The following is a 144,179-nucleotide window of genomic DNA, read 5'->3' on the forward strand; positions in this document are numbered from 1 at the left end:
ATAACCTTTTATGTCATTTTACAAATTATATATATATATATATATATATATATATATATATATATATATATATATAATATTTTATCTATATATTCCTCAAAAAACATATAAATGTGTCCAAAGAAGGGCAAAAGGCCATCAATAATCATTGGTACATCATGCCTATATCTACTTAGATCACAAGTTGTAAACTTTGCAGATTTAATGACATGCCATGAAAATCTCTCAATGAAATGGTATACTCCTTAGTAACATTTCATTCCAATAATAAAGGCTTAGGTGTTTTCAGGTGGAAATAAGCCTTAGACCATCTTCTCTGACTCTCTAGCAACACTTTCATAACCTATTGAATGACTGTGAGTCGTCTCCTGACCAGTCAGTGACTTACATCACAATCTCCAATTCCCACAGAAGGAATCCTTTCAGCCGATGAAAATGTTAATTGTGAGGAGCCTTTCAGTAGACTGAATTTTGTCTACCACTGTTTTTGTTAGTTTGTTTTTCTCCCTAGAAGAACTCAAGGTTTCCCCCAACTTTTTTTCATAGCTTCTTAACGTGACCAGGTCAGGTCCAAATAATGTTTACCTGTATTCCACATAAGGCCCTTAAAGATCCAAATAAGAAAACACTGATGAATGGACTAGGGATACAGTTCAGAGGGAATAGTTCTTGCTCTGCAAGCATGAGGACCAAAATTTGATCTCCAGCACCCTAGGTGGAAAAAAAAAAAAAAAAAAAACTAGATGTAGTGGTGCATGCTTGTAATCATCCCCTGGCCCAGGGCTGAAGAGTCAGAGATAGGGGAGCCCTGGGTCTCACTGGCCTATCCTGTTGGGTGATACTCAGACCCCAATGTGCACACACACACACACACACACACACACACACACACACTTACTCATACACACACATATGTATACTCATACACATACCTCTACACCCAGAGACACTTGAACATGCATATGCATGCACATACACTTGAACATACATATGCATGCACATACACTTGAACACACATATGCATGCACATATACTCAAAGAAAGTATTGCTGAAAATGACAACACATTTTACATGGATTGTTAAGTGTATTTTCCTCCATTTTTAATAATTGAAAGTATTTCATTGCTCTGCCACAAGTTCTACCAAGACAGGACCCGCAATGCTCTGCAGTATCCCTTATAAATTGTAGTAGGCATGATCATTTTCTTATCAGCAGCTCTCTTGGACACATGCCAGGTTTTGAATGCCTCCTGTTTTAAAAAAAATTAATATTGTATGGAAGTAAAGAGAGTGACAACAAAGTAGAGTAGAAACTAAAGTAGACGTGCTTGGCCATTAATCTGCACTGCAGTCTACTCATTACTGTTCCTACCAAGATGCAAGAGTTTTGATTTTACTACTGTGATGCCATTTACAACAAGGATGGCTTAATGAACTGTAGCATATGGGGATTATCTTAGAAACAAGAGAGAAGAGTAAAGAATATATGCTGATTTATTTTTCACTAATTGCATAACTGATTAGGCACAAGAAGTGTCTCTTAAATCATCTAGTTTTGCTCTTCATTAACTGAAAGAAAAGGAAATTTGAATTATTACCTGAAATGAAATTTAAGATTTATCTGTGTTTTCCTTTTCCTTCCTTTGCTTCCTTCGTTTTGTCCTCCCTCCCTCCCTCCCTCCCTCCCTCCTCCCTCCCTCCCTCCATCCATCCATCCCTCCCTCCCTCTCTTCCTCCTTTCTTTTCTTTTGTTGGGACAGAGAGTAGCAAGGTTTTGATATGTAGCCCAGGCAGGCCTGGGACTCAAGGTCCTCCAGCCTTGCCCTTCCAAATTCTAAGCATATAGGCATGTTATCTGTGCCTTTTCACTATTCATGACTCCATTGTACTGTCTCTCTAGTGATATGAGCAGCTATAATGAGTTCTGAGTATCATCAAAATAAAATGACTTGCTTTATTGGTTATTATTATTGTTGTTGTTTTGTCATTATTTGTAGGTGATCCCTATTTGTATTTACCCTAAAAGGCAGTTCTAAAACAAGGGATTGATAAATTACTTGCATATATGACTAGTCTTGAAATAATGTGTACAATGATTATCAGGTTAGATGACTGAGACCATGTTGATAGCTTTTCTGGACAGAGGGTGGCAGTGATCAGAAGCTGCTACATTACTTCTTCAGCTACCTTTGGTTTGGCTAGTTAGTGTGGGAAAAAACTCCAAGATAACAGAAGGGAGGCCGTCACATCTTCCAGCTCTGTTGCCTTCAGTAAGACGCTATCTTCTTCTGACTCGTCCCCTGTAAAGTCTGGAGATTCTTGGCTGGCTAGGTTGGTCCATTCTGAAAAACAGCTTTGCAGTTAAGGATACTTGGGATGTATACAAATGGGAAAAGAAAGCAGGTAAGATGTTCGTTGGTAACAAATTTCACAAACTTACTATCTTCTATGATTTTGAAGTGACGTGTGCTCTCTGAGCTGGCTGAAGCCAGACTGTCAGATTTTAATAAGGTCTACAAAAGTAGAAAATTCTGGGAGAGAAACTGTCAAGTCAAGAGTCAAAACGGAGCTCTGTGGTTTCAGAAGCCCAGAAATCTGTTATCAAAATTTCCATGAGCATCACTGAACCTTATTTGGAAGGAAGACCATAGGAGGCTGTTTTATAAAATATGGTGAAACCTTATTTTATTTTAATTCTCCCAGCTCAGTACCTAAGGTCTGAAATTTTTCTTGGGCCTTTTTTCCATTTAGGGGGTCAAAGGTTTATCTCAGTGCACATATGCAGATGACAATTTTCCACCCAGGTGCCTTTGTCATTGGAGTCACACGGAGGTTCAGTGCTTAAAAGGTCAATGGAGACCAAAGAACCCTGCAGAAAGGAAGCCAGCATCCAGCAAGCATCATGGTGAACTGGTCTCACATGCCTAGTTCAAGTATACAAGAATTAGTCTATGTTCTCTGGATGCTGAAGTGTTTGATTCATATTAGAGATCTCTGCATTCAAAAAACAAAAACAAAAAAATTAGGGAGAACAATGACTAATGCAGTATGTGGAAGAGAAAATGCAAATGTTGGATATTTTGCACCGCGTTCAATTAAAAATTTTGTTACTAGTTAAACTCACTTTTGGCCACGGGGTTCAGCTTGCCTTTAACCAGCGTCTGTTATTCAAAACAAAAAGAGTCTGGTTCTATGTGCTCGTGTGTGTGTGTGTGTGTGTGTGTGTGTGTGTGTGTGTGTGTGTGTGTGTGTGTGAGAGAGAGAGAGTGAGAGAGAGAGAGAGAGAGAGAGAGAGAGAGAGAGACTGAGACTGAGATTCTACATGCTTCACATTTTGAGTCCATCCTAAAGAGGGAGATCTGAAGGTATGAGTGGTTTTTGCGGGCTAAGAGGATGTTGGATTTCTCTACATGACAAGCTTTGCATTGGAAGTCTGCTAAACAAAATGTGAAGAGCTGCCCACAAGGTTGTAAATCCCCAGTCTGCAGGGAAGAATGGAGAAACAGGACGAGCGACCCAAGTGTGTGTGTGGCTCTAATGTTTGTGGGTTAGATGATGAGACGCCAGAGCTGAGTGAAGCCGAGAAGGAGGGGGTGGCTGGTGTGATTTGTTTGGTGTTCCGAGCCAATAGAAATCCCAGCCTGTGATAATATCCCCACGCAGCGCCGAGAGGACACAGTGCTGTCTCCAGCTCCTTCCACATTTGCAGGCGCGGCCGGGACGCGCTCCGCCCTCTGCGCGCTCGGCTTGCCTCTGCTGGCTCCGCACACCAGGCGCTGCTTCCCCGGCCTCCTGCCGAACTAGGCTGCGACTGCCCCGGGCGATCCTGTGCACACCTCGCTGTGGATCGTGTCATTCACACAGAGGAGAGCGACAGAGCGACAGGGAGACACACAAGGGACCCCAGGAGAAGGCTTTCATCCCGTCATTGCAGGTACGCGGTTTGTCACGACTGATCTGACGCGCACAGGTTTCCACCTTCTGCCTTCCCAAGGAAACTAAGGTGGATTCACGTCTGTCTGTGGGGCTGGTGCGCAGAGAAGCACTGAGCGAGTGCCCTCCTGAGTTCTTCCCGGTAGTTGGTTACGTTGCTTCTGTGTGGTTGCAGTCACCAGGTGGGTCAACCTATTCAACCTATTGGATTCTACGTAGGTGGAGAGCGGAGACCTTTAAACTTCACCGAGATCTTTCTTTATAAAATAACTCAAGTACCTACATATTGTTATGTGGGACCCCTTGATGATTTCCATTACAATGATGACCCATTGCAAGTCAAGCATCCTGTGATTGTTTAGAGAACAGGCTTTGAATATTGTCCGCCTATGTGCTCCTTGTAGAATCAGGAAGCCAAAGACATGGGCATGGTCTTGATTTCTTAAGCATGTGGCCAAGTAGATCGAGCCTCATGGTTGAAATATCACTATATCTTTAGACTGTCTGAAGGAGAAAAGGAAAGAAGCGAGGCAGCAATTTTAAAACGTAGTCGTCTTATTCTTACCTTCATTGATGAATTAAAAACACATTTCTCTTTCAGAACCCTCCACAGGATGAGTTCCTAACTCTCTCAAATTAGGTTAAAAACATACGAATTGATTCCAGCACTCAAGATGCTAAAACAGGAGGATTGTGAGTTCCAGGCCAGCCTGGACTGCATAGTTTAAAAATATGAACTGGAGAACTTTGCACTAAATATAACCATTTTCAGGCAATGCCAATTCATAGCTCTGTTTTATTTAATCATCAGGCTTATGGATTTCTCCCTGTTTATTTTTGAGGTGAAAGTTTTGTGTGGGCGTGTGGAGGAGTGACAGAACAGCTATTTTCCTGGGTTTTCGCCATCTTTGATTCACAGTTTTGAAGTTGGTTATGTAATTTTTTCCCATGTTGATTACTTATGATTAAATTAACATGACTTAATCAGTTCCATCTTCCCGGAAAAGCCAAAGGGACTGAGTAACTCTGATAAAAGATTGGCCCTGTTTGGAGCAGTCCTCAAGAGCTGATATTCATGGCCCCCATCCTCTGTAAGAAGTGCTCTTCCTGGTGTGGCAAACATACAGAGCAGGGACCTCTTCAGGATGACATGCAGGTTTGGGTAACCAGAAGCAGTGTCCCAATAGCATTCCTCCAGCCGGCTCCTAGTACTTCCTGGGAGTGGTGACCCATTCATTGATAGTTGGCCTATCCCCTCCTTGGTATCTAAGCTTTAGCACTGTCCTTATCCCAAATCTTGTGCCTGGCCAAGCAAGATAAGGAAGTTATAAGAAAGCTATTCACTTTGCATATCACCATGGAGAATTTAAGTTGACCCATTTTTATTTAATCAGATGAATGTGTTCTTTCGTCATTAAGAAGAATGCATGCGTAGCTCTACCATGGAGATAGGAAAATAACACATTTTTGCCCTTTGACTAAAATGAATGATCACAGGGGCATTTTTTTTTTAAAGTCATGACAAGCAGTAGATGTGCTAAGCAGATACTATGTTTAAGAAAGTACATATTAGTGCTATAGGTAAACATGTCTTGCATTTTATATCACCAGAGGAATGATTGTAAAATGTTCACTAATTAATGCATGTAACTGAACCAACTTAAGTCTTTTGTAGTTAAAAGTTATTATTATTATTGTCGTTGTTGTTGTGTGTTTGTATGGAATGCATATGTGAATATCTTTAGGGAGTTACATCTGTCCTTTCAAAGTGGAATCTTGAGCTCAAACTCAGGTCCTCAGACTGGTACAACTGAGTCATCCTGGAAGTTTTATTGTGAGCATTTGCGCATCTTCTATAAATCATTTCTTCTTGCCATTCAACTCTAAAGCCATGCTGGGTGTGTTGGTATTGCCTAAGTAAGAATCTGAATACATTCACTTGTTTAGTCTGATACATTTGGGGCTTTTCAAATATATGTATTGATCTGGATAAAGGCAGGGACTATCAGCATATATATGTGCACATAGTGTTTTGATTATTCTCTGTCTTATGCTATCATTTTTATGGAGAGAGCTACTCCAATGCTCATTCTCTGTAAGTCTCACAATAGCTAGCCAGAGCTCTAGATTTCTTCAAACTATGTTTGGTATAGTTTAACCAAATCATAGGCCCTTAAATATTTTAAAATACCTCTATCTTAGCTCTCTTCTGGTCCAAGAGAATGGTGCTGAATCCTGATTTGAGTCCTGGGTTCTCTTGATATGAGATAACTGGCCTGCCTGGGTCAAGGGCAGACTGTGAGAGACTGCAGTCTGCCAGGCACACTGCAGACTGGGCCAGCCAAGTTTGTGCTGTGACAGCATATATGCCAAGTGGCAAGCAAGAGCCCAGTGTTAGACTCCTTTAAGCAGTTAGGAGAACAGTAATGAATTATTTCAAACCAAGAAAATGTGCCTAGTATTGGGATTCTGACAAGTCCCACAAAGGACCAGCATGTAAGATGAATTGCTTAGAAGAGGAAGACATGTAATTATAAATTTGATCTATGGTGGCATCTGCTTCTTCAATTACCTGGTTTTCCTCCTATCACATAACTCTTGTCTCTAAGAATTGTACACGTGGACTTAATAATGTATAAAAGCAAACCTGATCACATATCAGGCTTAAAAAAATGTAGTCCTAAGACCAATCATGACAACACTAACCTACCACTGTGGCATACTTGCCATTGCCAACACTTCTAGTAGGAAAACCCCCCTTGACTGCCCAGCACATCAACAGGACCAGCCCTTGGTGGAGCATTAATTTGTTGAGATGAGTCCCAGAGCCGTGTGGGAGTTGAATGGGTGGAGAATGAGATGTTTCACACAGCAAGAATGTGGAGTGGGATTCTGTGATGGTGGGCAGCCTCAAATGAGACCCAGGAGCTGCAGGGAAAATGAACCTATTTCCTCTGGGGATCTTCAAGGATATACACTTGATGAGATGCCCTGAATATTTTCAACGCTCTTTCCTGTGTTCCCAGGTACAACACACACACACACACACACACACACACACACACACACACACACACACACACACACACAGGTGTGGGGTTGAAATCAACAGGTTTGATGTGCTGACAAGTCTGGGCCTCTCAGCCAGAAGGGGGCAGCATGCAAACTCAGAAGTAAAGGGCCACCTCTTGTCCATGCGCTTACACCAATTTCCCAATGGCTACAGTTCAAGTTTCAAGTTTCTGTAGCCTTCTCCCTCTGGAAAATACAGTCCAGAGTCTTATGAAGAGGTATGTCACCCAAGGGGATTGTTGCTAGTTTTGCTTCAGAATTGGAGTTGCCTGAAATAAGGAGAGCAACAAACTATTATTAGTGAGCCCAGCTTCTAAGTGTCTTTTAGCTAGCTTCACCTGTTGATTCTACTCAAGCACTCTAACTTTTAGGAGATGAAAGACCGGGAAACCAAATACAGGGACGGGAGGAAGAGAAAGAATGGGCTTCCTCGAGGTTTCACCAAGAATAATAGCTGGTTTTTGTTTGTTCCTGCTGCTGCTTCATCAGCAGAACCAAACATTATTGTAAGCATGTCTCAAGTGTAAGTCCAAGGCCTCTGCACAATCAGTCATACTTTTGGAATCTGAGCTTTTCAAAGTAGAGATGTGAAATAAGCTGTATCAGTGGTAGCCAGAACCTCAGACATGCTAACAAAAACAAGACTCAGGCATCTATCTTTAAGAGCTCAGAGATGCTTAAACCTTGCCATTCCCAACTATAGTCGAATTCCTGGCTATTGGGATTTATTGCTGTCTTTATCAGATGGCTCAGAGAGCGCATGCTCTAAATGTTCATAGAAGAAAGAATACATTGCTCTTACGGGGTATAACTGGCAGTGATGACTTCTAAGTGGACAGGTGTCCTCATTAGGTGTCATTTAGCAGTGTAGATGTGTTAGCTTTGGCAGATGCCGTCTCTTTGATTCATCCACCATACAAATCACGACTGTACGTGAGGGCTCAGGGAGGGGCTCAGAATGAGGCTTTGGAAGCCACACAAGATCACAGAGCAGTCTCCTTCTGGGAAATCTACGGCTCCCTGTGAGTGAGAAGGCCTGGGGTCCACTGGGCTAGGGACAGATGCCTCAGAGCAAAGGAAGCCAAGGTAGTTTTGTCAAAATAGCATGGCTCCAAGCTCATAGGGTGGATTACAGGAGGCTCAGGGAACTGCCCATGTGTGCTGAATGAGACCTTTGAAAGCATTCATATCTACTTTTTTCCTAGGGCCACTGTACTCTGCTGGAGGTGTGGTGCCCTTGAAACAAAGAAAAGAGGTTTTCAAGGACAAAATCAAGATTCCTTAGTGTCTGGGAGAAGAGTAGGGTCACTGTGCATCTGTCTCCTCCTTCATTTAAAGCTGGGTTGGTTTCTCTCTCACTCTTGCTTGCTGTCTAGAACTGTGTGTGGTGTCTTGATGCTGGAGAAGCTCTGTGGGAGGGGAGAGATTTTTTCAGGGCCCTCCCGTCGGAACCAAGCACACCTCTGGAAGAATAGAGCATAGCAAGGGAGAGAGAAATGACTAATTCCAGAGACTGGGAAATTGTCTAAGATTTATCACCTCTCATCTAAGACCCAGAACCTCAACTGTTGCTTTTCAGTTTACTGTGGCTTAGCACCCCACCCCCAATCCTCTCAGATAGTCAAATGAACCACAGTCTGTGTCTCTCTTTTTTTAAGCTTACATTGAAATTTAAAAAAAACAAAAACAAAAACAAAAAACTTATAGTAAGAGCATTCTAGCTGGTACAATAACCCTAGTAAGAGGACATATTTGTGGAAACAGTTCCCTAAAAAGCCTTTTCTGAATCTTTCATGCAAGAAATTGGAAATTGAGGGAATGCATAGCTTTAGGGAAGTTCTCTAGAGGGGAAGAATGTGAAGAACATGAGGCCAAGACTACAAATACTCCCAAAAATGACTCTCATGTTTTGGGTTTACACATGTCCTAGCCTAACACTCTCCTCCACTGTACTTCATTTAGTTTCAGAGCAGGTGGGAGGGAAGACATTGGGCAGGGGACCACCTGACTAGTTCATATGAAATTCAAAGTTGACATCATTCAGTTCAAATATTGTCTGCCTTAAAACTTGGCTCTTTAGCTGTGACTCACAGCTGAAAGGAAGGTAGATTGTTCATCCATGAAAAAGCATTTGCCTCTAACTGCTTTACTGCAGTTATATAACAGTGTAACATGAATGTCATTATATTTACTAATTACATTATTTGCATTGGGGGAAAGCTGATAGACAGACTTATATTTAATGAGAATTGCATAGTTGTAATAATGAGATTTTTTTTCACCAATCACCTCTGCTAGGAATCTAAATTTCATTAGATTTTCAAGAGATCTTTAATTTCCCCTTATTCCTCATTTGAAAACCTATAATTCGTATAACATTTGGTAAGTGCATGCCACATGCCAGATGATTAAAAAAACACATAAAAACTTCAGGTATTAATAAGAGTGTTTGTGTAACCACAGCATTAAATAACTACAAATTCATTCAATCATATAAGCATATATTTCACAGATACCTATTGAACTTCTTTGTGCAATAACATTAGAATTATATGTGTGCTTTTAATAGTGATTTAGGTGTATATCCAAATGAGTGTATTCGTTACATGCCCAAGCTATATTTCATAGAGTAAATGTATAAGAACATACTGAGCCTTCAGTTTATTTGAGAGCTGTAGCTGTGGCAGTCTCTTGAGCAAGAGCATTCTTCATGTCTTGGGACCAGATTCTATACTCAAAGAGATTACTCAAAACTGTTTCTCCTTAAACCTTTGATTAACACAGAGGTATGGATTTTAGGAATGTATATTTAAGACTTATCGCAACAAAGAATATGAGTCTCATTTCCTCCTTTGGAGCAGGCAGACTAGAAATGTCATTTGGTTTCAGAGAATGAAATCATAGTAATACTTTCTTGATCTAGAAGAGCATTATCATATTAATACTTTTACTTTCTTGATCTAGAAGAGTGTTATCTAGATATTGTAAAAAAACAAAACAAAACAAAACAAAAAAACAAAAAAAATAAAAAAATAAAAACTTAACCTGGCAAAGTAAGGCAATTTGGTTTCCATGCTCCATGCTCCATGCTTACACATTTCCAGAAAGCCTACCATTCCTCCTGAGTTCTTTACACTGAGACAATGAGAATGCATCATTATGTCTCATCCCACCTCTGACTTCAGGTCTATACTCTTTCCTCTGTCAAAGCAGCAGCATCAATTGTGACTTTGCTAAATATTTTATAGATATCGTGCAGTTTTTACAAAAGTTCTAGCTATTATTATTGTCATCATCACCATCATCCCCATTTTATAGACAGACTTAATCAAGACTTCAGGCTTTCAGAATGTCACATGTTAGAACTGGATAGATAGCTCAGTTGGTAAAGAATTTACCTTGAGTTCAACCCCTAGAACCCACAGGGCAGAGTGTGCTTATACCTCCATAGCTGAGGAGACAGAGAAAAGTAGATCCCTGTGCTTGCCAGCCATCCAACCCCTCACCCGTTTGGTGAGCATGAGGCCAATGAGAGATGCTGTCTCAAAAATCAAGGAAGATGGCATCTGAAAAACAACACTTGAAGTAGTCTCCTGGCTTACACACACACACACACACACACACACACGACATTCACCTACACAAAGAATCTTATGAATCAAGCTGTTGTAGACCTTCAGTTTCAAACCCACCTTCCTTGACTTTCATTCAGATATTCCTAAGTAGGTATTAAGAAGGTGCTATCTACAGAAAACTCTGCAAGGATATAGGTTATCACAGTAAAGAAGATAAGATTCCTTTAAGAGGTCAGTATCATAGGAAAAAACAAACATATTTGGTGGGAGTCATAATCCAGAACACTCTGAAAATGTAGTGGGAATTTTACCTTATTATCAAGGCTGCCTGACTACCGAAGTCTATTCATTATAGTAGTTTATATCTTTTCTTTACTCCAGTCTAAATTCATTCTACATACTTCATCCAACTGAGCATGGGTTGTGACTTCCTGTTTGATATTTTGCTTACAACTTCCACTCACTTTCAAATGGTCCTGGAGGACAGAGACTGTTTCTTATTCAAAGTTTTATTTCCCAGACCAGAACTGGTACATAACAAACTGTATCTGGTCTGAATCCACTACTATCCAGCTACACCTAATTTAGAGCTGTCCTTTATCTCCTAGGAGATATGGTCTCCAAATGCTTCAAACATACATATCTACCAGAAACTAAACAAATGAAAAACTCCATCATCTGTCCTGGGATCAGTTCTCTCTCTCTCTCTCTCTCTCTCTCTCTCTCTCTCTCTCTCTCTCTCTCCCTCCCTCCCTCCCTCCCTCCCTTTCTTCCTTCCTTTCTTTTCTTTCTCTTTCTTTTTTTCCTTCCTTCCTTCCTTCCTTCCTTTTTTCCTTTCCCCATTCCTCCCTCTCTCTTTCCTTCCCTTTTTCTTTTTCTTTCTTTCCCACTCCCTCCTTCCCCTCTCCCCCTCCCTCCCTCCTTCTCTCCCTCCCTCCATTCTTTCCTTTCTTGCTTTTTTGCCTTAATTTACCTAACCTCTTAATGCTTTAAAATGATTGTTTTGGTAAGAAAGTCAAGTGAACATTAAAAATCAGTTCTCTTTGCAAACATATCTCACCATTTAAACATTAAATATATGAAGTCAACTATTCTGACGGATTTTTTTTCCCAAGTGAAGGAAAATGTCATAGCTGATACTGAGGCACTACTGTGAGTTTATCCTCCATTCCCAGGAGACTGTGCAGATTGGTTGTAACATTTTGGAACACATGCCATTTTCTGACATTTCGTTGTTAAGTTTGAAAGTTAAGAAATTTCTGCTGGTGAAAAAGAAAGAGATAATGTCAATGAAACTTTGGAATACCATCATTGATTTTAGATGGAAAATGTAGGAGAAACTGGAGATTTTAATGAGACTAATTTGCTCTGTATTATTTTCAGACAGCATGTCATTGTTGTTTTTTGTTGTATGAGGTCTTGCTATGCCACTCAGGCTAGACCAGAATTCACAGATCTGGCTCTCTAATCTCAGCTCCTGAGTACTAGGACTGCAGATGTGAAGCACTGTGTCTAATTTAGAGGGCATGTTTTAAAAGATTCAGGTTTTGTTTTTTTTTTCTTTTCTTTTCTTCTTCTTCTTTTTTTTTTTTTGCTTTCAAAGTCTTATGAAAATTCAGGGGCACTGTGAACAGAATGGGCTCAAATGGGGTAAGAATTACATCTTTTATTCTATGGTCGGTAGTTGAAATATCCTACCGAGCAACACATGCATCAGACAATAGTAGTGTTGACACAGTTGTGGAGGGAAAAAAAAGCTATTTTAATGTTATGCTTATACATATCTCCTAAAACATCCCTGACATTCTTCTTTACCTCAAACCATCATATCCTTTAGTGCTAGCATTATTCAGATGCTTTTATTTATTATTATTATTATTATTATTATTATTATTATTATTAATTGTGTAAATATATGGGCATATCTTTAAATATCCTATATTTTATTAGTGTAGAATCATTCTGAGAAGTATTCTTTGGACTTTAACCATCATAAAATGTGGTCTTAGGGAACAAAATTTAAAAACCTCATTCAACAGGTAGTAAGTTGGGCTTATTAGATGGCAGCTTTCCAAACACTTGCAATTGCCATTATTGGAAATGTGAGCCAAAATATTTGTGCTAGAGGATAGGATGGATGGGATCTGGTTGAATGGGGCATGCATCTCACACAGAGTTAGGTCTTGGTGGCACTAGCCACCATGGAAGCTCAACATACTCAGAAAAAAAAAAAAAAAGGAATGTAGACAGACTGTCTCTCCTCTTAATTTCTCGGGCTTGAGCCAGATGGCTATGTCACAAAAGAAGAGTCCTTATCAGAATACCTCATGGCACATGTCTTTATATTTTTAACATTTGGTCTTAAACATCAATAGTTTCCAGTAAGATAAATTATATGACTCAGGGTCATAGTTAACAGTCAGGTACAGCTTGTGTCCTGAAAAGTGAGAATCTGTCTATATTCAGAGCCCTATTACTATATCCAAGTGCTGTTTTCATAATTTTATTTTCTCTCCTGCACTATCAGCTTTTGAAGGAGCTGTTTTATTCTCATCTTTATATCTTTAATATGTTGCATTATACCTGAATTATGATGTCGAATGTTTAGCAAGTAAATGAATAACAATACTACATGTAGAAGTCACCATTGTTACAGAAAGAATGTCTGCATTTTTTAAAAATAATAAATTGTGGGGAAATAATATAAAAAATGTTTCTGGTTTTATTCAGTTTAGATCTGAAATATTCTCCCAAAGACCATGTTCTGAACTGGAAAGGTGACCTAGTCAAAAGCTCAGTTATTATTGTTCTTGGTATAGTTAATATTATCATTATTGTTGTCATTGTTATTACTATTGCCCAGGCTTTGAATATTAATGAAATAGGCATCAGAATGGATGTCCATGAAGGTTTCCTAAAAGAACAACAGTTCATCACTCTAAGTACTTTGGAACTGAGCCTTCAATTTTGTAAACTGAGATAAATAAGTCAGAGTGTTTGGGTCTCAATTTTATCTTTGAAGTAGAAAGAATAATTATTTGGAAGAAGAGCTAATCAGGCGCTCTTCACAGAACCATTGATTCATTCAACAAGTATTTATGGAGCTACGGCTAGACATGGCAAGAGATCAAAAGATGGACCATGTTTTGAAGGAGCTTAGAGTCCATGAGGAAGGCAAGACATGTGTGTCAACAATAAGGACACAAGGTGAAGAGTGGAGAGCACTACTAAGAGAATTGTGCAAATGAAGTCTCCTGAGTTTGGGGGAAGCAAAATGCAATTTCCACGGAAGTCTTCAGGAACAGTCCTTGAGAACTGGGCAGACCCTACTGTGGGCTGCTGTCATCATTTTCTTCCTCTTCTTGGCATGTTTCATGTGATTGATGTGTTATAAATCCTAGAGCTTTAGACAGGGATATAACTTATTTAGTCTGCTGGTTTTATAGCCATGATAGCATTAGCACAGAAGTCTCTTGTTTTTCAAATCTACAAGCTGGTTGTTCATTGTAGAACTAGTGCTCGAATACAGGCTCCCTCCCCACCATCCTTTCTCCTATACAAAGCTCCCTTACAGGACCCTACTGTTAAGGAGCCTAAATCAACAGAGCATGAAATGCTACAAAGCAATTTTCACAGAGGTCCAAGGTACAGACTGTCAGAAGTTGCCCAAGCTGGGAAAAGCACTGCAGTTGATGACAGTAGATTTCATAGAAAATTTTATTGTTGTTTAAATAGGATCTTTGCTTCCCACTGTTCATTTCAGCACTAACTCATCTCAGAGCTTAGACTCCCCAAGGCTGAGCTCCAGTGAAATGGCCCCAATCTCTTCTAGAAATCCAGCAGTGCCTTCATCTGGGCTGGGGCTAACTCAGCAGTGGCAGCCGCTGCCACTCCCTCATGACTTTTCAGGCACTGTAGTGAGTTTGGGATTCCCTACGTGAGAGCAAGGACTCTCCTCCTCCCTTCTGTTTGGACTAAAGGATTTGTATGGCATTAGAATGGATTATCTCTGTGATACATGTGCTCAAGTTGTCTCCCACTCCCAAACCACTGTCTCCTATAGTCCAAATGCCTTATTTGGACCGGCTTATTTGATCATACTTAGAATTCCTTTAACTAGCAGATGAAACCTCTGGATAGGACTCAGGAACGAAATGCATCTGTCAGAGTCTACCCCTACTTGTTTGTGGAAGGTCACTCTCTGGAGAGAAGCACTCTGCTCTTCTTAGACAGGCAGGTTGGTAGATTGTTTTTCTCCCTGGTTTACTTCCGGAAGCACATATGCCACAGGCAGAAATCCCCATAGGAAAAGATCCCCAGTAGATAGTGGATGCACTCTTCAACCACACTCTATTGGATGATAAGTGGATGGATGGGTGGGTAGGAAGATGGATGGACAGGATGACGAATGGACAGGCAGATTGGCTGGAGGAGATACTGCAGCCCAGTGTTCCCAGATGACTATGACACTCAGCAGGCAGATGGGCTTTTCATAGTGGAGCAAGTATCATCCTTTGAAAGGGCAAGTAGACAATTAATTCTAGAAGAGGAAGCAGCAGGGAGTGGAGGAAAGATGAAGCAGAGTGTGTCCAGAGCTGAGCACCCATATTTCATGGTGGCTTTATTCACACTTATCATCCAACTCCAGTTAAGGTGACATAAAGAAGTGTGCCTGTGAAAAAATAGAACAACTAATACCCAAGTTTTATTTTTTTTATAGAAATTGGGAGCAAACATTTTCAATTCTATTTTTGGAGTTGACTGAGACGGCACTGCAGATGACTGATGTGGGAATAGGCACCATATGGATTTGTACAAAGGGAAGAAAATAATCCCCAGTTGTAAAAATATCTTTGGTTTTCATACGGGTGATATGTGCCCACATGGTTCTGTCAGGTGGTTTTGCTATAAGAGATTATTCCTGGACTAATAGAAAAATGTCCTTTTATAGTGGTTGTACGTTTTCCCAGATTATCACTGTGGCATGCAAAATCTCACAACTTCAGAAATTCAAAAGATCAAAGGCAGAGAGGCCACTGAGGCCTCTATACTCACCACACACCAGCACAATAGTTTGGCTACTGGAAATGCTTTTCATGGCAACACAAAAGTGTACTTTTGTAATCACCAAAAATTGCTGTGAAAGCTGATATGCGTTCCTAATTCTTACCTTGGATATTGCCTTTGTTTTCTGGTGGCGGTAAAGTTCAGATTGTATCCATATGATGAGAACATTGGCCAACTAAGGTTTGGAGCTCTTGAACTGATATTAACTGCACTAGGCTTGGACTGATTTTCTGTTTCAAATGACAGCCAAAGCTATCAAATCAACCCAGCGATATTTATTAGGATGGCTTCTGAATATAGAGTGTGATTCATGACAGAGACTAATCTAGCAAAAGGGAAGGAGAAAATGCTTTCCATCTGCATAGCCCCCTCAGTAGCTGGCATGGGGTAGACATTTAGACCACGTTCTGTGGATGCTTGAAAAACTTACAACATGCAGATTGGAAGTAAGGATCCCTGTCAAAACATGACAAAGTTATAGACGGCACCAACACATTGGTCTCTGGTTTAGAATGTAAGCCCTTTTGTCAAAGTTCGGATTTTGGCATGTTTCACCGATTTTTATTTGGATTTCTGAGTGTGCCAGGCACTAGAAGTATAAAACAAACAGGATATAGCCCTATCTTGCAGTGCCTCCCTGCTCACTTGTGAAACAAACATGTGAATAAAATCATAGCAAGTAAACAGTGCAGGCAAGAGCTGCGGCTATAACTCAGTTGTCAAATGCTTGCCTAGCATGTGTCAGGCCCTGCATTCAATCCCCAGGACCGCTAAATAATGAGGTATAATGTGTAAAATAATCTGAATACATACTTGTAATCTCAGCATACGGGAATGTGAAGGAGGAGGATTACTGCAAATTCCAGGCTAATCAGGGCTACTATCAAGGCTCTGTGTCAAAAATCAAAAAAACAAAACAAAAAACATCAAAAACAAACAAACAAACAAACAAACAAGGGCTTTTGGAGAGGTGGCTCAATGGCTAAGAATGCTTGCTGCTCTTCCAGACAACCTGAGTTCTGTTCCCAGCACCCATGTCTGGCATCTCATAGCCACCTGTAGCAGCTCTAGGGAATATAGTACCCTCATCTGGCTTCTGCAGGCACCTGCATGTGTGTGGTACACACACACACACACACACACACACACACACACACACACACAATGTGTGTGGCCATCCCCATCCCCATCCCACCACCACTACCACCACCATGACCACCATCAAAATAGTCTAGACAACCTGTGAGCAAACCAAATGGGAACAGGGTGAAAATGAGAATTGTGAGTCACTAGTTTCACTTAGCAAGGATTGTCACACAAGCAAGCATCATGCTGGAGAACAAAGCCAGCTCGTTGTCCTCTGCAGTCAACTGTATTGGTTGTCACATGTCACTTTGGCATGCAGTCCCACCCCCATGAAGATTCTGTGACATATCAGTGCTTAGAGTTGCTGGCAGCCGTACCATGCCGACGATTTGCAGGCTTGTGCCTCAAAAGTCACCTTTGCAGCCTGCGCTCTTTGCTCTAAGCTCTGGCTGTTGTCTTCTGCTGTTCTCTTGAGCCAAAGGCCTTGATCTGGCCTTTTTCTTTTATTTCTTGAAGTCCTGTAACTACAATCATAAAGATCCAAAGATTATTGGAATCCAAGCAAGTCACCTTCAGGTACAGTTCTTTGGAAAATGTGTGGTCCGAAGAAATGTGCCACAGTAACATCACCATGCTCTTTGTTTCTTCTTCCATATCTGGTGCTGGCTGGATTTTAGTGTAGAAGAAAGCAGGGCAGGCAGGTGTGGTGTGTCCAGTCTCTATGTACTTGAACACCAGCCAGAATGGAGGATTGGAAAAGTGACTGCCCAGAGGTCAGATTCCTTTCCTTTTGGTCCCCGCCCCCCTCCCGCCCTTCTCCTCCACATATGTACAAGGAGCTAATCAAATGTTTATTTTTCTATCAGAGCACAAGTATGGGTACATCTACGTGACTAGTGGCAGCTGAGTTGAAACCCTATTTCATAACAAGGCCTTTGCTGAGTGCTTTAAACTGCACTCGACAGCATGTTAAAAACAGACCATTCACCTTGTAAAACCAGGTTGGTGCACAGAAGCGACCTTTGGGAAGTAACAAGTGGGACAATTAAGGTTAGGATGGGCCCCTGAAGAAACAAAGCAGTACTCCTGAACACAAGTAAGTTTTCCTTCATCAAAAACGATGCATGAAAAGATGCATTTGATTCGGGGTTCAGCATTATATTGGAGGAAAGAAAGATCATCTCTCGACTGGATTCAGGAATGACCCCGATGCCATAGTAACAAGTACAATAAAGTCAGTGTCTATTGTTCAGTAAGGCACACCAAGAGTACTAACTGCCTCCATGATAGCCACAACTAATTTGGAACTTATCATGCCAGGAACCAAGGTAAATTGTTCAAATGTATTGCAGACTGCCAGCAAGCCTTGTTAGTTACCCTTGTTCCTCAGAAGCAGAGTGTCAAGTTGTCTGTCCTTCATCAAAAGAAAGCCCTGTGACTATAAACCACCAAAGCACTTGTTCTTGCCCTTCATGCTGCTCTCTGAACCAGGCTCATTAGTAAATGCTAAATTTGATCTTATTTACTTTTCAAAGCAACTCCAAGAGCCAGGTCTCATTATTACAACTGAAAGTCCAAAGCCACGCTGCCAATAGTGAGGAGCTGGCATTCAGACCAAGTTCCCTTTGCTCTCTGTCCATTTGCTAGGCCTGCTCCAGACACCTCCAGGCTCGGGCCCAGGTTGCCTTCCCACCGGGTTTTCTGGAGTCTAGAATCCTTTAATAGGGAGTAACACTTTTGTTTCATAAGTCAGAATATGATTTGGAAAATGAACTATTATAGGGATATTTAAAGATTGATCCAAAAGCGAACCTGAATTGCCCAAATTTGCACACAAGAGGGGACACAAGGGAAATGGTGACATGGAAGGGACAGGTCACAACTGTGAGAAGGCAAAATGTCAAGAAAAGGAGCCTGAGTGTTGGTGAAGTGGACACACACTTTGTCCATACCTCCAATGTGGGCTAAGCTGCCATGCACATGCTGATATGTGTATGAACTAGATTTAGAATTCCAGTTTGGTGTTCCCTAAAGTCCTGGTTATCAGTTATGTGCTAATTAGCAAATGCCCACTTTGTTTAGTTTTTTGTTTTGTTTTGTTTTTCTGATATCCAGTTTTGGATTTATTAGATTTATTGCTGCTTTCTGGAATGTTCTACCCATGCAGGATTGTCCTGCCAATCATTTTAAATTATAGAGAAGATTTTCCAGTGAACTTTTCTCATCCTCTTAGATTCCCACCCAATATCCTTCCCAAGTTCATTTCCAGGGAAAGAGAGACTAAAGAACACACTGATTTTTGCTCTTCCATTCTCTTGCCAGCTGTGTTTGCTGAGCATTTGCTCTGCATAAATGACTCCAGTCACATGCAGCAGCTGGCTGCCCTCTGCCCATGATGCCCACTGAGTTCGGTGTGTGCACTGCTTGGTGAGGGGCTCTGATTCTGGGAATCAAGTTGATGGGAATCTTCTCAAAACTAGGATGATCGTAACATTTATCATCCAAACTAGATAGCTTTCAGAGCATGGAGGGGGCTGCTATTAATAAACTGCCTGGAATCACAGGCAGAGCTGGAGCTATTGCAGGGCAAATAAGGACATGAAAAAAGTGCATACTGGTCAATAACGTCACATAGTCTTGGTCAGGTCATATATGTTATGTAACAGACTCAGGGCAATCACATCCACTCATGTATGAGCATTGAGCACCCACTGTGTTCTTGATGCTCCTACCTGGGGGAAGATCTACTAAGAATTCCCCAAGAACACTCACAGTTCAGAGAAAAATCAAAATGTGACTTGCAGACATTAGAGCAGCACGGGTACTGACCAATTCTCTTGAGACCTTTTCATGACACATGCTCTCATAATTGATTTTGTTCATTTATTTAATCCTCACCTAATTCCATGAGGGAGGTACAGCACTCGGTAATGTGAATTTACCCAACATATAACCAGTGGAAACAGAGTTAGTTTTCAATATGTGTGGGTTTGAAAACTGAGCATACTATCATGCTCCACAAAGAGCATAAGATACCTGTTAGGGAAGAAGATCTGAGTGTCCATGACCACAGACAAGTCCCTTTCTCCATCTTGTCACTGCTGGTGAACACAGAAGGGAAGAGAGCTCATCAAATGAGGGAACAGTTGAGGTGAGACTTGATGGACACTCAGAGGGGTGAGTGGAGGCATGAGATTCAGAGGCAAGCCTCATGGCTTGGTATTTGGGTCAGGAGAGCAAATTTTCTCCCCGACAGCACTGGTAAGAGGAGACTTAAGAGACTTTACTCCCTGGCTCCACAACAGAGAACACAAGGGACCCAAAGTCCACAGCATCTTTGAGACACATGGATATTCATTCACAGAGCTGTCCCTGGGGAAAGTTTCTGTTACCTTTCAGAATCATTGAGCTCTCCCCACCTCACTGAGAAACAAGTCAAGAAAAAGATCAGCAAATTTTATTCATCAGGCAATATGAAACACAGGAGCTCCACCTATGCCAATTTGTTTATTTGAGACAGGGTCTCATCTATCCCAGGATCACATACCCTCAGACTTGCTAAGTAGCCAGGGATGACCTTATGATTCTTCATCCTCCACCTCCCAAGTGCTGCAGTTCTAGGCTCCTCCTACCAAGCCTGGTTTATACAGTGTTGAGAATTGAATTCAGGGCTACTTGCATGCACTTGGCCCTATGGGATTATTCAAAGGTATTTTTGGTTCCAGTGTCAAGATGGCACATCTCTCAGCAGTCTCAGTCTGTACAGTTCTTCCTTTTGTATCCTAGAATCCAGTCTTTTATCATCTACCTTTATATCTATTGAACAAGACTGTATGATTTCATAGCCATTTGTAGACTAAGCCCAATTTAAACAAAAAAAAGTAGTTCAAACATTTTAAAAATGAACTTCATTTTATGGTAGCGTTTAGATCCATTTACTTTCCATCCAGAGCATCATAAATAGCACCATTGCTTGCACAAAACCCCAAAGCCAGGTTTCGGGAAAGGTCCTAAATCTACTAGTTTGGATACTGAAAATGTTTCAAAAGCTGCTGAATGACCTACATAGCCCCTTTTTGTGTGCACATACGCATACACATGATCATGGCTTATGACCATTCTTTTCCAGATCATCAGGAAATTTACCAGACTTGACACTTAGTTGAAATAAGGAACAGAAAATGTTGGAAGTGGAAGATGTAGGAAAGAAAGAACAAAGGAATCAAGAGGAAATTCTATCTAAAAACTGTAAGATTATATTTTACATGCAGTAAGGTTGAGTCCTGCATTCAATCTCTATTGCTAGACACTCAATAATTTATCTAAGCATATCTCCAAGCAATACTACATCTTTCTAGGTAAATTAGCTATATTTCATTCGGTTCCTTCATCCAATGAATATCCAATGAATAGAATATTCTATACTGGTTACTTTGCAAAACTCTGGGAAGATGCTAATGGACAGGAAATATATGATCCATGCTCTTATACAGCCAATGACAGTGGCAGAGATGAAAATTAAACATGTACATACTAAAAACATCATTAGTTACTCTGTAGAAAACAGCATAAATGGCCAGAGAACTCTCCTTGAGCAGATGTCAGTTAAGAAACCAGTACCCTGGCAGTACATACTTATAATCTCAAGCATTTGGGAGATAGAGGTAGGAGAACCACAAGTTCAAGGCCAACCCTAGCTACTTAGGAAATTCCTGAGTTGCATAGTGAGGCTTCATCTCAAAATGTTAAAAATAAAATGGCTGAGTACAGAAAAATGAAAAGCATTCAATAACAGAAATATATAGACCAGCAAGATGGCTAGGTGGAGAAACCTGATGACTTGAGTTCGGTTCCTGGGAAACACACAGTGGAAAGGAAGATCAGAGTCCCTCAGTTTGTCCTCTGACCTCCACACAAATGCTATAGCATGTGCGTATCTACATGCTTGCTCTCAAAATAAATAAAAATGTGATCAACTCTATTTTCAGATAAGTGTTCTTAAAAGGCAGATCTATGATACTACCCTGCTCACACAACACTGTTCACCAAATAGAAACTCTTGGGCCTTCAGGGGGAAAAATCTTTCTCCATCCCACTGCACGAACATCTCCTCAACCTCTGACTTCACTGCCAATCCCCTCCCCTCACTGGAGCCAGCCTTGCATTCTCCTGTGTCCCTCTTGCTCTCTGCTATGGTCTACCCCTCCCCCACCCAACATCCGCCTGTTGAAATCCTACCCATCTTTCCAGGCCCAGCTTAAAGGCCACCTGTTCAGCAAGCTTCTCCCTCTGCCAGAATTTCTCTTTCCTTCCTCCATCCTCCCTAAGGACTTTGCACCTCTTTCAGAATGCCTACTACACTCTGCCTTGAACCATGCCCATTTATGCACATCACTGTGCCCCACCAGTACAGCCTGCTAAAGGTCAGCTGGTAGGCAATTACAACTCTCAGATCCCAAGCAATGCCCTGTAGAGAGACTCACCTCCAAGCAAATTCAAAGATGCTGAAGGATGACTGCAAAGAATCGGGAAGGTGGAGAGAAGGATCAGAAGGAAACATAGATATTAAGTCACTAACTACAATACAAGACCATTCTGGTTAGTTTTGACTCTTTCAAGAGAAGGAATCACATTCATATGCATTTTTTTTCCAGTGGATTTTTATAATTGCTTAAGTTTATTAGTTAATTGTTTACTGTGTGCTTTAAGCTAACTTTTTTTCGAGACAGGGTTTCTCTGTGTAGCTTTGGAGCCTATCCTGGAACTTGCTCTGTAGACCAGTCTGGTCTCAAACTCACAGAGATCCACCTGCCTCTGCTTCTCGAGTGCTAGGATTAAAGGTGGGTGCCACCACCACCCAGCAAGCTATATTTTAATATAGGGAATGTGAACATTGAGAAAAGCACAGTTTATATGGAGTTCTATAATGTGTGAGCTTCAGTCAGAGAATATATTACCATCCTGCTGCTAAGGAGAGACATTTAGGTTGCTTTATTTAATTCAGCCCATCATTCATCCAAACTCACATTTATTTCTGACATACTAGCATCATTTTGTAGAAGAATAATTGTCTAGTCAGGAAACATAGATTTAGATACTGGCTTGACTTTTAATACCTTACATGAGCCTGCACCCTCCTTACCCTAGAGAGAAGTTTAAACTCAGAATGCCTATAACTTTTCTCTTAAATAAATAAGTAAATAAGTAAATGGGTCTGTGACTGCTCTGACTTCCTATGAATACATAAAATGCAGAACAGATAGGAAGTAAAAACAAAGTGTTGCATTATATATGGATAGGAATGTTTTGGCGAATTGCTTTGTTAGGCAGTTTTGTTATTGTGCCAGCATTATAATGTTCCTACACAGTCACTGAATGTGGTGTGTTGATGGGAATCAGAAATAAAATGTTCATATAACACCCACATAGTATATTACAGTAACTGCTTTTTTTTAAAATAACTAGAAGTACCCTCTAAAATAATGATTAAAGGTACAATGTAGTAGCTACATAGGCCAGCAATATGGTCAAGTACTTTTCACTGTCCATAATGTAAATGTTATAGCTTTTAAAATGTTCTCTTTATTCTTGAGAACATCATAAAAGTATAAAATGAAATATGAACGAATCAACCTTCTATTCTCCCCATATACAAGCTGATCCCTCCAGACTTCGTGTCTTTTTTTTAAATAACCCAGTAAATCCAGTTAGTGTTACCTATATGTGCACAGATGTGGGTCCATGCACTATCATGCGACTCTAAGTAGTCACATTGTCCCCAAAACAACAATTTTCCCTCCCCCAGTTGATATCACCTGCCAATATTTTCTCAGTGAGGGGTGGGGCCCAAAGAGCACCTTCTCATCTATGCTAGAATCTTGGTTGTCCTAGTCTTTTGTAGATCTAGTGCAGATAACTATAGTTACTGTAAGTTCATGCACACAATAGCCATATCATGCCTGAAAAATAGCATTTCAAAGGACTCATCCCTCCCCTCCAACTCTTGCATTATTCCCATCTCCTCTTCCTGCTGTTCCCTTAGTCGTGGTTGGCTGGAGGTTGGTTTCCATCTGGAAAAGTGTTAGGCATGTCTGTTTCATCTCATCACAATCAGAAGGTACATAACCAGTTGACAGGATGCAGTCACTAGGCAACAGAAGTTTTTCAGCTTTATCATCATCTCTGAAACTACTGTAGTATACCACCTCTGTAGTCTGTCATTTTGGGTAGCATTGTTATGTGGTTTGTGGCTGTGTTTTTGTACACCCATTCACTGACTAGGTGAATTTTCCACAGTATTTTTGCAACAACAATTACAAGGCACTCTTTCTCTGAATCAGCAGAATCTCTGCTGCCAAAGTGACTGTTAATAGTGACCAGAATTTGAACATCCCCCAAAGCAGACATCAATCTCTCTTAATGAGAAATCTCTCTTAATCCAGTGGGACAGCACTGAACACTAGTGCAAAATACATATCTTATACTTATTGTAGCCTAGAGGTGAGCAAGTTCAGATGTTGATCCTCATCTATTAATCACTGAGTGAAGAATGCCTTTGGGAGAACCTGGGCTCTTCCAGGTTCCTGTGCATGAGGATATGGTGAGTTCCAGAGAGCAGCTGGACACTAGTCTTCCATTGAAGACGAAGACACTAGGCCAAGGACATCAAACTAGAAATGGTAGAGAGGATAAGGCTGAGTGCTGGCAACTCCGATTTGAACAAATCCACTTGTCAGACCAAAGGATAGAAATTGAACTGCCGGGCTGGAGAGATGGCTCAGAGGTTAAGAGCGCTGCTGTTTGCTCTTCCAAAGGTCCTGAGTTCAATTCCCAGCAACCACATGGTGGCTCACAACCATCGGTAATGAGATCTGGTGCCTTCTTCTGGCCTGAAGGATACATGCAGACAGAACACTGTATACATAATAAATAAATTAATCTTTTAAAAAAAGAAAGAAAGAAAGAAAGAAATTGAACTGCCAAAGCGGATGTAAAAGCAAGCACAACAAAATAAAGTGGACAAATGGACATTTTCAGTATGTCTGAACAAGTAGCCTGGAAATAAATCTTTATAAATATAGTGTAAATTATAAAAATGATTATCTTTGAGTGTTAAGTTTCTCAATGACTTAGTTTTCTGCTGATCTGTGTTCTCTCACTTGTGTATTGATCTGTATGACTCAGAAAGATATAGATTCAATACAGGAAAAGCATAATCAGTACTGGAGAGTAGAGTCAGTCAAATTATCCTCATAGAGGGAACAGTTAATTTGACCTGGAAATATCTGTAATATATGCCATATAGATTTTCAAATGTCCCCACTGATTGCTTTAGTGCCTGAGCCTCCCTTTCTTTATTTTACTGTGGTCTTTCATTTCTCCATTTTATTTTACTTCAGTCAAAAAGGAAGGTGGGCTAGAGCCTTGAAAGAACTATTGATCTTTTTGGTGTTGTGGGGAGGGGAATAGATATTTCTGGACATTGGACACAAAGCCTCACATATGCTCGGCAAGTGACCCATTACTGGACTATACCCCTAGCCTTCCTTTTACTTTTTATTTTGAGACAGGGTTACATCAAATTGCCCAGGCTGGAACTAAACTCACTCTGCAACCCAAGCTGTTCTTGAACTTGTGAGCCACACACTGTGGGTTAGCTGAAGTCATAGGCAGGCAGGGGGCAGCCATGACTAGGTCTAGCTAGGAATCTTGAGTCATTGTAATTTCTCCACCAAAACTGTCTTTAAGCAGAGATGGGTAAGGAACTAAAGCTAGCATTTCTGAACTTGACGCTGTAAAAAAAAAAAAAAAAAAAAATCTTATCTGTAATAATGCAAGAAAATACCTTTCAAATCTCTTTGAAGAAAGTAACAGAGGTACAAAAGTGAAACTTGATTGATCTATTTTCTACAACTGTAGCAAGTTTTCTTGGACCACAGCCCCCCAAATCATGACAAAGAGACTTAATATTCATTATAAATGCTTGGCCTTATCTTATCCAACTAGCTCTTATAACTTAATTTAACCTATTTCTCTTCATCTACATTTTGCCTTGGGGATTTTTACCTTTCTTTCATTCTCTATGTCCTACTTTTCTACTTCTTCTGTGGCTGGCTGGCTGACAGCTGCCTGGATGGCGGGGCTCTGGTGTTACTCTCCCTTTCTCCCCTTTTCTCTCCTCTCCAAGCCTAGATTCCTCCTCCTACTTATTCTCTCTTCCTTCCAGCCCCACCTATCTCTCTACTGCCTAGCTATTGGCTGTTCAGCTTTTTATTAGGCCAATCAGATGTTTTAGGCAGGCAAGGTGAAACAAATGCAACACATTTTTACATAGTTAAACAAATGCAACACATCTTTACATAGTTAAACAAATGCAACATAAACAAATACAACATATCTTTGCCTAGTTAAAGTAATATTCCACAACATGCAATCTTTGCATATTTGCTGTTTGGTTGATGAGGGTGTGGTTAGAAATCTGTTTCATTGTTCTTCTCCCAGGACCCACCTCCTTCCTTACACTTCCACACCAGGTACCAGAGCTTCACCCAGGGTGTGTTTCTGTACTTGGAGAAATCACTAATCACTGAAGAGGCACACAGAAGAAAGAGCACTATTGACTTATGGCCACTCCCTGGAAAGTCTCTCTAGAGATTGTTTTGTCCTTCATAGGAAATGGAGTCAGCATCCATTTCTGCTAAGCAGAGAACAGGAGAAAGTCAAACTATATTAATTACCTTAGATCAGAAAGGACTTGCACTTCTGCTAGTGATGGGTTTCTAGTCCAGGCAGCTTTACAAGTATTAATAGCATCCTTGTTCTTGGCAGATGATGGTCCTCAGAGAGCAAGTAACTCTATGCTCAGAAGATGATTCCATCTTTTTACATAGCCCTTCTCATCCCCGTGTTATGTTGAGGCAGAGAAATCTTGTCTTTAAGCTGTTTCAGATGCATCCCCATCTTTAGAGTTAGTCTCAGAAAGGGGTTTCTGCTCTGATTCTACATAGGTTTGATTTGCTTTATTTCTCCCTTTTTAAGCATGGCCTATGATTTAAAATTATTTAAGTTTTTTTAAACCTTCCTTTGTGAGCTCCAGTGAAGAAATAATTTGTAGTTGGAGAGTTTCTCTCCAACTCCCACCAAGCCCCACAGTCCCAGTCCTGTAGCCCACTTATAAAGTAAACATGCAGAGACATATTGCTTACAATCTGTATGGCCATGGCAGGCTTCTTGCTAACTGTTCTTATATCTTAAATTAATCCATTTCTATTAATCTATAAGTTGCCACATGGCTTGTGGCTTACTGGTATCTTTACATGTTGCTTGTCATGGTGGCAGCTGGCAGTGTCTCTTTGCCTCAGCCTTCCACTTCCCAGAATTCTCTTCTCAGCTTGTCCAGCCTATACCTCCTGCCTGGCTACTGGCCAATTGGTGTTTTATTTATTAACCAATCAGAGCAACATATTTGACATACAGAACATCCCACAGCAATGATTTTGAGAAGCAGCTTATTTGATGAGAAGCTCCCTTCTTTTGATCACTCAGCCATGTGTTCTTCACGCAGAGGACTGTCACAGAATCCACTCAGTATCTGTGCAGGGTCTTTCACTATCTAAGAACTTCAGTTTTAATCCTGAAATTGTGCTCTCTGTATGTCCCTGTTTCACCCATTCAATACTAATAGCTTGTAGGCTTCCATTCTTTTGTCACCCCCAAAAGTCAGTCATCACAGTGTCCTGGACCTTCTTAAACACACCACCTCATATGCCTGTCTTGTTTCACCCTCTTCCTAGTCCTGGCATACAGCTTATGCTTACAACACACTTTTATGTAATTTCCTTGTCTGATTTGATTCTCACTACACACTTTGGATGTCAAACGAACAAAATGCCACTCTTAAAGTACACAAGGAATAGGGGATTCTTAAATAAAGATCTGGCACTTAACAAGTAGACTGGGACCCAGAAGCTTCTACTTTATAAGGATGGAGGGTTGGAGGTGGAACAATGCAGTACAAGTTCTACCACTGAGCCATGTCCCTAGGCTCAAAGCTTCATTTTTGAGCCCTCCCCACCCCTTTCTTTTAGCCAAGAAAAAACTGAAACCACAAGAACAAAAAGCAGAGGCTGTGAAGATGGTTCAGTTGGTAAAGTACCTACTGTGCACGTATGAAGATGCCCAGCACTCAAGTCAAATCCTGGGCACAGCAGCTTGCACCCATAATCCTAGAGCTGTGGAAGCAGAGAAAGGAGGGTCCATGGAGCTTGCTGGTCAGCTAGTCTAGCCAGTCAGCAAGCTCCTGATCCTTGAGAACGTTGTCTTGAAATGAAGGGGAAGAGCAATTGAAGAAAACCTCAGCATTGACATCTGATCTTCACGTGTATGTGGGCACACACACACACACACACACACACACACACACACACAGAGAGAGAGAGAGAGAGAGAGAGAGAGAGAGAGAGAGAGAGAGGGAGATAATTAAAAAATAATGAAAATAAAATTTAAAACATTTTTAAAAATGAAGATCCCAACCTCTGCCCTGAGGCTTCTCCTTCATTAAGGCATGCTGAGTCTCTATACCTACATTTTAATTAAACTTCATGTAGGACTGGACAAAGGTGCTTAAGAGATCATGATCTGAAAGACAATGAGGTGCTGCCATGTGCCTCTTGAGCAGGTGAGGTGCTGTCTGTATGGCCATGTTAGCCCCGCTGCTTAACCCCAAGATCTCTTTTTAAAGGTAATTATCTTATTAACTTCCTTAAGCAGCCTTAAAGCTGTGTGCTCTTGGCAGAGGCACATGTAGATTTATGGCATAGCATCTGTTAATAATTCCAATTTCATTTCATTCACCAGCAGTAAAATTGAGGTCTTGGAGCCTGAGTGGAGGCAAATTGGAAACAAATCAAAACAAAATAGTTGACTGGGAAATACGACAGACTGATGAGAATCATTGTTCAGAAAGCCCCTGCAAGGCTAACCAGGGTCCTATCAAGTGCTTCTACACCAATTTCCTAAGATGAGCAGTCAAAGCAAAAGACACTTATCTTTCTAACGTCGTGGAAATGGAATAAATGTCACCCCTCAGCTGTCCATGGCAACACTCACTCCAGCTTTTGGCTTGCTGGTTAGTTCACATGTCTATAAAGACTCAGGATGCACTCTCAAGAAATGATGACTAAGTTCCCGGATATTTTTGTGTTTAGTAAGCAAGGTATTAATTTAGTTAAATTGACTACAATTGTAGCTTTTTTCATGTGCATTTAGCCTGCGTTCTATTTATTTTCATTGTGAATTTCTATAAACTTACTGAATAATAATCAAATCAAAATATCAAGTATAGAATATATATAATTAACATATATATAATTTATGGTTTAAAACTTGCTACTATTCCATTTGTGAATTGCCAAATGTCTTCAACTTACCTTTAAGACTGATGCTATACACTTCAATTTCTCAAGGATATATGTTTTATGATGCTTTGGTTTGCAACATGTGTTCAAACTACATACAGTTTAATTATTGTCCCACCTCCCTTCATTACTTATGTAGGTGCATAGATACATAGACAATACAATTAAATTAATTTTATTAAATTAGAGATAGACTCTTATTTGGAGGCTAGCTGTCCTAGAATTTTCTGTGTAGACCAGGCTAGCCTCACAAACTGATCTTCCTGTCTCTGACTCCCAAGTGTTGGAATTACAGGCAAGCATCACCACACTCAGCTTCCAATCACTTTGCAATGCCCAAATGGTGGTAGCCAAAACAGAAAGCAAGAAATCTCTTCTGGACTCATGAGTGGCAGATCATAGCTGTGTGTGTTACTTCTAGAGAAAGTTATGTCTGTGGTAAAGAAGAGGGATCTAAATTAGGAGCACATTATGATTTCTTTCTTTTCCTGTATGACACATGACAAAAGAAACATGCTTTCAATTTTAGAAGTTCTCTTTGTTGAAATAACTGAGGAGACATCATTTTATAGTTGACTCAATTCCTTGTTCATTTTCAGGAGTGGAGCCACTATTTATTTGGTTATTGACAGTGCTGGGACTGTTTTAAAACTAAATTGAAAAGGAGATCTTTGCTTTGCAGATGTAGGAAAAGAACATAAGAAGACCCAGTCTACTTTGACACTGCCTATAAGTAGAGACACAGAATAATCTGGAAAAATTTGGCTAAAGGTTTCAAATATGCATCTCATTGACCTGCTCACTAAAGAGTAAAAAAATCTGGGTGTGGTGGTACATGTACATAATTACAGCACTCAGAGACCCAGGGGTAAGGACCATAAGGTCATGGCCAATCTTGGCTACAAAGAGAGTTTGAAGCCAGTCTAAGCACTGAATAAAAAACAATAACAAAAAAAGGGGAAGGGGGAATAGAAATGAGCAAGGCATGTTATACAGGATACATAGAATTGAGCAAGGTGTGTAATAATACATAAAATGTAGGAAACAGAAATTTAAAAATAATCTGTACACTGCTGTCTATGGGGCACATTTCCATTTGAAAGCAGGAATATCATGAACTATTGCAAAAGGAACTGGCAGAATTTAGCAAACTTCAGTTTAGAACTTAAACTTGTAGTTTCATCATAATTAGGAACACGAAACTCTAAGAAGAAATCATTTTAATTTCCTGTATATTCCCTATCACATGTAATCAGTTGTTTTTATTTCAAAGAATTCAATAAAAATACTAGTCTTCTCATTTTAATCAGATTTGGGTTCATTGACTGCCTTCACGCCCCTCCCGTTTTATACTACAGTATTACCTAGGTCAGCCAGGGTTGTTTGGCAGTCTTTGGGGCTATGGACTTGTCATGTGGTTGGATAGTTAAAAAAATAAAACTAATTTTGTTTTTGTCAACAAACCAGAGCTATGATTCTCAAGGGTTTATAGTTTGCCTGAAATCTGAATAGGAAAATGAATGGGCATGCAAATAATGCGTCCTCTGTCAGAAATTTTCCTCACTGTCCCCAGACATAACCAAGAGTTCAGTCAAGAGGCACAAGGAAGGTTCATTGACAAGATTAGCAAAAGGTATTCTTGGGCCGAAGGAGGTGGAACAGTGAATCAAAGTGAAAAGAAAGTACATACAATCCCATGTCTCACTACAGATAATCAAATAACCACACAGAGACTTTTTAATAATCATGAATGCTTGGCCTTAGCTTATGCTTGTTCCTAACTAGTTCTTATAACTTAAATTAACCCATATTTTTAAATCTATGTTCTTTTACATGGCTCAGTTACCTTTACTCTGTACTGACCATGCTGCTTCTTCTGGGCCTGGCTGGCAACTCTGCCTTTCTTCTTCCCTGAGACCTTTTTGTCCCCAGAAGTCTCACCTAAACTCTGCTTGCCTAGCTGTTGGCCATTAGCTCTTTATTAAACCAGTCACAGTGACGCATCTTCACACAGCATAAAGGAATATTCCACAAGATAGATTTTATACCACCTAGATCAGTGAGCTGGTACCCACCACTGAACCCATGTATTGTTGTAGATTTTGTCAAGCTAGTGAAGGCTTGTTTAATTTTCTAGAATACCAAAAGTCTAACCTGTCCTGTCTGGTGATATGAGCTCCTTTACTGTTGTCTTTGGAATTCAGACTCAGAGTGGGTTATAGGACAATGAGAGGAGCACACTACACATTCTTCTACCAGCTCTGTGCAACATGGTTTGCCCAGGACTAAATCATAGGTTTACCTCAATATCCAGATGACACCATTTTTAAATTTAAATTTTTTCCCAGGATTCCTTTTATCTTTGTAAATATATCGAACTATCCCAGCTACAATTAAAATTAACAAGGACAAGAGAACAGAAAGAAGATGCTGATTTGTCACTAGTCCAGTGTCAGGTTCATCTTGGATCAAAAGGTGCCAAAATCCTCACGGGGCCCTGTGGGTGTAATTGGACTCCCCACTTGATCCAGCCAGTTCCAAGTGGCCATGCTGACGTAGGTAGCTGGTCTTGGCAGTCAGCATGTCTCCACAATGAGAGGATTGATGGGAGTGGGCAGCACTGCCATTTGGCTCCCCTAGTCCTTTGGTGCTCAAATAAAAACCTGTAATTTCAATTTCCCCAGGTTGAAAACGGGGGGGGGGGGGGATTTGGTCATGCCATGTGAGATCCCAGTTAGCACCTCTGGAAAAGTTTATCTAAGGGCAAGAAATACCATATGTGACAAACCAGAAATTCACATGAATCCTTCTCTATAGGCTAGCTCAAATCAAACAATTTCACTCTAGCAGAGTCTCAGAAACTGGCCCATTTGAAGGGCTCTTGTTTCACAGAGGATGGGTTTACACGGATCTCTAAGGCTCTAGGACACACCCAAGTTTACCGACTTTCTGTCCTAGAGTTCTGTCTTCTGCCCAATTCTACCTGCTTAGTGGAGAATGCTGTTCATTAAGTTGAGTGTAACTAGAATATCACAGAAAAGAACTTAATTTTTTTTCATTCAGAATACAAAAACAATTTCCCCATAAATTTTAGAGAAAAAAATAGTCTAGATGTTTCTCTTAAAGATACACCAGTTCTATGTCAAATTCATCCTTACCAAAGATAATAACTTAAGTATTCTAAATGTTAATTTATTAATTAATTAAATGTGTATGTACATGTCACAGCTTGAATGTGGAGGTCAGAGGATAACTTTCAGAAGTCAGTTCTCTCCTTTCATCATGGGATTCCTGGGGATTGAACTCACGTTGTTAGGCTTGGCAGCAAGCACCTTGACCCACTGAGCCATCTTGTTACCTCAATCATGAAATACTATACAATTGAAATTGGTAACGGGGAGATATTTAGCATAGCTACGGGAGTCCTTTAATGTAGGAACCATTTCCTGCTCACACCCCAGTCAGATTCCGTTTGTAAGAATGTACTAAACCAGGTGGAGTGGTGATTTTGTATTAAAATGCAGCAAGAAGATTAGTATATTCTGTCCAGGTGGTTATGTCCAGGTACCTTTTATCAAAGTAGGTATTGTCTTCATTCAAAAAGGACTTGTGACATGATGTCCAAATACCTGATTAAATCATATTCACCTGACATTATCACTTCTTGGGGAAAGTGAAACTGTAAAGCAGAACTGTTTTGCCAACCACATCTCCTCGTGAGGAAGGCACTGTAGAGAGCCCCTGCAGAGAACAGCAGTGGGTCATTGTCTGCTATGCATTCACAAATGAACTGGCCCTCTTATTAAGAGGTGACCAAAACTTGTAAGGGATTATCAATGAACTGTAAGAACACAGTGGTCAGGCATTCATGTACTTTCCAGTACTATCAGGAGCCAATCAACAACCAACTGGAAATAGGCAAAAGTTTAAAGGGTATAATTTTGACAAACATTACCATAGTTACAATATTGAACATTGTCATCACTCCAGAAGTTTCTTCTGGCAACTTTGGTTCCTCCTGTCACAACTCAGTACTAGAATTTTGTACAAATGGAATCATCTAGTATGTCTGGTTTCTTTCATTTAGGGTTGTTGTTTTGAGAGTCCCTTGCGCTGCTGTGCGTTCAGAGTTCATACTTGTCTATCTTGCATGCATATGTATGTGCACATGTATATGGCTTCAAGTGTTTATGCATGTTGGTGGCAGTCAGAGGTCAATGTGAGGGTCTTCCTCAGTCACTCTCAACCATGTCTGTTGAGACAGGATCTCTCACTGGATCAAGCTAGGGCTCAATTTGGCTAGCCTGGCCAACAGGCAAGCTCCAGGAGCCTACTGTCTCTGGTGCCCAGTGCTGGGATCACAGCCTTGCACAGTCATACCCAGCTTTATTTGGTCGTTTCTTTAATGCTGCTTTCTCAGGATCCAAGTCAGATCCTTGTGCATGCACAAGAAGCACTCAACACTTAACGATGAAAATATCTCTCTGGCCCATCCCTTTCTTTCCCTGAGTCCCATTGCATTGCACGACTCCATCTCAGTTCCTTTACCTTTCATCTTCTGCTGGATATCTGGATTGCTGTATATACTATATAGTCACTACCAACATATGAATACCAATTTCCTCACAGAAATAGATTCCTCTCTCTTCATAAGTGCCTGGATTATATGGTAGGTGTAGGCTTAATGTTTTTTAGAAATTCCAGTGGTGACCAAAGTGCTGTGCCACTCAACCTTTGTAAAATGTCCATGAAAAAAATCTATAATAAGGAAATATATAGCTAAAGTTTGAAAAATTAGGAGTGGCCTCAATTTGAAAAATTTAGTTTGCTAATTTGATGATATCAAAAGTAGGTAAACAATGACATTAAACTATATAAATATAGTGAAGGACACTATATACATAATACACACAAACACACACACACACACACACACACACACACACACACACACACACACAGAGGTTATAGAAACCTCTTCAGTAGTACTTTGTCCTGATGTTTAAAATCATAAAATAATGACAGAAAATGCCCCAAAGCATCTTGAAATTTCACAATCATACATTCATACATCCAACAATAGGGGATTCTTTATCCATATACAATAAAATTTAACGTAAAATAAATATAAAAAATACAAAATCAGCTTGGTGGTGGTGGCGCACACCTTTAATCCCAGCACTCGGGAGGCAGAGGCAGGTGGATCTTTGTGAGTTCAAGGCCAGCATAGTCTACAGAGCAAGATCCAGGAAAGGTGCAAAGAAAGCTACACAGAGAAACCCTGTCTCAAAAAAACAAACAAAAACAAACAAAAACAAAAAATCAAAATTAATCAGGAGCTAACAGAGGTTCAACAAAGTCTAAATGAAATTTGTAATTTGGGGGATTTTTATATAAAGAACAAAATCTAAACTTGTAAATATACAAGGGGTAGAAAGGAAGTCAGTGTTCTTGAAAGACAGCCTGTCATGGGAAGACAATCTCACCCAGGGACAGAATTTGTTGTGAATCACATAAATGTCATCTACCAAGTCCACGTGAACTATACCTCCAAGTCCAGCTCCCTAAGGAAGAAAAGTGTCAAATAAAACGTGCCTGTGCTTACACGCTCCACAGTGATAGGTGGTAAAAGGCCTTAGTGCAATGAGATGCAGGATTGCGGAATTACAACCAGCAGTGTTTATTTCTGCAGATGTTGCAGAGGAAAAAAAATATGCTTGTGTGTTTATATTGCTTGTCCCCTGCATGTCTCTGAGGATCTGCTTTTTAGAGCAGGGAAGCAAGGGACGTTGTAAAAGTATGAGATGTCACTAACATTGTCACATTTTCTCCTTTCTTCTAACAAATCACTTTTGAAATTTCAATACTAGATACTCATGGGGATCTTGCCTCTAATGTTGCCCTACACACCAAACATCCAAAAGCTACTTGGGACATGTCCACCAATGGGTTTTATTAGTGAGGAATGTTAAAGGAAATACATTGGCGGGAGATGGAGAGATGCGTTCAAAACCTCTGCCTCACAGGTGATCCTGCTAACACAGAGATTTACTAAAGGACCCAAGGTTCCCAGGTCCACTTGGCTATGTTAGTCCCATCCACTGTTGGTCATCAAGCACCTAAGCTGTTGCCTAAGTTCATCTGAGTCTCCTTGACTAACATCCTGTGAAACTCAGACAAAAGGTAGCAACCCTATCCCATGCTTGGATTAATAGCCGGGCACAGAACAATTTTTTTCATTCTCAGCTATTCTGTCCTTGCCTAAATCCATTTGTTATGCTGTTATGTTACAGAATGTATTCATACAGCAATTTCTGCTAGCTCAATTCCTACCCTTTAATATGCAATAGCCAACTGACAGAAGTCCATTCACCATGACCTTAGCCTGGAGAGCACAGTGTTCACTAGTTAAGAACTTTCACATTTTGAAAGCACATTGCAGTTGATGTATAGAGACATTCAATTGCAAACAGTATGTTTTCAGGCATGCACATACATAGACACCCTGCAAAAGAACAATCTCTTCATGTCTGTATGGGAAGTGCTCAAAGGAGAGCCCTGTCAGATACAAGTAATTTCCTCTAGAGACATCGGAAATCCTGGGACCTTGTCCAGGACCTTCTCTTTTGGTGTCTTTCCCACAGAGAAATAGTAACCTCAAGGCGCAGATTACACCTACAGTGAAAGGGGAAACAGAACACCAGGCAGCTCCTGAAGGATCAGGTTTAGAGTCCTGAAACCACCTGTTACTACGGCAGTCATAATCCCCAGAAGCACAAAATGACTGTGTCTCAGAGGAAGGACTGCTTATGAGTTTTCAAGTGGCCTGTCATTTTTTATTTCAGTCACTTCATTAGGGTGGGCAGGTAGACAAGCTTCCAGTGCCACACTCATAGGTGGGTAGAGTTCACCAAGGAATAAAACATTGGGCCATGTGTTTATCGTTACCATTCTCGACTTTTCTGAATCAGCAACAAAGCAGTGGTTGCATCATCTACCCTCCCTCCCTCCCTATACACACTTGGCCAAATGTGCTTCCTCCAAAGAACACTAGTGCCCTGGCCTTGGGTAAAGAAGCTGTGAATTAGCCAGAAGGCACATGGTCTTGGATTGAGTGTTCACACAGAAACTCTCTCTGCGTGTAGTCATTTTTCCATTAGGCAACTTATTTTATATTTTAGTCAATCAATAAGTGGTCATAGAGGGTAGATGGAATCAAGGGTGTACCTGAGATTCAGACCTCAATAGAGGCCAATCCAGAACTTACAGCTTAGAGGCTCTGGTTGGAGACAAGCTGATTTTTCTTTTAAAGTATCTGTTCTATTTCTGTAAACAAAGATGCTAATATTTATGGGGAAGATTTGAAAGATGTATTTACTGGGTGATATAATCCATATCCAGTAATTACATTCAATTTGCAGTTATAATTTGGTGTTATTTGTATATATATATATATATATATATATATATATATATATATATATATATATAAATATATATATATATATATATATATAGTTGTTTTGTGCATGACTATTTTGTGTAATGACAAAAGTTTGTAAATATTTTTTAAGCATCTCAAAGAATTATTTCTATGAAATCCTCTTACGGGAACACTGAAATGACCAATTCTGGGAATATTTGATGTCATGGGCCAATGAATAATTCTGAGCTATGGTATTCCAAGATCTTAACTCTTCTTCTTCTTCATGTTTACCTTTTGCCTGGGACCATTAGGATGAGCCAATAAAATGTAATGGGACTTGCTTGGAATGCTGAACTTTAGAAGGCCTGATTCAGCTTTTCTGTTTTTAGACTTCCCACACACAGCCCTTCCTGTCTTTTTATTCCTTTGTAGCTAATCATTCTCCCAGATAACACTTTTGCTTTCTGTATCTAAACCAACCTGCAGGGCCCCTGTGCCCTGCTCAGCACTGCACAGTCTGCAAGGGCAATAAATGACAGCAGACTATATGGGGATTATTTCTTGACAGTCTCACAAATAACATGTTTCCTCCTCTTCTACCTACTCTTCCTTTTTCTCTTTCTTTTTCTTTATTGTACTGCAGACTAATCCCCAGAAACTTATATGTTAGATGAGAACTCCACAATGGAGCTATTACCCCAGCCCCATTCCATTCTTTTTTCACTAATTAATTTTGTTATTTTAATTGATGAATTATTGTTATGTGAAGATTTCATACAGACATATAGTATTTTCTAATCATTCTTTCCTCACCATGTCTCACTTCCCTCCATCCTTCTCAAGCCTTCACCTCTTCCCATTCCAATCAGTCCCTTTTCAGATTCATTTTGTAACTCATTTAGTTTAACCAGGCCATCTGGTTACCACTGGATTGGGACTGTAGCATGTTAGGGTCATCAGGTGTATAACAATTTCCCTTTTCCCTGCAGAATCTATGAGTACCAAATAGTTCAGCAGTTAGTGACAAGGTTCCTTGTACCCCCACCATCTGGATTTGTCAGCTGCTAGGCCCATTTTATGTGGCTTTTCTTTCTTTTTTTTTCTTTCATTTTTTTCTCACTACTGCACAGGTTGGTCTTGAACTTGCCTTGAAGCCCAGATATTCATAGTATTTAAAGTCCTCATACTTCAGCCTTCTTAATAACTAGGGTTATAAGTTTACCCAGGAAGCCTGGCTGAGTGTTACCTTGAAAGTGATAATTTCTACACTTCAGAAAGTTGAAATCCATGGAGATAATTTGCCACATATGGATTAATTAAGAAATGATTAGTGATAGGGGGAAAGTAGCGCAAGGCATGTAACCTAAATGATCCTAAATAGTTGATCAAAGATGATACATGCATACAAACCACACACACACACACACACACACACACACACAGAGAGAGAGAGAGAGAGAGAGAGAGAGAGTAAATTAATCCTCCCTTTCAAGGAGTTTACAAATTAATCCAGAAGTCCGGAGACACTTTCTGAGAGTCACAATAAGGCCCAAACATTGTGTGTCTCTCACCACATACCATTAACTCAGATAGCACAAAAGCAAACATAAGCAAAACCGATGGTGTCTGAGGCCAATCACAGCAGTGTCGTCCAACACACAGCCAATCACTGATGAGCTAGATCACTAGTTTCACTCATTAGTACTCTCTAAATTGGGAGTGGTGGTGCACTCCCTTAATCCCAAAAGTGGAAGCATAAGGTGGGAGAATCAGGAGTTCAAGGCCAGTGTGAACAAGCCTGTGATGTCCAAACTCTGATGCTAGGAAAGGAAGAGGGAGGGTCACAGGAGGTCAAGAAGCTGACAAGATTTTGAGAACTCACAAACAAATAAGACATACGTTTTTCTCCAGGAAAAGACTGCTGGATGGATCACTGAGGGCAGACACCCAGGCATATGCCTGTATACACAAACAGATGACACACAGGCCACATGGAGGTAGGCACATAGCACATAAGCCTAGAAACACATGCAGGCAGGCTGGCAAAGACAAAGGCAAAGGCAAAGGCTATGATCCCCGACTCCAAGGCCATATTTATACAGAACACACAAAGGTGGTGATCTTTCAGGAATAATTATATAACTGAGTACATCACTGTTTACTTTGGGGGTTCCCTGGATATCTGGTGTCCTGCACTCTTTGTGCTAACTCAGGTCCCTGGGTGTCTTGTGTCAGCCATGTTTCAGCTGACTCACATGGGACATCCACATCAGTACCATGCCATCTAAACATTAACAGGGTCCTTATGGCCTTCTGGTACCAAGAGTAGGTCAATGTATTTTAATATAGTGAAGGGCAGAAGTTCACAGATATAGTACAAAGTTGCTCATTTCAAGTCAAATAGCAAACTGTTTCATCTCAAGTTTTGGTGTTCTACCAAATAATATCCACAGTCATTATGAGAAAGAGTAGATTGCTATAAGTATGTATGAGGCAGCACAGAATGGCAATGAGTTTACTATGTGCCCCAGGCTGGCCTTGAACTCATTATGTAGCTCAGGCTGGCTTCAAATTTGATTTCTCTGCAGCAGCCTCCCAGAATTTTGGACTCATAGTCATGAGCTACCTTACCTGCCTAAGCAGCTAAAAATTGCTAATTAGGGCAATTAATTAATAGCTGATCAAAAATGATTAAGTTACATATTAATAAAGGTTTGCCAAAATGTAAAGGAATATCATTCTTTCTAATTTTTGATGTTACTGGTTTTGCAAACATAGTTTTAACAAAACATGACATGATTTTATTATTATTTTAAAAGGAAGTCATAAATAATTGAAATTATTTTACTTTGCAATACAATAAATATGATAGCTATAATAGAAACAAAAGCTCCTTGAGATCTCTAAAGGATTTTTAACAGCAAATGAGGTTCTGGGAGTTGCAAGTATGACCCATTCTAGGTCTAGTCAATGAAAGGCTGTCAGGGCAAGGATCTCCCCTACTTCATTGGCTGTGCTGTTCCTCTGATAAATGGAAACTGCTGTCTCACCAACGATCCTGGCTGGAGTTCACATTTGAAATGTCTCCTACTTTCTGAAGTATGCTTCTGCTTTCAGAAGCTGTCATATTTCCTTTCCCAAACCTGTCCTTTTCCTTAGGTGACTTGAATGTCATATATAATTGGTTATTTTTCTGGTTTGCTTGTTTACTTTTAAAGATTCTTTCCTTACTTCATCTGAGTTTGTTTTGCACCATTACGGGCTTTTTTTCTCTCTACACAGCTTTTCAAGCCAGATCTCCTTCTGCTGCCACCCTCTTCCTAGGTCTGTTTCTAAAAGGCAGTTACTCCCCACATTCCCAGCTGATGGCTGGAGTGTCCCTGCATTTCCTTGCATAGAGTCTTACACTAGAGTATGTTCATTCTTCAGTTGTTTGTATTACTTGCTCATGTCCCACCAACAAAGATGAGACTCAAGCTTTTTGGTTTCAAAATGCCTAATCTATCACTGTCACCTACCAAACACATGCACATCCCTTATGCCTCCTTACACCAAAATGTACAGATGGATGCTTGTGGAGGCCAAAGGTTCATGTCTGATGTTTTTCCTTGATTTTGTTCCACTTTTAGTTCTTAAAACAGGGTCTCTCAGAGAACTTGAAGTGCATCAATTCAATTAGCTAGCTTAGCCAGTGTGATGCAGGCATCCTTTGTCCCTACACCTACTACCCACAATGCTGTAGTAATAGGCATGCACCACTACACTGGATATGTCACATGGGTTCTAATGCTTGTTTAACAAACACTTTATTAACCAAGCTGTCTATCCTGTTTTTTGTCTCTCTTTCTAAAAAAAAAAAAATCCCTCTTTCCTAAATGACTTAATGTCATTTAAGTGTCTTTTGGAAATGCAGTGATATATATATATATATATATATATATATATATATATATATTATATATTTCTATTCATTGTACTTTGAGCTTTTTACACGTGTGTGTGTGTGTGTGTGTGTGTGTGTACATACATGCTATAGCATAAATGTGGTAATCAGAGGTTAACACCCTCTCTCCTTCAACATTTGGGACCCAGGGATCAAAATCAGGTCATTAGGCTTGGTGGCAAGCATCTTTCCTGGTGAGCCACCTCACTGGACCTATTCATCATGTTTTTTTGAAGACTCACTTTGATTTACTTTTCAGTAAAACTTCCAGAAATTGACAGGGATCTCATAGTCTATAATTTTCAAGGAATAAGAACATTTAAAAGAACTTTGTTACAATCTGATCTTATTTATAACTGACTGTAACTTTATTCAGTTTTCAAAGATGGAATAACCTAAAATAATATATTATGTAGAGCCACTTGGGGTATTGGGATCTTAGGACAGAAAACTAAGTGGAGGGTTTAATAATAAATATTGGTCACTATCTATCTCTTATCTTTGTCTGTATCGGTTGAGTTATATGCATCATTGGGATATCCTCTACTAGAAGCTCATAGCTTGTAAGGTGTTGCAAAGCTAATTTTCATTATGTGTTTGAAAAATGAATTCAGCACAGAAAAGTAAGAGCCATATGCTATTGGATCAAAGGTGACTGAAATATCTTGCCAATTAAAATCTGTCTCTTCTGTGGGAATTTTGAATTGACTGCAGTTCCTGCATCTGTTTTTAATCCTGTTCTTCTCCAAGGAGAGTTCGGGTAGGTGACTAATGCCTAGCATATTTTTAGTGTCTTTCTTCTACAAATATTTTAACTTCCTAGTCACCAAAGACCCATTTCGCACTTACCTCTTTAAAAAAATTCAAATTATAGTTTTATTTTATATTTATGGGCATTCTGCTTGCACATAAGTCTATGTACCATATGCCTGTCTGATGCCCATGGAGAACGAAAGGGGTGTTTGATCACTTGCAACTGGTGTTGGATATCTTCTGGAACTGGTGTTGTGAACTACCATGTGGATGCTGGGAATCGAATTTGGGTCCTCAAGAAGAACAGTCAGTTTTCTTAACTCTAGAGCTATCTCTTCTGCCCTATACTCACCTCTTAATCAGATAATTTTTCCCTATTGCATCATATACATTCAAAATACATGCTATGCCAACTTTCCCTGATGTGTGCACTCAATATTAGTCAATGCCCAGCTCTCGTTCTGAGCCCAGAGACAATAACAGGACACACTGCACTCAGCTACAAAGAGATCCTCTTTTTGTCTGAATTAGCTCAGAGTTGACTTGGTCCTAAAATTGTTTATGTCTCATAAATTATTGACTATGTACACCAATTTTAAACATCACACATACTCATTTCCATTGCCATAAACATAGCAAATGCTTTCCAGCCTCACATTTGTGTCATGCTCTGTGCATAAGGTTTCAGATGTCTTACACATTCTCTGCCCTTCAACAATCTAGAACCACAGATACAGAAGCCAAGGCACTAAGAGGTAAACAAGCAAAAAGCTGCTCAAGGTCACAAGTGAATTAGAAAACCAGGATTTGAACTGAGCTTTGTCTGCTCTCAAATTCTACAGGTTTAAAAAAAAAGTACAAAATAAGCCCTCCTAGGATATGGTTATGTGTGTTAAGTGACAATCTGTTTTTAATATTAGCATAACTAATGGGGAGAAGGAGAGGAAAGTGGGTAGAATACACTTCCAGAGAAGGACAACATTATAACCATTGGAACAAGATAAAAACTCTTAGGAATACATAACAAGCGTTGTACAAATTGTGGGATTTAAAGCCCTGTTCTGTTTATTTTGTAACAATCTGAAACATGCTTTTTTGTCCTTTGACAATTTAATAATTGCAATATTCTGTCTGTGTAAGTGTGTTTGTCCATGTTGGCATCCCCTCATCAAAACCACTGCTTATGTCTGTGTGGTGACTCACACCTATAATCTCAGCACTTGAAAGGCCGAGCCAGGAGGATTACTATGGATGCAAAGACAGCCTGAGCTGCTACAGAGTGAGATCTTGTCTCAAAGTTGAAAAAATAAACTGTTGCTTACTTAGACAAATTCAACTTGGTTTAAGAGCCAGCAGCCTCCAGGACTTTAAACAAATCAAGCAGTCTCGTACACACACACACACACACACACACACACACACACACACACATACACACTGCATCAGATAGCACTATACCTATGTCCCTGAAGAAGCTGATAGAGATTAAATTTTAAATTTTAGGACACCATTAATCCAATATTCATTTCTCATTCAACCTTTCTGCTGTCCACTCTCTATGAGTCCTGGATGGAAGTATGAATACAGCTAAGGAATGTATCAACTTGTTGCTAATAAATGAATACATAGAAGCCATAACTCTGTATCTGAAAGTTAAAGACCATTAAAACATTCTTTCAGGGTTTATTTAGTTTATTTGATAATCACTTATGATCGATCCTACTTTTAAAACTGCCCTCCTCTCTTTCCCCTTTCTACTGCTCCTCTTTCTTCTCCCTCCTTCCCTCACTTTTCTCCATCCCTCTCTCAATGCTGGGGAGGAACACATGGCCTTAAGCATGTGAATTAAATGCTATATCACTGAGCTGCATACTAAGTCCTTAAAATCTGAACTTTAATTTTAGCTTCTGAAAGCATTAAAAATAAAATACCTTTTCTTCCTCAAGTCCATGCAGTTCTCTTAGTTCTGATCACTTCTCTGAGTTGGGGGGGGGATCTAAATTCAGAATTTTACTCCCTATATCTCATTTAGCTACTTGTAATGCCCTTTGGAGATCATCGTAAGAAACATAGACCAAACAATACTAATTAGTGCTCTGAAATGAACTTAAATGTAATTTGAGAAAAATCAAGTGGAGATGGGCTATTGTATGTTTCTCAGTAGTTAAAGGAAAGGACACATGGTGTTCAGTCCTATGAGATGTACACTGCAATATATTTGCTTCGATGCCTGAGCTTCATCATTGCCTCTGGTTTCTCTGTGTTAACCAGGACATAGTGTGCCACAAACCAAGTCATTTGTTTGCCATTTCTTTCTTTCTTTTTTTCTGTTCTTTCTTTCTTTCATTTACTTGGAGGGGGGTGTCTGTGCATAGACTTTGTGCTCCACAAATCCATGAAGCATACATGTATTTTTTTAGAAGTATTATATTTTATTCTATGAGTATCGTTTCTTTTTTAAATTATATTTGTGTTTTAATTTTACATATCAGCCATGGGTTCTCCTGTCCTCCCCCCTCCCGCCCCCATCTCCACCTTCCCCCCAGCCCCTCCCCTCCATTCCCATCTCCTCCAGGGCCAAGACTCCCCTAGGGATTCAGCTCAACAAAAATTAATGAAACAACGGTTGGTTCTTAGAGAAAATCAACAAGATGGATAAGCCCTTATCCAAACTAACCAAAAGACAGAGAGAGAGCATCCAAATTAACAAAATCAGAAATGAAAAGGGGGAACATAACAACAGACAATGAGGAAATCCAGAGAATCATCAGGTCATACTTCAAAAACCTCTACTCCACAAAACTGGAAAATATAAAAGAAATGGATAATTTTCTGGATAGGTACCACATACCTAAGTTAAATAAAGATCAGGTAAACCATTTAAATAGTCCAATAACCCCTAAGGAAATAGGTGACTATTTTTTATGGTTTGGGGATTGGCACCAGTTTGCATACAAAATATTACTGGCATTGTGTGTGTGTGGTATGTATATATTTATGTAGATGCAATTGTCCCAGTGGGAACATTGGAGGCCAGAGGTCAATGCTAGGACATCCTCCCTTCTCGATTGTACTCCACCTTGTTTTTTGAGAGAGGATCTCTCACAGAATCTTTAGCAGTTGGTTCAATTGGCTGTCCAGAAAGAATCTGGGATCCTCCTATCTTTTACTCCAAGAAGGATCTGAACAAACGACGTGGAAAATGATAGACTTTAGGTCTCATTGTTCCTTTCCAGCATAAGAAAAATTGAGTGATTCAAGTCTTCATTGCATATAGCACCCAAGCAAGGAATGGTGGTCCCATCCACTGCAGAATCTATGGACTTTGCTGGGAAGATGGCACACAGGTGAGCCTGTTAGTCAATCAGGGCTGGCTTATCCATTCATAATTAGGATTTGCCTTTCAAGTTCACTTGTTTCTTCTTAGTTGATCTATGTTAAATCAGACTGCCATCTTCTATAAACCTATTTAGTATTTTCCATGGACCTTTCTGATTAAGAAAACCAAACTCCATAAAAACAAGTTGAACTGCTATTCACTGAAGAATGTGTTAACTTTTTGAGGCATGGTCTTTCAGACTCTGTGTGTGTGTGTATGTGTGTGTGTGTGTGTGCATGTGTGTGTGTTTATGTATGTGTGTGTGTCTGCATGTTTGTGTGTGTATGTGTCTCTGTGTGTATATGTCTGTGTGTATGTGCATGTGTATGTGTCTGTGTCTGTGTCTATGTGTGTATGTGTGTGTCTTTGTGTTCTGTTTTAGAATTTTTTATTTTGCTGTATATAATGAAGGACAGTTGGTTTTAAAAGTGTTTCCTCTGCCAATAAATGGTGACAATCTTGAGATTCCACACTGCCCTTAAACATGAAGTGTTAACAGTGTAAACCGTGTGAACATGTTTATGATTGCTAACTGGGAAGTTGTCTGATTAAGTGTGGAAATTTGTCACCTTGCTTCAACATCCGTGCTTCATGTGGAGCTGAGAAGACTACACATTTGATATGTTGCTGGTATGAGGGGGGCAGGTGATATTATGGCTGGAAAACAAATTTATACAACTTGATTCCCAGGGAGTCAATTGAATGTATCATTTCTTTCTCATCCTTGAAAGCTGAACACATCCCACATGCAAGAGACTAGCTTCCCAGACAACAGAAGGCTAGAACCTACCTTGGCTTATACTTCTGCTAAGCTTGGGCCAAACCTATTGGGTCTCTGTAGCTTTAATAGATGCCTGAAAAGACCAGTTGTTTCCTTTTGAGTCAAGGGTCACATTGGCTCAGGGCCAAGAAATCCAACACTTTAAAGTCTTTGTGATTTCAGATAGACTTCTGATGCCCCTTGGCATCAAAGCATTCTGAGGTCAGGTTGCAATATATGATTTCCCATACAGTCTCTGCCAGAAATACCACTGCATTTCTTCCTGAGAAGATATTTTCCTGGTACTTAGGGCAGGAAATGCAAAAGACAGGGAAGGAATGCTTAAATAAGCTTAAGAATACTTACATAGCTAGATTGTGGTCACCATCTACTATTAATAGCTGTGGCAAACCACAGAGGAGATGAGATGAACAACTGAAAAGGATTTTTCATGTCCTGCCACCATACACATGCACTTTTTCAAGACCATCCTGAGATATACTCCCCACTCAATTAGGCTGGGGTCTGTGTCATTATTCTGTATTTATAAGCTGAATCTAAGATCATAAAATGGCGGGGTGGGGGCTTGTATTATATTGCCTCTTGCCAGTAGAGCTTTCTAACAAGATGCTCTATCCTGACATTGTGCACCCAACCCAGCTTTTACATATAAAAAAAACCCCCATGAATATGTTTTTAAATGAAAGCTCATAAAATCTGGAAAAGAGCAGAAAGAAGCCCCTAGAAGCTTGGCTTCTTACATTAGCTGCTTAATATATGATTTCACATATGATTATCTGTATGATTTCACAGTCAGTCTGCCCTAAGATCCTAATGGTAGACCCACAAGAAAAAAAGTCTATAGTCAGTACTGAATTTTATCTGGTTAAAATATGAAGATAAAGAGACATATATGAGAGCCACCATAGTACAAGGGAGAGAGCTGGTTTGTCAGCTTAGATTATTCACTAACATTGCCTACTTCCTTGATTTGCGTGAAGTCACAGTTTCTCTGATCCACAAGATCTGAAAAGACAGTAACATAACCTACAATTCTTGCTGCAAGAAACCATTTTCTGAAGTTCTTCCTCTTTATCCGTTAATTCAATGGATACTTGCCTTCAATGGCTTCACCTAATGCTAGACTCATCCTCAAAGAGGCAATAAGAAAAGAAACAGTTGTTTGAAACCTTGTGGATGTTTTAACTTTTATTTATGCTTACAATTTTAAGTATTCATTTAAAAACAATATTCAAAAAATATATTTTTCAGTAAAGGTGATGTTCAGCCAACATTAGATCATTTCATCTCATGGCAGGAAGTTAATTCTTACAATTATTTCATCTCTCAAGAACCAGTGTTTCATCTTACTTTGAACCCTCATGGAAACCATCCAAATGAAAAGTTTCTTCCAAAACTGAAGAAGACTCTGTGCTTGGATTAGCTCCACAGAAGGCACACAGAAGACAAGAAACTAGCCTGATTTTAGCAGACAACAAAATAAATCAAATTAAAGAGCATCCAGAAATGCTCAGCCTGTCACAAAACACTTTTAGTGGGTTCCTTTGTCCTCGGGAGAATTTTTTTTTCTCCCTCCAAAATTATTGTTGCTTTTAAATTCTGTTTCAATTCTAATTGATCATCATGGCTCTGCTGCACCAATCAATCACAATGTGTTCAAATACATCAAGGATATGATTTAAACAATATAGACTGTAGCTGTTTGAAACTGTCCACTTATTGCATGCCTGGACACAGTATCTGCTTTGAAGTCATATCCCTGCCAGTATGTGATGAAAACCACTGTGCATCTGTCAACTTGTAGCAAAAGTATCATTAAGATCTTTTATATTGACCCAAAAGATCACTCATTGACAGAAATGTGGATAAGGCGACGCTGATATGGAGCAGAAGTGTTGGGAGCCAACAGCTGAAGACGTTTCAGAAAGTCTGTTTCCAACTTTACTTCGAGGTCCAGAACAAACCTTACTCGATTTTTAGTAGATGGTATGTTTTGTTCTCGCACCCCTCCTAGTGATCTCTAAGGCTACCCTGGAGAACTCTTGTCACACTGCTCCCTGTCCTAAGATGGATGCATCCCCAGTCACTCAGTCTTGAGTGGTGCTGTGGAAATGTAGGAAGTTGTGCTATGGCTTTCTTTGTAAGTTATTAATTTGTAAGTTCATCTGAGTTCATCATGCTTCTATTTGTCCCTGAATCATTATTTATCTTTTTTTCCAAAGTAAGTTCTGTGTGGTTGTACCCATTAGGTGGTCACACTCTTTTCTGCAAATGGAGATCTGGACCTTCCTTTCTCTTTTTATCTCTGCATCTCTTCGTCTCCAAGCCTGCCTGCCCCAGCAACTTCATACATCTCTTTCCCACTGCATGAGGAACCTGTGCCTCCTTCTATTCAAGGACAAGACTTTCCTGTCTCACAAAACTCCATCTTCTCTTGAATTATGCAAGTGTGTGTGTGTGTGTGTGTGTGTGTGTGTGTAAAATCTGTCCCAATTCTTTATAAGTAAAAATAAAAATATCATATTGATAGTATAAAAAATAACTATTTTAAGCCTTCAAATTCCTCATTTTCTATCTATGTATATTGCCTTCTATTAGTAATTCTCTTCTATCAGCAGTTTTCACACACTATTACAGGTCACTATACTGCAAGTCCACAAAGGACAAGTTAGCTTTCTGTACAATATGTGAGATGCTGTGTTAAAGCAATAAGCAACACGACAGGCATCTATTTCCCTATTAATAATCCTTTCTTATAATCTAATGAATATTTTACTTTCAAAAATACCAGGGATAGTGTTAATAATATATTACAACACATTTGTAAATCTATAAAAAAGAATGTATACTTGGAAATAGACCAAAGCAGTATATATCACAAGTTTCTGCATTGCTCATGTCTCTACTGAATTTAGATAAATCTAACACTTACTCATAGGTTGCTGGTTATGTATATAACACCCCATGGTAGAAACTACAGAAGAGGCAATGCTAAGTCCAAAAGCAGAATTTCCTTAAGAAACAATGATGTTAGGCCAGATGGTGGTGGCAATTGCCTTTAATCCCAGCACTTGCGAGGCAGAGCCAAGTGGATCTTTTTGAGTTCAAGTCCAGCCTGGTCGACAGAGTAAGATCCAGGACAGGCACCAAAACTACACAGAGAAACCCTGTCTTGAAAAACCAAAAAAAAAAAGAAAGAAAAAGATGACATTGGCATGTTGCATGTTTGTTGGCATCATGTACAGCTAGGCACAGATGGAGTTAACTGTGTAATACAAATGAATAGGTGGCAAATTCTATTTAGTGGAATTGGAGGCATCTGTGCAAGAATTTCAGAGAAACTTAATATTTGTTAACTGCCTGGTTCTGTATTCTGTGATCTTTATTATGGCTTAAAGCAATAACTGACTAATAAGTATCCCTTGGCTAATTAACCAACTGTTTTTCTGCAAAGCTCTATGCAAAGCCATTATGGTATAGTGGATACATAAGTTGTAATCAAATTTTCTTTTTATAAAATTAGTTGATGTGGGTGACGTCAGTTTTGAATTTTGAGAATTGCACAATTTCTCAGAGGCTTGAGAGAAAAGTGAAAGACCCAGTGTTCTGACACTTTAGTTCTGTGCATGTATGTAAACCACATGATATAGACTGTGTTAGGAAGTGGGAAAAGAGCTCTGAGGATCACAAAGCAAACCACGTGAAGGGCTATCAGTGGCCTTGGGAATGGTGAAAGTACAGGAATGCAGTCATCCTCCTTCTGATAACACAAACCACACTGCCTCAGAAACCATACTGCCTCAGAGCTCAGGATCATTTTTGGTCACAGTTGGAACATGTTGAATATATGAATTACTATAGTCTTGCTTCCATAAAAAAAAGCCAATAATACAGCTTACAGAGTCAAGTATTTTCACATTATGTATAGAATTTCCCTCATGTATTAAATTTCAGAAATCATGTTAAGCCTATCCACCGGTTTTGAAATGTGATTATATAGTGATCCCTGTGAAAGTCAAGTGGCAAGGTGGGTTCATCACAGTAAGTTTCCCTTGATGGCATAGTTTGTGCTTGGGTTATGCATGTTTTACAAAATGTAGTCTGTTCTTAAAAATAGCATGAATTTTCTGTGATGGCTGCTTGGCTTATCAGCTAGCATGTTTGATGATACACTAAACCTGCTTATTCTCCTAGGCTGGGAAACAACTGTAAAGTAAGATGACTGGATCCAGCCTTAAGTCATTCAAGGTGGTTCGGGGGTAAAGGCTCTTGCAACTGAGTTGGATGATCTGAGTTCCATACCCGGGATCTCTACGAGGGAAAGAAAGAACGAATTTGCCCAAGTTGTCCTCCCCATCTGAGCCGTGCTGTGTCTCTCCCCCCACACATTGTATATACAGAATCATAGATACTTTAAAAATAAACTGCTTTTGAAAATGAAAGGGAAGCCAGACTAACATTTTAGGAGTTCTCTCAGAAAGAATGACTTCTTATTTAGCCCCTAGGAATTGTAGAGAAAGGGCAGTAAGAAGTTATACAAAGAAGGCAGTCGTTTTGGTGGGATCTCACAGAATTCGCAAAAGTAAAAAATCATTTTCTCTCCCAGAAAAGATAATTTTATAATAAACTTCAATTGGATAGTTTACTTTAACTGACATCAAAAGATTTAAAAATAAAGCTATTATGGTTTCCCCCAAAATGTTTTTGTTCTAAGTAAGAAACATAAGCAAAGCTTTATTGGAGATTAGCCTGGTTTGGAATCTTATGCCAACAATCAGAGGATTCAAATTCTGTCAAATCTGAGGGGAAAAAATTCCAGAGAATTATCTGACATCATAAGAGAAAAAAATGCATCCCTTTTTAAAACTTGCTATGGAGTAACAAGTGGTACCTCTGTCTTCTGCATGTCTACGGGGATGTGACTAGGTGGCGATTCCTCAGCCTGGATGATGTTGACAAAGGATAGAATACTTTCATGGATGATTATGAATGTGGAGACAGGTGCACTGTGGCTCATTTTCCCCCATCCTTATTCTCTATCTTAGACAAAAGTAGGAGCCCTACCACAGTGACAACAGAAAATATCCCCAAGTTGCGGGCACAGTCTCACGCAGAAGATAACCACAAGGGTATTAATACAAAATTGTCTCTCCCAGAGAAAGTAGAACTGTAGGTAACAGGCAAAGAGCAAAGGCAGTCAATGGTCACTGTCAACTGTGTGGCTGCCCAACCTAGGCTTGAGGGCACAGAACAGACCGCGGGCCCACTATAATCTTTACCCTAACAGTTCCTTCAGATTTAGGAAGCTTTAGCAAAGCTGAAGTCATCTCCTTATCCTTCTTGAGAAACACAGGGCATCAAAACCAGGAACAGTGGCACGAACCAGTGGTCTTATCTACTAAAGCAGACTGGAGCAGAAGGGTTGTTTCAGCCTAGGAGTCTCCTGGGTAATAGTGAAAACCTGCCTCAAAAGAAAAACAAAAATTAGATGCAAATGTCCACACACACCACCACCACTAGAACAGAGCCTATGAGATGGCTCAGTAGGTGAGGGTGCCTGCTGCCAAACCCTACAACCTGAGTTTGGTCCCTGGAACCCACATGATGGAAGGAGAGCACCAACTCCTGTAAGTTGCCCTCTGACATACACACACACTCCATGGCACAGGGGTGTCCCATCAAAACAAAATGATAAGTAGATGATAGACATAGATAGATAGATAGATAGATAGATAGATAGATAGATAGATAGATAGATAGGATAGATAGATAGATAGACAGACAGACAGACAGACAGACAGATAGATAGATAGATAGATAGATAGATAATGAAAGGATTTTAAGCTACCAGAACAAACAAACAGAGATACACTGTATTGTCTCTTCATCTCAGACCCAGTTTGGGGATTACTCCAAAAAGAATAATCTTCACTATGGACAATTTGTAAAAGAATAAATAATCAATAAATCTACACTACCAATAAAAAAAAAAGCCTTAGGAATTTTGGCTCACCAATGGTTCAGCCAAACTACAAAGTAGATCTTTCAAGAGAAGATTAATTGGAGCAGCCAGGAGGAAGATGAAGGGAGCCAGCCCAGCCTAGGAAAACAACGTATTTTGAGTGTGCAGAAGTAGTGGAGGAGCACAAGCAGAGGAAGAGTGGGAAGTGAGCAAGCACAGACAGTGGAGGACTTGGCAAAAGAGAACAGCTCCAGGACAAGCCCTTTCAGGTTCCCAAACACTTCCAGTGTTCCTAAGGCTTGTCGTGTGGAACTGAAGAGATGGCGCCAACTGAGGAGGACTATCCTTGCCCAGAGGCCTTTCAGTGTTCTGTGTCCAACCAGAGGGCTCCTCAAGGTCATCTCCCTAGTCTGAAGTCCAAGCCATTATAAAGTATCTCTGTTCCTTTCCCACTCAGGCTTTTAGAAAGTGTCAATGACCACCCTGCTCTTGCTCAATGTCCTTTTATCCAAGGAACGTTTTAAAAGGGTCTGTGGCCAACATGTTACATTTCTCCTGGTGTTATCACAAACAAGTGTGTGCCAGCAATACCACACAGGCCTCATTTTGTTGTTGTTTTCACTAAATAGGCCTCACTATAGTAGTGGTAAAACAGAGACGTTCTTCCTCAGGCACCCAAGAACATCCATAACCCAGAAGCCAGACAGTGGCACTTCCCTCCTGTCTACTTTGAAGAAGCTCCCATCTTTTCTCTGTCTACATATTATCTAGTGGATTATTGGCAATGTATGCTACAGATGTGAGTCTTTCTAGAACACAGCTTCTCAACTGGGCAACCTGAAGCTAGCATGTTCTTCAGGAAGCAGCCCATTCAGAGGCAAATCCTCTGGTTCATTTTTACTGACTTTCTTGGTTACTTGTGTTCCTCACCCCTCCTCATTTGGCTGGCATTGAAGGACTGATGACTTCCCCTGCCCCCTAGAAAAGAAGCACTTCAAATGCAATAAGTTAGTCTAGACAAAGAGAATTAAAGTCATTAGTAGAAAGCTTGAAAATGTCTTTTGTGTCATTACAGACCCTCACACAGGCTCCTGTGGTTTGCAGTGTGTACAGGACGATAGTTCTGCCTTTCCTCTCTGAAGAGGGGAATCGAATAATAGTGGGTTTCAATTATAGACATAGCTGTAAGTTACTCAGGGGCATAAGAACAGGGTGGCTGTCAGCCATGCCAAGCTAATGTCATAGGACATGAAATCCTAGCACATAACAAGGGATCCTGAGGCACCCACATTCCCACAGCCCTCGTAGTCAATAAGACACCAAGACTAGCAATTAGGATGCAGACAGCACAAATATTTACATTTTGAGAAAACAAGAGGGGAGGCATCCACAGCAGAATGAACCAAAAGCCACAAGGTCTCAGATGTGGGCAGGCAAAGTGTCGCTGTCAGTGTGAAGCAGGAAGGCAAGAGGGGTTTCCAGTATTTGCAATTCAGAGAGCTAGATTACTGGAAAATGTACAGCAACACTGCAGTTTAAGATGCCTCTCCATTGCTAGCGGCCTTGCACCGAGGTAACATCAGAAGCCAAGCACTCCCTTCCTCCTGTCCTGACCACACAGGCCTGTGAATTCTAAAGACAGAACCTGAAGACAGGCTTTCAAGTCTTTCAGAGTCCTGGAAAACTTTTTAAAACTGTCCATCAACCCATATATTCATCACTAAGGAGTCCAATGTAGATGATCAGGAGCTATCTTAAAATCTGGTAACAGAAGTAAACGATGTACTGCAGGATTTGTTGTGGGAGAGAGCTGGGGCTTTGCTCTCAAAGCTCAGTAGATCTCTCTCTCTCTCTCTCTCTCTCTCTCTCTCTCTCTCTCTCTCTCTCTCTCAAATGTTTTGAGATGATTCAATTCATTCCTGAAAGCTCAGAAAATAGAACAGGAGAAGGATGACAAAATCCCAGGTGTCCAGGCACATAGGAAAGAGACTGGAAGACCTCGAGCGAACCAGTGTGAACAGCTGAGGTATTCAGGTTGCTCGTATGTGTGTGAACTGTTCATGTGTATGCAAGTGCATGTGTGGGGTGCATGTGGAGGCCAGAGGCAGATATTGAATGTATTGTTCTGCAGTCACTGTCCACATTATTATTTTCTGTTTTGAGATGGGCTTTCTCATGGCACCTCAAGCTCACCATTTTCATTAGCCTGGTTGGCTAGGTAGCCTTATAGAATCCTCTTGTCTCTGCTCACCCAATGCCGGGATGTGTTATAGGCATGTGTTTATGTGCCCATGTTTTTTAGTATTTCATTTATTATTTGTATTTTGTGGGTTCTGGGGAATCAAAAACAGGCAATTATAACAGTGTAGTAAACACTTTACCAATTGAGCCATCTCCCCAGCCCATTGTGTTTGGTTTTGACTAATGTAGGATGCATCAGACTATCACCAGAAAACCCAAGGGGATGATAAATAAAGACAGAGTGGTGGGAGCCTTATAGTGAGGGAGAGGGCTCCCTGAACATGGCTTGGTTGTAATGTGGCTAGTGAGGTGAAGCAAAATTCCTCCTTCAAATGTCTCCAATTCTTAAATTCTCTAAGTAAAAGCTGGGGTTTCCCTGCTTCCTTTTATATCTACACAAGCCATTAATAGAGTTCTGCCATGCACTCGGCATCCGTATTTGGGAGGATGACTTGGGCTGCCAGTGGTTTGATAGTGTTGTTTAATTTCTTTCTTTTTTCTTTTCTTTCCTTTTTTTTTTTTTTTGGTTTTTTTGAGAAAGGATATCTGTCTGTGTAGCTTTGTGCCTTTCCTGGAACTCACTCTGTAGCCCAGGCTGGCTTCGAACTCACAAAGATCCACCTGCCTCTGCCTCCCAAGTGCTGAGATTAAAGGTGTGCACCACCACCACCCAGCATGTTGTTTAATTTCTATAATACGGTATCTAAAATTGTTCCTTTGAGAGACGTTTTTCAAAGTATTTTTAGTTCAGTGTGTCATTTCAAGTTCATTTTAAAAAGAAATATGCATATATAATACCTTGACCCATTTGATATTTTGTCAGTGGTTAATGTGTCTGTGTCTGACAAATGCTTTTCTTAAATATTTATCTTTAATACAAATTCAGGTAGAGAAAAAATGATAAGGAGATCTGGGAACATGACTTACTTGACAAACACTTGGTCTAGGGGATGGAGAGATGGCTCAGCAATTAAAAGCACTGGCTGCTCTTACAGAAGTTCTGAGTTCAATTCCCAGCAACCACATGGTGGCTCACAATCATCTCTAGTGGGATCTGATGCCTTCTTCTGTCATAAAGTCAATAGAACATTCCTATACATTAACAACAAAAAAAACCCTTGGTCTAGTATGCACAAAAGCCCTGGGCTTCATCCTCAGTACCACAGAAACAGGGTGTGATAGTGCAGGCCTATAATCTCAGCACTGGGGAGGTACAAGATAGGGGATCAGACATTCAAGGTCATCTTTGGCTACAAAGCAAGTTCTATGCCAGCCAGCATTGGCTACATGAGACCTTGTCTCAAAAGCTAAAAAAAAAACAAACAAAACATCCACTAGGTTAATCCACAGTGCTTTAAGTCTATTTCCAGTGTGCTAGAGATAAGGAAGAGACCCTGCATTCATTTTATCTACTGTGGTTGACCCTGCTAGTGCATAAGACTTTAAAAGAGACACATTCTCAAGAGATGAAAGGCAAGACAGAGCTTGCAGCCATTTAAGAGGTGCATCCAACCTAATCCCCTAAACCTTTTATAGGGGATTTTCAAATGATTAGAAGACACTGAAGATCCACACAGCCACAAAGAATGACTTAACAGACAATCCTGGTCCTTGCTTCTCTTCCTAATTGTTGACTTTCATTGCTTTGAAATCCATTCTTTGAAACATATAAAACATTTTGAGGCTTACTGATTATTTAGGTTTAATAGAGCGAAGTTCTGTCTTTTATAGGGAGTTATGTCAGCGTTCAATGTCTGAAGTAAATTCTGTAAACCACCGTAAGAGTCATTGCATGAGTGAGGGTGGGTATCCTGCAGGATTTGTGTGATTGTTGTTTCCCATGTTCACAATGAAGAAAGAAACCCTAACTGCCTGCAGGACTTGTTGAACTCCCTCTGCTGGCTGGTGTTTGTTTTGTGTTTTGATAGTCTCATGCATATATAGCATGTGTTGTGATTATGTTCACCCCTATTATCTTTTGTTATCCCCCTTCCTTTCCCTCTGGACCCCTTCTTCCCAACTAGTTCCCCAGTAGCTACAATGTTCAAAATGTCACCAGGCCCTGTAGCAACCATGACCAGTGAACAGCTCCCCAGGAAGGGATGAAGCATCCTGGGTACTTTCCATATACAAGATAGAATGCTGAGAAGTCATTCATTTGGTTAAGCCCAATTCCTTCTCTTTGCCACCAGGGTTATTTCCCAAGTCTACCACACACTTTACACTCTTAGTCCTGCATTTTAGAAGGTCATTTTTCTTCTGTGTTTTCTGAGGATATGCCTTTAGAGGGCAGAGGGTCTGCCAAACACAAATCCCCTCATTCCTACAGCATCTCCTACCACTGCTTTTCTCTTTATTCTCCATTTCAGAGGACAAAATAACTAATCTTGTCCAACATGCTCTTTATTTCTTCCCTTTCATGTTTTCCCCTAATTTTCCTTCTTTGTTTCTCCCTTTTTATTCTTTCATCTTCCCCCTCAATCATTTCCATTTTACACTCTAAAATACAAATAGTGGAAGGATGGAAGGAATGAAAGAGGGAGACTAAGAAGAAGAAGAACAACCTCTGAGGCCTGTCCTAGCTTCTAGGGGAAAGTACCTGTGTCTCTTTCTCTCCCACCTCTTTCCAGTGGTTTAACTAAAATTGCTGTTATCTGAATACTATGATATGGCTTCTCATTCTATTGAGTCCTCAGCTCCTTTTTATCTTTCATTGGTGATGGTGGTGGTGGTGGTGGTGGTAGTGTGTGTGTGTGTGTGTGTGTGTGTGTGTGTATTGCACACATGTGTTAAGCATATGCATATGTGTGTATGAGTGTGTAGGTATATACTAGGCCATGCATGTACATGTGAAGGTGGTGGATTGATGTCAGGTGTCTTCTATCAACCTCCATGTTATTATTATGTTTTTTTTTTTTTTTTTTGAGAGAGAGAGAGATTCCCACTAAGCCTAGAGCTCCCCGGTTGGCTAGAGTCCCTGGCCAGTGAGCCCTTGGCATCCTCCTGTCTCCATCTTGGCTGGGATTATAGTCACCTGTAACTCCAGCTTTTGGGACTCAGGTCCTCACACCTGCACAACAAACACTTTACCCAGGGAGCCATCTCCTCTTTGGTATTCCTTTTGAACGTCTTTATCTTCATTGAAAAGCTACAAGGGCTTCCAGATCTGCTGTCCTAGTCAACATTTTCTCAGTCTCCCATGTTGTCAGCATACTTTATTTTGCACCCTAGGAAATGATAAACCAACTTGCCTGGATTGAGAAATCAAATTGTTCAGAGTATCAACTGCTCATCCCAACCATAGCAAATTTATAAATTCACCCTCCCATCCCAGCACACTCTCTCTGTAGTGAAGGACAAATGATCTACCTGTGTACCGGATGGATATTCTTTCTTTGCTGCTTCCCTGTAGACCTTGCTTCAGGTTTGCTTATATGCTTCTCCTTCTATGAGTTAGGCCTCATGCTTCTTGGTAAGCTTTCCCCCTTAGCTCTAAAACTACACTCAAACAAACCACTTTTCAAATAAGTAAGCGAATAAATAATAAATTATATCCAATGAGCCATCATCCTTGCAACCACTATTGTTGATACCTGATCTTTTTTTCTTCCTCTGTTAGTCAATAGTCTCAAAATCTCCTACAGAGGGGCTCCAGTTTCTTGTATCCCTATGAATCATCATTTCGTTCTTGTGACATTTGCTATAGTGAAATTGCTCTGACAAATCCCCTTCACCTCTTGATTGCTCCCAAAGTCCAAGGATTCAGGTCAACCTTCATCTGGATTCACTTGGCAACAGCTAGCACATGGGGTACCACCCCCTTCAATATTTTCTTACTCTTTATTTCCACTGAAGCCTCTATTCTTTTTATGTAGAAGTCTCTGGGCAAATTCTTTTCCTCCTGCATTTATTTTTTAGCTGTTTATTATGCTTTTGTTTCTCCAAGGTGACATTTTTATCCCATTTATGTCCTCATCCTTATCTTCATTTTATAATCATTCTTTTTTACAGTTTTCATGCTTTACAAATTCAAAGGAAAGTTATATTTAAATATCAAAAATAAACAACAACAACAAAAACAAACATAGTTTCAAATGTTGTCTATGTCTTGGCAACAGACCTGAGTTGGAATCTCAGCTCTTACACTCACTTTTACTACCTATACAATTATGGATTAATTGCATGGTCATCTTGGTATTATTTACAAGTTTTATAAAGGCAAATTTCATTTCCACTCAGATTGTAGTCATGGGAGTTAATGGAGCTACTGTGTACACTAATGCAGAATATCTATCAGTTGATGCTTACATACTTTAAGTCATACTAATTTTAGTCATTATTTTTCCTGATACCAAAATCTATTATCTTCAGCAGGGTTCCTTCTCCAGTATTCAGATTGATACAAGAGGTCTCCAGAGATTCAGGTATAAAGAAATAAATATATCTTCCCTTTCTTCACCTCAATACCCACTCATCACCACATTCATTTTCTCCTTTTCTAAGCATGTGGCTTCTCTACGTTTCACAGACACAAAGGATCTACTAGTCTAAATGTGTCTCTGTGCCTCTCTGCACCCATATGCCAGTGCCCGTTAGCCTTTCATTTCTTTCACTTGGATGATCACATGGGACTCCTCACTACTCCCATTTTTCCCCATTTCCACTTGCATTGCACACTCTTAACTCACTTCTCAGAGAAAGACCCTTCCGCAACCCTTCATGATATGCATGAGATCCTTGCTGCTGAGAATGACATATGCTAATTTTCCATGATGTGCTTTCTGCCTTCCCTTTCACATGTCAAGTGAAAATGACTTTCATTTTCAAACATGAGTTTTTTATACCCCACTTCTCTGTTCTTGCTGTCCTCTCTGCTTCACACTTCATGTCCTGCTTTGCCTATCAGCTTGAAAGATCCCCCTCAGCTTCGCCTATGCCCTCACCCATCATAAGGCTGGGCTTATTGTCCTTGTCATTGACACAAGGCATGATTGTTTTGATGAATTTCCACATTTAATAAAAATCTCCTGCTATAGATATGTCAACATTTCCTATACATACATATTATCCAAGGTTAGCACCAGCTCTTACCTGGCATGTGTAGGACTATTTCTCTATCTCAAAGTATGTCACAGGCAACTCAAGAATGACATGTTCCCAATTAAAGAGAGCCTTCCTACAAAGGGGCTGGTCTCTCTCTAGGCCGGCTTTCCAAGAATGGGGATAGTCACCATCTACTGTGCCAGTCTTGTGAGAGAGCTAGAAGCAGAGCCTATCACTCACCTTCCTTCCTACTCCCAGTATCTGTTCATCCAACTGAAGCCTCTCCTAACTCCTAACTGCCTTTGTACCCTCAAGGCTCTCAAATCCAATCACTTCTCTGTAGCGCAGCAATTGACTCTTTTGATGGTCTTTTGGGAGGAACCTGATTTTACTGGAGTGGATTCCATTCTTTCTTCCTGTTTGTAGAAAGACCCATCTAATCCCTGCCTTAGTGGTACCTCCTTAGTGCTACAAAATTTTATGTTTAAAAATTTTAAAGGACTCCTTAATTCATCAGGATAGTGTTGTATCTTTAGTGTGAGACACCAAGGGCTTCCCAATTACAGTTTTGTCTCCATGTATCTGTCATACACCCTGTCCTTTAGCTATGAATACCTCTTCTCAATTTTTAGACCATTCAATACCCTAATCTCTAATGTTATATACAACATAACATTGTAGATTCAAGTTGGAATTAATTACCTCTTCTCATTGCACTAAATGATTTTCCCTTTCCAAGCCTTTCACAGCGAGCTGTTCTGATTGAGATTGATTTTTATTTCCTTAATGTCTGTTCACATATCTCCTTCTCCACACCCAAGGCACACTTGTCTTAATATTTCACAGTGCTATGTTGTGTTATCATTATTGTTTGTATGATAACTCCTCCGTAACACTGAAAGTTCTTTCTGGGTATAATGAATATTGTAATGTTCCCTGTAACCATGGTAAATGCCAGACTCTGTCATAGTAATGAACTGCTACTGATTATACATGAATACAAATGAACTCAAAGTTAAATGACTTGAAGTGTATAAAGGAAACCAGTGGACTCTTCAGAGAGAAATGTTATGGGTAGCAACTACACAGGGTCTAAGCATAACTGAAGACCACAGAGAGCCTGGGTTTGACTCTGACCCTAGCCATTCACTAACTATCCTGTAGTAAAACTTCCCTTAGCAGTCTTTCCTTAATTCTACTCGATAGTGTATATAGTGGTAATAAAGATGACGATAATGATGATGATGGTGATGGTGGTGATGATGATGATTTTTTGCAGGCATGATTCCTGCACAGACCTATTAATATAAATTATGCATAGCATTTGACATAGATTAATCTTCAGTAAAGATACATTATTATTCTTTTATCCCCTGGTCTGTCAGATTGTTTTCATTATTATAAAAATGAAAATAAATTATATATCTTTGGTTAATTTCATGAAATCATCACTAAGATTTACAGATCTGTAGAGGCGAAGTGACAAAATCATTGAACTCAAGCTCCTCACGTTTTCATAGGCAAGTGTTGTCTATATTGTTCAAGATATAGTCGCATAGCTATTGGAAGTTAGTTGGTAAGCATTTAAGTCCAGAACTAAAGTTTCTCCCAATGGCTTCTATTTCCGACACTTGAGTTGAAGAAGCAGTGTGGCAACTAGATTTTAAGGACAAGCATAGCCGTAGTTTTCAGTCTATGTCGGGAAACAGGCAGGGACCATGTGTGTGTGCAGACTAAGCCTTGCCACATAACCACACCAACTATACTATTCTCTTTCTTAATTTCTCTTGTTCTGGAGGTTTTCCTTTTCCAAAGAAAGGAGAAAAAGGCTCAGTGGAAAATTATGAAATACTATTACATTCAAATCTGATTAAAATTACAGTGACTGTAAACCCTGAGTTGAGGCGGACCCATTCCTTAGGGCTGGCATGGAGCTCTGATCATGTCTAACCTCACTGTTCACATCTAGCTTTAACTATGTTGTCTTCCACCTGATAAGTGACATTCTAAGGAAATTGATTTTTAGTTATACCACCCATTTGTTCAAGTTCTACCAGCAGGTTAGAGTAAAGAAATCTCCATAAATGGAAGTAGAGACAGTTATGAGAACAGGAACTCAAACTATCAGTTTGTGCCAAAAAGGGAAAGAAAAAACACCATAAGGATGAGGATATTACTTCCTCTTATGGGAATCCAAACAAGAGTTTCTAAATGAATCTTGCTTGGTTTGAGGGAGGTTTTTTTTTTGTTGTTGTTGTTGTTGTTTTTTTTGGTTTTGTTTTGTTTTTTTAATTCCATGAGTTTCTTGGTCAGAAGTTCAATTATCCCAGTTCTTTGTCACTAAATCTGATTGAAGTCTTAACAAAAACACAACAAAGCCCTTAATAACTCGGGCTCCTAGATGTCTGTCATAATCTCAGAGTTTATAGGACTATCTATTTTTTGCTCTGAATTTTCTTTAAAACAGCAAGAGTAAATGCATTCACATTTTTCTATTGTTCTTGAGCATTTGACCATTAGATGGTGAATGATTCTCCAGACTGGAGGAAGGGCTCATTTTTGTTCTTTTTGTGCAAGGAAAAATAATGCAACAGCAGGACTGACATTTTAGGAGCTGGAGAGTTGGTTGAGAGCACTTGATGCTCTTGTCGAGGACAAAAGTCCAGTATCAGCACCCAAGTCAAGTGGCTCACAATTGCCTGTAACTCCAGCTCTAGGGGATCTGACCCTTTCTTTGCCCTTTGCAGGCACTGGCATGCTTGTTACAGGCACCAGTATGCATGTACACACACACACACACACACACACACACACACACACACACACACAAATAATAATAATAATAAAATAATAATAATAATAATAATAATAATAATAATAATAAAATAAATCTTTAAAACAAAAAGCCTAGCATTTGACTTGAAGTTTTTTACACCAGATTCTAGGTAGAATCTCTAGGCTTTTTGGTAATCAACATTGCATCACTTATACATCATCGATCTTATTTTCTAGGAGTCACATCATGGGACATTGTGCTATGTCAGTGTAGTTAGTGGTGAAAACTATCATCAGAAATTGAACAATGTGTGCTTTGAATTGTACCCTTCCTCCACAATGATGTTCAGATCCCTTTCTTCTCATAAATGCCTCATGTGATCCTTTTTATCTTTTATGCCATTTTTTTAAAGAGCCATATATTTTTAAGAGGAACATTGAAAGCAAAGGGTGTAGGAAATATCTGCAGGATAGGTTGCTCTTCGTGTGAATGGAAGATTATCAGAGAATTTAGAGCAGGAAAGAGTCTTCGAAATCATCCTGTCTAGCCAGTCCCTTGATGACAATATGGGTCTTTCCCATTGTCTGAGAATTCAGGAAATCCTGCACACTATAACTCTGTTTTAGAGACTCACATATCACATTAGTCACACTTACGTCTTCCAGAAAGGGAGTCTCTATAGCTCTATTTAACATAGGTTGACTTAATTTATTTGATCGCAGACAGCTTTTACGGAGCCAGCCTTCAGAAATTCATTTCCTAAGAAGTATTGAGCCATTATTTCTCCTTAAAAACATCTTCAGGCTTGATGAGCTTGTCAAATGATCAATGACGTCTAAAACTAGAAACTTGCTTTATTTTAGGACCAATTTCAGGTTCACTGTTCTGTACCTAGAAATGTGATTATCATTTAAGGATTACTTGTGTCCAGAGATATGCCAGATGGTCATGTAGTGAAAATTAGGGCTGCCTCTGGGTCTGCTTATGAAATGATAGTTCTTACACCGGAAGCAATGACAATGTGAGTGTCCCTACAGTAATGCAAACAAAGCTGGGAAAGACACCTAAGAGGACTCAAGGGTCCACTACACAGAATAAGAAAAGGAGCTATAGAATTCTGGGCTCTCCAAGAGTATAAACCAATTCATGTAACTAATGCACACCACTCCCAGTTTTCTCAAAGATTTATTTGCAGAGTTTTCTGGTAGTCCTGCAGTTTTGTAAGTAGCATTGTTTTGAACAAATTAAGTTGTTTCTGTTATAGAAACATGCAGTATATAAAGTAATTTTTATCAACTTGTTTTTTGTTTATCTGTGATAATATGAGACAATAATGGATCAATAGGGCCAGGCTTCTGGAAGCAGCTTCCAGATAGAATGGTTCTGTAGAGAGGCCCATGGGAAGAAAAATGAGACAAATTTGTCATTTTAGTAAATGAGCCATTTGTTTCTGTGTTTGTTGTGGTTCCAAATTCTATGTTTTGTTGTAATTTCATAAAAGTATTGATGAAAATATGCATTCAGTCACCAAATTAGCAAGCTTTATAAGAAAAAAGTGGATCTGGGTTTAGAACTCAATGGTTCCAGCATCTGCTTAGCTTGCTAAAGTCCTGAGTTAGATCCCAACCACAAAAGAAAGAAAGAAAGAAAGAAAGAAAGAAAGAAAGAAAGAAAGAAAGAAAGAAAGAAAGAAAGAAAGAAAGAAAGAAGGAAAGAAAGAAAGAAAGGGGGAGGGAGGGAGGAAGGAAGGACAAAGAAACAAAGGGAAACAAAAATAGAAAAGAAAAAAATGTCATCATCATCATCATCTTCTTCATCACAGGGAATGTTTTGCTTACTTGCTTGTCTGTTTGAACTCAAATAAATCTAGCATAAGGCTCTGGATGAATTACCTTGTCATCACTATTCCCAGCTTCATGAATCTCCATCCTTATCCTCTCAGCCTCACTTGAGAGTCTTATGGAAATCTTCCTTCCCAATGCCCTTATATACAAACTAAATAAAGGCAGTAAGTGTGCTGTGGTCCTTAGAAATGTCTAGATCAAAAAGGAAAGTCAGCCCAGCAGTTCTAGTCATGTTTCATCTTAGGGCAACACTGGCTGCTGAACATAGGGATTCATCAACTGTTCCCTTCAAGAAAACCCCAAGAGCCCCTTCACGAAGAAGCAGGAGAAAGAGATGGAAAATAATTCAGGTTAAATGATTCTCCTTGATGTGGCTTTGGCAAAGTCTGAAGCTGAGTCTGAAGCTCTACTTGGATTGAAAGAGCTGTTCGAAGGCTAGAGTCATAAAACCTCAGCAGGCAGCCTGTTGATCATTTCTCTGGCAAGGCCTTGATAGAGAGGGAAGTGACTTGCCAGAACACTGGGACCTGTGCTTAGGGGTCAGAGAGACACATTTTCAAGTGAAAGTTTACTTCAGCCACTCACTGAGACCAAGATATATGCTTGGTACCCATTACTTAGCTGTTTTAATTAATTAGTTGAATCTAACTGTGGTGTGGCTCTCAGATTTATACAGGAAAAAGAAACATATATCTATTCCCTAGAATATTTCAGTTTCAATTCATCTTTCTTCTTGTAATCAATAATGTTTCTAAAGTATTAAGATTGGAGGCAGGTAAATGTAGAATGACTGGTTGGTGAGAACCATGATCATTCAAGGATTAGAATATACTAGTTTAATGAAAACAGTTGACCCTCAAACTTATGCCATTCACACAGTAAAATCCAATCCCAGAAATTTCAAATTCTCATGAGAAATCTCATTATTTGAGAGGCAACCCCATTCCTTAGACAAATCTGATATTCCAGTGCACATTTCAATAAAAGTCAATCTTCCATAAGTCGTTGTCTTCTTGAATATAACAAAGGAATAAAAAACCTTCCTCATAAGAGTTAAATGAAATTTCAGGTACTTGGCATTGAGAAATGGCTCTTATAAGTACATTTTTTTTTTTTTACCCCAACTTGTGGTCATGTCTCTGAAAATCACTCACAAGATTATCTGCCTTGTTCTTTTAGCTTTCTGTAACTCCATATTCCCCTGATGGTGAGAAAGCACAGGAGTGAGGCCACAGTGACTTCTATCATTTTATGTATTGTATATTGAAGTAAAAGGGGTAGAATTTTGACAGTTTGGAATGTGAGTTTTAACTCTACAGCCTAGTGTCCGCATGTCCTAGCCATACAATTACTGCCTCAGTGTGTTCATCTACAGAGTATGAGGAGTAGAGATCATGGACATTACACACTGGCTCTGGAACAGACATTGGATAAGCAACTTTGTGCCAACCAATTCCTTCCACACTTCACTCCTGCTGCTACAGTTGCCTTTCTGTGCCTCTTCCTCCTCCTCCTCCTCCTCCTCCTCCTCCTCCTCCTCCTCCTCCTCCTCCTCCTCCTCCTCCTCCTCCTCCTCCTCCTCCTCCTCCTCCTCCTCCTCCTCCTCCCAGATAACACCCTGAACACCTTCAATAGAGAGACAGACTCAAAACTATTATTTTCTCCTTTGGTAGTCCTAATCTGAAGTGTGTGTGTGTGTGTGTGTGTGTGTGTGTGTGTGTGTGTGTGTGTGTTTAACTGAAGTATAGATTAAGAATATTTCAAAAACAGAGACACTAAAATTAATATTAATTAACTCTAATGATACACAATTGTTCAAGTTGTGTACATGCAACCTTGTTTTCAAGACCTACAGTGGGTACTATAAATTCTCTGAAATTCAAAGTAGTAATATAGGAAAATAGCTATGCATCTTATTAAAACTATTGCAGGTAAAATTCATTTTCCCTAATACAATGGAGTGGCATTTTAGGCTGAGGAGGTGGCTCTCTGGGTAAGTGCTTGCTTGTACAAGCATGGGTGAGTCCAGACCTCCAATACTCAACTAAAACTGAACATGGTTGATCATATCTGTGTTGCAATAGTGAGATGGAAGGCAGAAACAGGAGGATCCCCACAGAAGCTCCCAGTCAGCGGGTCTAGTTAATATGATGATGAACAAGAAACCTTGTCTCAAACAAGGTGGAAGGTAAGAATTGACAACCAGAGTTGTCCTCTACCCTCTACATATGTTCCATGGCGCGCGCGCGCGCGCGCGCACACACACACACACACACACACACACACACACACACACACACGAGAGAGAGAGAGAGAGAGAGAGAGAGAGAGAGAGAGAGAGAGAGAGAGTCTTAAAAATGGCATTTCACATTGTACTTCGGAGATAAGTCAAAGGGTTAAGCAACATGTTCAGAACAGAACTAACTGCCGGGCGGTGGACACGGCTTTAATCCCAGCACTCAGGAGGCAGAGCCAGGCGGATCTCTGTGAGTTTGAGGCCAGCTACACAGACAAAGAAACCCTGTCTCAAAAAAAAAAAAAAAAAAAAAAAAAGAACAGAACTAACCAACAAGTTATGGGTACAGATGTGTGACATGGATGATGTAACCTCTCCCTAACGTGGGTTTCCTTTTCTTTTCCTGATCAACGGCTCCTTTTCTGCTTATCTTCCCTTATTTCTCCACTGTTGCTCTGGTGTGGATCTTGAGGAGTGCATTTAGTAAGTATTGCTTAGCTAGTGGAATATCAGCTAATAGGGTTAAAAGGTAACAAGATAGCTGACCCCATGGCAGAGGCTCAGGTTTCTTTCCAGCCAGCGAATGCTAAGCCATCTCTTCATATGCCTGGAGAAGCAGTTTAGAAATGCACTTTTAACTGGCAGCATCCTTATCCCTCCCCTAACTGTCTTCAAATACTGAAGAGCCTTCACAAGAGAAGAATTCTCTTCTTGACTACTGAAAGAACAAAGTGCATCTTTCTATTAGATGCTATTGAAGGCATGTCCCCATAAGCACAGAGATTTGGAATCTCCTCAAAGACAGAGAGGAGCCAGAGAGTGCCTGGTAGATCAGTAATAGAATATTCAAATCAAAGTTCTTCTTGGGAGGGGTCCAAGTTAGTGAAGGAGTAGGAGTAACCAGATCCTGGCCATGGCATTGAAAGCAGCAGCTGTGCTGAGGGCCCTTTGGACCGCTTGACTGCACAGCCCAACCAGGCAGAGAGAGCACGGCTTTACATGCCTGTTGGATTAGTGATAAAGGCAGAGTGGAGACAGGGCTGCTTTGATTTCTGCAGAAACTAGCACATTAAAGTCAGGTGCTATTTGTAAGAAAGGCCTTACATTTGACAAAATAGCCTCAAACCATGCCTCTTGTGTGTCTATTGTTGTGACATGATTATAAAATACAACTTCCACTTCTCACCTTTAATGACTCATCTTTTCAGCCCCAGAATGATGTTAGAGAAGTGTGGTAGACAAAATGTGCTCCTCCAAAGATGCCTACACCCTGATACCTCAAAACTCTGTATATATTGCTTTCAGTGGCAAATTTGACTTTACAGTTGTGATTGAGTTATAGACTTTGAGTGGGGAGATTATCCTAAATACTAAAAGTGAGTCTAATATGTACTCATAGGTCCTTTAAGGAAAGTGAATTTTCTGAGTTGTGCTCATAAGGAAGTGTGGCAATAAAATAATAGTAATTCTGTATCACCTTTTAAAAAATCCACTTGATTGGGGCATAGTGGCACATTCCTGGAATGTCTGCACTTGGAAGACAGAAGCAGAGGGATTAAGAATTTAAGGGCAGCCTAGGGTATAGAATGAGAATACATCCAAGGTGTGTGTGTGTGTGTGAGAGAGAGAGGGGGGGGGAAGAAGGGAGAGAAGAGAATTTTAATTTGAAAACAAAGTTAATTAAAGTAAAAGAATAGGTAGAGGGTTTTCTCACTGGTTTTGGTTTAGAAAATGGAGCTAGAGGACCAAGAACAAAGAGTGTGAGCAGTCATTAAAGACTGGAAAAGACAAGGAAATACATTCCCTTGGAAGGTCACAGCTCTGTTGAACACCTTGGATTTAGCTCAGTGAGACCCATGCCAGACTTCTAATGCAAAGCAACTTAACATTATCTACCTGTGTTGTGTTCCGTGAGCAAACTTGTAGTCATTAGCTGTGGTAGGAATAGGAAGAGAAAACAGTAGGAATTAGGAGCAAAGCCCTTGCTACCATCATTCATTCTAGAAAACTCCTTCCTGGTCCCAGGCTTAAAGCCAGGTGTGGTAGTATGAATGTAATTGGACCCCACAATCCTGTAATTCCATAATCTCATACGGACTGGCACTATTAGGAGGTATGGCCTTGCTGGAGGAAGTGTGTCACTGTGGGGGCAGCTTTTGAGGTTTCTTATGCTTGAAATATTACCTAGTGAGTTAGTTGATTTCCTGTTGCTTCTGAGTCAAAATGTAAGGACTCTCAGCTTCAGCACCATATCATGCCATCATGCTCTCTGCCTTGATGACAATGGACTGAACCTCTGAAACTGTAAATAAACCACCTCAATTAAATGTTTTCTTTACAAGAGTTGCCATGGTCATTGGTGTCTCTTCACAGTAATAGAAACCCAAATTAAGACAAAAGTTGGTAACAGGAGTGGGGTATTGCTGTGATAAGCCTGACCATGTTTTTGTTTGGAATAACATGGACCTTGGGACAGTGGATGGAACTGTGGATTAGAAAAGCAGGTGAATGCATTAAGTACTGTTTAATGGGCCATCCTAGTAGGAGCATAGAAGTCAATGGTGCTGAGTATGATTTGATGAGTTGTGGGGGGCTACCTCAAGAGGTTTCAAAGAAGAATTTTAGTATGTTGCCTAGAAATCATTCTTGTAATATTTTGGTGAAGGAAGTGGCTGCCTTTTGCCTTTGTCTAAGAGTCTGCCTGATACTAAAGTGAAGAAAGCATTTGGGATTAATTCTGCTGGCAGAAGAAATCTCAAAACAGCTTAGAAAGACTCTGTTGTATGGATATTAGTGGTATCTCCAATGAAGCTATATAATGAAAGGAAAAAATGAGCAAGGAAAAATGTTTGAGGAGAAAAGGGACACCAGAAAGAGGAGTAGTGTGAAACCCTCTGTTCAAAGAGATAAACAAATACAGGAATGGAATAAAGGGAGTGCTGGCCTCAGGTGATGATGGAAACAGACTTTTTTTTAATTTTGAAATCTTTTATTGCATATTCTTTTGATAATGATGCTAGACATGAGTTTCATGTTATAGAATATGTCTTTTTTCTTTTTATTAAGAGATTTTTCTATTCATTGTACATATCAACCATGGATTCCCCTGTCCTCCCTCCTCCTACACCTAGCCTCCCCCCTAACAACCTACCCACCCCCATTCCCATCTCCTCCAAGGCAAGGTCTCCTCTGGGGAGTCAACAGAGCCTGGCAATTCAGTTGAGGCAGGTCCAATCCCCTCCTCCTTGCACCAAGGCTGAGCAAAGTGTCTTAGCATAGGCACTAATACCTAACAGTCCAAATTAAAACAAATGGGCTATAGAGCTAAACAGAGAATTCTCAACAGAAGAAGCTCAAATGGCTGAAAGACATTTAAGGAATTGCTCAACATCCTTAGTAATCAGGGAAATGCAAATCAAAGTGACTCTGAGGTACCATCTTATACCTGACAGAATGGCTAAGATAAAAAAAACATTAAAGACAGCTTATGTTGGAGAGGATGTGGAGCAAGGGGAACTCTCCTCCACTGCTGGTGGGAATCCAAACTGGTACAGCCACTTTGGAAATCAGTATGGTGCTATCTCAGAAAACTGGGAATCAATCTCCCTCAAGACCCAGCTATACCACTCTTGGGCATATACTCAAAGAATGCTCCATCATACCACAAGGACACATGCTCAACTATGTCCATATCAGCATTATTTGTAATGGCCAGAACCTGGAAACAACCTAGATGCCTTTCAACTGAAGAATGCATAAAGAAAATGTGGTACAGATACACAATGGAGTACTACTCAGCAGAGAAAAGCAATGACACCATGGGGTTTGCAGGCAAATAGATGGAACTAGAAAAAATCATCCTGAGTGAGGTAACCCAGACTCAGAAGGACAAACATGGTATGTACTCACTCATAAGTGGATACTAGATGTAGAGCAAAAGATTACTAGACTGCAACTCACAGCTCCAGGGAGGTTAGCTAGTAAAGAGGACCCTTTGAAAGACACAGGGATTGCCCAGTGATGGAGAAATGGATGGGAGCTACATGAGTAAACTGGGAGTGAGAGGGGGTAATGGAGGGTAAGGGTCAGGTGAAAGAGAGCTTAGAGGAGCGGGAGGTCCTAGTTGGATCAGGAACAGGGTGGGAGAACAAGGAAAGAGAAACCATGATAAATGAAGACCCCCATGGGAATAGGAAGAAGCAGAGTGCTAGAGAGGCCCCCAGGAATCCACAAAGATGACTCCACTATAGAGATGGTGCCTGAGCTGACTTACTCTGGAGATTAGATGGTTGAACACCCTAAGTGTCATTATAGAACTCTCATCCAGCGACTGAAGGAAGCAGATGCAGAGATCCATGGCCAAGCCCCAGGTGGAGCTCCAGGAGTCCAATCAACAAGAGAGAGGAGGGATCATATGAGCGAGAGATATTGAGATCATGATTGGAAAAAGCACAGGGACAAATAGCCAAACTAGTGGAAACACATTAACTGTGAATCAATAGCTGAGGAACCCCCACAGAACTGGACTAGGCCCTCTGGATAAGTGAGACAGTTTATTAGTTTGAACTGTTTAGGGGCCCCCAGGCAATGAGACTGGGACCCATCCTTAGTGCATGAACTGGCTTTTTGGAAACAAACTTTTAATCCTAGTACTCTGGATGCAGAGGCAGGCAGATCTCTATGAGTTCAAAGCCAACATAGTCTACAGAGCAAGTTTCAGGACAGCCAAGCTTAGGCAGTGAAGGGGAGAAAGCTGGTGAAGATGTTATTGAACAAAAGAGGGCCATGTTTCAGCCCCATCAAGCAGCAGAACTTGGCAGTTTTGACCACATGGTTCTGGCCTTAGAGTTAAAGACAGAAGAAAGAGTTAAGATCCTATGGTTTTGGTTAGCTGGGGCTGAAGAATTAGCTGTGATTAACAAGATACCAGAACTACTAAAGCAAAATATTTTGTTTTCCTTGAATACTTGATGCTGGTTGGCTGGAGCTAAGAAATTAGCAGTGATTAACAAGAGACTAACATCATCAAGGTGAAATTGTCTAGGAAGTGTTTCCTGAAGTAACAGAGAAGCTGTGTCCCAGAGGCAGCCAAGGTTGTACCTCATTCCGATAGCTGGACTTGGTAATGTGTAAGCATTACCCAGGTGGTATGGGATTTGAAGGCATGAAGGAAAAGCCATTGGTGAATGTGCAGCCTCAACGGCAGTTGAAGGCCCAAGACTGAAGGGGTCATGCAAAGAAGTTGAGGCTTAGCACCATAAGGAGAGCCTATGAGAGGTTATTGGTAAAAGTGTGGCTCAGTTGCAGCAGAGGACCCCAGTGTTTTGGAGATGCCAGTACCATGGGATAACCAGAAGGGACAGCAGTAGCAATGGAGTGGACCCAGCCAGAGGCTAGAAGACAAGAAATGTGTGCTGCAGAGTATAGAGCTGAAAAAAGCCACCTCTCTTTGGAGGAGTCCAAAAGATATTGAATAGATCCCAGACATTGGACAGTTGGAATTTTGTAATTACCCAAGATACTAAAGATGCCAGAGTCATGGGATACTTGCTGAGGAGAGCTGCTAACAGGGAATGGAACCAGCCCAAATGAAAGAAGTGTGTTCCAGTCAACAAAACTGAATGAAATTGGAGATATGGAGAACATTTTGATATCAGACATGGAGATGCAGATTTTGGAGTTAGCCCATCTGGTTTTGGTCTTGCTTCAATACAGTATTTCCTTACTGTGCTCCCTTACCTACATTTTGAAATGGTAATGTAAATACTGTGCCAGTATATGTTGGAAGTATCTGATCTGCTTTTTGATTTGACTTTACAGGGGATTATAGTTAAGAGATTATATGAATCTCAGAAGGGACTTTGAACTTTGGACTTTTAAACATTGTTGAGCCTGTGATAGACTATGGAGACTTTTGAAATTGGACTAAATGCATTTTCATTATGATATTGTTAAAGGTTTATGAGGGTCAGGGAGTGGAATGTGGTAGTTTGAATGTAGTTGGCTCCCATAAATTTATAGGGAATGGTACTATTAGGAGGTGTGGCCTTGTTGGAGGAAGTGTGGTCTTTTTGGGGGAGGCTGGATGACATACATCTTTAATCCATACCTTGAGGCTGGAGGGCATATCTTTAATCAGGGCCACACCTTCTATTGGAAATGTGTCACTATGGGGACAAGCTTTGAAGTCTTTTATTTAAGCTTCACTCAGTATGACAATACTGCTTGTTGCCTGCCTAAGAAAATGTAAGGACTCTAGGCTCCAGCACCATGTCTGCCTGCATGCCACCATGCTCCCCACCATGATATACTGAACCTCTGGACTGTAAGTGAGCCCCCTCAATTTAATGTTTTTTTGTTTGTTTGTTTGTTTTTGTTCGTTTGTTGGTTGGTTTTTAAGAGCTGCCATGATCACAGCATCTCCCTAAAGCAATAGTAAAATCCTAAGACACCAAGTGAGTCTTAGAAACGATGTGGAGGTGTGTAGCTCTCTCTTCAGAGGGAGACTGCAGAGAGAAAAAAGGAACTACAGGCCCTCACACAACACATCTTGTGTTAGCTCACCATCACTGTAGCAAATGCATGATATGAGCAAGTTAAAAGAAGAAACAGCATAGTTTTGGCTCACAGTTCCAAAATATTTAGTCCATGGTCACTTAGTTCTATCACTATGAGGCAGATCAATATAGCATGGAGAGAGAGTATAGTAGAACAAAGTTGTGTACTTCATGGTGACTGGGAAGGGAGAGAGAAGGGGATAGGGTCCCAATATTTCCTTTAAGGACATGCTCGCAGTGATCTAACACCCTCAGTCTATGCCCCCACCTTCTAAATGTTCTATCATGTCCCAACAAGGCCACATGCTGAAGAGCAGGCCTTTAGCTCATGGTCTTTGATGAAGATTAAAGACAAAAACCATAACACACTCCTAAATGGAGATGTAACTTCAGTACAGTTAAGTTCCAGGTATATCTAAACTTCTGAAACTGTAGTGAAGCACTGTTTGTCCTCCACAAGGTTCACGCTTTGGAATTGCTCAACTGAACAACAAAAAACAATATAAAAATATCTCATAAAGATTTAAGTAATTTTATGATTTCATGTTGTGCCTGAGTATTCTAGGACATAGGGGGCCCACAAACCACAACGTGGTACACTTTAACACAATCTTGATGGTGATTAAACAATAGTGGCAATACTTCCTGCAAGGTATGAACTTGGGAAGGATGCAGAAGTTTGACCAGAATAGTACGTTAATGGGAGAAGGGAGAGTAGGGAATTGAGTCCTAGTCATTCAGAGACAATGCCTGCAACATGGATGAAGTTCCTGAGGAAACAGAGACAAATAAAATTCAGAGCAATTGTGTGAAAGAACCAAGATCATAGTGTCTCTTGAAGCTGAGATGGGAAGGGAGACCAGGACTACCTGACCAGAGTTTACAGACTCTCCTCACCTCCGAGTCAATCTAGTTGATGAATCCCATTGCTTCAATGGCATGCACTTGAGGTTACTGGGGACTGATGCCGAATTGGCTGAGGCTCTGCTGGCATGTCTATTTGGGGCTTGAAATTAGTTCAGAAAAGAGTGATGGGAGAGGGACAAAGGTAAAACAGATGAACCAACTAGAAATAAACACATTCCAATTCTATACAGCTTTCGTGTGTGTGTGTGTGTGTGTGTGCATGTGTGCATGTCATACTGGTAAAGTAATTTCCCACAAACATGTGATTAAAGGAATATTGCTTCTGTAGTTTCTTTTGACACTGTTCATTTTTAGCTAAAACTTGGAGGTATGGGGAAATATTTCATATTATATGAGACACAATTGTCTCAATATATACAATTGACTTCTGATGTGTTCCAGCACTACTTTTTACATTCCTATGTGTACCTGTATATTTTTTTAATTCTTTGTGCTCCATAAGTAAATCAAAAGACAGTGAACTAGGTTGCAAAAAATGATTTGCAGGCTAAAAAGGTGTCTCAATGGGTTAAACACTTGCTGTGTGAGTATGAGGACCAGAGTTCAAATTCCCAGCACCCATGTAAATGTCAGGTGTGTAAGATGGCCCACTTGTAATCCTAGTGCTCAGGGGAAAGTAACAGGGGATCCCCAGGGCAAGCTAGATACTTAAGCTAGCCAAACTAGCAAGCTCTGGGTTCAAGTGGGAGGCCTTGCTTCAATAATAAGGTGGAAAGCAATCAATGAAGATACATGGCATCAATCTGTGGTCTTGGAATGAATGCATAGGCACATAAATATTTCCTGCAAACACACACTCACTACACATGTGAGAACACACACACACAGACACACACACACTCACGTGTGCATGAAAATCACACATGCATGCAAAAACAAAAGAAAAAATGTAAACCATACCATATTTAAAGAGACTAATATGTAAAAAGACTTCTGGAAATTTAATTATAAATGGATGTTTCATAAAGAAATACATAACTAGATCTTAAAGGAAAAGCTCCTTAGCCTGTCCACTGTAGTGATATTTTATTTGTGCTGAAATGTGGTGATATTTTATTTGTGCTTTAAAAAATACAGCTTGCCTGGAGATCAGAGGAAAAAGGCCAGGCATTTTAAGTAAACAAAAAAGTCAGGCAGTGGTAGCATATACCCTTAATCCTATCACTTATCAGGCAGAATCTCTGTGTGTTCAAGGCTACACTGGAAACAGAGCCAGGTGTGGTGGCACATGCTTTAATTCCAACACTAGGTAACCACAGAGGTCTGGAGGTCTGTATAGACAGACAGAAAGTGACAGAGCTGTGTAGGAAGAGGAAGTGGGATAGCTGGATAGAGAGCAAATCAGACGGCAGAACAGCAAGGCATATGTGTGTGGGTAGATAGGAAGTAATTCACATTTGAAAGCTGCAGAGTTCATGAGTAAGGTCCGCTGGTGGCTTTACCTATTTCTCTGATCTCTCTAAGGCTTTCACCCCTATATTTGGCTCCATGGTTTTTTATTTTATTTTATTTAATAAGACCATTTAGAAACTCATCAATCAGAACAACATGAGACTCTTAATCCCAGGGTTGGGATTCAAGCCCTACGTTGGGCACCAATTGTAGTTGGAAGATTTCTCCTGTCCCACCTGGCACTGAGGTCCCATCACTCAGAAGCTTATATTGATTATAACTGCTCAGCCATTAGCTCAGGCTTATTATTGACTAGCTCTTACATTTAAATTAACTCATAATTCTTATTTATTTTTAGCCACATGGCTTGGTATCTTTTCTCAGTTCTGCCTTAACATCTTGCTTCCTCTGTGTCTGGCTGGCAACTCCTGACTCAGCCTTTCTCTTGCCAGAATTCTCCTCTCTGCTTGCCCCACCTAGCTACTGGCCAATCAGCCTTTTTATTTATCAACCAAATCAGAGCAACACATATTCATAGCATACAGAACTACATTCCACAATCGTCAACATAGCAATGGAAATCAAAAGAACATTGAAACACCATCCTTTACCTCTGAGATTGGCAGCAATCCAAGTGTTACTGCCTATCAAAATGGCAAGCACACATAGTCTTTGACCTATCCATTTCTCTTGTAGAAGTTTTTATTAAAGTTGAAACTGTATGAATTAAAATGACCTATGTGTACAATTTTTCAACCCTGCAGGCAACTTTGAATTTAAAAAAATGTGAAAGGCTATCAGAGAGTTACTGCATAAATAAGTCCTTACACTAGCCTTAAGGAAAGATGGCTATACAGTTCCAAGAGCCAGGAAAATCCTCCTTGGGTGCTATTATGAAATTTTCTTTTAATATATAGTTCAACATCTTCCTTAAATGAGGACTTTTGGTGTCACATCTTGAACACAACACAGTATTATGGTGAGGAAAAACCAAAGACACTACTGAACAGTCTAGAATAAATGGAGACATATCATCTCCAGCATAGAATTATCTAATCCTAAAAATATCACTAGTGCCTCTAGGTGAGAAATGCTATTCTAGATTGATGGTAGAAACTGATTATATGATGTCTATATTGTCAAGCTTAAGAGCCAGGAGCAGGGGGGCACCTTTCAATGCTTTCCTCATTGTAGTTGTTCAATTTCATATCATAAATGTATACATTGCCTCCTCAAAACTACATCGTTATTTCCTCTTCTCTTCTTTCCTTTCCTTCCCTCCAACCTCTTCTTTTTCCTCCTCTCCCCCTTCCTCCATTCCTCTCCTCCTTCCTTCACTAAGCCATTGTTGAACTTTGAAAAACCTTTCAAAGGTTGTGAAGTCTTTGATTTGACCTTTTTAGCTTCTTTGCTCCTGGCTCTTGATCCCTTGAAAATCTCAAGGAAATCTCTACCTACTGTTCTACCATAAATGATGAGATCTCTCCTGGAAATGATAGCCAAATGAGAGAAGACAATAGGTCATACTGTAATGCCTTACATCGGATCAAATGGGCTTTGGTGGAAGTAAATACCAGAAAAAATAGAAAACAAATTGCTAGAGGTTGAAAATGTCTAAGTCAATGTTTTCTCCTGAGTGAAGACAAATATCACATAAAAGGCACTGATAGCATGAAGGTGACTTTGGATTGGAAGTGACAGTAGTGACTTTCTCCAAAGACCTCTAAAGATCTCTCTAGAATTATTTCGTCAATATGCTGTAAAGTATCATGACTGGCTCCTGCTTAGTGTCCCACAAGATAGCAGCCAGAAGGCAGTAAAATTTTATTTACCATAAAACCTATGTTCTCTCTTTCTCTCTCTCACTCAATTGCCAAAGGGCCTAATCTATTTTCCCAAGATAAAGCCGCCAATAGGGCCTTTCATTTGCCAGAACTAAGTTTGCTTGGGTCAAGAGAGCACATAGCCTGGAGAATTGCCACAGCAATGTCATGGCAAGAATCACCGCGCCAGATTGACTTTCATTTTCTCAACCTTTTCCTCTTACGTTCAGCATTCCTATTCAATTTTTAATTATTTTTGAGATAAAATTTCCTTGATGAAGTGTAAGTCTGCGTTTGTAAATTATGTGTCTTTGGGTTCATTTAGGGGATTCTCGGTGGACTGCTGAGTTTGGGGGGGGGCCCACTGTCTTAGCTTCTCATATTGTTTGTTTTTGTGCTGTGACCTGGGTATGTGAACTTCTCTCCTTTGTTGCATGTTTGATGCAATAGTCTAGCCTTCCTCATGCTGGGCTGGTACCAGAGCTTCATGACACAGCTTTGACTGGGGGTATAGAAATGGCAAGGCAGGCTTTGCTCTAAGCAGACTTCCCAAGGAAAGCCACTGTTCATGCTGCACACACATTGTCAAAACACATCATATGTCAATATACAAAAACATGTGTAAGCAGCACTGAGTCTTAAGGATCAGTCACCCTCAGTGGAGAAAGAAATGACCACTTTCAACACAACAGAAGATGCCTCGCAACTGCACTCCTCAGCAAATAGACAACATTCCAACAGATGTCACCGACACCTGACATTTCATCATCCTTTGGGCTATTCATCACCTTTTTCCTGTTTCATATTAAAAAAAAAAAAACTATAAAAGTGAGAAACCAGAGAATAGGGGGAGCAGCCTGATGTTTTTTTGTAAGGACAATTAGAAGTCACTGCTTCCACTCACAAGATAACGTCCCTGTGTCAGGACAGGATGAAGCCTCTATTATTTACAGCAGCAAGGGGGAGATGTAACAAGAGCATCAGAGTGGACCAGACTGGGTCAAAAGCAAAACTCCCTCAGGCACAGCAGACTTAAGAGCTTATTTTGATAGAGTAACTTACTCCATCATTCCAGATAGTCAAAGGACAGGATATGGAACCAGACTATGGGTGTTTGGTTGAACTTACTCCCTTCCCAACATATGGATGTCCTTTTCTTGGCAAAACAAAATATTATTTCAAAATGAGTAACAAAAACAAACAACAAAGAGAACAAATACAAAACTATATATACTATTAAAAAGTTACACATGGGACAAACATGCCCGCATTCGAATTTATTACCTGGATGGGAGAGAGAACACACAAAGACACATGTTTGTTATGCCTGCTCCTCAAAGCTCCTGCCCAGTGTCCTACCATCTCTTTCTGCTGTAACCATGCTGTGAAAGCTGTTCAAGGTTATTGTGGTTATGGGTCTCACTGTAGCTACAGCTTAGAGTCCTGTGTTGAAAGGAGAATGGGATGGATGCTGATGGGGAGTATCCTAACTCTAAAATACAACTTCTACACTTAAAGATTTAGAAAGCCAGTGAAGAGATGGCTCCATTGTAACATGCTTGCTGTACAAGAATGAAAAACTGAGTTTGGATCCCCTGCACACATGTAAAATGGCAGTGGTGAAAATTTACACCTCTAATTCTAGCCTTGGAGAAATTGAGGTGGGAGGATGCCCAGAGCTCACTATCAAAATAGCTCTACCAGATTAGTGAGGGACTGGGTTCACTGAAAGTTGCTGTTTCACTAAAGAATGTGGGGTAAGGGATTAGGGGAGACACCTAATAGTGTTTGTTTTCTATGTTGTACCTTAAGCCTATTAAGTAGTAAGAATCCATGCCTTGCTTGTCCCAGTGTGACCACTGCAATAGCAACAGAGGGGTGAGAAATTTTCCAGTTCTTTCTGTGTTCATAACACAAAGATTGCAATAGATTGCAAGCAAGCTCCATTCTGTATTTGGACCTTTAGAGATGGATCTATGGTTTTCTTTTGAAACTGAAAATGAGGGAAGGTATACTATTCAATTACAAAAAGGTAAAGGGAAACCACTGATAAATCTAGAAAAAGAAGAACATTTTTGTCAGAGAAAACCTTAGTTTGAATCCTAACTTTAAATCTCTAATTGTGGAAGGTCAATATTTATGTCTGGAAAATAGGAATTTGTTCTTCTAACAACTGTGTATTGTACCCTGATTCTGGATTATGTGTCTGTGTGTCTGTATGTCTGTGCATGTATATACATGTATATGGGTGTATTTATGTATGTTTCTCTCTGTGTGTATATGTAAGTGTGTTTGTGTATATGTGTGTATGTATATGTGCGTGTGTATGTATGTATCTTAGTAACTATTCTAGTGCAGTGAAGGAACAGCATGAAGGACCAAGGCAACGGTTCCTCATGCGGATGAGAGAGAGAGAGAGAGAGAGAGAGAGAGAGAGAGAGAGAGAGAGAGACTGAGACTACTGGGCTTTTGAAACCTAAAAACCCACCCCTAGTGACACACTTCCTTCAACAAGGCCACATTTCCTAATCCTTCTAATCATTTCAAATAGTGCCACACCTTGATGTCTAAGCATTAAAATATATGGTGGGCATTATTATTCAAACCACCACAGTCTGTATATGTGTATATGAGTGTATGTATGTGTGTATGTGTGATGCAGAGATTTAAAATCTTCTCAACCTTTCATTCACAATAAGTGTTGGTAGAAATAGAGTTGGATGGAGCCTGGGAATCAAAGCCTTGGACCCTGCACAACCACCATCTTTGAGTTTATATTATGTGGATGGATCACATTGTACCATTGATAATATTAGCAACAAAAGTAACATATCATGCTTAAGCCTCAAAATTGAAGCTCAGTTGATATATGCCTTTTTGTTATCTATATTTTTCTAATGATAAAATCTTAAAACTTTATCCTGATTAAGGGACAATATAAACAAGAAGATAGCTCCTGATTTTGTTTCTCAAATCTCAATGAGAGATTGCAATGAAAACATCAACAGGTTAGATGGAATTATTCTAGAGAGATGAAATATGGGGTGTTCTATTATTAGAGGTCCCTATAGATGGAGTTTTCTTCCCAGGCAGCTCCAGGTATAGTCTATGGTTTCCTCACAAAGGCTCTTGCAGTAACTTCATTATTTAAAAGTATAATAAAATCCCTCAAGAAAGGTAAGCAAGCATAGGAAGCAGTAACGATAGCCTCAGCATCCACTTAATATCCTGATTTAAGCCACAGGAACCAAGTGTGCTTCCCTCATTAAAAATGTTAATAAGTTACACTGCTGCTCAAATTCAAGTTTGCAAATTGGATCTGGGAATACTATGCAGTTTGCAAAGAACTGAAACTTATCAGTCAGGGTCTAGGGGACTGAGAGATAGCTCAGATGGTAAAAGCTACTTACCACTCAAGCATGAGTACTCAAGCTTGTTTCTACATTGTCCACATAACAAGCCAGGGGTGTTGATGTTTGTAATCCTAGACAATGCAGGTGGTTCCAGGAGCTCATTGGCCAGTCAGCCTAGCCAAAATAGTTAGCTGCAGGCTTAACATGAGACCTTGTCTCAAAAGTAAGGTGGAAAGATATTGAGAAAGACACCAGATGATGACCTGCAATCTCCACACTTGAATATGTGCCTTTGTATGTACACACACACACACACACACACACACACACACACACACACACACAGAGAGAGAGAGAGGGCGGGGGAGGGAGGGGGGAATCGGAGTTGGAGAGAACTCAATGCTCATGATTTTAAACCAAACTTCTCAGAAGTCACGGAAGCACACTGGAGGGGAGACTGCATGGGAGGTCTCCCCAGAGGGACCGATCTTTCTCTTTAGAAGGAAGATCCATGATTTCGATGACTGCGATCTAGAAACCTTTAGGAGCCAAAGGAGTCATCACCTAGTAATTTAGCATCAACCCTGTGTGGTTCACTGGTGGTTCTTTTCATGTTCAAGAGAGGGAATTGTTCAAACAATACAGTTGGTTTGAAAGGCTTCCAGGGCCAACGCAAACACCAAGTGGGCTGCCCAGAAACCACACATTGTTTCCTTTAGACAAAAGATAATGATGCTCTAATGAGTTTTACCCTTTATTGCCCTCTCTGGAACACAGCCTCAGGAAGAAAACCCACAAAACCAAATTGTTAGTCCCAACATTTACAATACTTTGCAGTGACCCCAATCCCTTTTACTTTAAATGCTGGTACTTGTGTTAAGTGTTTGTGCTATTTAACTCATACACCCCAACCTCCTGTAATCTCAAAAGTGCCCTCCCAGAGAGAGAAAGGAAATGAGCAAATGAGGAAAACTCCTAAGAAGTTAGCTCATAGAACCTCCAAGACAACCAAAGTGCTTTTGAGCTATTCACCTACTGATGGGAATGCTGGATGACAAACCAGGATTATTTTGAATGATATAGAAAGTATAGTGGTAAGAAACTGGTATAACATTGTTCATTTCATCAAAAGCATTTAATGAATAGCCTAAAGTAGGAGTGGCGGATGTTACCTAGTTGATTAGACATTTAAAGATTGTGAAGATCATTGTGGGGGTAAGGGACTCACTAGGGCCATTAATAGTGTCCTTGAGAGGAGGCATATCTGCCTAGCCAGAGATGAAATTACTCACAGCTCTTCCATATCTTCATGCCAGTCCCTACTTCGGCCCTATGCACATGCACACAGCATTTCCAAAGTGGTTTCTTTGGGGATTGTTTTATAGCCTGTGAGCAGGCCTACTGGGCACAGCTTCCTTTCTGATCATCTGTACTGAAATGGCTCATCTGAAAATTGACTGTGACCTCCCTCCTGCTAGATGAATGGGGCATTTCTGCTTCTCTGCCTACCTGATTTCAGAGGAACTGTGAATGGTTACAAGGCCTTCCCTGAGACACCTCTCTTGGTCTACCTGGCACAGTTTTTCCATATTTACCCTGTTCATCGCTGGTTGAACATAGCTGAGGTCTGAATGTGAGTTTTTCATGAAATTTCATTCAGAATTATTCTTAAGACATCACTTTATATACAGTGATTAAAATAAACAGAACTTCAGAACCTGGATTACTTTTTAAAAACTTGACAAGTTTGGGGCTTCTGAATGAATGGCAATTAGCAAGAAGCTGGAGACATTTAATTCAGTTATTACCACTTTTATAAGTCAAGTCCTTTCCATAAGCTTTGTTACAGGTGCTATAATTTGGAAGGCTTGCTCAAATCTGGAGTGCTAGGCTTCAAACCTCCCATCTCTACAGTTTCTGATCCTGCAGGGTTGAGGGACATTGAGGATGAGAGGGAGGCTGGGTACCAACTTTGCATTTCTAATTACTGGTCAGAAAACCATGATTTAAGAAGCTCTGATCAAGAGTAAAAAGTAAATGTGAAATGTGGGAAAGGACCCCATATCAAGAAAATAGATGAAAATTTTAGTTAAGACTTACAGTTATCATACAAGCCTGTGACTATATCATCTACTCAAATTACTGTGTTTTTGTTTGCTTGATGTTTGGCTTTGGTGTTGGTTTTTGAGACAGGGTTTCTCGGCACAGCCCTGGCTGTCCTGGAACTAGCTCTGTAGACTAGCCTGGCCTTGAACTCACAGAGATCTGCCTGCCTCTGCTTCTCAAGTGCTGGGATTAAAGGCATGCATCACCAACGCCTGGCTTTATTTATTTATTTGTTTGTTTGTTTATTTGTTTATTTATTCATTTATACAAAAGGAGAGCTTCATGTTCAATGCCAATATAGCTAAATTGAGGACTTCCTTGGGGAATATTTAAAATCAAGCCAAAGCAATGTGATTATCTAAAATTAATTACATGTGTTCATAGCAGCATTACTAGTACATCTAAAAATTAGCAACAGCCAAATTAGAATAATAACCAAATACTTTGAACATGCCTGTGATATATTGTATATAGTACTTAAAAATTGTTCATGTTTACTTGTGTTTGAATTTGAGGTCTTGTAACCAAAATTTAATGAAGTAAAAAAATGAGATTAAGTATTTAAAAAGTGAAGCAACTGAACTTAGATCACATACAGTAACACTTTCCACCCTCAAACTCTCACATCCATATCTTCTTAGTGAAGAAGCTTAGGGCTCTGAAGTAATCCATGTACTTTCTTGTTTCATAGAATAATATTTTATTATTATTGATTTGTGAGGTTTTTTATTTGTTTTCTTTTTGTTATTTATTATATTTGTGTTTTAATTTTACACATCAGCGATGGGTTCCTCTGTCCTTCCCCCTCCCCTCCATTCCCATCTCCTCCAGGGCCAAGACTCCCCTGGGGATTCATTTAAACCTGGTGCATTCAGTACAGGCAAGTCCAGTTCCCTCCTTCCAGGCTGAGCAAAGTGTCCCTGTGTAAGCCCAAGGTTCCACACAGCCAGCTCATGCACTAATGACAGGTCCCGGTCCCATAGCCTGGGTGCCTCCCAAACAGTCCAAGCTATTCAATTGTCTCACTTATCCAGAGGGCCTGATCCAGCTGGGGGCTCCACAGCCTTTGGTTCATAATTCATGTGCTTCCATTCATTTGGCTATTTGTCCCTGTGCTTTTCCAATCTTGGTCTCAACAATTCATGCTCTTACAGTCCCTCCTCTTTCTCGACAATTGGACTCCTGGAGCTCCACCTGGGGCCTGGCCAAGGATCTCTGCATCCACTTGCATCAGTTATTGGATGAGAGTTCCAGCACAACAGTTAGGGTGTTTGGCCATCTGATCACCAGACTAAGTCAGATCAGGCTTTCTCTCAACCATTGCCAGCAGTCTACAAAGGATGTATCATTGTGGATTTCTGGGGCCCTCTCCAGCACTCTGCCTATTCCTGTTCTCATGTGGTCATCATTTATGATGGTCTGTTACTCCTTGTTCTTCCTTTCTGTTCTTGATCCGCTGGGATCTCCTGCTCCCCTAAGCTTTCTTTCCCTCAAACCTTGCCCTTCATTACTCCCAATGTCGTCCAGGTTGTTCATGTAGATCTCATCCATTTCTCTGTCATTGGGCTATCCCTGTGTCTTTCCTAGGGTCCCATTTTCTAGGTTGCCTCCCTGGAGTTGTGTAGCAGTCTAGTCATCTTTGTTTTATATCTAGTATCCTACTATGAGTGAGTACATACCATGTTTGTCTTTCTGAGTCTGGGTTACCTCACTCAGGATGATTTTTTTCTAGATCCATCCAAACCTCATGATGTCATTGTTTTTCTCTGCTGAGTAGTACTCCATTGTGTATATGTACCATATTTTCTTTATCCATTCTTCAGTTGAAGGGCATCTAGGTTGTTTCCAGGTTCTGGCTATTACAAACAATGCTGATATGAACATAGCTGAGCAAATGCCCTTGTGGTATGATTGAGCATTCCTTGGGTATATGCCCAAGAGTGCTACAGCTGGGTCTTGGGGGAGATGGATTCCCAATTTTCTAAGGAAGCTCCATATTGATTTCCAAAGTGGCTGTACAAGCTTGCATTCCTGCCAGCAGTGGAGGAGAGTTCCCCTTGCTCCACATCCTCTTCAGCATTCTTCTTAAGCTGTCTTCTGTGTTTTGATCTTAGCCATTCTGACAGGTGTAAGGTGGTATCTCGGAGTCGTTTTGATTTGCATTTCCCAAATAATTAGGGGATTTTTGAGTTTTAACCACAAACAGAATTTCATCTCTCACATCATTTGGGGGTACTTGTTTGAAATTTCTATTTGGTTCATTCCTATACTAATTATCTCTTTTAATTGAAATGAAATTCAGATAACATAACATTAGCCACTTTACCCAGTCATGTGCTATTGCATATTCATCGACAGTTGTTTGGGAAGTAGAGGCCAGGAGCCCAGGAATTCAAGGCAGCTTGAGCAACATAGCCAAACTCAAAACATAGACATACTCTAGAGAAACTGATCTTCCAAGTGCACAAATCAATGGAGGTTAGTGTTTTATAATCATCAGCCCTATGTAATTACAAATCATTTTCGTTACCACAGAGGAAATCCTGCACTCAATAGTTGTTCTTCACTCTGTCACCTCTAGACCCTGACAACTGTCACTGCCTTTTGTCTCCCTGATGTACATATTCTGCATTCTGTTAGTATTTTAAACAGATGTAGTGTTGTTGTTTTTCTGTTATTTTTTTTGTATGAGTACATATAGGGTAGGAACACTTCCCTCTGGCTTATCTGCTCACTAACTCTTACTTTACTCTGGAGTAGCTCAGTGTACTTTAACTGTGGTTTCAGAGATCATGATGGTAGAGCTTCATACTCAACATGTATGAGGTGGGGGGAGGAGGCTGAAGGTTAAGTTCAGCAGCCCCATCTAATAGAACTCATGGTCTCTCCATATGCCACCACTATCATCTCTGGTACCAATGCCACCACCAAATACATTTCTCTTTATGTTCTCTTCTGTTTGGATAATTTGTGTTTCAGTTTTCTTTTGTTCTCTCTCTCTCTCCCCCTCCCTACCTCCCTCTTTCTCCTGTTTCTCTCCACCTCTCTCTCTCTCTCTCTCTCTCTCTCTCTCTCTCTCTCTCTCTCTCTCTCTGTGTGTGTGTGTGTGTGTGTGTGTGTGTGTGTGTGATGTGTGCTTGAATGCATAATAATATATGTGTGGGTGCATGAACAGTCAGATGTGCATGCATGTAAGTTTGATTGTTGGATACCAGAGGTTGATATTAGGTCTCTTCTTTGATCACTCTACTATATTTACAGAGGCAGCGTTTTTTCATCCTATATCTTATAAATTGGGCTATTCCAGTGAGTTGACTTGCCTCAGGGTTCCTGTCTCTGCTTCTCAAGTGTGGGTGTTACTGGCAGGCCATTGTATGTGTTGACTTTTCTGTGGATGATGGAGATCCAAACTTTGGTCTTCATGCTTGGGTGACAAGCACTGCAGCCACTGAGCCATCTTCCTGTCACTTGTTAGGTTCCTTAATCTTTCCACATAATGTATCTTGTCTTGAAAATGACCTGAACATCATGAAAAAGTGGAGAAAAGGAGAGATGATGGGAGGCATTGTAGCTTCAAATGACCTGGTTCCTGGGCAAGGCTTGGCATATAGGTGAATGAGGTCCAGTGAGCCAGTTTCTTGGGTTCTAACTAGCTTTGCTGGTAGTCCTCTAGACAGCATGGCACAGAGGCTTCATAAGAAAGGGAAAGTCTGTGAAAGTGCTGGTCTTTTTCCCATCTCCCCACCACCAGACACTAAAGAAGTTCTTTGCTTTAAACACAGGCAAACTGCTCAAGAGCTGTTAGACCTGGGCTTCCATTAATGTAATCCATGCATGCTTTGCATGCCGACTCTTTTGTTTCTGGTCCTTATTAATGAAGACATAATTAATGAAGTTTACCCTTGCCAGTGGACCAGAGCCCAGATAATTACAGTTTAGATAAATAATCTTGACTGTGATTCAGAGTAGGGATGCACATTAAAAATGCTAATTCTCAGGTTCTAACTCAGATCCTGAGTGTAAGCATTCCTCTCAGTGTATGCACCCAATCTGCATTTCTAGTAAGTCCTCAGGTATGTCTGGTTCATAGCAACATTTAAGGCACACAAGTCTTTATTAAATTTGTATTGCATACCAATAACAAATATTATGAAATTTGCTCTTGAGAAAGTCATGCCAATATTTGTTTGGAAACAATATGTTAGAAAATATTTGATAAGCTTGGCTTAAGGTAGAAGTGGTTCTGTTTGATGTTAACAAGAAACATTCTCTGCAAATACTTCAAAAGTTCAGTGGAAGTCCATTTTGTTTACATTATTTATAATTAGGCTGATCTAAGCAAAGATCTAAACAGAGAGTTATAAAATGCAGAATGGACACCAAACATCATGAGCACATGTGCATTCAGTAAATATTTGCTGCATGAATGGTACACTTAAATTTGCTTTATTTCCCAAATAAAAAGCAAAGGAATGATGCCTTTAACCTCCCAGATTTTTCCTTCTCAAGTATCACTTATAGCCTGGATGTTTGAATACTAGCAAATGCAACATCTGTTAATTTCTCAAAAATATTAATCTTCATTCATTTGTTCAATACGCATTCATTGTCCATCTTTTAATGTGGTGAGACATATGCTAAATTGTAGGGATATGGTAGACTCTATTCTCATGGAGTTTTCTACCAGAGGGAACCACTAAGTCAGTTATGCTAAGAAAAGGTTGATCACTGGGGAGACAAAAGAAATATCAGAAAACCTAGATCAAACTTCAATCATGGCCACGAACCAGCTTGATATTTGTTTCATTTTGTCTATTGCATCAAGGTGACTCAGCCTGAACTTTTTCATTATGGTTCAGAGCCTATAAAAATGAGAAAAAAATAAGAATGTGTATGTATGTGTTAGTGTGTAGGAATATGTGCATGTTCTTGTGTGTGAACATAGACATTTGTGTAGGTGTGGGTACATGTGTGTGCATGTGCAAATGGAAGGTAGAAATCAACTTGGGCATCATTTCTCAGGAGCCCTCCACTTTGGTTTTTGAGACAGGAGTCTGTTATTGGAGTTCATCAATTAGGTTTGACTGGCTGGCCAGAAAGCTGCAGGGATCTGCCTGCCTCTGCCTTCCAAGTGCAGGGAGTTTTATAAAAGCATGTGCCACCATGCCCAACTTTTTACATGGGTGTGAGTGACTAGACTTATGTCTTCTTGCTTGTACAGCTAGCAAGACTCATGACTATATCTCCCTAGAACTTAAAATAATAGTTTTATGTGTCCAGAATTGCTAAGTATATAGATTCAGAAAGTGGATAACTGATTGCCTGGAGCTGGAGGTGGTATACTTTAAATGAGTAAAGAGTATGGCATATGAACTATAACCTAATAACATTATTGGGGTGATAGAGGGTTGGGAGCATATCTAAGTGATAGAATGTAGTATACACATGGCCCTGTATTTAATCCTTAGCATCAAAAGTAAGAAACCACCTTTTAGTTTTCTCAATAGCACACTTACTAAGTTCCTTAAATGTTTGAGAGTATATCAATAATATTGGAAAGCACATTAATTCTTCCTTGCCTTTACTCCTTCCCTGCTGCAATCGTTTTATTTATTTACTTGTTTGTTTGTTTTGTTTTGTTTTTTAGAGACAGGGTTTCTCTATGTATTCCTGGCTATCCTGAAACTTGCCATGTAGACTAACTTGGCCTTGAACTCAGAGATCTGCATGCCTCTGCCTCCCAAGTTCTGGGATTAAAGGTGTGCGCTGCCACCACCAGGCTCCCTGTTGAAATGTTGCTCCTGCCCACATCTGCCTTCTCTGGAACCCATCCATCAAACTGTACCCAAACCTATCTATCCAGGAAAGTTTTATTTTTCATTAATTAAAGTTGTTCTTTGACAATTTTACGCATGCATATAATGCATTCTAAATTGCTCTCGCCCCCATGTCTATCTCCCTCCCACCCCTCTCACACCCAATACTTCCCTAGACACCTCTTTCCCATGTTCATGTCTATGATTTGTTTTGGGCCCTTTGCGTGATCATGGGTTTGGAAGTGTCCATTGGAGCTTCCTGGGCTCAGCAGTGACAGAAAACTCTTCAGATGTTGCCTCACTGAACTTGTGATAGCCTTTGTTCTTCCTGCTCCTGCAGGGCCATCCTGCTGGGTTTCCTTTCCGCACTGCAACATAAAGGTTGTTCATAGTCAGAGTTTTTCTTTGGGCTGCCAGCTCAAAAATAATGACAGGGAGAAGACTTATTAATGATGGAAGCCCAGCCTCTAACTTAGGCTTATTTCTAACTAGCCTATATATAAAACCATTTATATTAATCTACATTCTATCACATGGCATTACCTCTCTTCCATTCTGTTTCTTCTCTGTATCTCTTGGCATCTCCCACTTGCCTTGATTCCTCTTCCTCTTCCTTTCTTTCCCCAGAAATTCCACCTATATCTCCTGCCTAGCTATTGGCCATTCAACTTTTTATTGTACCAGACACAACAATGTGTACCTTCACACTGTGTACAAATACCCCACAACAGCTGTTGTCCCATAGTTCTACTTACATCCTCACCCCAGTTCTCTTCTGCTTTATAGGCAACCCATTCTTTCTGGCCTTATGTAGCCAGACAGAACTATAGCTCCACTTCCTGCTGCCTATCTCAGCCTGGAATTTTCTTAGTGCATATAGACTTCCTATCCTCACAGAACAGCTCTTTTCTGATCTCTTATAGTAAACACTCAGCTCCACCCCATAATATCCAATTGGTTGATGTAAATAACTAGATTTTCTTTTCTTGCTTATTCTTGGGTCTATTAAAACACACTTTCTAAAATATTCCCTTCCTTTCGCTCCCCCTAGGCCCTTGATTCAGGCCAGCAGCTCTGATTTCATGGCTCTTTCAAAAACCCAATCACATAGTTTCCTATTTCCAAGGTTACTTTAACCATGTTCTTGATCCAGGATGCTATTAATTCCCCTTGTGTATCAAACCTTATGGAGGTTCACAGAACATGGACAATGAATAAATAGGTCAGTTAATGCATACAGCTTCAACAAAAGTGCCACCTACTAAGGACTTGTAAATGGAGAGTTATTTTACTCTTGGTATTAATTGTTAATGTGTTTTCAACACTTTTTTTCTTCAGTTTTTCCATAGCTCCATCCTCACTGGCATGTTTCAAGTCTCCTGGTTGTCTCTGATTATGTTTGTTTTCTTTGGTCCAGAGCCTTGGATTTGTCTAATTCAGCATCAGTTGTCAATAGCAGCTAACTGGAAGGAGGCAGAATGCCCAAGAAGTAACACCAACCAAACCAGACTTCTTGTTTCAATTAGATTACTTAATACAGGGTTTTCCAGTTCTCTTCAGACCCATTAGCCAACTAAGTATTTTGAAAGACTGTCAGGGAAGATAGGTTGCAGAATTTGAGAGACTTGAGAGAATGAATCTGAGAGGAATAGAGCTTCAACTTTTCCTAACATTTATATATGGATATAAAATTTTTATGAACCAAAGAGATGGAGGGTGACTTAGTGTTTTTGCCTAGCATCATTAATGCACTACTCATGTTTATGCAATGTAATAATAGACTTCTGTGTGTGTTATTATATGTATGATGCTCCAACATCATTAATTCTAACTATAACCTGTGGCTTTTTAGTTGACATCCAAAATTTGTAGTGAGTGTCATTTAAAGAATATCACAAATTGAGTGTTGAAAACTAAAATCCTTCTTCTTAACACCTTTAAAGGTCTCTAAATACTGTAGGTATTCATGTGTATTATTACATTTTTAAGTACATATAAATTTTTTAAGAAAATATTATATAATCTCTTTTTCTCCTTAAATTTGTATTCCACTCTAGCTTTCTTAGTAGGTTTTATATTTGTAAGTCTTTTACTTTTTATTCTGTTATTCTTTTTGGTGAAAGGAAGTAAATATATAAGCTTTACCTTTTATTCAGTTGCCATAAAGCTTAAAATATTAAAAATTTCTTATGGAGTAATTATTTTAGTGAATAACAGTAGTTGATCAAATATCATAAATATGCTATGAACTCAGTAACTAGTTATTAAACCTAGAATTTTGTACTTCAGTGACTTACCTCTTTACAGAGGCATCTCATGTGAGGTGATGTATTTGTTCTGTGTGCTTTGTGATTGAATGCTGCTCATTTCTAGAAAATAAAAGGAGACCATCAGGATGGAAGCAATCCCTTTCTGTTGTCAATGGGAGCAATCACTTTCTGTTTACAAGGGAGCAATCCCTTTCTGTTGTCAAAGGGACAGAAGGGATTACTCAAATAGGCAGGAGGAAGAACCTGCTTGTTTCAAAATAGGGACATTTCCTATCCAATCTCTTGGGAGAGAAGCAACAAATGGAGCTTGAGAGTTTGCATACTGATCGCTATTTGACTCCCCATGAACACACACCATCCTGAGCACCTGTAGGGACTGACCAGATGCCTGTTTAAGAAGAGGTGGCAAGCAGAGTTGCTGTAATCCTTAAAGGAGAGATGGCAAAGAATATGAGGTCAGAGGTCTAAGGAATAAGTAAGAATAGACAGCAGTCTAAAATGGGAGGAAAAAAGAAGCTGCAAAACACTGAGTACTGAATCACAGGCAATTGGCTTGAAGAAATTTTCGAAAGTTTTTGTTTTTAGGTTTGATGGCTAGATACATACTAACTTACCAGCTGAAGACTGTATAACAGGTATCATTTCTACTGAAAACTCAACCCAGCCTCAATCTCCTATGTATGGTTTTTAAAATAATGTTAAAAAGCTACATCTACCAGGGCGTGGTCTATATGTCTGTAAACTTTGCACTTGGGAGGCAAAAGGATCAGAAGTGTAGGGCCAAACTGAACAGCACAGCAATATCTAAGGTCAGCCTGAGGTACATGAGACCCTGTCTCCAAAAACCAATAAACTACATTTATAAAATAGAGGTAAAATCCAATCACTCAGTCAGTCTTTCATCACACATAAATGTTCCAAACCATTCTCTATAGCCATCATAAATGACCGTGGAAACAAAAACTAAATATCCTTATTTTCCAATTATCTACATTCATATAGGGCAGAAAATGTGCATATAGTGGCTGTGTAGTGTCTGTTGGCTGTAATTAAGCAATTATAAAAACAATGAAGAACACAGAAAGCAAAGACAATTTAGGAAACATGAATGATTTCACAACGAAAATAATATTCAAATAACACCTAATGACTCACAGTAACCCTAGGAAAGACATTGGCATAAAAATAATAAAAGTAGTAAAGAGAAATAGCTTTACAGAGTTTAGAAATGGAAAGCACTCTTGCATAGGGTTGAACATGTAGTTTTGTGAGTGTCACATATAAAGTAGAAGGTCAAGAGATGCCATGCGATGAGACAAGAAAAGGACAAAGATCCCTGAAGGCCTACGCCAACTGCTAAAGAAGTTGGATTTGTGATGGGAAATTTTCAGAGTTAGAATTTTTGTTCTGGTAGGCATCTGGGAGCTCAATCTGAGAATGGGAACAGGAGGCCAGAGAGAAGACTGCTGTCAAGGTCAGGAGACAAGGACCTGGATCAAAGGGATGGCTAGAGGTGAGACATAGGAGAGTGTTGCCAATGGATTTCATATATGAGAAGATAGGTTCAAATTTCCAGCAAACCAATGTGATTTAAAAATTGAAGACTGATCTTTCAAATATCAAGCACAGGGGGTGGCAGGTCTGCCTGGATTCATGAGCCTATCAGTACAATAAGAAATACTGCTGTTGTGTTCTATAATATAGAAATCCGCTACTGCCTTATACACATACCCTTGAGGGGGATTCCACAGCCTGGGCATTGTTCCAATTTCATTCTGTTGCTGTGACAAATTTTACCAAAGCAATGAAGGGGAGGAAAGAGTTCATTTCTCATTTAGTCCTGGGCCATAGTCTTTGCTTAGGGAATAGTACCCCCATAGGGAGTTGGGGCCTCTTATACTAATAATCAAGACAATGCCTCACAGACAAACCCATAGGCCAACCTGATAAATATTAGTCAATGAAGACTGTCTTTTCAAGTGAGTCTGTACTGGGTCAAGTTGCCAGTTAATGCTACTTAATGCTACTAGGACAGCATCAAATCCTTGCATAAAAAAAAAGGCACTAGTAATTTCTCCTGGCAGGTCTCTTTTCATATAGAAAAAAATTTCCCAGAGGTGTACCACTATCATCTCAAAACCAATTAACTGAAAGAAGATGGGGTGAATTCATTGGCTTGGACCAACTTTCCACAACATGGTAGGTGGAAGTTTCTTGGTGAACTTACAATCTAATGCCTGAAAGTAAGTGTGGTTCTTCTAGTGCGGGAAACTGTAAATTCTGAAGTAGTAAATTCGTAGTCCCAGCTTGCTGGCTTAAAGGAAAATGCTGAGTTGTTCACTGAAATTGGACCAGCCAGGAGAGCAGCAGATGCTGGGAAATGATTGAAGAGCCACAGGACATATGGAACCTAGGATTCTAGGAGACATGGGGAGTGTTTGGTGGACAGTTGGGCATAGTATCTGAGAATCATGAGCAGAGAGCTGCTGGCTGAAGTCAAAAGCACGGATGAGGAATAAGATGAGATTATGAAAACTAAATTCTTATGGAGGAACTTCAGCCCTTTGAGGAAAGCAAAGAAAGAAGGGGAAACAATAGAGAAATGCCAAGAGAAAGTAGATACTTACCCTCATGAACTCTGAAGGAAGTAACAAGGGACTCACCTTTATCAAACATGACCATGAACTACTATCATCCCTGAAAACCATGATATAGCAAAACCGAGCAGCTGGAAGTAAGAGTGAACAGGCAAGCATTGCTCTGCTTAAAGAGTCATAGATAGGCTTTTCTGGCTTTTCTGGATATGTATACAGGAAAGTCTATCCTATGTGCTAGGGACAAGCAATCTGGGAAGAGAGTACCATCCTGGCAGGTGGGGAAGACACTCTTGAGTGCAGTCAGTGTGCTGTGGCCTGCCTCTTGGGCATCAGCCTAAACACCTAATCTAAAAAGAAGTTAATAGGGACTGTATGGTGGCTGGGAGAGGAGCAGCACTGGCTACAAAACCCTTCACAGATGGCACTACTCTTCCTTCCAAATGAAACTCAAGGGGACCTCTTGGAGAGTGACTTGATGTCAGCTCACTGTCCTCCTCAACAACACGGTCTAGTGGTGATAATTAGCACCATTTTATCTAAGGAAAGCTGGAGGAAACCAGTGGTGAGCCATGTTGGGTCATGTACTGGCAGCTCAAGGTCCAGAAATCTATGATCCTTCCCATTCTGATACATGGGTCTTAAACAGAAGCCACTCCTGTCTATATATGCCACAGCTGCCACAGAGCTCTCTCATCCATTCCCTTATGGAATAAAACAGCTTGCTGCCATATTGCCTTGGGGTTGCATTGCCTATGCTGACCATATCCTAGCACTTTCCTCAGAGATGAAGATCTTTGTTAACTTTGTTACCTTTGACATCCGTAAGTCAAAATACATAACCATACATCATATTTTCTTTGGTTGAAAAATAGTTTTTAAAATCATGATATAATTTTTCCTGGGATGAGATGATGGTCAGTTCAGCCCAGACAATGCCACTTGGAAATTAATCCACTTGGATTTCAAAATCCTGTATCATGTGGGATGCCTTGATATTTCTGCTTTGAAATTGGTAGCCACTGTCCAGTCTTTTCATGACACTATAGAGATTTATAGTTAGGACTTCTGAATTTGCCTCTCACAATATTTCAACTTCTCTGGCTTCAAGCGAATTGCAGTCCTTTGTAGCCAGAGGACCACTGTGTTTGAACTTGATGTGCCTTTGAATCAGAGACATGCAAATTAACAGTAAGATATCCTTTCACATTTTTTTTTCAGATAGGCAAAAATTATGTGTAGTAACACCAAGAGTTTGCAAGTACATGTAGCAGCAGGGACCCACATTTAACCCCGGCGAAAGAATGCTGGCATCAGCACTTGGAAAGCAACCTATGGACGCTAGTCCAGTTCAAGCTGAGCACAACCTGTGACCCAGCATTTGCCCCATGTCTCCTGTAAAAATTTGCAACTGGCAGGCATAAATAAACAGATATTAAAAGAGTTCCGTGTAGTACTGTTGGCTATAGAGGACAAGCAGAAGTGCCCCTGCATTCTCCCAGTTAGATGAAAGGATATGTATGATTCATTTTAATAGTCAACAGAGAGATGAACGGATGTCTGCAAGTACCCATGGGTGTAAAAATCTCAAGCATGCAATTGTGAAATGAAAAGTAGGGGGCGATGTTATTTAAGTAGAGAAGTATTACACACTCTCAAAAACTACTTATGCATAAACATAAGATAAAACATAAGCAGTGAATGGTAAGATGCACACTGAGGGCAGAATGCTGGTAATCTCAGTGAGAACATTCAGAAGGAGTTACCAGAGGGATCTGTATGGTTGTCTTTCTATTTACTCATATTATTTTGTTTTCAAAATTGAGACTGCAAAATAAAGATGAGAAACGGCAATACTGTTTTCACTTTGGTGACTGTCACATAGGTTTTATTGTACTTTCTATCTTCTATTTCTGTGAAATATTAAACAGTTAGAAATTTTGAAAGAAGGCCACTTTGTGTGGCCAAAGAATGTAACACAAAGAAGATAACAGTTAAATTGGATAGGTGGGGTTTGATGCAGACTTCTGCTAGGTTTTTCTGTAAGGGGACACATAATGACTATTCTTTAACATTGTGGGGACCATGGTCACTGCCTCCATGGCTCATTCTGCCCTTATAATACAAATGCAGCCATAGTTGAAACATAAATGAGAGGGTGTGCCATGTTCCAACACAAGCTTCTTTATAAAACAGAGCCTTGGGTTTGGTTTGGCCCTATGGACCATAGTTTGCCTCAGTTTAGAGTTGCCAGGGGGAGATAAGCTGTTTCAGCAACAAGCAACCCCAAGCAAAGGGTGATCTTGGAGACAAGGAAATCTGAATGTGTCTCTAGAGAGTTAGACAAGGAGCTAAACATTACATTGCCAGTATAAGACTCAAAATTACAGATGAAGTACCTTTGGTTGTTGAAGATGTGGCTATAGAAAACCTATAAACAACAATCCCTGGTGATTAACATGGTTGGGGGTTTGGGTTTGCATTGTTTTGCTTGGTTTGAGGCTGCCTCATGGGAGTAGTGCAGAAGTCTATCTCAGATGCTTTCCTTCATCCTTCCTGGGTGTTCTGGAATTCTTTGGATACAGAAAATGTTCTGGCCTCATTCTGTTCTCGACTGCTACACAGTCCAATTCAGTGTTGCCCTGATGTCTAAAATCCAGCAAGGTCAGTCTGAGAGTGAAGGGCCCAGCATCACTGCATCTCTGACTGTTGCTCATCTACATATACCTGGCGACTCAACACTGCTCTACCTTTTTCTAGAAATCAGAAGTTTCCTGTCATAGAGCCTCTCTTCAGTCGTGACCCTTCTATGAAGAGCTGATAGAAAGGACTTGTTATTCTTTGGCTGCCTAGGTGGTAGGCTGCTCTGGCTTCAAAGGTCAGGCCTGAGGGCGTTCACTTAGGGGAAATACTTCCACTGCTAGCTCTCTTTTTATACAGTCTACTCTGGCCAACCTAGTCTGCTTAGGCCATCAGCATTTATAGTCCTGGCACACTTTGCAAATTGACAGCATTGTCAGGCCAGGAGGATGGTTAATAAAACCAACAGGAGTTATTTATGAGTTTCTTCTAATACAAGCCAAACACAAGATGTGAGAGTCAAATGAAGTATCCTTGTGCTTGTCATTAGTGGCAATCTTAGCAGCATTCCTGAGAGGTGGTTATATGCCAGTCATTTCTCTCAATAGAAAAGGGGTTCAGACAGCACAGAAATGCTAAATGTAGGTCCCTGTTGGCCCCCTAACATGTGTGTGGGATGGATGATAGGCTGAAGACAGACATGTGCACCATCTCTCCTCCTATGACCCTTACAGCAGGAAGGGCCAGCAGAAAAGGTGTCAGTGGCAGCAGCTGGTTCAGCTGCCCCTAAAGTAATAAGGACACCTACCAGGACTCATTGTAGCCAAAGAGGTAAGCAACTGGGTTACCTGTTCTGGCACTGAGATGCCAAGTCCTTGGCCATCTTCTTATTGCTACATGTGAAGGAGAAATGAGATATATGACAGAGAGAGACAGAGACAGAGACAGAGACAGAGAGACAGACAGGAGAGGGAGGGAGGGGATGGAGAGGAGAGCCAGACTTGGCTCCAGTTGTACAGATTTCATCAATATCTTTCCCTTTCCTAAAAATTGGAAGTTTGCTTTACTTCCTCAGTTCTTGGGAGACACAGCTTCCAGGGATGGATGCCAGATGTTTGCATGCCCTTTTAAAGTGTTCAAAGAACGCCTGTTACTAATCACCACATCGAAGATTGTTCACACGAAGAGTTTCTGCCCCAAATCGATCTGAGCATGTTTTAACTCTCTTCTCCCTGACAACAGTGAGAAGCTGCTGAAGGAGAAAGCATGAACTTTGAGCCTACCAAGAGTCCACCATAAGCTGTTGTTGGAGCTAGGAGCAGAGGACGAGGCTGATCATAAATCTTGCCTGGCTGAGACTTGAAAACTTTTGGTTTTTGTTTACTCAGAATGTTAATAATTTTGGAAATCATTAAAATAGAACCCAGAGACTCTCCTTTTAAGAGGCTATTGAGATCACAAATCACTCCACAGATACAATAAGCTGAGCAAATCCAAGTCTCAACTCTTGCCATGGGGCTGCTGGAAGTGTGGCCGGATTCACATAACACTTCATATGTGGAACTAAGGAGGCGTGAGAAGAGCCCTTAAAAGAATCTTGGACTTAAAATTTTAATAATTGTGGTGTACAAATGTTTTATAAGAGGAAAAAGCAAACCCTTTCCTCCTTTCTCGGTTCTTCGATGTTTGTTGCTGTTGGTCGATGCCATTCACACTCTCTAACATATAATACAGTGTTTCTGGTAACACCACCACCAGGACACATTCTTTTTGGATTTTTCTTCCCTACCTTATCTTTTGAGAACGGATTTCACTGAACCTGGAGCTCAGTGATTAGCTAGATCGGTTGCCCAGTGAGCTCCTTTCTCTGCCCTCTAGCCTGGAATAGCAGGTGTGTGCCTCCATGCCTGGCTTTTCTTTACACGGTTTCTGTGGATCTAACCCCAGGTCTTCATGCTTTCACAGGAAGCACCTTCCCCACTAAGCCATCCCCTCAGCCTGTACTTTCCAGATTTTGAGAGACTCCTCCACTGTTGACTTCAAATTACCTGGACTCCTCCTGCTTCATCTTCAATCACAATAGGTGCATTTCCCTAATACTCTCATATCCTCTGTGATCATGGGTCTCATCATTAGTCAGTTTTCTGAAACAAAGTACTTGTGATAATGCAAAAGTAAGAAAGGTCTGCTTTGGCTCACAGTTCGAAAGGTTTAACTCCATAGATGGATCCATGGAGAAGCACCAGATCAAGGGGAGGGGTTTTGGCAGAGAAAGCTGCTCACTTTATTGCAGCCCAGAAATGAAGGCAGCTTGTTTTAGTGGGGCAGCTGGGCTATAGTGGTGACATATTGCCCTGGCTGTTGTCATTTGTGTTCTTACACTGATGTTGAGGCATCTGGATTTGGAGTGATTATAGGTCTAGGTGCCAATTTCTGGATTTGTCTGTATTTGGGTGGGTGTTTTCTTCCTTAGTTTCTCTTTCCTCTTTGGTCTTGTGGATCTCATTACCCGAGGTGAAGTAGAGAGTCTCTGTCCCCTTTGGGGACTGGACTTCTAGGATGACCTGTGGTCCAGCAGTGGGGTGATGCACAAGTTTGGGGCTGAAGTTCTGGCTATGTCTGTGTGTGGCCTCTGAACTAGCTGAGGGTCCTGTGGGTTCAGATGCTAGTCTGGAGTTTACATGGGACTAACCTAGGCCCTTTGCATATATCTGACAGTTGTGTAGCTTGGTCTTCTTGTGAGACTCCTAACAGCTGTCCCCAACTCTTTTGGTGGTTTTGGGGACCCTATTCCTCATACTGGGTTGCCTTGTCCAGCCTTAATACAAGGAGAGGTGATTAGTCTTACTATAACTCCATATGCCATGTTTTGACTCTATTCATGAGAGGACTGCCCTTTTCTGAATAGAAATGGAGGAGGAGTGGATGGGGAGGGGAGAGACAGTGGGGAGGGGGGAGGGGTAGCTGCATCAGGATGTAAAATAAATTAATTAATTAAAGAGAGAGAAAAGGGGGAAGAAGAAGAGGAGGAGGAGACAGACACTGGTCCCACACTCTCTTTCAAGGGCATATCCACAATGATTTAAAAATACTTCCTACCAGGTTTTACCTTTGAAAGGATCCACCACATGCAAACTTCGGGGCACTCTCATGGAATCTGAGGGAGGTTTGACCACATAACTGTAACAGGGAAATGCTGGTATTGACAGAGCTGCTTCTGATAGTGTCTACTCTAGGATCAGTTCTCCAGGAACACCTGATGACAGAAGGAATCATCTTTGTAATGTCGTACAAAGCCACTTGTCACTTAGACCCAGACTATTAACAGTGATACACACTGTGATTTAGCATAGGCATTTTAAAATAACTGTATAAGAGATAGCTACATTCATGGAAGCCTCGTTCACAGAGCTGTGATGCCTGGATTCAGATGCTTCCCATATAGCCTTTGTGATTTTGGTGAGCTGCATAGCCTTTCCAAGCCTGTTTCCTCATCCATGAAATTGGGAAAAGCAGTCATACCTACTTAATGCAACTCTGGTTATTAATTACATTTACACATGAAAGGAAACAGAAAATCTTTGATATATCTTGAGAACCAATAAATTGTAGTTATTCTAATGCTAAATGACTGTATGAGCTTAGAATTTAAAGAACGCAATCTGGGACCAAGGGCTCAAAAATCTGTGGGCCTCGGTTTACTTCATTATAAAGTAGGGAATCAACAGTAGGTAAAGCCTAAGACTATTTCAAGACTCAAATGAGCTGTAAAGGGGCTCAAAGGACAACCAGTAAAGGCAGCATTAACCCACACTGTGCTCACCCAGAGAGTAAATGCTGGGTGCTGTTATTGCTACTAATGTAACTTGGCTTTGGGCTATGTCAACACTACTGGTTTTAATTTTTTTGCAATCATTCAACTTACTGCTGTATCAATGATCTTTTTTCTTGTTGTTGTGACAAAACGCCCGACTTAGCCATCTCTTAAGGCAGGAAGGGTTTATTTTGACTTACAGTGTAAGAAGAGATGTGGCCTGCCTCCAAGGAAGGGATGGTAGTAGGAACACAAGCAGTGTTCTTCAGCAGTGAAGGAGGAAAGAGCAGACAGGAAGTAGCACAGGCTATCCCCCAGTGATTCACTTCCATCACTGAAGCTTACCAGTTGGGACCTAAGTCTTCAAACAACATAAGCTGTGAGGGAAGCTTCCCATTTAAACCACATCATGGCCTTCTCCCAATAGTGCTATAATGTACTTGCTGCTGGGTACTGTTTATCATAGAGTTGCCTCCTGTGGTACTGTTTAATCATGTCAGACTTCAATATCTCTGGGCACACAGCCATAAATACTAAGAAGAAAGATGGATGGTTACTAGATAACCCTTCTCAACCAACTGTTTTCTCTTGGCAGGATGTTCTGGAAGCTCTCACTGACCTTGCTCCTAGTGGCTATGCTGGTAAAGGTAGCTGAAGCCCGGAAGAACCGGCCTGCGGGCGCCATCCCCTCACCGTACAAGGATGGCAGCAGCAACAACTCGGAGAGATGGCATCACCAGATCAAGGAAGTGCTGGCCTCCAGCCAGGAGGCCCTCGTGGTCACCGAGCGCAAGTACCTCAAGAGTGACTGGTGCAAGACGCAGCCGCTGCGGCAAACGGTGAGTGAGGAGGGATGCCGCAGCCGCACCATCCTCAACCGCTTCTGCTATGGCCAGTGCAACTCCTTCTACATCCCGCGGCATGTGAAGAAGGAGGAGGACTCCTTCCAATCCTGCGCCTTCTGCAAGCCCCAGCGTGTCACCTCGGTCATCGTGGAGCTCGACTGCCCCGGGCTCGACCCACCTTTCCGAATCAAGAAAATCCAGAAGGTGAAGCATTGTAGGTGCATGTCGGTGAACCTGAGCGACTCTGACAAGCAGTGAACTCACCAGGGCAAGATACAGCTCAACCCTGAGCATCCTTGCCCCCGGGTCACACCACCGCCACTTCTGTCGAGCTCACTCACACTCTGCCTGGTGTCCCTGTCAGCAGCAAATGCATCTCTTAGGGCTAACAGTGTCCTTGTCACAAAGGTGGACCGCAAGTCGACATGTCCCAGATCCATCCCGGGCCACACTCATGTTTCCAAATCCAGGCTGTGGATTAGACGCAGAAGATGTTGGAAAACACTCTCAGAAACTAGACAGGACTTTTCAGGTGATGCACTGTCAATCCGGGATTGACGTTTCCACCATGTGGAAAAGCCAGCCTTTCCTTGGCCACATCTTACACTCCAGCTCGACCCTTCCCTGGTGAAGAATGCACCACTCTTCTGTCGCAAACTTCTGTTGGCCTCTGTGGTGTGGGCACTCATTCTTCTGATCTGGGAGGTGCCAGACTCTATGGCTGTTGTGATGCCGATATGGGCAGCATCCATAAAGGAGATGCTCACCCTTAAGGGGGTCTCCAAACAAACCTGATACCTACAAGGACAAGGTGAGCTAAGTGGATCAGGAAATGACTTCCCTAGGAACTGTGCTCCACAGGCCAGATGCTCCACACCTCTAGACACCATCTCTTTTCTTGCTCCTCATAACCCCTATCTGTGGACTCAAGATGAACTCTGGTGCACATGCCATTATCCTGTCACCACACAAAAGGTCTCTGTATTAATGTCAGTTTTATAATTGATCCATTGTGTAAAAAGCTGTTAAAAGTATTATCGACCTATTCATGTATCAACTCACGTGTTTGGACTCTGGCTTTGCAGCACAATTCTGAATAGAGAGTAGAGCAGGGAGTGATCTGTAGAAAAGGTATTTTACTGAGAAATACTGCCAGGTTAGCCATTCACTGCCACACACCTTTTATCAGATTGAACAGGGAGGAGGGACATGTCGTGATTTTACTTTGAATATGACATCACCAAAGACACTAAAGCATTGCAGCATAGTGTAGAAATTGGATTGGGACAGATGGTGTATACAGAGGAGTCATTGGGAAGTGGTAATGCTTGATGCACACGTGTGAAATGAGAGCTGGTATTGTCTTCACTGCCATAACACTAAGCAAAAATATTTTCTATTAAAAGTCATTTAAGAATATATGGAATTGAGACACTTTGTGGCACAGGCAGAAATAAAAGGTAAATATAGATGGTAGTAATGTAGTTGAACTCAGAAAATAGCTTCCTTTCCAAAGAATAGACTTCTAAAATTATCAAGAAACCTAGGTCACCTCCCAACTTTGTGATGAGTTGTTGAAGTCTCTGTAGTGTGGTCTTTGGATGTGAGAACATTAATTTGTTTTCTTCCAAAATCACACTCAAGTTCAATCTCTTTGTATAATGGTTCCTGTGAATGACATGTATGGAATCTGACAAAAGTGAATGAGAAGAAGCCATTGGCAGGAATCAGAATATGAATATCCTTTAGTTGGTAATTTCTCAGTGCATGCTCTTGCCAAAGAGTAGGTTTCCTAGTGTGTGAGACTCAGGCTTCCAGACACCCAATAGTGATGCTGGCTCTCCAGCTTGCCACCTAGAAAGGAGGATTGGGTTGATCTGGGGTTGGGAAGGGGTGTCAATGACTCTCTTGCCTGAGTTGCAATGCAAGTTTTCTAGTTTATTTACTTTTGCAACACAGTAAACCCTGAGCACAGATCATGTAGTTTTGAAGGGGAGATTAGCTTCAGAAATGATAGTGCTCAGCCTGGAATCAGGAGAGAGAAACAAGGATAATGGAGAAAATGCAGAGGACTGAAACCCCTGGGATGAAGGCAGAAAGTGAAGAGGGTGGCCAAGGTCAGAGCTGCAATTTTCACTTTTAGTAGAAAACTTCAAGCTAGAGCCAGAGCAGAACATGCAGCAGAGAAGCTGTGAAGGACATCTGAGTTTCCTTAATGGAGGATGATGAAGTATAGCAAGAGGGGAGAGGAGGAGAGTCTCACACCCAGCTGCAAGGCCAACCCACATCATTTTATTAACAGCATCCATACAAGCAGAGGAAGAGTTCAGCTAGCAACCCACAAGTATACACATTAGCACTCTTTTTGATTCCAGTCATGGGTGTACCCATGAAAACAATATGATACGCTGTGGTCTGAGGCTACTTCTTGGGTTATTGTTTGTATAATGTTTACCTTTGAGTGGCTCAAATTGTATTTAAATTTTGTCTTGTTTATAAATGAAGAAAAGCTATAAGTATAATGTAATTATTTTATAGGTATACTATTAAGTTATAGAACAAATAAAGATACTCTAGGATTATATGTGATCCTGGTGTCATGTGCCATAAAAGCTGAATTCTGCACTTGTATCCTTGGGTAGCAAAGAATCTTTCTTGGTGCATTTATCCAGCCTCTGGGAGTTCATCCCTCGACCATGTCACAAACTATCCTTGGGGACTTAGGATCTTCTCAGAGAATCAGACACAAGCATTGAACAAGCAGAATTGGTGGGGATGGCTCTCGGTCCCAGTCTATAGGAGCTTTTAGCCTTTCCCAAACCACCCACCAGCTGAACACAGAATGTACTCATAGTGTTCGCAGAATAAGAAACGCTGAATGAGAACACTCTGAGAAACTGTTGCACAGAAGTCCACTGTAAGTCTTGTCTTTCTTGTAGCCAGTGCACCACACTCGTGTCTTACATAAGCCTGAACGTGGGTTGAGTTTTGCTTAATTTTACATTGACTTTCCACGGATTTCAACGATTCTTAATTTAAACACGTCTCAGTTTCACAGTGTTGTCATTTTCCTGCAAGTTGAATTATCTGCCATTTAAGAAATGCAATGATCAATAAAACATAAAAATCTTCATAAAACTGCATATGTGTGATTCACTTTATAGAATTTTAATGATTTAAATTTGACATGACAATAATTCATCTCAGTTTATTAAACAAGAATATTCCACTTTGATCTGTGGCATTACAAGTGACTTGTTTCTAGAGTTGGCTGGCTGATTTTTAGGTTGTGAAGTCAATGAAAATGAGCTATTGCTACTGAGTTAACTACTCAGAGTGTAAGTCAGATGAGAAACTTTACTTAGGGATTGATGGATCTATTGCCATTGATTATTGCTTGCATGGGAGGTAGAGATCAGATCGGATCATAAATGTTGTAACTAAAGCTTGTTGATCCTCAGGCTATCCTCTGAATCTTCCCTAAACCCACCTCCACCCCCCCCCCAACCCACCCCTTCTTACCAGCTCCATGGCTACAGCTTCTCAAATACAGCAGGCAATCCAGTCATGTGACCAAAGATGAACTATGTGAAATCTCATAGCTCATGTTGATTTTTTTTTTTTTTTTTTACATTTCAGTCTAGAATGTGTGGTAAAACAAACACACAAACAAACAAGAGACTCCATTTCATTTCTTTGTCATTCTTTAAATCCTGAGATTTTCCCCTATCAGTCCATCTTCTTTCATCATCCATTCTGTAAGGCTGTCTTATATTTGATGTTTATGTGTGGTATCAAGAGAATTTACTGGATGAAAGAGGGAAAGTATATCTATTCTGTTCAGTGTAGTATCAAAGGTGTTGGAATCCTTGTAAGGTTAATCAGCAAGTCTCCATGGTACCTTATGTAAGTAATTACTTATCAAGATTTCCCACATATGTATATTTAACCTGTATTTCTTATATAGCCCTGTCACATGACATTATTGTGTGGTACAGAATGGCCCCCAAATCCAGGTCTCCTCAGCCTCTATCCTGACAAGAGGGATTGTAATGTAAATAGCCTAAGAAGGCAACAGAATAAACAAAATGGGTGTCCATCCCATAGGAAAGTAGAGTTCATCTTGTTCTCTTTCTGGTAGGTATGGCAAAAATCCCACTTGCTACTCTGCTGGAGACTACTCTGGTGTTGCACTGCAATTTCCTGCCATCTGTTATCTTTGTAGGAGCCAATAGTGAAATAAATAGGGATACATAGGGACCAGGGTAATACTGAAACATTTTCAACTTTTCACACACACACACACACACACACACACACACACACACACACACACCCCTCCCCCTGCCTTTCCTCTTTCTGTTGGGTTGGGATGGGGCAGTTCCAGAGTTTCTGCTTGCCACTCACCACTTTAAGAGTTCTTACCTGAGGTCAAAGAATCAATGTGGGGTGTCTTCAAACCTCAAAGAGCATCCTTTCTCATTTTGTATTTGGAGAGGAGATAATGGATCAGGGGGTTTCTCCAAGAAATGGCTCTCCAAGCAGTGGCCCACCAAGCACTAGTCTTAGCTATGATTAGTGTACCCTCTACTGCTTCCACATTAATAGACAGCCATGGTGGTTCATTCAGCCTTTAGGAGTGAGTGTCAGTTACAATCCAGTGGTGAAAAAATCCTCGAAAGCATCAAGTGGTCTCCCTTTTCTCTAAAGCACATGTATTTAACTAGGTGGTCCAATGTCCCTAGGTTAAGGAATGGGGAGATAACAAATGGATAGAGTTGCCCTGGTAATATAGGACGACTCCTTCAGCCAATGTATTTGCTCCAAGTCTGATCTGGAAACTGGGAAGGGCTTGCAGCTTCCTCCTTCCACCTCTTACCACCACCACTGATATTTTTATTGAACGTGCTAAGCAATACCCATCTTAATAGCCCATCTAGAAACACTAGAAATTTGCCTCCAGAATCATCAGATTCTTTTACTCACTCTCAAATTAGGATTGGACTACCCTGGGAACCACTATGATTCCATCATGCTTTTGCAAAAAACAAACAAACAAACAAACAAACAAAAAAAACAACGATGTTTACATCACATCTAAAAGCTAAGCATTAATGCCTGGGTTGTGTTCTTTTGGAATTTTGCTAATTTTATGTCCGATGGGGTCTAGTTACAAAAGCACAGGCTTATTGCTGAGGCCTTCCTAGGAATGTAGTTAGCTGGCTTTTGTTGTTGATTATTTTGCTTCAATTTTTAAATTTATTTCCTTCCTTTGGATCCATGTTAGTGTGCTGAATTCATTCGGACTTCAAATCACTTTCTACATTACACAGAATGGAAGTTTCTGTGTTTCTTTTTCATTAGTCTGGATTGTAGCTTTCATGCTCTTCTAGAATTATCCTAGCTAGTAGTTTATTACTATCCCTGGGGCATTTGCCCTAGAACCAGATCAAGACACTGCTTTTCTGATGAGAAATACCCCTTATCTTAATGTTCAACTCCTATTTTTCAATCCAGCAGCCCAGGACCCCAACATTGCTGGGCTGCTTTCCCCGAGTATCACAGCATCTTCTCTGTGTAATCCTCTCATTTCCCTGCATTGTGTGAGTTTTCCCAGAGACATAAACTGTCTGTTCACCTTAGATTGAATGTTAATATCAGATCAAAGAAACTCTTCTATTCTTGTCTAACTTAGTAAACTGATGAGTTTCTAGGGTTACTTACAGGAGAATGGATGAGGGGTTACTCATAAGAGAATGGGTGACTCTTTTGTATCACTGAACTCCAATAAGGGTGATGGGTCCAAAAGGTGATATTTTTGCAGCTGCCTGCCCAATGCTCACACAGCTCCACTGAGGAGTCTTCTAACCCCCAGCAATTAGTTGCTGTCCACATAATCTTGGAGAGGGGCCTCATAGGTCTCGTATCTATCTGAGCTTCCTGAGTCTCCTATTTTGTAGATTTCAAGTTTTCCTGATAGGGGTAGGAACCCTTGCCTTCCTGAATGCTGCTGTCCAGCTGAGTCAGGACTCTGACAGGAAGGGAACTCCAGCTCAAAACTCAAAGCCAGAGAGCAACAGAAACAAACAAATCAAAAGAACAAATACTCCTAGTTGAGAGAAAGCCCCCACTGAACAAAATTGACAACCAGATCCTTGAATGTAGGAAGCATCAGGCAATGGCCTGCAAGGATCACAGCAGTACCTGGAATATACAAACTTTTGACAGCTTTTCCTTAGTTGGTCCCATTTTTCACCTTATTTGCATACCCAAACTCAGCCAGTAAGTACCCACTTGGTTCCCACTTGAGGCTTCAGTGTGAAAGGAAACACTGAGAGCTGGACAGAGGAGGAAGAGAAAGAAGATGGCTTTCAAGACTTGCTACAGGTGGAAGGCTCTCCCCCATCTGAGTCTTCTCCCAAATGGGGGGTTTGATCAAGCCAGTCTTCAGGTCTTGATCAACAGCTGCAAGATTCATCCCCACCTCAGTTCCCATAAGCCCATGCTTCTGCAGCTGCTTCCAGCCTTTTCGACCTGCCCAGGACAGAAGATCCACCCCCCACCCCCAAGTTGCTGCTTTCACAGAATTGCTCTGCAAGACACTGCCCTCAGGTGACATTTTCTCGGAGCTCTAACAGCTCTTGGCTAGTATCCTGCTGCTACTAAGGGTTCCAGCCTGTTCTGTTCTGAAATATTCCAATCTGTGTGTGGCAATCTGTTCAAAGTTATCTAATCTATTTAAGGTAGTTAATCTGAATGAGTAATATAGCAGCTCCCATTTGAACATGTCTCCCTGTTTTCCCACTTCATTCTTGGAGGGAGGGAGGGCAGGACAAGCACCCAGTTGGGAAACAGGTAGGTGATGGTCTCCACTGACAATCATACACTTTCTTCTTCCCTCCAGGAGGTGATGTTTCTGTTCAGAGGAAATGGCCAAATGACTTCTTAGCTGGTCAGACATTTTACAGTGGGGATGGAAACAAACCCACAAACAGGTCTGCCTGATTTAGTGGAATTAGAGAGTTTGAGATTCTCCACTGCATGGACCAACATGCTCCTGCCCCAATTTATGAGACCTATGAAGGCCTTCACCCAGGCACAGGCTCCTTCCAAGGGCTGAGGAAGCAAACTTCTCTGAATGTGTATTTCTCATGCAACCAAGACCTCCTTTTGAATGTAGTAACTAGGGATTAATGGGATGTTGCCAAAGATACCCTATTTATAGTCATCACATTCTGCTTAAATTAGTGATTAAACATCCCAAGTCTTTTATTATATCTTCAACAAATAAATGCCATTTGAAATAGGTATCCATTTTCAGAATCCCTGTATCCACTCTGTCCCTCATAACTTTTAAGACCAGCCAGTGAGTCCTTCCACCAGCTATCAGTGTTAGCTTACCCAGGGGACCTCTCAGCAATGCACATTACTGCATGCCTACCACTTTCTTGCCAACAGACTGACAATTAATCCATTTCCAGATCTCCTGTTACTCTGGCCTTCCTCAGTCCACCCAATTCTGCAACTGCCCATCTTAGATTGATTTCCCAACTTTGGGACAAGGAGTTCTGAATAGCTTTATTAGGAATTCTCAATGCACATGATCCTGTATGGCAGTGGGGAAAATCAGATTGTGCACTGGGAAAGGTTATCTGGTTCCAACTCCAACTGGGGCCTTGTCTGATTCTATGGAGAATTCTGGGACTGTGATGGTATTTTAGTGTTACCCTAAATTGAAGAGAGGTCTTTGTAATCTATATCACCCAATTATTGCCTATATGGCATCTCTAGGAGGAGGTAGACATTATACTCTGGGAAACCGTGGAAAAGGAGGGATCTGGCTGTGAACTATTGGACAGTGATACTTTCTCTGAGGTTGGGTTTGGGTGAGATGAGATGGTCCTTTATCCCTGAAGTATCTGGGCAGAGAGTACTGCAATGGTTATCCTAGAAAGTGTTAGGGCAAGGCATGGGGTGGGGCAGAAGGTAAAGAAATCATAGAGGCCACTGAGAGAGACAGGCAGAGAAAACCCTACTTGCTCTTACAGGAAATAGATTGCTGACATATTTGACCTAGGTTTTCATCAAAATATGCAGGACAATATAAGGGAATAGAACTCATATCCAGACTGGCCAACTCAGAGGTTCTTGTAAGAACATAGCCTGGTAATTTGGGGCCAGACTTGATTAAAGAATTGAATCTGAAAGAAAGAGGCAACTGTGGAGGATTCTTGGTGGATCTGGTGGTGAGATACTATGGGAGAGCAGGACATGGGAATCCTGAGGCCCCGGTATTGGCAGATGACAATGTGGGCTTCTGAGACTGTTGTATCTACAGTGAAAACATGAAGGAATTTCCTCCCCATTTGAAGAAATACAACTGGGATTTGAACTAAAATCCAGATAGGGGGAAAGATATGGAAGTGGAAAGGTCATGACCAAGTCTACAAACATAGATAAGACTCCTAACAGAGCTGGGAGGACTGGGGGGCAAAGCAACCATGGAAAATGCTTCTTTCAATGACGAGGAAGAAGACATCAGAGGAAATGAGTAACATTCCTCAGGAAGGGCTACCTACATGGGGCCTGATGTAAAGAGTGACCCTTCACCTCAGCAGCCCCCCTTTTCCCCACCCAGTGCTTCTGGTTCCTGTGTATAGCTGCTGCCACAGAAAATTCCAGCTCTTCATCTTCCTAGCGGTGACTGTGCATGAGTGTATGTGTGTGCTCCAGCTTGCACAGGAATGTGTCTACCCTGGCTCACCTGCATAGAGCAGAGGAAAACTTGTGAGAGTTGGTTCTCTCCTTCCACTTCTGGGGATCTAGGGATGGGGATCAGGTTATCTGGCTTGGTAGCATGCACCCTTATCTACTGAGTCATTTCCCAGGCCCAAAAGAATTTACTTAATCTCCCTTGGGCATGACATCTGACAGGGTTGCTATAATACATGGACCACCATAAATGGCCTCCAGTGTATCTCCCCTTGGTTAAACATAATGGACCAGATGAACATGCTTGATATTGGAAATAAGGTATTTTGAAATAAATTCCAAAACATTAATCATAAAACACATCAATATTCATTTATTCTTCAAATGGTGTCAAAACAGAAAACAAGCAAAACAAAAAACTTTTTGTTTTTTTCTTAAATGTCAGCTTTGACTTTGAAGGAGCAGTCAGCATTGCCCCTGAAACAATGCATAGCTGAATTCAAATGGCTCTGTTGATATTTTATTTGGATTGCTTGGAATCTACAGATTTCTTTAAAGAGCACAGACATTGTCTGATCATTTCCACTTTTTATTGGTGGTGGTGGGGGGTTTGGATGGCTCTCTCAATTGTTTCTATACAACCCTTATAGATTTTTGTTTTGTTTTGTTTTTTTGTTTGCTTCTTTTGGTGGTATGTAACAGGAATCTTAAAATGATCTTATTAATAAATAAGAACAAAAACTCAATGCCAGATATTGGGGTAAATTCTGAAAGATCAGAGAGACAGAACAAGCCACAGCCAACCTCAGTCTCCAATTTCTCAGCCGATCTTGTTTCCTCAAACTGGAAGCTTCTGAGTCCTCATCCAAAAGGATCACAGCTGAACTGTTGCTAAAAGTCTAAAAGCTTCAAAGCCTCTAGTTCCTGGTCCTCGGTGCCTTATATATCTTTCTGCTTCCTGCCATCTCTTCCTGGCATTAAAGGCATGTGTCTTTCCCAAGCAAGACGTGAGATCTCAAATCCTGGGATTAAAGGTAAGTGCCACTATGCCTGGCTCTGTTTCCAACGTGGCCTTGAACTCACAGAGATCTGGATGGATCTTTGCCTCCAGAATGCTAGGATTAAAGATGTGTGCCACCACTATCTGGCCTCTATGTCTAATCTAGGGACTGTTCTGTTCTCTGACCCCAGATATGTTTTATTAGGGCACACAATATATTGGGGACACAATATATCACCACAGTGGCATGGGGCTAGAACCCAAGGCCTCACTGTGTGGTAGGCACATGCTCTGCCATTGAGCTGCCCTCACTCCCCAGCCTCTGGTTGCCTTTGTGAGTGGAGAACTTTTCTTATTGTATCTTCTTACTAAATGCTCTGTGAATAGACAGATGCTCCTGATCTCTGTGGTTAGATTTGGGCTTAGTGAGTTTATAACATGTTGTTATTATCTTTAGCAGCTTAATGGTTACTTCCTGCTTCCTGGATATGTATACTGCTGGATAACAAATACAAAGTACCCCATCCCTTACAGTTTTAATTTTTCCTCCATTACCAGAACAGTGACACCGTATCAGAAGGTGGTAGACTTACTGGTGTTGCTCTACATCCTTGCTAGGATCCCTCCATTCCTTTTCACAGTGGCAGGCCTAGGGCCGTATTCATACTAGGTGAGTGCTCTGCCACTGACGACATTGCAGTCCTAGGGATAGCATTGTTAATGCTTCTGTGTTATGCCCAGGCTGACTTTACCTTCACAGGCACTCCATCGTTTAAGGACATACTCATAGTAGTCAAACATTTTCTTCAAAAGTGATGCTGTTCACTTGAATTTTAGTTCTAATAATTTTCTCATGGATGTACATTATTTATACACATGTATTGTAATAGACAAACCTTCATAAGATCATCTAAACCTCCAAGAATAATCCTCGCATCTTCATGCTCTTACAAATATTTGCTCACATTGAAGTATATTTATTATTATTCATAAATGAGTTGGTCCACAGTATTCTCTTTGGAAAATAGTGGTTGGTTGGTTGGTCTAGAGCAGTATGTTTACACACACTAGTTATTTGTTGGTGGTGTAGATTGGGGAGAGAGCTGTGCTTGTGTGTGTGTGTGTGTGTGTGTGTGTGTGTGTGTGTGTGTGTGTGTGTATTTTCCTTCCCTTTTTAAGACAGGTTTCATATATACCAAGTTAACCTTGAACTCTCTATGTCGAAAAGGAAGACCTTGAACTTCTTATTCTCCTGTTTCTGCTTCCCAAGTACTGGTATATGGCCCAGTTGCTGCACTGTTGAGGATGGAGCCCAGAATTTCAAGTATGTTAAACTAGCACTTTCCTAAGGTAGCCAAGCCCTTTCCTTCCCATGCTGAACATGAAGCCAGAGCTCAGGTGCTACATAGAATTCCTTCTCTCGTTCCTTGGCTTCTTCCTTCACCTCTTTTAGATTTGACTTAAGGTCCACTCTACAAGATGGAACCCATCCCTAACACTGCTTGGGTGACTAAGAACCAAAGAGTAGATAGCCCAGGGACCTGGGGTAAAAAGCAAATACTACATGTCTTAAAACAACAACAAAAACCATAGTGATGAATTGACTTCTAATGACATTCTGCTGTACTCACAGCTGCAGCAGATGGGGACAAACACAGAGACCCACAGCCAGACATTGTACAGAGAAAGGAAGAGAGAGACAGAGAGAGAGAGAGAGAGACAGAGCAGAGAGAGACAGAGAGAGGTGGGGGGGGGAATTCAAGGATTCTTAGTACCTACCCTGCTCTGTGTACCAAGCACCATTGATGGCTTCATACAGAGGAGCTTCGATGGCATTGAGGAATGTAGCTTCCCTCTGAAAAAGAAGGTCTCCCCGGGCATCCTCTTTCCATCACCTCCCAGCCACACACCAGAAGACTTCCCACACATTTTCTGGTTTGGGTTTTTGATACCTCTGATTTGAGTCAAAGAAAAAGTTTACATTTTTTGCTCTGTGTTGCTTCAGGATGATTTCTGAGAGAAGACAGGGTACAAGACCCACCTCTGCAGCATTTTAAATCATTACAGTTCTTTCTTCCTTTGCTTCCACAGTGTTAAGTGAAGATGTATTTCATAAAAAAGAAAAAGAAAAAGAAAGACAGACAGACAGACACTCCCCCTGCCCCAGTGTCTGAGTTCACTGGCTGCCTGGGAAAGTGGAAGCAGTAAAGACAAGGAAATAATTTAGGCAATGTATGCATTGGACTTTCTGAGCCTATAATACTCTCTCCATAGCCCCAATCCCTCCATCTATTATCCATACTTTTTGTTTGTTTGTTTGTTTTTTTGAGATAGGGTTTCTCTGTGTAGCGTTGTGCCTTTCCTGGATCTCACTCTGTAGACCTGGCTGGCCTCGAACTCACAAAGATCTGCTTGCCTCTGCCTCTCGAGTGCTGGGATTAAAGGCATGCGCCACTGCTGCCACCACCTGGCTTTATCTATACTTTTTAAAAACCACATTTTGTTATTTTTTTAAATAAACATTCTGACTTTCACTTTAATAAGCCTTTCCATCCTCTTTTCAGTATTTCTATTTTTGCGACAAATATCCCCCAAATGGTATATATACTTATGCATGTTTGCAACAAGTCCTAAACACATTCAACATGCTTGTCTGCTCTTTGTTCTTTGTTAAAGTTCATGTAACATACATGTGTTTGTCTGGGGATAGTGCTGGTTCAAGGAAATTTTGCAGCCATAGGAATATCCATTTCTACTCTGAAGGGTGTTCATTCCTGTGAAGTACCACAGAACCTGGCATTATTTACACCAGATTTTTGTTTATACTCGTCTATCCTAGAACGTCAGTTTTATGTGGATAAGACACTTCCTATGTGTCTGTTATTCCCAAGGCAGACAGCAGTTTCTGGTGCATATTAGCAACCCAGAATTTATTGAATTACACAAAGAGAATAAGGCAAAATTTTTAGCATGTTTGAATTTGTTTCTTAAAATTTCCCAGCCATCTTATTCTTAATCTTTTATAAACACAAAAATGTCTTGTTATTGTTTACAGTCTGGAATTGATTTGCTGCACGAATTCCTGTGCCCTCTGTGATCTCTGACGTCCAAATCTTCTGCTTTTCTTGCTGGCACATGCCCTTGAACAACTTCCCTGTGAGGTTTTGGATAGTAAATTCTTGGTTTTCAAATTCTGAAAACATGTATCTCCTTTGCTCTCTTGATTTGCTGTTTTTGAGATTCCTCCTAACCATTTTCTTCCTTGCTTTTAGGATAACTGCTGTAGGTAATGTGTTTTTAAGGCCAAAATTACTGGTATTTATTTGGTCTGGCACTTGTATTCTCAAGCAAAGACCATTCTTTGATTCTAGAAAACTCTCAGCCATTATTTGTTGAAGCAAATTTCTGACTTTTCTGAACCTTTCTCCATTTTATTCTTCTAGGGTCCTTCTTGAGTCTCTGTATCTCTCATGTGACTTCTGATGTCTCTTGGACATTACCAGCATTTTGGTTTTGTGAGTCATAATCTCAGTGAATTCCTTAGCACTACTACCCTGCTCACCAGTTGTCCATTCACTCATGTCCTTCTAGAATTCATTCAGCTCATGGAAGTTTGTCTTTTATATCCCAGTGATTAGCTACTTCAGATTTTTTCATGGGCACTAAATGTAACTGTTGCTCTATTTCTTCAGCAGGCCTAGTCTTCCTCATCAATATTTTACTTGTGTGCTTAGGGAGTGTGGCTTATCTAAAAGAATCTGAAGATACTGTTTCCTCTCCCTTTTTTAAAAAATATATTTATTTATTAATTTTTTTCATTTTACATACCAACCCCAGTTCCCCCTCCCTCCCCTTCTCCTGCTTCCTCATCTTCCTCCCACTCTACCCCCATCCATTCCTCAGAGTTCTCCCTTTTTTTAATATGTAGTTATTGATATGATGTTCAGTCATTCTGATCTGCATATAGCCTTTCTTGGTGTCACTGAGTTTCTTTGTGGTGGTGACACTGAAGATACTGTGTTGTAGATGTTACCCAGTTTGGTCTGCTTTCTCCTGCCAGCAAACATGTGATATCAGCAATATCCAAGGACATCCAGGATAGCTATTTGCAGAGAAGCCTGCACCAGTGGACAAAGGCTTTGGCTTGGTCCTACTGCCCCAATGGAACATGATTATTTCCTGTTACTTTGCACAGAGACTCATCTTTTCATGCACCATTCCTGGCTGCCCTGTCCCTTCCTCTCCACCATGTATGCCTATCCTTTTCAAAATACATTTAATCTCTTTAGGAATTCAAAACTTTAAGCTCATGGCATTGTGTTTTTTAAAGTATAGAAAATTCTTCCAGGCTGGAGAGATGGCTCAGAGGTTAAGAGCACTGGCTGCTCTTCCAAAAGTCATAAGTTCAATTCCCAGCAACCACATGGTGGCTCACAACCATCTATAATAAGATCTGGGGCCCTCTTCTGGCATGCAGGCATACATGCAGGCAGAACACTGTACATAATAAATAAATCTTTAAAAAAAAAGAAAAAGAAAAAGAAAGAAAGAAAGAAAGAAAGAAAGAAAGAAAGAAAGAAAGAAAGAAAATTCTTCCACATTTGCACCTAATTATAAGGAATCGGCTTTGGGTCTCTCCTTTGCACATTGTCACCTATTCTAAAATTTATAATGCATTAGTGGTTGTACAGGGGATATTTACTACATCATGGTAGGTATAATTATGACCTCACTGTTGTTCTCATACAGAAATGAAACATCACATAAGGAGATACGATTGTGTGTCAAAGTTGACAAGGTGTGAGCTTCTCATGGCTATTCTTTGTTTTCAGCCTGAATACATCTTGAAATTAAGTAAAATCCAAGTGTCTGGGTCCACCTGTGAGGGATATTTTTTCTTAATTAAATCATTTGAAGTGGAAATACCTCTTTTAATGGGATCTTTTGAGGTGGGAAAATAAACCTTTAATCCAGATCTTTTGAGGTGGGAAGATCCACTTTTAATCTGGGCCACACCTTCTGCTGGCAGCCTGTGTAAAGGATGTGGAAGAAGGAAGCTTTAACTCTTGGCCTGCTTGTACTCCCTCTCACTTGCAAGTCCATTCCTTCATTGGCATTAGAGCCTATCCCTGATGTATACTGAAGACCACACATACATACAGCCTCATGAACTGAAAAACTACTGGATTCTTGGATCTTCTATTGGTAGACAGGCATTGTTGGACTAGCTGGACCACAGCCTATAAGCCATTGTAATAAATGACCATTACATTTACTCTATAATCCTTGAAGTGCTCTTTCTAACTTCCTATGATCTGCAGATGTCCTCCAAAGTTCAAATATTAGAATCTTAATACTCAAACCATCAGTGTCAGGGGAGTCTGATATAGAATATTCATTCTATAAGTTCTGCAAGTTGTTTCTCTAGAGAATCCTGACTGATACACTATATCAAACTCAGTCTCTACCACTACCCCTCCACAATAAACTTCTTTCAGCTCTCAATTTGTTTGTATCCTGAAGTTTGTGACATAGTTAACACTCTTCCTTTATTTAATAAGTATTCATTAATGTCTGTGACATTCTAGAAGCTAGAGTGACTAGTGGCAAGGGTGTCCTACAATAAGTGGCTACTAAATTCATATGATTACCAGTGAGTCAGATAAATAATAGGATAATGGCTCAAGGCAAAGGCAAACACAGAGAAGGATTTGCAGTGGATGAGTTTGTTCATTTTCTGCTGCTATAAAAGAATACCATAGACTAGGTAATATATAGAAAATAGAAGTTTGTATCAATAGGGTTCTAGAGACTGGGATGTCCAGGATCAAAGGAGTGCCTCTTGTGAGGGTCCGTCTACTTCATCTGACCATTGCAGAATGCATTGTATGGCAATAGAGCATGAAATAGTGTGTTTTTCCCCCAGTGAGAAGCCACGTCCTCAGTAATGACATTGATTTCCTTATAACTTAAACACACCCTTTAGATTCCCCTGACATTGATGCTTTGGGTATTATGATTCCAATATTTGAACTTTGGGGGACATGTGTAGATAGATATATTTAAATTTTGGGAGACATATGTAAGTGAGAAAGAACAGTGTGTGAAAGGACTGAAGGCAGTTTAGTCTGGCTGGAGACTGGAATTCAAATGCTCTGAGCAGAGAGTTATAATCCAAGGTACCTGATGCCTCTGCAGCCATAGTCAAGATTTTGGATAATGTAAGATGACATATTTTGATGTATATGACTATTTTTGAACAAGAATGGATCTGATGTGTAGGCAAGAACTGATGTAAAGCAAATGTTTATAACAGCAGTTGATAGATGTTGTGATGTTAATATTGATTGCAAACTTGGCAGGTTCTAAGATAATTTAAGAGACAAACATCTGAGCATGCCTACAAGGGAACTTTTAGACTGGGTTAATTGGGATGGGAATAGCCACCCTCAATGTGGGCACTATCATACCTTTGGCCAAGGTGCTAGACTGGATTAAAAGGAGAAAATGAGCTGAAAACAAGCTGTCATCTTTTTTCTTTTCTTATTCATGAATGTAGAAGCATTGTGACCAGTTGCCATATTATGCTTCTGCTATCCATGACTGTATCCCCTTGAACTGTAAGCCAAATCAAACAACTTCTGTAAGTTGCTTTTCTTGGGTATTTCTATCAATACAAAGAGGAAAAGAATTAACTAACATGGCTATCAAGGTAATTCACACCAGTCTTTGAATTAAGAACCCCAGAAAAGAGGGAGGAAAATGGATACATCTTCAATCAAGCACAACTAATAATGTTGGCAGTTGAGTCCATGAGGGACTCAAGGGAGAGTGAGATATAAAGGATGCTTCCTATGTCTGAGGTTGGAGCATCTGAGATGGACAACACAGAAGAATGAGGAGTTTGGAGGGACAAGATGATAAGCTGAGTCTGGTCTTGCATATAATACATTTTATGGTATAGTATCCAACTGGAAATGTATACTAGAAAACTAGGCTGTTTGCTTGATCCCAGAAAAGAAAACAACCATGTAAAAAGAGTCAATATTTTATCAGGATTTCTTACTCTATCATGATAGACTCTTAAGTCTTCAGATTTCCAAGATGAGTGATGCTCATGCTCTTTGTATATGTGAATGTTTAGACCAACTTAGTTTCCACCCCTGTGTCCTGTAAAAGTTGAACATGATCTCTATATTTTCTAAGTATACATACAGGATATGCACACAAAGTGACACAGAAATATTTTATTATTCATTTTATTTTTCATATAAATTAACATCCTAAAAAATTGAAATAGAAACACTAAAATACAGTATTGCACATAGCGATCTTTGTTAAATGCCCTATGACTTCATTGAAGAGTGGTAATATACACATTGGAAGGACTGAGGGCAGGAGAACTACAAAACAACAACAGAAGAAAATGAAACACTACTGCTCCTTTGCACTTCAAACACAAAGTCAAAGGAAAGAGGTCATACTTTCCATAAATACAAGTATAGCTAGGATTTAGAACATTATTTATCTTTTTAAGTTGCTGTCCATAACTGGTTTGCAAGAGCAATGAATTTCCCCCTTTTTCTACAACCATAACTTTCAACCAATATTATTAGCAGCAATTTAAAAGAACAACTATTACCGTATACAAAACCACCTTAACGCATTATGAGCTGACTTCAAAATATCCTCAGAATGAATGGGAAATGTATCCATGTTCCCTGACTGTAGAATGACTAAAATCCTTCCCTAGATATCTTTCAATGCAGGATAAATGCATCCCTACATCATAGCTGTAAATCACCTGCTGTATCACATGCTCACAACCAATCACGCCAAAATACTCAGGCAAGTATTTTACTTAACAAGGTCCAGATAGATCTGACTCATTTATTTTTTTAAGATAGTCATCAAAAAAATAAATCTCAAAATGTCATGAGCTTCACTTATTCAAATTCTTGAAAATATTAAGTGACTCTTGTGTGTGTGAGTATGTAGGTGTGTGTGTGTGTGTGTGTGTGTGTGTGTGTGCATGTGCATTAAGTATCATAGTGTAAGATACAAAGAAAAGTCTTCTGATTTCATTTACCTCTGCTGCAGACCAGTTCTTCGTAGGGTCTCAAGGGACATATTATAGAGAGCAACTTCAGAGGTGGGAAAGCATCAGTTGTGACATATGGATACTACTTACTTCTCAAAATAGAAAATGTGTAAGTAGAAGTAAAGTAGAGACAAAGAATTCACCAGGAATAACATTTATCCACAACTCTAGTCACATTGATGTGGAGTTCTGGTTGTAAGTAGGAAGGAAGATGTTTTTGTTGTGACAAGGGAGAGAATCTCAGGAAAGCAAATCATAGGTTAAGGTTCACCATGTTCAGAGTTAATGTGATAGTGCTTCTTAGATGTGCTGCTTCGGTCTCTAGGGATAACCCAGAACGTTTACAAAAAAAAAAAAAAAAAAAAAAAAAAAAAAAGGGGTTCTAATGCTCCACAGGTCTACTGCTTTTGCAATTTTAAAAGAACATACAGGGAAATTCAACAATCAACAAACTTTCTAGAAAACATGGAAGATTATGCAAGAGGTTCAGAGGAAAAATGATCAAATTGGTGTAGTTTACTGCCCTCTCAGGTCAGGTGGATGCTGTGGAAGTTGTTTCGATGACTTATTCTGCTGTTCACAGCTCAGGTTTTCATGCTTATCTTTGCTTTCTGAAAACAAATATACCAGGTAGGATTAAAAAATAAAAAAAGGAAGGAGCTTACAGCAGCCCAAGTAAGATTTTTATTTTGATTAAATTCTCTGATTAAAGGTGAAAGAACAATTCATTTAAGAAACTTTACACACATTATATCTGTTTCATCTTAAAATAGTTTTCATCGAAACAAATTACCAAATGCTTTTGAGAAAGTCAGTCTTTAAAGTTTAACTTGTAACGTATGTGAAGTGGGGCTGGCACAACCCTGGCATTCCAGATCCTACATGCATAGGCATGAATACGGAAGCAGAACCATTGGTTTGGTTTCATGGTTGGCAGGTTTCAATTCTCTTCCATCTAACAGCATGATCAGGGTTAGCTAATCATCATTCCTCTTATTCAATACAGATTTATTAAGCTTTGATCAAAAAATAACACAGACAAATTTATCATTAGATAAGATGAATTTTAATACAGAAAAACTGACAGAAAATAAATTTTGCCTGAAGATAGAACTACTTTCTAAACAGGGCTATTTAATCCAAGGCAGTTTGAGTTATCTTAACTGTCCATTTCATTTAAACTATGTTATACTAGTCTAATTCAAAATGTTTCAATTTGAGCTGGAGACCTTCACTTAAGACCTTCACTGTTTTTTGTAGAGGCCCAGAGTTCAGTTCTCAGAACCTATATCAAGTGGCTCACAACCCTTTGAAACTACAGTTCCAGAGGATCCAAAGCCCTTTTCTCACTGCCTCAGGTACCTGCATCCACATGCACATACCCATAACTACCATAAATACCCTAATAATTAAATACCATACATAATTAAAAATAAATCTCAAGATAATTTTATTTGATGCCCTAAATTTTCATTTAAACCAGCATTATTTACTTACCCTGGCAATAGGGGATGCCTTCAGCAAAACTTCTACAGTACCAGAAGAGAGAATTCACCATTGTAACCAACATTTCTCTCAGAGGGTACACAGGTTGGTGTTTTATTGTAATGGAGGACTTGGCCAAGAAGGAATCTTAGATTATCTTTCTAGATCAGTCTCTGGGCCAGAGATTCCAAACAGCCTACTTGAGAGTATATGTCATTTCCTATTGAGTTTTATGCAGCAAATCTCCCATTACTCACTCTGGGTTAAAGTGCATAAATAGCCTATAACTCATGTATTATGAAGTGATATAGGCTATCTCCTGCCCCAAGCAGTGGACATAGATCCTCATATGTCCATGCTTACATTTATCCTAATTATCAAATTTCAAATGCCCAACTTTGAAATTAAGTCAACTACAAAGTCGCACTTAAAGATGTAAAGAAAAGACTGTTCAGATTCATTTTTTATCCAAACATAAGATAAAATTACTGAGATGTTATTATATAAATTTGTGTATCTTGTAAAGACAGGCTTCAACAGAAAAGACATCACACGCTGAAAACAAGAATAGTCAATACTTACAATCCCAGAGTCGTGTCTTGGTTTTACTTTGTAGAGTGATTTTCCTTTCTTCTGCCTACATACTTCCTCAGCTTCTTTGACTCTGAATGGGGAAGAAGACAAGTGATTTAAATAGGAGCCCACATGACCACAGAAACCTACTTTATAAGAAGAGGGCAAGCTTCAACTCATTAAAGAATTCAATTATTGGGAAACTCACACAGAAACACCTTCTCACATTTGATTTTAAAATAGAAACTGTTAGAGAGAGAGCAGTACCCTCATGTGAGCCTGAGGATCCTAAGATAGGCTATATTACATAAATACAAAAGGGATCAATTACTACAAAACTCAGAAACATTCATAAATAAGAATGATCATGCAAGAATTCACACGAAAATTTAAAATAACTTCAGGTTCATTTTCTCTCTACCAAACTCACCTACATATAAAAAACATTTGGAATGAAACTTCTGGGCCATTCTAACAATTAAACTTCAAACATGGAAGCAATTATTATTTAATTGATGCCAAACAACAACAACAACAACTGCATAGTGATCACCTTTCTCATTGTTTTACAATATAGAACCTCACAAGGAACTTAGGTTGCGCTGTCTTCTGGATTCTGCAATCTCGTTGCAGCCTCCTAAGTGCCGGGATTACAAGGATGCACCACCGTTTCAAGTAACATTTTTTAAAACATGTTTAAGATTTCTTTTTGTGTATACACTCCAAGCAAAAATGTACTGTGTCTATCAGAAATATTACCTAGAAGAAGGTCCCGTTTAGAGATGAGTTTTGCATTCATTGACCTTGCTGTAGAACACTGCCAATGAATGTCCTATCACCTCTAATTTTGGGGATGCCCTTAAATAATAAAAGGACATAATCACCAAAGCATTACATTATGATTACAGAAAAGACTTTCCAAGGCTAAAGACCATTTTGTTCAATCTTTCTTTATAAATTGCAATATATTATTAAAAGTCACAACTGCTTTTTATTAAAGAAATCGCAATAAACCTGGAAGGCAGGGCTCCATTAATACAAAAAGGGGCACAACAAGAAAGAACATGACCTATTAGATTCATTTACTTCTTACTTCTTGTGATTTTTCCTTAAGAATAAAATTAATTAAAACATGAAGTGTGTCATGAGAAACTGAACAGGCCATGGCTTGACCTTAAGAAAATATACCTTATGTTGATTAAAATTCTTGAAAGAAACAAATCTTGACTATGTTTCTTAGGCCCTGTGGCAAATGATCCAACGACAGAATTTATCTCCTGTGTAATTGATTCAACCTTCCTTAAACGATAGAATGACCCACTGATCCAGGCAGGCGTCTCAAGTCTTCTGTGAAAGTAATTCCTTTTAGATCCAAACTGCTGCTGGTTGGGTAGACGGTAATTCCAGAAACTGGTGACAGTTTAGACACTGCATTGTTACCACGTTTATTACTTCCCCACCAAGCCATAAATTCCCTTTAATCCCTCCCTAAACATTTGAAGACAAAAACATTTTCTCTATAACAAACCAAGGATTTCAGAGTCAGTCACCATCTTCCTCTGAAATAGCTGCTAGTAAATTTAAGTTTGAAGTATTTGGATAGGGAATTAAGGGAACTTTTTTTCTTCTTGTTCTTTTTTTTTTCCTTTTCTTTTTTAGCGCTTAGTCAAAATCCAGTAGATCCCCTTTTAAATTTGCTTGGAGTTCTTTAAAACATTTCATAACATGAAACAGATATGTACTTCACAAGTATTTCGATCCCCAAAGCATCCTGGCGTTCGCTCTGCTCTATTTACAGCAGGTCTTGGGAACATATCTTGGTTAGAATCACAGGAAGCTGATTTTAATACAAACATATTTAATTTTACATGAAAGGAAGTCCAGTCATTCCTTAAGGTAGAGCCCATGAAGACTGGAGAGAGTGTGCGTCAAGGTGGTGTCACGGGATCTTTCGGCTCATTTGTTCATTTGACAATCATTTATGGAGCAGCAAGGCCAGGTCAGGTCCTGGTGTGGCTGGGGTTTACACGGACAATTCAATTCAACATCTCTCGGCTGGAGGCATAGAGGAGCAGAAGCAAATAATGACAGGGTGTGCTATGGGCGGCTCTCTGAATTTGTATAAGGTCCCAGAGGAGGCTTCTGCAATTGGTATTCAGGGTTTATAGAAACCATTCATGAGTATCTTGAAGGTTGAGTCTTAAAGCTCAAGTGTTCATAATTTTGGAAAGAAAAGTTGTTACTAAGGGTGAAAGAAAAGAGATATGACAGATAGAGTCACACACACAATGGTGGAGGAAGAGTCAAGGGATACCACGTTGTTCTTCAAAAACACGAGTTGTTTGTTCTTCTCCTGCCACAGGGTCCCTACAAGGTAAATGTTACAAATGCTTTTCGTCCTATGCCTTAGTGCCTCTGTGTCAATCATCTCATCTTAGGCACCTTGAGAGAATGGACATGAATGAATTAGGATGCTGGAGAACTGAGCACCAGGTTAAATAGGCTGCTGCCCTACTTTGCTTTAATGCAAGACTCCAGGTCCACTTATATTTTTGGACCTAGTCCCTCTGGTTCAAAAACAGCATCTGGAAAAATATGACATAGGCAGCCTGTAAGTGCAATGTAGCCAGAAGTTTTCCTGTGTCCCACAGCCACTAGGTCCCAAATAAACACTCAGAGGCTTAATATTAATTACAGACTGTTTGGTCTATGGCTCGGGCTTAGTAATAGATGGCTATTACATCTTAAATTAACCCATTTCTATTAATCTATATTTTGCCATGTGGCTGTGGCACTACTAGTCTGCTGGCATCTTATTCCTTGGGTGGCTGGATAGCATCTGTGCTGACTCTGACCTTCTTTTCCCTGTATCTCTGCTTAGATTTCCCATTTGTCTCTTATTCTGCCTTACTATAGGCCAAAGCAGCTTTATTTATTAACCAATGGGAGAAACATATTCACAGCATACAGAAAGACTGTCCCACAGCAGCACCCCCTTGAGAAACAGTGTTCTTTAACTAGGGCCTGAAAACTCTGCCTAGACTTTCTTTACAGGATACCAAGGCCTCCTCAGCCTTCTCCTTCATCAGAACACCACTAAACACGATCATCTCCATTCTCAGTGATCCCTGCCACTGCTGAACTGAGTAACTGCTGCTCCTTCTAAATGCCAGCTGTATTTCAACGTAACTCCCATAGCAAGACTTTCTCTTCACACTTGAGACTGGAAAAAAGAATATATCCCAGGAGTTCAGATTTACTGCCAGAACTGGCAGCAAAGAAGGAAAAAAAAAAACACAACAACAACAGAGGAAGGAAGGAAGAAAGAAATGAAAAAAGGAAGGATCCAAAAAAGGGAAGAAAGGAAAAATCCAAGGAAGGATCAATTGGGTACATGCCTGAGTTGGTAGTATGCTTGTCTAGCATGCATAAAACACAGGGTCAGCTCCTCACAAGGCAGTGGTGCATACCCACAATCTCAGTACTTGGGAAGTAAAGGCAGAAGGATCAAAAGTCCAAGGCCATTCTAAACTGGGTATTTAGTCAACCTGTGATCCATGACAGTTGTCTCATAAGAAGTTAAAAGCAAAAGAACTGCAAGAAGGGAGAGAAAAGAAAAGAGAGGAAGCAAGGCAAAGAAAGTGAGTCAGAAATAAAGACAGGGAAGGAGAAGTTGGGGAGGAGTGGCCCCAGCCATCCCTCTAGATCAGCATCGTCCCAGTTGAGCTTCATGGCAGATTTTATTACCTGTCATTTTTAGGTCTAGTGTGTAATTTCTGGGGGGGGGTATGCTGGGTATAGTGGTGAGTATCCCCGCCTGTCACGCGGGAGACCGGGGTTCGATTCCCCGACGGGGAGCCAATGCTGGGATGCCTATCCACTACAGGGGGGGTCTATTAATCCTCTTTCTTCCTGGCTTTCTCCCCTCAGTCAAGGAAGCCAAACATTTCCAAAGTGATTAGGAAAAAAAAGATGCTAAGAAGGAACATTTCAAGAAATAAATTAAAAATACCAACTTCAACAATGTACTAATTGGGAAGAAATAAAAGGAGAGACAGTATTTTGTTTACAAAAGGTAGTCACCAAGACTAGAGGAGCTACTCTGAGAGGAAACATTGGCTAGGGGAAGGCAGTGGTCCACTGCTTCCAAACACTGTCTACAACTGAGTTCAGCCTTCAGGTACCTCTTTATTGAAATGGGATAACAGTTTGGGGGAGTCTATGAATATTGTGGATAGACACAGACAGCTCTATGTATGATTACTGAAGATCTCCTCTTTTAAACATGGCTACATTCACAGAAATGAGAATGTGAACTGCCAGGACATCTGTTAATTGAGATTTAACTCTCTTAATCAACTAAAAAGAAAAGTAAAGATGTTAGGATGTCATCCATGTCTAACAGGCTAATTTTAACCATCGTGACACCCCATCATCAACGTAGACAGTAGAAAGAAAATGTATGCAGATCTAATCATAGGATAATAAAAAGAAAGCCCTCATTCATCATTTTTAGTGATTTAAGAAAAAAAAAAAAAACACAAAGAAAAAAGCAGAGACCAGAGAACAGGAAACGGGGCATTATCTTTTAAGAGGAAGAGGGGATATTAGATGGTAGATAATGACTATAAAATTTAATGATAATATTTTTCTGTAATCATTTTCTATGAAGTTTCAGAAACAAAGGAAACTATGCATCTCTGCATAAATGTCCAAAGTAAATACTCATTCCTTAATGAGAGGACCAGGAGTTGTCACAGAAAGGGTGGTGTTCTCTGTCCTTTAAGAGAATAGCTGATTGGAGCTAGTGATCAAAAGACATATGGAATCACATTCGGCATAGAGAAGGTGATCAATATGAGTAAAATGAGTTTTGCTAAGAAAATATTTTTGCCTAAAGCAGAAAAGATAGGGAGGGGGGAGACAGGGAGGGAGAGAGGCAGAGGCAGATAGATAGAGACAGAGAGAGCTATATCTGGTGGCCACCTATATTCATCATTAGCCACATCACTGTTGTAGCATACCTTGATACAGAGCCATGCTCTGGAGGCCCCCTAAGATATATTCAGGCTTTCTGTACTGTGCCTAACTGTGTATATATTGGATATTTTCTGTTTCTTTCTGGAATTGCAACTCTAAACTCTCCTCACTAGAGCCAGAAAGCCTGCCTCAGGTTTCACTACTTCTATCTTCTTTAGCAGAGACAACCAGATAACTAAGCTGGCTTGAATAGCAACCTCAATTCTGAGTTTAGCACCAGGTAAAAGAATGGTATTTCTGAATCCACAAGAAGCCTTCCTAGCTCCTTCTCATCCCCTACTCCCACAAACAAGGCATATAGCTACGTTTGAGAGGATGAGGGGGCCAGAAGGCTGACTTATAAATGGCATCAGAACTCTACAATTTGAAGAGGAAAAACTTCCAAAGTATTGCAAACCCCAGACTGTGTTGTGTCATGCAAACTGCTTGTTCATGGTAAACCCTCAACACAAGTTCATTAAGGTAAAGATAGGAGGAGATACTATTACACTTTGTGTTTACATGCATGTATATGTGCAATAAACGTATTTGCTTGTGTGGCTGTGTGCATGCATGAGTGCTGATGCTCATGCATTGTGTGTTCATGTACACATGTGTCTGAAGGCTAGAGGTTGACCTCAGATGGCCATCTTACTTTTTGGGACAGTCCTTCATTGAACATAAAGTTATTGATTCAGCCAGAACTAGAAATGGACTTCAGACATCTACCTGTCTCTACCTCTTCCTACCCTCCACTATTAATTTATAGTGACAGATTGTAGTGCCACCGAGACCAAGAGACAGGGGAGGCAACAGTGATGGTGGTGAGGAATCAATTATCCTTGCTACAGATCTAATGGTTTTCTAGGTCTCACAAAATCCTACTACCACTGCTGTAACCAAAACACACAAACAAGACTGCCCTAGGCCATCAAGAAAAAAAATCCCGAGGGACAGTATACAAAGATCGTTAATTACAAAGCTGTAGCTGGAATTTACCTAAAAACTCCCACACAAAGTTTATTGCCTCAAAAATAAAATTGTGAATATTATCTGAAACGGAGTCACAAACTTTCTATACATGTAGATGGAATTTGCTTCTTTTCTCACAGAGCATGTGGGTGTCTGCTTCTTCATTCGGGTTTAATATAGTAAACTTAAAAGTTACTACATAAATAAGATCTAAAACCAGGAGACAGGAACAATTTTAAGGTTTACAATATCATAAAGACAGATTTAAATAAGAGACTATGGAACTAGTTCTTACAGGATTTGTTAACATTACTTTTAAGTTTTCATCATTTTTTATACAAATGAAAACTCAAACTGTGTCTGTTCCAAAACTAGATTCATTTGCATTAAGTGTTTTCTCAACAAAGGGAAAGGGTTTTCATTTCTGTTCTAATAAAGATGCATTTCCCACCCCTGAACCTTCTCTAGCCCCAGACCCATTTATTGTCAGGCAAATATATACAAAACGTTCAGTGTAGTTAAGTTTAAAAACAGTGTGTGAGATGACCGGGGAGATAGACTCAGATACAGACAGAAAAGAGAAACCAGACATCCCTGTAGCCTGTAGACAGAACAACCTCTATCCACCTTCTAGACCAAATGCCACTCTGGCCACAGGCTTATCAAGAAAAGATACACTCTCATCATTCAATAGGATGGGAAAGGCAGCTGCTTTCCCACTGCTAAACATCAATAATTTGGTCTACACAAGTATCTGTGGCAGACAGTCACGTCTCACTGGCTCCAGCTCAGCTTTCTGTGAGTCGTTGCCTTCACTCTGGGAGTTGAGATCTTTAGCAGTGGGAGAGGTTTAGGTTGAGTCTAGGGCAAGCACTTCATAGGTCTGAGATGCCCATTATGGAGAAACAGGCCCAGCATGAAGCTAACAGCACATGAATGTGTCATTCCTGCCACTTGAGAATGCACTTTTCCAAAAAAAATAAATAAATAACATCAAGTCTGTCTACAAATTAATTTTTGTTTTCAGCCTACAAAGTGGGAAAAGTGAGAAGCAGAGATCTTAGACCATGGTACGTTGGCAGAAATAGCTTAAGACTTCTGGGGCTCTTTCCAGATAGAGACAGAAAAGGTATCAGGTGTTGTGTGGAATTAAAGGTGATTTAAGGAAGTTTATTCTGTTGCTTCTTCTTTGTAACTCAAGTGATCTCAAACCCATGCATGCAAAACCACAAAGATCTGATAAATAATAAAAATAACCATCCCAAAGTCACTGATCATGACCACCAGGAGAAAGAGTGTCAGCTTCCTGCAGCTTCCATGCCTGAGTTGCATGCTGATCATTTTTCCCGTCCAGCCCTTATAGAAAACAGTAAGAAAGAGCTCAAGCAGATTCCGAAAGGGATGTGGAACCTAAGTGACAGGGGGTACAGAAGGGCACTGTGCTTCAGGTCCCCAGGGGCCTGACCCAAGGACAAGGGACCTGGGTTCACACTGAAGCCAAACCTCATACTCTGTCTCCCCGTACCCAAAACAAGTCTCCATTTCTATCACCCATGAAGGATACCTTCCAAAGAAACCACCTAACTCCAATCCTAACTCATGACAGTTAGATAGGTGAGCTCTATGATACTCTTCATAAAACACATGGATTTTCATAATCATAAAGAAAATTAACAGAGATGATTATTGCCAGCATTTCCTGAGATTCTTTCTTGGGACATATAGAGGTGAAAAGAGATAAAAGGAACATTTATTTACTTTACTTCTAATTGTACGCATATATGCATAAATGTGCATGCATGTGTGGTGTGTGTGTGTGTGTGTGTGTGTATGTGTGTGTGTGTGTGTGTGTGTGTGTGTGTGTGTGTGTGTATGCGAGCAAGTGGAGTCCAGATACTGATTTCATGTGTCTTCCTCTATTGTTCTTGCCCTTATTTTGAGGGATGGGTTGCTCACTGGATTTGGAACCCACCACTTCAATTAGATTAGCCTCAATCTGCTTGAGGCACCCCCATGCCCCAATTTGCCCATCTCTGATACTCCCCATGTTAGGGTGATAGACACATATTATCATCAAGCTCAGCTTCTACCGTGGGTGCTGGAGACCTGAACTCTGGTCCTCAAGTTTGTCTCTGGGTGTGTTTACAGAAGCAGGATGCCATTACATATTTGTGCAGACTGTACTTCAAAGCAAGGACTATGGCTATCTCTCTTTTCTACTTGCTGAATAATAAGTTCCTTGAGTTTAATCATCACAGATAGTCATTTTTAAGTTCCCAGAGCAAAATCTGAGCCCTCATACAGGTCATTTTTCCCCAGACACTCAGAAACAGCTGATTTGATGTGTTACCCATGATATATGATGAAAGTTCTAATTAGGGCTTTGACTTATGCCTCTTGGTTTTGTATCCCTTCTAGATTTGACTTGATCTTTGAGGTTACTGATTTACTGCTATTATTCTATCTTTAAATAACAATTAATTTTTAATGGATGTATATAAAATTCAAAGTTGTAAGACAGCCAAAGGTATTTTTTCCCTTCACAGGGATTGACTTTGTGTTCTGTATATGATGATAGGACCAGAGGGATTCGTGCCAAATGACCTCAGTAACAGTAGGCTATAATGTGAATTCACTCTATAAGACATTTGGCAAATCTCTCATGGGATGTTGGTGGGTTAATTACAGAAAAGATGGTTCCCTGAGAAGATACTTGGATAGGTTTATAGTGAGGACAACAGGGTAACTTCACACATGATTATGTCCCTTTTAAATACAACTGTATCTTACAACTCTTAACAAACAAAATAGATCATCACTGTCTCAAGGTTTTAAGAGAAAATACTTAGAAAAGTGAGTATCTTTCATATTGAAGAGAGGTTCTGTAATTGGACACATTTTAACCCGGAAAGCAAACATAGCAAGAGAAATATACAATCTACAGGCAGTCATCTCTGAAAATGAGAAACATTAGATTTGACTGGAGAAGATAAAATAACCATTACATATTCCTGACTGTTCTTTCTAGGAGGTGTTTTTGACATGGTTCTTTTCTAAGTGAAGGATGTAAATTATAGTTGGGAAAAAATGTAAAACTACAACTTACAGAAAAAAATTAAAGAATAAGTTTTTAAAAACAATTATTCAATATTAACTGACATAAAATTTTAAAGCTGAACCCAGGGAAGGTATATCTCAGTAGAAAAAGGTCAACAAAAATGCTAAGTAGACACATAAATACATACATATATACCCCCAACATACATACATACAATACACATGTAACAATAATAAAGAGTTTATTGACTTGAGAGGCATGGACATGGGAGGGGTTAGAGAGACAGTATCTGGGAGGGGATGGAGGGAGGAAAGGAAGGGGCAAAGTGATGTAATTCTATTTTAATTAAAACATTAACTTTAACTATGTTATGTAGTTTTGGAGGGAGTCAAATTAGACACAGGTTAGAATACTGACAAATCTTGGAAGCAGATAATGGAAACATTCGGGACAAAAAAAAAAACAAAAAAAAAAACAAAAAAACACAGTCAGAGAGGGCAGAGGTCTCAGACAAGCCTTGGAAGTGCTAACTGTCCATGCTATGAAGAGGAGAAACACCATTGATCTAGGGAATACATGAATTAACGCCAAGCTCATGGGTAGCTGTGTATGTAAACGAAGACCCCCTGATTCTGTGACATCAAGCTAGAGCACCATTTCATATCATTGGATATGGGAAAAAGCCTTCCAAGAAATCTGAAAGGTACTGTTTCAAATGTTTCCATAACTTCTTTTTTTCTTTTTATTCGTCTCTCATACATTACATAGTGACCAGTTTCCTTTCCTTCCCCTCTCTCTAGTCTCTCTCCATCACCTCCCTTTTTTTCTAGATCCCCACCCTCTCCATCTCTCCTCAAAAAAGAGCAGGCTTCCCAGGACATCAACTAAACACTACATAACAAAGAAAAATAAGACGAAGAACTTATTACCACATGAAGGCTGGACAAGGCAACCCCATAAGAGGAAAAGGGTCTCATGAGCAGGCGATAGAGTCAGCTTTCCCCCAACTCCCACTGTTAGGAATCTCACAAGAACACTACTCAGCCATAATGTATATCTAACTTTGTTTTTAATTGCAGCCCAAACAATTGAAACCTGTCTCATGCATGCTAGGCATGGACATCCTCTGAGCTGTATCCTCAGTCATTTAAAAAAAAACATTACTTCTAAAACCATTTTATGTTATGTATGAGTGATTGCCTAAATAAATGTCTGTGGACCAGGCCAGAAAAAGGCGCTGGATCCTTTGGGATGAGAGTCACAGATGGTTGTGAGCTACTATGTGGATGTTGGGAATTGAACCCAGTTCATTTAGAAGCACATCCAGTGCTCTTAACTATTGAGCAATCTCTCTAGTATCCTCAGCCATTTTTTTTTTTCTTCTTGTTTTCAAACTGAATTTTGAGACATGTTCTTACTAAGCTTTCGGGACTCAAACTTGTGATATTGGGCTCCTAAGTGTCAGGAATTAGAGGTTACCACACCTAGCTTCATCCCGTTTTGTGATAAGCTTAACTGAGTCTAAAATTCCAAAATTTGTGTCCACATGCATACTAAGATGTTTAAAGTTCTCATCACATTTCCCATCTCCATATTTTAATCTCTGATGGAGGAGACATAAAAATTGCTCTGCTCTCACGTGCCCTTTAGCTCCCATGGCACTTGCATTTCCATGACAGCCTGGTCTATATGTCTTTCCCTTAGGTATGTAAGAAAGGCCAGGTCATCCTATGCACACTGAAGAAATTTTAGGTTTCTTTAAAAATCTAAAAACAATAGTTACTGGTATCAGACACATACAATAGTAAAAAAAAAAACAGATCCTGTTACACATGATGGTACCAAATAGTAAAAAAAATTATATTTGACACCAAACTTGATCTTTTATTACAGGAAAATAAGGCTGTACAAATACATCTGATACTTTTTCCATTTTAAAAGATTATAATTATTATATTCCCCTTCCCTTTTGTTCCTCCAAACCCCCATATACTCACACATTTTCTTTTTCAAATTCATTGCCTCTTTTTTATTGTTACACAAACACACACACACACACACACACACACACACACACACACACACACCTATGTAACTTGAATACATAAATAAGTGAAAACCTGTTCAGTCCATGCAGTGTCACCAGTATTTACATACACTTAACCCCAGGCCAAGAACTACCGGAGCCCAAGAGAATGGAAGAAACAGTCTTCTCCAGGGAAGAGCCCCACCAGTTGCTCATCCAATACATCTGATTTTCTTCATAAAAACTTCCTTTTAATATTTCTATTTGTGATGAGGTGTGTGTGTGTGTGTGTGTGTGTGTGTGTGTGTGTGTGTGTGTGTGTGTGAGAGAGAGAGAGAGAGAGAGAGAGAGAGAGAGAGAGAGAGAGAGAGAGAGAACAAGACGGGAACTGAACTCAAGCCTTCATGTATGCTACTCAAAGAATTTTTTTAGGTGGTTCAGAAAAGCTTTGACCATAGCTAGTGAGACAGAAAATTAAACTCCCTTGGGATTTATGCTGTGATGCTCATTTTGACACCTGTCTAGCAAGCATGAAGTACACAAACCATTTGTAACTTACTTGCTGAAGGACTTGGTGGGGAATGTGAAGGAATGCAAGGGCTATTAGACATAGGAATTAGATTATAGTGAGTTTATCCAATTTCCTCTCAGTAAAACTCATAAAAGAGCACAACAAAGCTATTTATATCATAATGGCTTGGAATTGCACAAGAGGAAGAACAGCTTAATTAAGACTAAGATGTGGGAGACACAAGGCAGGGGCAAATGAAGGAAGCACACTCACTACAGGAGAATTAGTGTCTCAATCCCTCCTTTACTGGAATATTCCTATCTGGCTACAGATACGTCTTTTATCCCACCATCTGAAAATCACAAAACCTCAGAAAACGAAACCTTAGTCTACCTCCCTCCACCAGCTCCTCTTTTCACTACAGTCCTTTGAACGAACAAGTTCCTCACAATTGTGTCCTCTGGTTACTGTTTCCACTTCCTCTGCTTCCATCATCATTATCCCTCAGGGCTCTCGGAGTCTGCCTCAGTAGATGCTGAGTGCAAGGATCAATTGTGAGCCTTCTTCTCCCTCTAGTTAGCATAGCCAGGTCACATAAAGCTCTTATGGAATGCCCCCTCTTCTCAAACCGTGCCTGAACTTGTTCCACTGGACTATATTTCTGATCCCAGTGTTCCTTCTCCCTGACCTCTCTTCCTTGATGGCTCTGTTCCAGCCACTCTGGACTTCTCACTTAATATGCTTTCCCTCAGTGTCTCCAACTATCTGGGACTTTCCTCCTTCAGATTTCAACTAGTTTATTCTCTAATTACCTTCAAGTCCCTGCTTATGCACCACTTCTTAGACACTATCTTGCTATCTTACAACAACAACAAAAAATTCTCCAGCTCTGCCTTTCCTTGACCCAATAATGACTTCTCTATAAGTATATTGGAAGCTCTATCAGGGTAGAGATGTGCTGTTTTCATTTGCAACTCTAATCATTTGATAAACGACCTAGGCAAAGTGTATTGGCAAATTCTAAATTGAGAGGGAAGGATGGAGATATGGAGGGACATTCAGTGTTCAGGAGAGACATTAGTAGCAATTACCCTGTGGGTAATGATTATACATGGAAATGAAAATTCGAATAAAAGCATTCACCACGTCTCATTTCTCCCATGCCTTCCAAGCTACGTCTGTGCTCCTTAGAAAATGAATGTATGGTTGCCTCGCTGACTTGAAAACAGTGCCTCTTAGTGTAGACAAATTTTAACCATCTTATTAATAAAAAAACAAACCAGGAGCCAGATATTGGGGTGAATTCTGAAAGTTCACAGAAGCAGAACAAGCCACAGCTAACCTCACCTTCACAACTCCTCATCTGATCCTGTTTCTACAAATTCTCAGACTGGAAGCTTCTGAGTCCTCACCCGAATGGATCTCAGCTGAACTGCTGCTAAAAGTCTAAAAGCTCAAAGCCTAAAAATTTTGCCTCTAGTTCCTGGTCCTCTTGCCTTATATACCTTTCTTCTTCCTGCTGTCACTTCCTAGGATTAAAGACAGGTATCTTTCCCAAGTAAGACAAGAGATCTCTAGTCCTGGGATTAAAGGTGTGTGCCACCATGCCTAGCTCTGTTTCCAGTGTGGCCTTGAACTTACAGAGATCCAAATGGATCTCTGCCTCTGGAATGTTAGGATAAAGGGTGTGTGCCACCACTATCTGGCCTCTATGTCTAACCTAGTGGCTGTTCTGTTCTCTAACCCCAGATAAGTTTTATTAGAGTACCCAATATATTGGGGGGACACAATATATCACATCATAGAGAATTTCTTTCAGAGCAAGAAGGGTGAATGATTTGGCCTGCTGATGCCAAGGAGTGGAGAGCAGAGGAGATGTGTAATTGAAGAAGAAAGATGGATACAGAAAACAAAGGCAGAACGGACGACAGGAGGGGATAAAGGTCAGACTGAACAGGAAGCTTGGTGGATGCGATGCAGCAAGGAAACTCTGCAATAATTACTGAAGTGAGGAGGACACCTCAGAGCAGTAGAAAATCTGAATGGGTCTCCACAGTTAACCCTACACACCAGCAGCTTCATTAAGAGACTGATATGTCCCCGTGCTACTAGACAGAATGGGGAACCAGTATACCTGCATAGTTCACTCAGGCGGATACACATTCATCCTACAATCCTTTACCCCAAAACTTTGTGGCCAGATATGTTACAGAATGGAGACATTTCTCCATTTCAGGCAGGTGTATGGCACACTACCAGAAGGGTCAGAGAACATGAAATAATAAAACACAGTATTTCTATGGTAAGTTTATGAAAAGCTGCATGTGCAGAGGTTAAAAACACCCTCAGAAAAGTTGAGTTTTGCTGACAGATAAGTTTGCAGCAACTCTACGAATGAATAACTTTTTTGTTTCATAGCGTTTGTGTGTCTTCAAACTGCAGGTAAGAGACCATGACTCCAGACTACAAGATGATGAGTGACACCATATCTGTCATTGTCCTCAGAAGCTTGTAGGACTTGTGTGCAGTATTATTGTATCGTGTTAGGCCATGTTCAGTGGATGATCCCTGGGAGGCCTGCTATTTTTTTCTTTTTGGGGGGCCAGAGGAAGAGGAGGAAAAGTGGATCTGGGGAGAAGGAAGGTAGAGGAGGACTAGGAGGAGTGGAGGGAAGGGAAAATGTGGTTGGAATGTAATGTATGAGAGAAGAATAAAAGTTAAAAAACAAAACAAAACAAAAGAATAGTTCAACCCCCGCCCCAAAGTTTATAAACTCCCTTATCAGGTAAGCCATTAAATAACCAAGTAGAGAATGGAAATGCTCTCTAGGAATCAAGTATTTGGATACGAGAACTTAATTCTTAGCTTTACAAAAGCAGAATGCAAAACATCTTGCTCCTAACACCTGTTCATGAAGAGAGACTACATACTTGATGGTCAGGTCAGCTTATTTCCACCCTGTGATGACCCACCAGCTTTCTGATGGTTAAATTCCTGCTTCTCAGTTGAGACATTGGGTATAGTGCTTGGCTCTTGTCTTTCTCATCTGAATGTGGAGCAGTCTACTGGACTGCACTCAGTGGCAGAGTGGAATGGGGAAAGTTTATCTTTACTGCTGAGAGATCAGGTAGAAAACTCCCAAGTGGGCAGCAGGCAAAGCTTTATGCACAGTGATGTTGCCTTCTCAGACATGTTTGAGTTCTTCTTAAATCATTGTCTGATTTCCAGTATCCATCCATCCATCTTTGCAAAACCAACAATTCCCTCTTCACCATTATATCTAACTCACCATCCATGTTATCTAGCCTTTAGCTCCTGACTTACTTCCTGCTCTAAACAGACCCAGCTTCACTTCTATGTCAAACTCCAAATTGTGTTTCTAGTTTTGTTCATGCTCTGGCTTAATTTTTAAATGAGAGGACTACAATGTGCAGAGAGCTAGGGGCTCAATCTTTTTTCTTTAAAGCCTACAATATGGCTCTGCACTAAATGGGGATCTGTAATATGCTAGACTGAAACCCATTAACAATCATAACCAGCTAGAGTGAAATGGGCTGATGAAGAAATGAAAAGAATAAACTTGCATAAATACTGTGGATTCACACTAAAGAATGCTCACCCAATTCATTCTGTATAACTGGGTACCATGGAAACATACGTCTGCCTTCCTTGTGCCAGTTACATGTGGATATTGCTGCTTATAAAAAGACAATATGGGTTTCCTGGCAGGGAAGTGATGTGTAGCTTCCCTGTGTTCTCAACCTTCTATTTTAAGCACTACTGTCTATCTTAATTTATTACATTTCATTAATCTCCTTCTATAATCTATGCTTCACCCCCACACTTCTGCTTTTCCAAATTCTACTTCACTCTATCCAGTTCTTCTTCGCTGTCCTGTTCACAGGGAGGAATGCACTATGTTCATATACAACAATAGCCAGATTTTTTTTTTTTTTTTTTTTTTGAGATAAGGTCCCACCATGTAGCCTTGACTGGCCTGAGCTTCACTGTGTATACCAGGCTGGCCTCAAACACAGAAATCTGCCTCTACTTCTCTGGCATTGGGATTAAAGGCTAACATATGAAGCTTGTACCAATAGTCATAATTTTTAAAGACCTACAGTACTATTCAAAAGACTTAGCACCTGCAATGAGCCAGTCACTGTGTTAGAAATTTTGCAGCTAATATCATGAATTGCTTCAATACCAAATAAATTTGAAATCACTATTTCAGTTCTCCAAGTTAGAAAGTAATGCCAATTAAGCTTAACTAACTTCCCAGTTTCACCATGGTATAATTGGCAGCATGCAAATTATTAACTTGGAAATACAAACTTTAGAAACAATATAAGGTAGAATAGAGCTGTTCTTTGAATTCCAATGTTAAGTCTTTCTAATATAACATCTTGCCTTTAGAACATGAACTTGATGATAATGCTATTTGAGAAGTTTTGGTATGGAAAAGATTGTGTCAAGTGTTGTCTATTCAGTGATTCATTTAACTCCCTCCAGAAACTAGATATTATTAGTACCTCTATTTTATAAATGGGAGAACTGAGGCTCAGAATGGTAAGCCAATATGCCAAGGGTTGTAAATACACTACTAGAGACATATGTTAAGTCCAGGTCTTGTACAGTATAAGTCCATGTTTCTATCACATGTTACATTTAGCTTTTCTAAGAATGAAAGTTCTGGAAGAATGAGGGGCTGTAGGAAACCAACCCATGGGTGAACTCAGAACAGAGTTATGGGCACATCCATATTAAAATTTAAGGATGCATTAATAGCCACATGAAGTCTCAGTTTTAAAATGATCTTCTGTGTTATCTGCGAGGATCAAAAAAATCCCTTAACTGAGGAAATGTACCCCTTCGTGTCTCGTCTTATTCACCTCCCCCACAGTCGGAAAACTTTAAAGTGGCCAAATGTAATTTAAACAAACTTTCCAAAAATGTTCACCCTAGGCCCTAGGATTTGAACCCTAGAGGTTAATTTTAAAAAACGATCCCATCTAATAAAATTAAGACTGATTATGAATACACTCTGATGTGTTTTACTTCTGCAAGATACAGAATGTCTAGATACATGATGGTAATTGCAACAATTTGAGGATTAAAGGCTGCCAGACATGGTGTGCATGTCTCCAATCACAGTACTTGAGGTGCAGAAGCCAGAGGACTGCAAGTGTGAAAGTGAGCCTGGGTCACCCTGGGAGACACTCACTATCTTATAAACCTGAGAGCCAGGGATGGAGCTCCCAGTAGAGCTTTTACCTATTCAATCAAGGGTTCTTTCCTTTTTCCTCACCTAATGATGTTTAGACACTCATTTCCAACACATCTTTTTTGACAATTTAAAATTCTGAGGAATAGGCATTCCCATATATAGCCTTTAAGTTCTGACTATTTTAAATGATGAAAATGAATCCTATTCCCTATGAATATTCATTATTTATCTGATAGAAAATGAATGTTTGTGTTACTGAATTTTGGATTTTAATTTTCAACATGGTAGTCAATGCAGCCCATCTCAGATACCAAAATAGGCTAAAATAATATTAAAGAAAAAAATTGCTTAGAGTAAAATGCTAAATCATTAATATAACTGTGCATATTTTCTTCCTTCTTAAAAGCAACTATACATATCATGTCTCCTTACTGAATGTTCCAATACTCATGTGTTACCACAGTGTTGTTTAGATGATTTTAAATAGGTACACTTTCTGCAGCTCAGTAGTTTTGCTCCCTCCTGATTCATAATTTGTTGGAGACAAAGGTCATTTCGGGGTTAATGAAACTCAAGGGATCCATACGCTCTCAGGAGCCAGCAGGTGAATTTAATGTGGGCTGCTGGCTTTTCCTCCAGGGCACGCTCTAATCATGGTCTCTCCTGGAACCATTCCAGGGGAAGAAGGACATTATGAAGCCCAAGAAAAGATGGACATGACCTCAGAGTACTATGTCCTTTCCATCTTTGGACAAACAGCCTTAGGCTCACAACCAACACTGCTAGAGTTCTATGTTCATTAAGACTACTTGCTACCAGAAGCTTGAGCAGTAGTTCAGCCTTTAAGAGTACTGGGTGCCTTTTCCAGAGGACAGAGGGTCAGTTTCCAGCCCCCAAATAGTGGCTCATAATCATCTGTAATTCTAATTCCAGGGGATCTGACATCTTCTCTGTCCTAGATTACAAGGCTCACAAGGAGTGCATAGACATACATGCAAGGAAAATTCCCAAATACATAAAAATTAATTTAAACACCTGTTAGCAAAAAATAGTATTTAATTATAACAAACAAGAAATAAATACTCTAGGGATGGAATGGATCTACTACCTGGCCTTACTCTGGAACCAGCACACCTTGACTCCTTAGCTTCCCTTTGCCAGGTAGAACCCAGAATGATCTCTACCCAAGTGATGACCCATACCAGGAGAGGTCTGTGCCCTTGTACAAATGTAGAGGTGACCCTTCTTGAGATGTAGGCATAACTAACAGTACTTCAGATGGCTTCCCATTGAATGTTAAATCATTCAGGGAAGGTCTCAGCAAGGAGACAGAGCTGTCTTTCTTTAGAGGGAGATCAATGAACTGTGGAGACACATTGGCTTTTATGGAGACAGGGTGTGTGATACTCGGTGCCGGCTGAACTGTAAGTTCTAAAGGAAAGGGGTGGCTGGGGTAATCAATTGGAGGTGGAACATGGCCAGGGCAAAGTGGAGAGGATGGAGACAGAGCTGATAGATTATTTAGAGGATGCTTAACTTCGCCAAGATACAATGACAGATAAGAGTGATTAGATAAACTTTCCAAACTTTGAAAGGTTTTGAGGGATCAGGGATTCTGGGTGTTATTACAGACCTCATCCAGGCAGTAGAGGCACAAATATGACAAAATAGAAGCAACAAAATATAAATGGGCCTCTGGTGGGTCTACATGTTAATGTTAACATAAATGGGAGAGGCTACAATACAAAAGTGCTTTTGTATCAATTTAGGGATTCTATTAGGCACAACTCTATATTTACTTATTTGGCCTTGCATTGTTACTCTTAAAATGTAAAATTAAAGCAACACAACTCAAGGATTATTGTTACAAAAGGAAAAAAAAATCAATGTAACCCTGTGAGGGAATGGATTTGCCAACTGGCTAGATTATGATAAAAATTTCTGGATGTATACAGATAACTAGACATTATAAGTGTGTCATAATTTGTCAACTATATCTGAATAGAGTAAAAAAAAATTCTGCATATAAAAAACTTAAGCAATGATGATTTAAAGTTTGGAGTTCACTTTCAAGTAGGAGCAAACTGTAACCAACGGCTTTTCCATAAAGCAAAAAAACAAAAAACAAAAACAACCCACAGCTATCTATGTGACACTAATTTGTCCTGAGGGCTGTCGTTCAGTTGATGGACATTTGAGTTGACTGCAAATGTCAACAACCAAGGCTGCACTGTAATTTCGTAGCTAGTTCTTCAACATCAGCAAGGTTCGCTTCCATAGAGTGTCTGCTTGCTCCTAAGTACAATATAAAAGGCCTTTCTCTATTGCTGTCTGTCTCTCCCTCCCCCAAAAGACCCCAGACAAACAAAGAACAACAAGAAAATGTCTTGGTTCTTCCCTGTCATTGGCTTTGTACAGAGACTAATATCAATGACATGGCCAAGGTAACCTCATACTTCTGTATCTCTCAAGCCTAGCTTCTAATTAGACAGTATTGATTCTAAAGCCCCATTTTTTTTTAAGTGCAGAAGAATCATCTCTGACTTCTCAAACATATTACTCTCCACAGTGGGAAAGTGGTAGTGTTTGAGAGGAAATCCCGGAGGCAGATGGAGGAGTGGCTCCTGCCTTGGAATTATCCCACCCCAAAGAGTCAGAGTCAGCAGCAAGCAAGGAAGGCCATGGCAGGAAGGCCTGTGGAGAGCACTATGATTCCAAAGGTTTTAGTTATCTTAAAAATTCAGGCTCCAGCAGAAGTACTCACAAAGCAAACTATTTGGTAATTTTCCATTATACAAACCTGATAGATCTGCTCATCTTCCTGTAACGGAATAAAACTGTGATGTTATTTGAAATTATTTATCTTAAAGGAAGTGAGAATTACCCCCTTAAAAAAATCCTTTTATAGGAGCAGTTTTCAGCCCATATAAGTTGAAAGATACTATTTTTGAGGGATAATTTTTGACTCATGTTTTCCAGGAAGTATATTTTGATCTAAGATATTTCTACTATAAACTTGGCTAAATCAACAAACATACTTTTAAGAAATGCTGATGGGAAACTATGAATGGCTCAGACGCCTCATAGGCTCCCACAATCTCACTCCAAGACTGGATAGCATCATTGAAACACTAAAGCAGACATACCTCTGGACAGGCTGTTTTCTTGGTTTGGGGCGATGACTTTCTATTTAGGTCTTTAATTACAACTCTTGGGGGCTGCTTCAGCCTTTGAATGGAACACTTTCCCTTCAACTTTTCCCTTCTGTCCCTTCATTTCTCCCCTTCCCCCTCCCTCTCTCTCCCTCTAGGGCCTTGTGCATGCTGGGCAAACACACTACCAAGAACTTGTATCCTTAGTTCACATGTTTTGTTTTGCTTTTCTTTATTTTTTTTTTTTTTTATTTTTATGGTCTGAGGATAGAACTCAAGAAGCATTTGAGAAAAGTTTCCCAAAAGGATGGCAAGACAAAGAAGCCATTTTTTGAAGAACTTTTTTAAAGACAAAGTTCTTTACTATTTAGGTATCCTCCTGGAACGTGTACCTCCTTCTAGGAGAACTAAGCTTTACAAAGAGAATGTGCTAACATCCAGAGTGTAAAAAGGCGGTTTAGGAGAAGAAAGGGCAGGCTGACACTTCCTGAATCTTTCATAACGTGACTGACATTAGCTTGGTAATGCCTGAGAAGACACTTAGAATCATACTCCCCCAAACTGGGAGCACCAGGCCTGTGTAGACCTTCCTCCAAACAACACACCTCAATTCCTGCAGCTCCCATGACCTCAAATAATCTAGAGTACCACATCTTTCGCCTAAGCCATAGTGATTTCCTAACTTACTTCTCACTGCCACTCTCCCATGCACTGCCCATGTCACACACAATGATCTCATCACACACATCCTATCCAATTCCCCTCCTGCCAAACTGTTGATTTTCTACCTGATAAGTAATAACAGTTTATCACTCATGATGAATCTGACATGATCTGGACTGTGAAGCCCTGGCACACTTCACCAGTTTCTTTGTATTACTTGTCTTTCTTGGAAAACACACAACCATTTCCATCCTATGCTCTGTTATGTCTCCACACATGGCCGGAATTTTAAACTCCATATGTGCTCCAAACCTTGTCCCCCTGGCTGTTCTTTCTAATGATCTTCAACTTCTGATTCCTCTTTATTTCCTAAATCCATAGCTAAGATACATACTTTCACTTATTGTCTACTTTTCTAGTTAAAGGTCAAGATCTGTATAGCCAGGGGTGCTGCCTGAAGTATGGAAGAACATAAATAATCACAAAACACCCTGCCCTCCCCATTACACTTTAAGGTATGTAAATTAGGACCAGCCAAGAATGCAGACTCTCCTCACATACTTAGCTTCTTGTTACCATTTTGGCAATCTGGTTTGTCAACTGTCTTGCCAAACCTCCAGTACTAGAGAGTTGGCAATAGGAAGACAATAGCTTTATTGGTCATTTCTCTAAAGCTGGTGCCTGAATGGAAAGGACAAATGATCAGCCAATGTCATTACCAGAACCACACAACAGCACAGAACTGGATCAGGGAGGGGATTTCAGCAGCTGGGATGTCAATGGGCTGGTAAAGGAGACTAGCATGGACAAAGCTCTCAATTCAGTCTCTACCTCAGCAACTATGGTGGCAAATACCTGTACTTCCAGCAAGGTGGAGGCAGAAGGGTCAGGGTTTTAAGGTCACGCTGTTGGCTACTTAGTGAGTTTGAGGCTGGACTATGCTACATGAGATCTGTCTCACAAAAAGGTGGGTAATGGGAAGTTCACTTCTCTGTGTCTGTTGATATTTATTTTCAATTGCCATGAAAGTGGTTTCTTCCTTCCCAAACTTTTCTCTGCTAACATCACACCTAAATCTGAACATACAGAGCACTTAAATACAAATTTTGGAAAGAATTTCAACATGGCACTAGAAATCTCCAATATAATCTCTGATTTTGTAAGAACAAATATCCAAATCATTTCTAATCACAGACTTCAGCTGAGCTGAATGCATACTGATTGCCACGGGCTCGTGCAATTACAGGGGAAGCTAGTCCTTCTCGTGGTTTATCAAAGACTACCTGCTTTGCAGTAAAACAAACTAGCAAATTAAATTAGACAATATTTTAAACATAACTCATATTAATGTCTCAATTGATTCATTGAATTAAAATGTCTACCTGATTAAAAAGGAAATTATGGTATACCACACTTCATGGAGCTTGGGCGCCAGTTTTCTGGAGAAAGATTTTGTTGTCTAAAATGATTTTAGTGCTTTAAATCATCTTTAAAAAAATCTTGGATGGGCTCTAAGCTCTGTGTTCAAAGTCTTCTGGCTAGACCTCAGCCCCTCCTCATTCTCTGCTGTATGTTACACTGCTCAGTGCTAGACTGTACAATCAAGGAAGAAGAGACTGCCTACAGAAGGCTTGACAACTTCAATGCTGAGTGAAGTTCAAGGAGTATTGAATGAATAACAAAAAATATAACTCCACAGAGTCATGTGGCTGAAAATTCTGGATGAAAACTGATTTCAAATCACAGTAAAGAGGGGTGAGGAGTAGAGTTGTTCTAGGGTGGGCTACCCTCTTCTAGGAGCTAACCTGAAGCCTATAAATCAGGGACCAAGACGTATATATGTGCTTAATTATTTGGGCTTTTATCCCATCTCCACAAGGTCTTACTAATGTGGCTGAGTGACACTATTGTAAAGTTTTCCTATGGTCTTACATAATACAAGCATATTCTGTGAGATATTAGGGAAGAGGGGACTTGGTAGAATTTGTTAACATGTCCCTGACTTCTAAATATTGCAGGGAAATGGAATTTTTAAAATTTATTTTTCATGTTTTATGTTTTTCAGTGATGGCATGTCTGAATCTTTTTAAAAAGAAGATTTCTTATTAATAAATAAGACCACTTTTATTGACTTTTCATAAAGCCAGTGGGCTAGTGGTCTATATAAAAAAAAGCAATATTCTATCATATCAGACAACATTCATATAGAAGCATAGTGTATAGTAACATTTTAAACAAAAGTTCATCCTCACATGCAAAACAGACACATTTTACCTAACCAAAAAGGTAACTGTCATAGCAATACCTTGCATTTATAAATTCTCTTTTTAGAATGATGTCATCCCTTATTAATACATTAAATCATCTTATTAGAGACACAATATGGATGCCATTTATAGTCAATGACAGAGAAACAGTCAAAGAACCCCTAAACATGTAGCTTCTGATATGGAGATATATATGTACATCTCTTCATTCTATCTACACATTGATGTTGCAAGAGAGGTGTAATCACCTCCAATTTACAGGTGAGGAAAGGATGACTCTTGATGGATAAATGACCTTCCAGACAACTCCACAGTTAATAACTGGGAGATAACTAAAACCCCCAGGCTTTTCAAACCACATCTCCTAGAAAGAGGGCAGATCTACTCAACAAGAATGAGGGGGAACTCATGATATCAGAAAACACATCAATGGAATCTCACAAGTTATCCAGACAAGGCCAGAAAAGCAGAGTTCTACTCTATGATGAGATATCAGTTAGAAATCAAATGGGGAGGAATATTCATACAGGACTTAAAACCTTGAAGAATCATTTATTTATGAATACCAAATGAGAAGATGGGAAATTCCCAATGGTATAACCAATATCATTGTTCAGATTATTTCTGCATACTCAACCAAAACATTTCCTTTTTGAAACTCAGGAAGTAACTGAAACCTATTAGGTCAGGAAGTTAGAGGATACACAAGGCTACTCCCTATAGTAAAAAAGCAGCAACACTCTCTGGGGACATGTGACTTTCTGGTCAGCTGAGCTGTCTGTGAACTGGGCAGGAAGCATCAGGGATGCAGCTTTTGTGAGTCACTGCCCATGTAAGATGGGCTTTTTGGAATGCAGCAGTTGGCTATGCTCCAGTATCACTTCAAACTACAAGTAACCCCATAGTTCACTGGTTTACTGAGCTAGATGTGAATGAAACCGTTTCTTTGGTTTGTCATTGGTGCCCTAGCTGGAGTAAAGAGATCTTTGATTGCATCTCCCAGTAAAAGCTACATAACACATTAAACTGAGGTAGCAGTTCACTCTTTCTTTTCTTTCTTTTGAAACTGTTTTTCCCTTACCCCTCCCACGCCCCCCCCCCCCGCAAAAAAAAAAAAAAAAAAAAAAATCCTGCTATGAAGCGAACTGCCAGTCATGGCAAGCCTGACTAGAGGAATGGGTTGAAGTGTAATTGAGCTATTTGTGATAGGCCCTGGCTGGCCATAGTGGGAGAGCCAAAACTGGCCAGAGTTCATTTGGAGTTTACCCTGGAATTCTTCTAGAGGGTGCTAGAGAGTGCTTTCTATGCCTAGGTTGTGAAAATGTTAGCCATGCCTATTCATGAAGGCCACAGGACATTAGTCTACTGTTAAAGAAAAAGCTTGACAATTAAATGGACCCAGAGAAGAAAGTGGGATTAGAAGGTGGCCAGAGGAAGGTAGTGAAAAGGGGAAGGATGTGGGCAGGAAAGACAAACAATGACAAGAAATGAGGGAAGGAGGAAGAAAATAGAAGGGTAGAGAGAAGATATTTAAAAAGAAACAAAGGGAATGCTCTTTCAGAGGAACTGGGTTTGAGTCCCAGCACCAACTACCTGTAAATCTGGTTATCGAGAATCCAATGCCCTCTTCTGGTTTCTGTGGGCAATGCAGCCACATGGTCCACAGATACTCAGGCAAAATACCCAGTCACATAACGAAATTTAAGAAAGTTTTTTTTTTGTTGTTGTTATTGTTTTGTTTGTTTTTTAGAGAAATAGAAAAAACAAACAGAGAAAAAGTGGTCCAGAGATGCATGCCCAAC

General features: G+C 40.2%; 2 protein-coding genes across 4 annotated transcripts in view; one reads left to right on the forward strand and one right to left on the reverse strand.

Annotated features, from left to right (window-relative positions):
* The first annotated feature begins 3,328 nt into the window (after positions 1-3,328).
* On the forward strand, positions 3,329-102,743 carry Grem2 (gremlin 2, DAN family BMP antagonist). 3 transcript variants are annotated; one of them, XM_036202238.1, is made up of 2 exons: positions 3,329-4,116; positions 99,362-102,743. In XM_036202238.1, the coding sequence occupies exon 2, from the start codon at positions 99,363-99,365 to the stop codon at positions 99,867-99,869; it is 507 nt and encodes a 168-aa protein (XP_036058131.1). In that variant the 5' UTR covers positions 3,329-4,116; position 99,362; the 3' UTR covers positions 99,870-102,743. The 3 variants fall into 3 exon arrangements, with proteins under 3 accessions (XP_036058131.1, XP_036058130.1, XP_036058132.1); XM_036202237.1 differs by having other exon boundaries at positions 3,329-3,935; XM_036202239.1 differs by lacking the exon at positions 3,329-4,116 and adding an exon at positions 58,039-58,059.
* A 15,062-nt stretch (positions 102,744-117,805) lies between these two features.
* Positions 117,806-144,179, reverse strand: part of Fmn2 (formin 2) — a 351,969-nt gene continuing 325,595 nt past the window's right edge. Inside the window, exons 17-18 of the mRNA XM_036202265.1 lie at positions 119,492-119,573; positions 117,806-118,035 (exon numbers count right to left, since the gene is read on the reverse strand). Coding sequence (XP_036058158.1) covers positions 118,009-118,035; positions 119,492-119,573 — 109 coding nt within the window. The 3' untranslated portion in view covers positions 117,806-118,008. The remainder of the gene's footprint in view (positions 118,036-119,491; positions 119,574-144,179) is intronic.

Source organism: Onychomys torridus, chromosome 11, assembly GCF_903995425.1.
Source record: "Onychomys torridus chromosome 11, mOncTor1.1, whole genome shotgun sequence".
In the NCBI taxonomy this organism is placed as follows: Eukaryota; Metazoa; Chordata; class Mammalia; order Rodentia; family Cricetidae; genus Onychomys; species Onychomys torridus.

Excerpts from the sequence above, each read along its gene's own strand:
- Grem2 (XM_036202238.1), top strand. The coding sequence starts at position 99,363 with ATGTTCTGGAAGCTCTCACTGACCTTGCTCCTAGTGGCTATGCTGGTA.